This window comes from Strix aluco, chromosome 2, assembly GCF_031877795.1.
Source record: "Strix aluco isolate bStrAlu1 chromosome 2, bStrAlu1.hap1, whole genome shotgun sequence".
Lineage (NCBI taxonomy): Eukaryota > Metazoa > Chordata > Aves > Strigiformes > Strigidae > Strix > Strix aluco.
In genome coordinates this window covers 33833353-33977531 of record NC_133932.1, presented here as the reverse complement: position 1 = coordinate 33977531, position 144179 = coordinate 33833353, and the positions used below count along the sequence as shown (strand labels likewise).

General features: G+C 44.1%; 1 protein-coding gene and 1 long non-coding RNA gene across 4 annotated transcripts; both read right to left on the bottom strand.

Moving 5' to 3' along the window:
- Nucleotides 1-49588: 49588 nt before the first annotated feature.
- HUNK (hormonally up-regulated Neu-associated kinase) lies at nt 49589-114017 on the bottom strand. 3 transcript variants are annotated; one of them, XM_074814214.1, is made up of 10 exons: nt 113863-114017; nt 93357-93649; nt 84366-84421; nt 78696-78831; nt 76733-76860; nt 64672-64807; nt 60063-60231; nt 58877-58960; nt 53802-53982; nt 49589-51439 (listed from the first exon to the last, which is right to left on the bottom strand). In XM_074814214.1, the coding sequence occupies exons 2-10, from the start codon at nt 93560-93562 to the stop codon at nt 50793-50795; spliced, it is 1743 nt and encodes a 580-aa protein (XP_074670315.1). In that variant the 5' UTR covers nt 93563-93649; nt 113863-114017; the 3' UTR covers nt 49589-50792. The 3 variants fall into 3 exon arrangements, with proteins under 3 accessions (XP_074670315.1, XP_074670312.1, XP_074670313.1); XM_074814211.1 differs by lacking the exon at nt 113863-114017 and adding an exon at nt 113008-113286; XM_074814212.1 differs by lacking the exon at nt 113863-114017 and adding an exon at nt 113008-113286 and having other exon boundaries at nt 53802-53865.
- A 3508-nt stretch (nt 114018-117525) lies between these two features.
- On the bottom strand, nt 117526-120992 carry LOC141919175 (uncharacterized). Its single transcript, XR_012621886.1, has 2 exons — nt 120849-120992; nt 117526-118181 (listed from the first exon to the last, which is right to left on the bottom strand). It is a non-coding gene; the product is annotated as an uncharacterized LOC141919175 (long non-coding RNA).
- Between the last annotated feature and the right edge of the window lie 23187 nt (nt 120993-144179).

The following is a 144179-nucleotide window of genomic DNA, read 5'->3' as shown; positions in this document are numbered from 1 at the left end:
TACAAGCAGAAGAAAATAAATCTTTCCCCTGACTAATTCCATCGTGTACCTATGCCTGTCACTGAAACACTCCCTGTGCTGCCTTGGCCTGAATATTGTAGGTGGCAAATTTCTTGCAGCACCTTAAAACCTGTTTAAAGTTCTTCAGTGGTATAGAAATATTCCTTATTGATTTATACAAAGTAAACATTCTAGCTTGTGTCAGAATAATTCACAGGATTATTCTAATTTTAAAAATATTTTTTTTTGAAGTTGAAAAGTTTAATTGTAGCCCCAAGCACAAGAGTTGTGGAAAAGCCTGAGGCTGAAACTGTACTGCCTTTGGATCTTGGATAGCCTATTTTATACGCATGATGTTTTCCTTTCTCCAAGTTGGAGAGTTAAAGCTATGCAAGTCTATTTTGGAATTAAATAAAACATTTTGCTTTTACAGCCTGACAGTTTATGGGCATTTAGATAAATGCATAGGCAGCATTTCAGATTAATACATTTACTATCAGCCTGGATATTTTACCTTTAAAAAGGAATCTGGCTGAAAGAGCTGGAAGAGTCTATTTCAGTGAGATCTCTCTGGTTGCTGACTAGACAATATTTAAAGAAGTTGTGGTGCATATTTCAGCAAGGACAGGATAACCTCACCCCTCTGACCTGTATTTATTCCCTCCATAAAACAGACCCTAATGTTCAGGTCCCTGAACAACTGCTAAGCACATAATGGCTGCTCTGTTTTCCTACAGAGTCGCTGCCCTCTGCACTTCCAATTTACACTTTATAAAGTGCCGCAGCACAGCGACTCATAAAACTCAGTTTTAGTGAAATTTGGGGTGGGAGAGGGTTAAGCCTCAAGCACCATCGAGCTATTGCACTTGGCCCATGCCCTGGGGTTTGTTGCAGGGAAGGTGCTCCCCTGAGGAGGACAGGACACCCAATGGACCCTGGGTGCTGGGGCCAGCAGAATGCCAGGCTGTGGTGGGAAGCCTGGTTGTCTGCACAGCCGCTTCCCCCACCTGCTGCTTTGAGGGGGATGAGACATCATCTGTAGTCAGTGGTTTCTCCACTGGCATGCCTTTGTGGAGAGGGCATCGAATTTGGTCTTTTGTGCTGCCACTTCTGCGGTGGCTGCTGCTGCTGCAGCCCTCCCCTGTCATAGCAGCTGGGATGGCCTGAAGAGGCCTCCAATGCTGTGCTGTGGTGCCTGGACCCAGCTCCCTCCCCACCAGCCTCCCACCACTGCTAGCTCCATCAGAGCCGAACGTGCTGCCTTGAAACCAAGATGACCTGTTTTGTCCTCGTCTGCAGGAAAACCCAGTTTCACCCCTGGGGTGGGTGAGCTTCCCCAGGGGCTGTCCGCCCCATGCAGGCTGAGAGCCAAGCCAGCTCGTCAGCCCCATGTGGGTGCCCATGGTCCCACTGCCACCCCAGCTGGCTCCGAGCCCACGGTGGGCAAGCAGTGCCCGCTGTGTGGGGAGGAGCAGGGAAAATCCCCCTGGGCACTCCCTCCTGCGGGGCGAAGGATGTGGGGCCAGCAAAGCCACCATGCCCAGTCTGCCATTGCCGGTCACAGCAGAGGTTACCTGCCAGCTACGTTCAGGGAAGGGGACAAGGTTCACAGGCCTGGCTCTTTCTTCCCCCACGGCCAGGCACTCAGCCCCACAGTCTTGGTGGCAGGCGCAGGGAGAGGCAGCACAGGGGCAAGGCCGACTAAAGAAGGCGCCTTGCTGGGTGGGTTGGCTGTGTGCTGCCTGCATGCAGATTTTCTACCTCCCTGAGCTGGAGTGAAAGTACTGCCAGCCAGAGTGGCTGGAGAGGCAGCTCCATAGCACCGGGGCTGTGCAGCTGCCTGGCCCCCACAGAGTGGTGACGAGCTCATTTCTAGCCAGCCAGGGGCACACAGCTCACACAGTCACTTCAAAGGTGTGTGCCAGTGAACTGGGGGCATTGTTACACACTGCATTGTGTCCCTGAAAGACCTAATAACAGAAACGGGCAATTACGTAGGCTTCAAATGGCCCCCAGGCTTCCTTGGAGCCATTTGAAATGAAAATGTTGGCTTAAGCTAGCTGGATTCATAATTGATTTATTTTTTTTGTTTAATGAAGCATTTGCATCTGCCCTGCCAGGGGTCTGGAGCCTGGTCCAGAACAATCCCCTGTGTTGGGCTCCCGGTCCCCGGGGAAGCCCCTTCCTGGCTGCCCGCAGGGACACAGCAGCAGGCAGGCTGCCACAGCACAGTGCCATGCATGGCTGGCCTCGCTGGGCAGGCAGAAAAGGGTTGGGGGGTCAAGCAGAATGTGACAATTCTCGGAATTGTCTCTACTGAGACTATTGCTGTTTTCCAGGCACTGATCTCATGGACGAAAGGCCAGGAGCAGATCACTGCTGTGCCTGTGCCACAGTCAAAGGTGGCCTGTATCTGACCTGCCTCGAAAACAGATCCTGAGCCAGTTTTACACTAACCTGCTGGTCAACTGGCCTTTCCATTTCACAGGAAACCCTGAAATTTAAAAATGTGTTTTCATTTCAGATCAATACTCAACTTCGAGTTTCACAACTGCCAGTGAATTTAGGTTGCTTAAAGATCTTTTTCAGGGTTAATTCTGAGTCCATCTACGTAGCACAGCCAACATGATTTCCATCTTTTATTACCAGGAAGAGTATCAGATGTATTAATTTAATGCTTGTTTAAAAAGTCACAGTTTGACTTTTTTAGACTTTTTCGATCACATTTCCTTTTCATGCAAAATTCATGGCATAATATTTTAAAACTCTGCATTATACCCGGATGTGTGATTCTCTGCAAATGAGAACTCATGCATTTCAATGTATAGGTAGTATTTTTGTGTATGGAAAATCGCTTGAATTCCCTACAGAAAGTTTTCAGATTTAACATCTATACTTACTGTCTGTGGAGATAATACTTCAGGAACAGAATATTCTGTAATGTGTTACAGGGATGTGGTCTTAAGTCCTTACTCAGACAGAACTGCTGCTGATTGCAGAGTCTGGTTGTAGACAAGCAACGGGTATAATACACAGAAACCACATTCTCAAAAATGTGCAAGCAGTTCAACAGGAATTATTAGGATTTACTGCATGCATTTGCTCAAGCTGATAAAGGGCTGCATTTTCAAACCCGACTTTAAGTGCCAAAATCTTTTGTGTCTACTAATTCACTTTGTATGTACACACCAACATTTTATAGTGTTGTAATTTCTCCTGCCTGCTATAAATCTCTTTAGAAGGGATCAAGTTATACACACTGAGAATACACAAAGCATATTGAAATCTTGGCCCCGCTAAAATGAATGGGAGTCTTGCCTCTGGCTTCTGTAAGTCCAAGATTTTACCCACGAAGTTTAAAGAACAAGAGGGTTTCTCTAGGCTTAAAAGTGTTTTTCTTCCCCTTACTGGCATTCAGAGTTATACTGCACTTTTTGATTTTTTTTAAAAACATGATATTGCATTGCTTCAATAGAAGGAAAAAGCAGTGCTCTAAAGTGAAAGAGAACAGTGCCTAGTCTACTAATGAACTGTAATTATCCTTTTATTCAATAGAAATTGCACTTAACCCTGAGCAATGGGTTGCTGATTCTGAGAAGAAGCAGGTTCTGGGCAAATTTTGTACATTAGTACATGCAGAGCAATGCCTATATGTACACGCAGACCCACAAAAAATGGCTTTCCAGTACCTATCAACTAATTCATCTGACTTTTAGAGCAGCAGAATAAAACTACAATAAAAGTTATGATAATTTAGCTTTCCCACAAATTCCTTTCAGTCTGCTCATTGTGTATTTTTGTCCATTTTTCCCTGTTTTCCACATAGATGACTAGACTTGAAAATTCTTTATGTCAGTCCTCACCTTGGGAAGATGTTGAGATAAGTCCTCAGTCACTAGATTATACATCTTTGTCATCTGTGTACAACTAAAAAACATCCATGAAGATCATTCAGGATAACTAATTTCTATGTTATGCTCATCCTGAATTCTTGTTACATGTCTAAATAATTGTATTTACTCTAGAAATACATGTTCAACAGAAATTCAATTGAATTATTACGTAATTACGCTGTCTGTCTGGGTACAAAAGTCTCTGACTCAAGTGAGTCAGACTTGCAGATTGAATTAGTTGTCTTATCTTGGATGAGAGGCTAAAAGAAGGTCAGATCTAAATTCTGTCGAGCTCAGGAATCCACTGGCTTTGCTGTGGTGGTAGAGGCCAGACCACAAAGTGCCATTTGGTCTCTGATTCACTTTTACAGGCCCAGTTTCCCTGATGGGCCCGAGTGAAATGCAACTTCTTCCCCAGTTGCTAGAGAGCTAGTGTAGAGCCACCCAGCTCAATGTGGGACCTTGCGGCTGTGCTCCTGGGGGTCTGGTAAGACTCAGCAGAGACCCGTGTGCTCATATTGCATTGGAGATACATAACCGCACACCAGAGGAAGGCATGGCTTCATTTTGGGGAGTACATAAAACAAATGGAGTCTTGGCTGGCTAAGACCTGTGCTACTTACATCAGAGCAGAATTTGGCCTTTCCTGTTTCAGATGTCCACATTCCACTAAATCCCTTGTTCTGTCACTAAAAATCCCTTGCTGCCAATCCAGAGAGGTGCATTGCAGTCACAGACGTATTCATTTTGTTGCTAGTCCACTTGTACCTATTGCACCAAAAGTAGTATTTCTAAGACTGTAAGCGGCCTCGGGAGTAATTTTTCTTGGAGACAGTGGCATTATTGGCTCCTTTCAAAGAGATTTCTATAGTCCCTGTTCCTCATAAAAGTCTCTGAAAACATTACCAGGCAGGGATGATCTGGATGGATTTTGGAAAAGGTTTTTATCTACTTCAGACCCTTTGTCAGAGTTTCAGCAGAGAGGCCTTGCTGTGCCAGTGAAGATCAGTCCTCTTTCCTCCCTGTGGAAGAATGCTTTCTGTTACAGATAAGACACACATCACACATCGACTAAGTGGTGTGCTTCCTGTTTTATTCCCTTTCTCCTCGAATTAACTCTCACAGAGAGGCTGCAACTACTTTAAAGGCTAGCCACTGCAGGACTGTGACTTCCCAAGGCTGCATGCTCTGAAATTGAAGGAACTATTCATTTGCTTATGATTAGCCCAGCCTAAATGGGAACTTGATTACTTACTGAGTTCTTAAAATAACCCTCTTTACTTGCATTCTCTTTGCCTGCAGAGATCATTTGGGCCCATATGCAGCACTGATTGGTTTTAAGTTTCCATTTTGTTTTTAAGAATAGGAGGTTTCACATGCCTAAAACTACCCCTTTCCTCTCCCTGCTTTCATTAAACCAACTGACAATTGACATGTTTAACTTTGTCAATTTTTAAAAAAATATCATAAAGTTCACAGCAGGTTTATGTGTGGAAAGACTCTCCTTTCCTCAGACATCCAGCTGGACCAAAGCCATGTCAAAAATTTCCTGTAAGGAAGACATAACTAAAAAGGAGAGAGGAATTTTTCAATGACCCCTTCTGCATTAAAAGCAGCTTCATAGCACTGCCGGCTCTGCCAGCTTGCTGAGCTAGAGTCTGCAAGGTCACAGCTGTAACGGGCTTGAAACAACTTCCACGGGGGCATTTCTATAAGCGTATAGAGCTGGATGCAGCTGTTGTGTGGATGGAGAGCAGGGGTCACTCAGGAGTTACATGGCTGCTACCACATCACACAGTTGAGAGCACACGTGTGGTAGCAGACGTGGCTAATGGGACACAGTCGGGCCCTCCTATTCAGTAAATCTTCCCCTGCTTGACTTCATACACACCCTTTCTGTCCTGTGAGCACGTGTAGCAATGGTCTGCTGAACTGAGGATATGAGCCTGGATTTCATCCCTGCTCCGAATGTTGCCTGATGTGCAGCTGCATCCTACCATGAGTCATTTATGCTGTGTGCAGGTTCGCTCCAGAGACCATCAGAGTCAATGGGAGACTTTCCAGCAATGTCTATGAGCTTTTAATCAGCCCCAGGGTGAAAAGCAGAACTCGTGACCTGAGGGTGCTGCAGTGCCGTTGTCTCTGCTGGCAATGGCCACGTCAGCACAGAAAAACATAGCTCGTTGCCTTACTCCAGTGGGCAACTTACTGTGGAACTGTGAAAGAGGAGGCCACAGCTTTGTGTAGGACATTTAAACAGTGCATTTTGTGCGTTGGCTCAGTCTTAAAGCACAGTCGTGTCTGAAGATTAACACCGGTTTCCAGCCAGCTAAGCAAAGAACAAATCTTTCCTCTGAAAGACCTCCTCAGACTGGTATTTGAATCACACTGGGAAAAAAATTGCCAGTTAAAATTTGCAGGGGAAAATGAAAATAAAAGTGTAATGTAATGTATGTGCTGACTGGACTTATTCCTCCTTGAGTTTTCATCGTGGGAGTTGGCAGCTCAGTGCAACTCACAGCCTAGCAGTGCCTGGAGAGTCTGTATTCTGCACGTGCTATAGGAGCTAGCTTGGCAAAAGCAGTAGCACATGGAGACTGAGATTTTCTTGGCTGCCTCTCCACCGTATGCAGCTCAACACTTGATTATGGTTGTTCTACCTTTAGTGTGTTATTGTTTCACAATGCTCCCTGTAACAGCCTATTTTGGACCTCGATGTGTAGGCTCTCTTTGTAGCATCTGTGCTCCTCGGGCAGAAAGCACATGCTTAGTCTCCTCTGACTCACTTTCCAAGCCTCATTGCTTGTGAGCAGAAAACGAGGTGGAATCCCAGATCTCTTGGCCGGTTTAAATGGGCGGTGTCCTGCTAGGCAGCAGAATCCTAGCAACTTTGGGATGAAGCAACACGAAGCAGGATACGCAGTGTGCTCTTAGCTGTGGCATGTGGGAACAGCTGATATCACCTTCCCCAGGATGGGATTTAGTCACCCACACTGGGTACAAAAGCATTAAGAGAAATCCACTGTAAACAATCACCGAGGCTCAGAGATAGCGAGAGCATGGAGCTTTAGCACTTGAATGAGGGTATGTTCTTGTCTCTCCCATGGTAAAAAAGAGCAGGTCAGGGAGTCAGCCAGCCAGCTTCCCTCCAAGGTGCAGGACTGTGTCAACCGGGGAGATGCAGAGGTGTTGAAGGCTCTGGTGGCAGCTACACAGCCCTTGTTGCCAGATGAAAAGGGGAGAGAGTCCTGTGGTGACCAGGAACAGCATGGTGCTGAAAGCTCTGGTTTTAGGAAGGCCAGGGTCACCACAGGACTTAAAGGTCCCAGCTGCTTCAGATTGCGTCAGGCTGGAATTTAGCAAGCAAATATGACAGAACAAAACATTCACATTTGCAAAGTATTAAGTGGTATCTTCAGTGCAAGACTTGGCTTTGCTTTTACTTGCCATCACAGCTTTGTTTTATAGGGCTCTGAAGCATGGGTGTGGGTTGCTTTGGAGGGTCCAGCTTCCCTGGTGTTTGAAATGTTAGAAATCTTCCAGTCATCAAGCAGCAGTCCCATTCCTCCAGTGCATGATGCATTCCTTTTTACTTCTTCATCCTTGTGTAGCTATACCTCTGGCTGAGCAGAGAGTAAATATCCACACCAAGAGTACACAAAAGCCTATGGAGATGATACGCCCATGGAGATGACGAAAGTGCATCATTGCTATCCCAACAGTGTCAGTGCAAATGCACAGGGACAGTACTGTGGACAGGGGGACTGCTTAAAGGACACAGAAAGATATTTTCAGGGGCATAGAAGGTTGAGATCTTTGAACTCTTTGAGATTCAGGCACTGTAGCATAAAAAAAGAGCATGGGAAGAGCTAGAGACTGAGGCGAAAAATCCAGTTACTATTATTTCTGGTCATAGAGGATTGAGAGGAGCTGGTTTGCCTTGCTCCTACTGAAGCGTGCTTAGATCTAGAGCAGAGGAAGGGACTTTGAGGCCCCCAAGCAAGAAGCAGTGTGGGAGGTACAGCAAAGGAGATTTCCCTTGCAGGGCTCTGGCCAGGGCCTGCTGAAGCTAATACGTGGTTGTTTGCCCTGGACTTTGGTGGGAGTTTCAGTCGCTGAACTGTAGAAACCAGTAAAGTCTGGTTCAGCCTCAAGTAGTTGGCTTTCAACTCACTGACGTTTTGTGGTGATACCATTTCTTCTCCAGATCAGCTTCCAGGATTGCATTACTGTTGCTGCTGAAAATATTATTTTCCCCAAAACTAACAGCAGGGGTCAGAACGGATTTCTTAACATCCCAACCAAGATCGTCAGTTAACTCAAGAAAACCCCCTCATTTAAAAAACGTAGTTAATCCCATCTTTTCATATGCCAAAAGATTTCAAACAAAACTGTGGGTGTGAACCTGTTCCTTCATATTAGCTGGAGACAACATTGAGGCAATCTATTATCTTTAATAGGTAGAAACTAAGTCAAAACTACTCAAAAGCTGTTCTCCCTCCATCTGGGAGAACCTCAGTGAGAAATCTGTTTAGGTGTCTGAATGGTGCATCCCCAGCAATTTCTTTTTTCCAATGGGAGAACAATTCCAGTTCAGATTGGAAATTCCTTATATGAAGAGGAAAGCACTTTACAGACTTCTTGTGAAACCCACAGCTTCTCTGTATTTCCCACTTCAGCTTGTAACCAATTTACAACTGGAAGGGCTGAGAGCTAAAACCTGGGTAATTCAACAAGCAATTAAAACCGACTCAACTCCAGTGCTAAACGACTTGAAAAAGCAGGTTACTGTAGCTCCACTGAGTAGCGTGTGTAGATTTTTATGCCCAGGGGAACATCACTGAGGTAATTGCCTTTCCATTTAGAATAATACGTTTTACTCTTTGCTGCCTAACTTGGTATTTTTAAAAGAACCATCTCCATTAACGCGAGAAAAGAGACACTGCTCTTTAGGCTAAAAAGCCTGAAAACTTGTTAAACAGGAATAGAGCATCTGCCATTAACTGTTTTGCAGCTGACTTTTTGGGACTTTTTTCCAGTCTAAGCAGAGTTCACCTGCATAAATTCAAGACTCCATGCACACCCCAGCATCAGCCAGTATTAGACTAAATATCTTATTTTTCATTCACCTAGCTCTGCTAAAGTCTTCTTCACAATTTTCCACCTAAATCATCATTCACAATCATGACTAACACTAAATCATTTTTGTTGCCTGCATATGTTGCCATTTTACAGTTTGTGGGGAGTTTTTAGTCATTCATAATCTTGGTTTGATTTGAATTAAATCGTACTGAATATGCATGTTTAAGTAACCTCCCTCGCTTCCTGTTATTGAAAGAACAGATTGAAAGAAATACCTGTATGTTACCAGGCATCCCCTCCCGAAATGAAAACATACATACAAAGGGATGATGGGATGCAGGGAGGAAAAAAAGGAAAGTATCTTTAAAAGGGGAATAGCAGAAAGATGGAAAGAATTCAAAGAGAAGGCAGTAAAAAAACACCAGATGCAGTTTGACTTAGCACTGGGGATACACTAGCTAGAAATTCCTCTGTGGATATTTTTGATCTGAGAGTTGGCTGAAAGGAGCCTGAAAACTGTAAACAAAGAAGTTGGCTTCTGCTGTAGGATTTCTACTGGGTTCAGTGCAATGGGGTTTTGTCCATCTTTTGTAAACAAACAGGTTTCTGTCACAGATCCCCAATTTCACTATCAGTTTCTCCTCCTAATAGAAACAGCCAAAAGGGCCCTGAGTGCAGCTCATGGCTTGGATCAGAAGAGCTAATGCTATACTGAGCAATTTCTTGTCTTGCTGTGGGAAATTTCATGGGCTTGCTGAGGACAGGGCTGGAAGACACCTCAGGAGGTCAATCTCACAGCTTAAATGCAAGATCAGTTGTACTTAACCCCTCCTGACAGATATTACTTCAGCTTGTTCTCAAAAACTTTCCCTGCTGGATCTTCCCGTTTCCCAAGGCAAGATGGTCCAGCGCTTTGTCCAAAGCTCATTAGAAAGCTTTCCTCACAACTAACCTAAATCTTCCCTTGAGGCCATTAATTCTTCCTCTATGCCCTGAGCACATGAAAGAGCAGTTTATTCTTTCCTCTGTGCAACTACCTTTTATGTAGTTGAAGATTGCTGGCATCTTTCCCTTCGTTTTTCTTTTCTTTAGCCTAAACATTTTCATTTCCTTCGACCTTTCCTCACAGGTCTCGTTTCTTAGACCTGATTCTCATTGCTCTCCTCTGAAATATTCTCCACCTCACACCCTTCCTGGAGAACTGTCCCTAAAACTAGACAGAGCAAACCAACCAACACCTTCACAACTAGACCCAACAGAGTGAAAGGATTATTTTTGGTTTTTTTATGCGTGGCATTTCTGTCTGTACCTCTCACCATTGGGCGCTTTCTTCTCAGCAGTTTGTCATTATTGATCCGAGTTCATCCTGTAATTGCTAAACCATCCAACCTTTTTCTGCAAAACTGCCCCGCAGATGGTTGTTCTGTCCTGTATTTGTGCGGATGGTTCCTATGGACACACAGAGCAGTGTGCTTGTCCCTACTGGATCGCAACTAATGTTTTTCCAGACTGGGTCCTCAACTGGACAAGATTAATCTAAATTCTGTGCCAGTCCTTGAGTTGGTTTACAGCCCTACACAGCTTCATAGTATCTGCGTAGTTGTTAGGTGTCTTATCTACCTCATCAGCCATTAATGAAAGTAGTGAGTAGCACTGGCTCCAGGACAGATCTCAGGGGAACTCAGCTCAGTACAGTCTCCCAGGTTGAAAGTGAATGGCTGAGAAATATTATCTCACTCTCTTCCCCTTCATTCCTCTTTTTTAGAGCTGCGGGCAGGTGGCAAGGCCACTGGCTGAGCCCTGGCCTGAAGTTAAGCTAACTGAGCAGGACGTGGGAAATTGCTGGACGGGACATGAGAAACTGCCGGACTTGGGAGATAACAATGTGAGAAGCTGACATATGTTACAGATAGCCCGTAAGGTGTGGCTGGATTTTGCAGGTGGTTAAGGAGGTGTTAAGTGAACAGTGGCCAGAAGTCACAGATAACTGGAGGGAAGCACTGGGGAGTCTTTCGGGGAATAGGACATTGCAAGGACAACAGCGTACAGTTTATCATATCCAGGAACACCATATAAAGACAATATTGCCTGGGTACCAGTATCAGAAATACCAAATTTGGTACAGATGTAGCAAAATTGGGCCAAATGAAGAAAAAGTAATTAGGGGTTGGATGTTTATTTGGAAGAAGCCTGGGGTGGAGAAAGGGAGAAACAGCACAGCAAGAAGGAGGATTAATAAATGGGAAAATGGAGAATAAGATACATGAATCATGCAATCAGGATTCCATGACAGACAGTCCTGAGCCTGATTACAGCTCATGCAAGGCAATGTACCAAACCTGTTGCCCTGATCATACTATACAAGCCCAGCTTGTCTCTTTGGTCAGGAGGATGGGGAGAAGGAGAGCTACTTTCCCTGGCAAAACCAGGGAACATCCAATGACAGATCTTGGTGTCACCATGCCTGTGCCAACTCTGATGGCACCACCATCTTTCCAAGAACTTCCTAACACTCCTGCAGAGCTTTTATTTTTCAACTTGATCAGTTATTTGAGCCTGTTTACAGCATGGCTTCACAAATAGTTGTGGCAATGCAGTAAGGGCATAGTGTGCTGCTGCTCAGGAGTGGAAATAAGAGGCCAGGAAAGGCACCTATTTAAGGCTGTATTGACACTAAAGCCTCCATTCCATTAAACCTTGGCCTGAGAATAAAAGAAAACTATTTTACACTATAGCCTTCTCCTAGCCAAGATTCAGACCTTTCTGAGTGAATAGTTATGTGTTCCTGCCTCTCATTTCCTCTCCTTTTATTCAGACATTTATTTATCATCCAAAACCAGAAACCTGGGGATTAATTTATTCCTTACAGTGTGGGTTTTTTTTTTTCCTGATCTCCATACAACTAAGAGAGAATTTTTGTCAGCTGTTAATTTGTCCCGATTCTATTTATATTTGCATTCTTTCTCTCTGTGATAGTTATTTCACTTCACCCTCTGACATTTTGTTAGTCCAAAATGGGAAAGTCTGGCCCCACTGACGTCAAGAAGAATTTAGCTATTGATTTCACTGAAAATGCAATTTCAAACAGTGACCCGAGAGCCTGCAAAAAGCTATGCCCAGGCTCTCTGCATGCAGGAGGCTGTCACCTTCATCATGCATCACTTTCATTTTCCACTTATCTATCTCTAGGTCCAGCTCAGAAATACTCAGAATCAGTAACAGACTGGAAAGATGTGAGCCTTGATATTAACTATCTGCTTATATAGTTTCTCTGATGTTGGCTTCAGTTACCCATAACTGGGGGTCATGCTTTGCTGCCAAGTCACTGAGCAACTTCCTCTGTTTAAATAGAATATGTAAGCCTTACTCTTTTCCAGAGTTCATGACTCTTTTGTAAAGTGTTTTATGATACAGTTGTTATAGAATCCACCATCACAGTAACAGCTACAGACAAGGCTTCACTGTGGGCCTGGCTTCAAGCCCATTTAATTGAATGGAAGTTTTTCCATTGCTATCAGTGGATACATACATCAAACTGCACCACACATCCCACTGTAATAACAATGCCACAGTGTTTTGAGGGACACGTCTAGTCACTGTTTTTCTAGGGAAAAATCAGAGATCATGAAACTAACCCCATGTGGAGGATCCACAAAAGGCTTGTGGACGTCTGAGGCCCTTGAAATACACTTTGAATGTATTTTCAGAGAGTCTTTGCACTGGTACTCAGCACGGGAGCCATGTTTAATCATTATGCATGAATTCACACAAAAGGGCCAAACTTTTTTCCCTTTCATCCATCATTTTCAGAGACTCTGTTCATATGAGATTTAATATTGACTGTTCAGTATTGAATGGTGGAGCAACACATGGAGTGTGATACATCCTTTTACCACGGTGTTAGGTCAGGTCAGCATATTAAGTCGTGGCCCTGCAGTAGTCAAGAAGTAAAGCTGGGCAATGGACTCCAAAGGGCTCAGGACTGCAAGCACTTTTGCACTTTGGGGTAAGCACAGGGACACATCCCCAGCATGTCTGTATCCTAAGTGTGACCATGTCACAGCTTTAGCAACTGCCTTTCTGCAGAGAAAACATGTCACTGTACTTCACGACAAAAGAAATACCATATTCTTGCATGGCATTGGTTTTCATATGTGCACCATTTCCTTTGAGATATGTTGGGCGGCATTTGACTCAGCAAGTGAAGCACCTACTGTGTAAGAGCATTTGGGAGATGGTCATTGGAGGCAATTAAGGAAAAGCCTGGATCAGCACATTGTATCACATTAAAATCACAGTACCTTGTGAAGGATGTTGGAATTCAGAGAAGCTTTTTGATGTCATATTTTTAAGTCTCACAGAATACATTTATTATTAGAGGAAAGCATAATCTTGGTCTTGGATACTTTAGATGACTTAGCTGTTGTGCAACTGGATGAATCAAAGTACATTCACAGTGTTCTTGTCCATGCAGTTTAAGCTGAATACCTAGAGGCACTCAGATGAAACTTCTACTGCACTAGAGCAAACACAATAGAGAGCGTGTTTTGCAGAAACAATATTAATACGTCCTCATACAAGGAGAGCTTCTTTTCACATTCCTTTAGGTTCAGATTCATCCTTTGTAGCCTGACTCCAAGTGACCAATGCGAGATGCTGCAGAACAAGGACCGGACAATTTTTGAGCATGCTAGACAAGAGGAAAGCTTTTCTCCCACTATTAGTTTGAAGCACCAGTTTGCCTAACTTCTGAACCATGTGGGGGAAGAAAAGGGGAGAGGCTGCACTTTCATAAATTCCCCTTAACATAGATCTGAAAGTGATTTTTGTTTCCCTTATAAATGCAAAGCTATTTTCTCTTTATTAAAATTTTCTCTTTATTAAAAATGATCATGAAAAAAATCATTGTGAACCGAAGATTTTAGGTCATTAGAAGGACAGAAAAATATCTCTGCTAGGGGAAACTGGACTGCAGCTAATCCTGAGCGATCAGTGCCCAGTTACCCTGGTCATCTGTTTTTCTAAAGCTTCCCTGAATGCTCCTCATAGGGGAGGATCTGGTTTTTCAGTGGTAACTGTTATTGCCTGTGCCTGAGGGAGTTTAGCAAATTAATTCAATTGCTCTATTTTATTTGCTATGTTTCTGGTTTTAAAGCAAAACAGCCTGTATTTCAAAATTCCTTTGTAATGGATAAAGAAGTAAAGAGAGTCCCTCGAAGTCTGTATTAACATGCCAATTCAATTACAGTGTAATTATCCAGAACTGTTACTTGTTGAAATCCTGTCAACAGAAATAACTCGCCCTTCCCCTTCAGATTACTCCAGCAGCTCCATCTTCTTGACAAGGATTTTGAAAGAGAGACCACCTTCCCCCCCGCCCCTTTCAGACTGAAGGCAGGGAATGAAACACAGATGTGTTAATCATTATAAACCAAGGAATGGTGGAAAATGTTGGGGAAAAGGAGGACAAAGCTGTCCTGACCAACCCACAGTTGCTCCTCCAGGGCAGGATGGGACCCTTGGGCAGGCTGGACCTTGCTTTCCCTGGTGTAACACTGCAGGCTGCTGCTGCCTTCCCTGATTTACACCAGCCCGGACAGAAGGAGGCCCACTCCTGGCAAGCTTTATCTGCAATTCATTTAGAAAAGAGGCAGGTCCTCTCCTCTGACCTAATTGAAAACAGGCGGCCTCCTCCTAATTGTGCGCTCTGACTGATTCATGTGCATTAACGGAGGAAATTGGAAAGGAACAGGGTTCTGAGTTGTCATTAATTTCCCGCACTCATAGGTCCATACATTGGGAATGCTGGCTGTTTATCTATATATATCATTCACATTGGTCTGTTCCTCTATGTAGAAACTTGACCTCAGGTAAAATACAAGCATTGGGAAATTTTTTCTGCTCTAATTCTAGGCAAGTATGTAGAAGGATACTGTTCTTCCAAGAGGCACCTCATAACCTGATGTGGTTTTTTTTTAAAAATATAAAAAACCTCGTAACTGCAAGAGATGACTGTAGAGTTAATACTGTTCATAATTTTGCTTCTTTTCCTCAAAAGACCCTTTCCATGTTCGGTTCTGGTCACCTGCAAGAAAGTGGTCTGCTTTGGTTAAAATATTACAAAGCTGAAGTGGAAAGCTTGGGGGCACCACTTTCCTTCAGCAGGGTGGCCAAGGACACCTGGAGACCCAGCAAAGCAGCGTGGGAAAACCCTGCTGACACGGCCAGTCTCTGCCTCAGCGGGGTCTTGTGGTCTTGAGGAGGAGCAGAGTGTCTCGCAGAGCCTGGAGAGCATCTGGCAAGTTTTGAAAATCAAAATGCTGGGAGCAGGAGAGGGCCTCACCCCACCAGCTGCCACCCCTCGTCTGGGGAAGGTGTCAGGCACCGGTGCCCACCCCCAAACGGGGGGTGAGCGGGGGACTCTCGGTATCTTGCCATGTCCCAGCAAGCAAATGTTTCAGTGGTGCTTCTGCCTTTGTATCTGTTGGTGGGACCACCCCGCCCACGTCTTCTGCCCACCGCCAAGGGCCTCCTCAGGCAGGGGCTGCGCTGGCCCCATGGCAACTGTCTCAGAAGAAGACACCTGTGTTTCTGCTGGTGGTCCACTTGAAAACACCTTTAAGGAGATGAAAGCTTTATTGTCCTTGCACTGTGAAAACACCATCACAACTTCTCTGCTTTTTTCTTGTTCTCTTTGTAAAATATTTTGCTATACTGTTACTCCTCTCCTTCTTCGTTCAAACTTGGAACATTTGTACCCACTTGAATACATATGTAAAATGCTGCTCTTCTTAATTTGTCCTATTTGTCCCTTTAAAATCAACCCTTTCTCAATTTAAACCTGCAAGAGACCTTAAATGTTGCTTTGTTTGAACTTGAGCTCTACAGCATTGGATAACTGGCTCCATTCAACCCAAAGCCTTCAGAAATTTCAGGACCGAGATGGTCCTGGTACAGCCAGTCTGGATACACTCAGGGCATCCGAGCCCCAGCAGCTCCTGCGTACAGCCCCGCGTCACAGAGTCTGGTGTATGGAGTCCATACGGGGTCTGTATGTGTCCCTTCCAGCAGCCTGCGGGCCTCCCTGCCACATTTCCTGGTTTTCCACCGTGGAAGGCACCCGAGCTGGGTGCAGCATATGGAGCTAAGCTGTGTTTGTTTATATACCTACGCAATAAAAACTGGAACCCAGCTGTGTCTTTATGATTTCCTCATGCTACTAATGAGAAAGGCTTCATTAACTGTGCTATTAATTGTTATCAAGGCTGAACAAAAAATAAATTGCCAGCTCATAGATAGGTGTTACATGCACCTGATTTTTAAAGAGATATCAATGTGTCCTGTCCTTCAGACTTAAACTCACAGCTGGACAAAAATACACAGCTTTACCAAATTCCTCCTAGTCACTGCTAGTATGGAAAAGAAAGAAGGTTGAAGAAGGAGACATTGGACTGACAGGGAAAGTTTTAGGCAGTAACTCTACCCTGAACTTGATATGCTTATTTCTATAAGCGAATATCCAGTACAAAAGTTGATTTTTTTTCCCCAAGCTATTTTTATATATTTTTGGTCCAGTTCTCTTCTGTCTACAACTTAAAACCTTCAACAAATAGCCAACAGAATGAGGATGAGAAATCCTCCCTTCAGTCAGCAGCTTTAGGAGGTTTACATCCTACAAAGTCTTATGTGCTCTGAATACAGAGTTACATTATAAGTAGTACAAAAACAGCAATAAAACTTCTAGACAGTATTTTAAGTCTGTGTTTGTATTTTCAGTGTTCCCCTATCTATACAGGTCTCAGGCCTGGGAACTCTCACACAGTCAAATAACTTAGAGTTATTTGAAAGTCACCACAGGATTTGGAATCTTGATTGTATATATCTGGTCATGTATTGAATGTGCTTAAGCAGAAATAGAAATTACTTTTAATTGCAATCAGGCAACTGTACATACCAAAGTCACCGCAATATGCTAAGGAGTATGCTAATGTCCCCCAGCATATGCTGACGCGGTGACACCAAGAGAAAGACAGAGAGACATTTTTTGAGTGGGAAGTAAAACACAAAAGATGAGATCGTGAACTTTAATGAAGGCAGCAGAAATTTGAAATCCAGCCTCTTGCCCAGTCTCACCCTGCCGCACCATGTAGCAGCAGCAGCCGGACCCTGGTAACTGTGTCCCCTCTGAAGCTTCCTCCTGGCTCTCTGCTCTAGGTGGTGTGTGCGGGGGCTTCTGGATACACAAAAGCTCTGCTACAGCAATGGAGGACATCTCACAGCTCCTCTCACAGCCTTTGCTGTAGTGTCCCTTCTAGGATTTTATTCACCAAACAGCGTGGTTTTGCAAGGCATAACGAGTCTTTTGGAAAATTGCTGCTTATTGAGTGCCATTTCTGGAAACCAGTGAAACTGAGGGCCTCCTTTCAAGGTTGGCATGGACCACCAAAACGGATGACGCTTGAATTATTACCTGTGCTCTTTCCAGGTCCACTAATGCATGTGAAAAAGGGAACCTGCCTTCACTGTTATGGTTAACTGCAGAGTTATTGATGGGAATTTTAAAGCTATTTGTCAGGCGGAGGTTAGGGGAGCCAAAAAGGGCAAGAGATTTAAAACAAGTCTGCTGGGTGCTGGCCAATCATGTAGACCAAGAATTGAATGTGGGTGGTCTTGGAAAAGAGCCAGTCGAAATAGGGCCTGGAGATGGTGTCATCTTTGACTCCAACACATTCATATTTTGGCTTTCTAGCAAAGGTTATTTCTTCTCTTTATTCTGCAGTTCAGCACAAACATCTCTCTCATTTTCTAAAATCTGTGGGATGACGTGTTCCACCTGCCAGGTGCAACACAGTTGACCAGAAAATCACAGCAAATTCCTAGAAAGAAAAGACCAAGACCAGGCCCAAGAGAAAGCGTCACACCTGCTAAGTCATCCAGCTAGGAGAAAACTTGGCATTAGGCTCTCAGAAAGGTGTGTAAAAAAATCTTGAAAATTACAAAATAAAGCAGGTTGACGTCAGTGGGACCTGCCCACACACTGAGCTTTGAAACCTACCTTAAAATGTTTGTGGAACTGGTGTAAGATGGGTGTGAGGCTTTGATATCATCCCCTTAGCTGCCACCAAAGTTTTAAGCACGTCAGCTTGACATTTTCCTAGCAGAAGAAGGGATTTTTAAAATTTTTATTTATTATTCTTGTTTTCAGTAGGGGTTGGAAGTGTATATAGGTTTTGTAGCACTTTTGAACTATTGCCAAAATCTGATTCCCACTGAGTCAAGCTGTGCCCTGCATCACCGTGTTGGTATGGCAGGGGCCTTCCCAGGCCACAGAGTCCCAGATGTGCCTCCCACTACCCAATTTTGCCCCAGGTTACAAACACATTTTAAAGATTTTAAATTATGGAGCCAAGCTAGACAACATTGTGGTTCTCATAAGCATGGTCACTTGCTCTGCCTTGCCTGACTTCACTTGCAAATCAGAGTTTCTCATCTCGGGGACTATGATTAACCAACCAAAGGGGCAACCATTTGGCTCTAACCTTGGATTTATTCCATAAATGGTTTCATTCTTAACATATGTCACCTTGAAAGCCTCAGTGATTCATTTATGTTCAAGCATGGTGGAAATTTTTGTTTGTTCCCATAATTGATGCTACTTCAGTTTGTTGTTACTTTGCTACTGTCATGTGATAAAGATTTCAGGGTAGACGCATAGGTGAATTGTAGTGGTGGTTTGGATTCTGTATTAACCTTTGCAGGAAAACATTGCACAGTATGTTAAATGGTATCTTTAGGGGTTATCAAAGGGGTGCAGCTACAGCTGTACCAGCTACAAATAGGCAGAGCTGTCAAAGGCAGAGGATTTGCAATTAACGAAAGAGAAAAATGTTCTTTTCCTTTTTTAGTTCTTCAAATTCACCATTAAATGGCAGGACTAGATACAGAGCATTTCAGAAGAGCTTACTGGATGCTGCTTAGGGCTAAGAAAATAAAAGTGATTTTTCAGTACATCAGCCAAACAAAGCAAATCAGCTCAAAATCCGTCTGGAGTGAACTAAGTTACAAAAGATTTTAAATTCATTTCTTCTGGGAGGAAAAAAAAATCAAAACTAAAAGGCAGCATTAATTTCTGCACAAAATAACCCCTTCAACCTGAACAAAATGCTGATTTCTGGACTTGTGGAAGAAAAGCAAACAGAAAGGGAAGTTAGGGCATTAAAAACTGCAAGAAGAAATGTCCCCCTTTTCTAACCATTTCAGGGCTGAAAGGACTCCCTGGGATGTGGGTAAATTTATTTCTTTTCCTTCCCCTACTTGAGGAGAGTTGACTCCCACCTCCCAACCTCCAGTTTTATGAATCTCTTCCCCAAACAAATGTGTTTCCAGCCCAGAGAGTTCTAAATCTCCCGATGATTCCAGGAAGACCAAGGCCACATTTTTCAACGAATTTACTATTTGCCAATATACATACATGACTCTGCCCCAGTGTAGCACAGAGTATTATAAATATCACTTATCCAATACATTAAATGTCTATTTTTAAGTTGCTTGCCTGTGCTTTAAACAGTGAAAGCAAGTAAGTCCAACTGAACTGGTGTCTGTGAAGTTGGGTTAAAATGTTGTTCTTGAAACACTGAAGGCTTTCAGTGGGGCTGGAGCAGCCAGGTGCAGGTAGAGATCTGGCCACCTCATGAGCTCCTCTGAAAGGGACCAAAGAGGGTCAAATGTCCTGAGGCCACAAAGCATGCAGGCTTCCTCACTGCAGCGTGCTGGGAAAGGGAAAAATCTTTCCGATTTTCCTTTTTTCTTGAGGTTTCATTGCACTTGTATAGGATGGAGAGCAAGAGGGAAAGTATTTTGTAATCACTCTGCTTTGAACACCAAAATGTCTCCCCGTGGCACTGATTCTTTGACAAAAACATCTGAAATCACTGTTGATGGGGTGGAGCAGTCGCTGTCCAAGCCTGAGCCCAGCAAGCTGGTGCATCCAGATACGTGGGGCTGGGGATGGGCAGCACCACAGGCACTGGGACAAAACCAAACACACCCTGCAACAACAGCAGGGGATAACCTACCCAGATAGGATTGGTCCTCTTGACTGCACTGGCTAGCAGTTGACCAAGGCAGTGAATCCTAAATGTTTTGCAATCTTTTTAAAAATCTTTTCCAGCATAACAGTGGCTGTTTTCCACACCTGTCCACTTTTATACTCATAATGAAACTTTCACTTGTCATACTTGTGGCATTGTGTATGTTAATGGGAAACTATTTCCTTTTGCTAGCTTTAAAGCTGTGGGATCTTTGTCCAATGGTCTCTTGTCCTTCTGTGACTGAGAGCAACACTGTCAGGTAGGTGTGTCTTCCTCCGATGTGCTCTGCCCTCGTTTCATGTACGGCACCTCATGTCGGAAGCAATGAGGGACTGAAGCCAGGCTCTGCCCTCAGTGAGGAGAAGAGAGCCAAGCACATGTGGAGGAACATAGATTGGATGGGGGAAATCTTTAGTCTCCACGTTCATCTACCTTGGAGGACCTTTGTCTGTCACACTGGAAGAGCAAGACAGAGACATCGTTGCATCTGCAAAGCAAGATATTCAGCCCCTGGTGGCACTCAGCAAACACCAACCAAAGAAAGGACCCAACATTTATGGGCTACTAGCTGCAAAACACAGACATAAACAGAATCTCCTTTAGCGGAGGAGAAAGCAAAGGCCTGTCTGTGTGAAAAGATGGTTTTAGCTATCAGCAGCTAAATTGGTCTTTAGATGTTCCTGAGGTATTTATAGAGCTTCTGGAAAGGGATTTGAAAATATGCTATAATTAAGCATTTGAACTGGAATAATGTTATGATAAATGATCCTATGGAGGTCCCAAACACCTTAAATAGCCACTCTGTGCTCCTAAAGCAGAATGTTATTGGCTCTGATCTTGATTTAATGTCCTCAAAAGGGACTTTAAAAACAAACACAGGACAGAGAAGTCAAGCATCAGGTTTTTATTTCAGAATTCAAAAGCCTAATGAGGTAAGGAAGCTACCAAGAGAACTATAAAAAGAAAGGCAAAAGGTTGAACAGTCAACGAACTTGAATAGGAGGTGGCTGCAGATGCTCATGATATACAACACAGGGCAACTGCTAAACTTTTTATTTAGATGTTAATCAAATCCTTTCAAAATAGAAGCAAGAAAGAAGGGATAATTCCTTTTCCTGTACTTCATCAGTTTGCAGTGGGAGCACCCATCAGCTGTCAAAGAGGCTGATGGCTGCGGGGTGCTTGCCTTCCATTCTGGTAATAAGGTTTTGATGAGGAGTGCACTTTTTGACAAAATAATTGTATTACTATCTGTACTACTATATGTACTACTAACACAGATGTAGCTGAACTGGCATAAAGGTATCTTTTACCACCAATACATTGGTCCTTAATGATGATTATTCAGTAGCCATAAAATACATTTTCATCAATATAACTTCAGTCATGTTAAGGAGACCATGCAGTGCCCGGCCATCTCAGGCCTTAGTTAAACTGAGAGGGCTTTACTACCACAGAGAAACCTTGCAAAAAGCAGCAAAGATCACTCTGAAAACAGAAGATGAGAACAATTTTATGGAAGTCTCTCCCAACTGCATTTGGGTCAGATGGCAAAATAACAGAAATTTCTGGCACATGTCATGTCCTTGAAAATGTCAAAATGCAGAAAGCAAAAGCAGCCACATTTTTTTTGGTCACAGATGACGTGCCAGTGGTAATCTGGTGCATCTTAAAACAGCCTCAACTTTACACAGATTCTTACGTGAATGGTAGAAACGATTTCTGCATTACATGGCTGTACAAACCAGCAATGTTAGCAAAAATACGTCAGTCAGAAGTATGGTAGAGCTACCACTTGAGCCTTGGCCTTTTAGGAAATCCTTTCTACCTTAGACATGTGTTAACTTTCAGAATGACTGGGTGAATTTTGGAAGAGCAAAGAATCCAAAATGCAGCTGGCAATGGACAGTTAAATCTTTAACATTTTGTCACATCCTCACTTGGTGTGGCTGCTCATCAATGCTGAAAGAACTGTAACAATTAACATCTCCTAAGAGACTTCATAGGTATTCCTTCCTTACTGTGCAACTACAAATAATACAACATTTTGATTTAAACTGTTTTCAGAGGTGGGATAGCTGGCAGGCCTTTAGGAGACAAATGCAATAGTAACAATGAATGCTATGGTGAAAATACCAGTGAATTTTCTATGGACAGCCTTTTCTATCATCTTGTCTGCTGGCTTTTCTGACAAACTCGGGACACTATTTTTTGAAGTGTCTGTCTAGTTATGGTTTTTCTCTCTCCATAATGAAGGCTGGAGCTCAGGCAGGTTTCCCTGTCCTCCAAAGAGCCACTCAGAGCAAAGTGGGTAATCCAAACAATTCCAACACTACACATGCCAAACAAATACCCTGACATCATCCTCATTTGCCACGTAAAATCTATAGCAAGCGCAAACATGCTTTTACTTTCTTTCAATTCAGCTTTAAGTATGCACAAACTTACCTTAACCCACTGTAGGAGAGATGGTCTTGCATATATTTTCCTCTTCCTGTTTTTCTATAAATAAGCTGAGTTTTGCAACATTGTCTATTAAACTAACACTGTTTTCCTTAACCTCTGTGACAGACAAACTGGATGGGATGTAGCATGTGATCATGGGGTGAGTCTGTGGTACTGTTATCTACAGTAAGTCCCAACTCTACAAACAAATTTTTGTTGACTTCAGTGAGCTGAATCCTGCCATGAAGTCTTTGGGCTGAGCAAATGAGGATATCAAAGTGTGGATCCTAAGGAGACCTATACCTTAAGAATATTAACAATGCTGTAAGAATATTAAATCTGAATTCTCCTGACTTCTGTGTATAGAGTCAATCTTTGGTTTAACATTACATTAATGGCATTTTTATGTTGTCATTCAGATGCATGAACCAAACATGCCAACACGCACATACAGATGTTAAGAGTACTTTAAGTTCCTCTAAGATTTTGTAAGCATAGGGGATAAAACTAAATGGAACAATTATTCTAGCATAGTATTATATACAGTAACGTCCTGAATAATTCCAGATGTGTGGTGTCTCAAAGAAGTGAAATCAATCAGTCAAAAGCAATTGGTCCAGTGAAATTACAAACGTGTGTGTGGAAATAATAAGAAATGAGGGCCTTTGACCACTTCTGTGATTTTTTAAGAGCCGCTAGAGGTTCTTTGTTTGGGGTGGGTTGTTCATTTAGCATCTTGGCTTTGCTTAAACAGCCAGGAGACTTTCATATCTGAATTAATGTGTCTTTTTTGCAAGAAGCTGACATGGCATATTTTCATTTCCCCTTAATATGTCTGTGTGCATACATGTATGTGTGCATATATATATCTCTGTATCAAATAAATACGTATCTGTCAAAATGAATTTCACTGTGAAATACCTTCTTGTAGAGAGTCGTGACTAGGTTTCAGAGCCTGGCAGGGTCTTAATCCAATCTTCAGCACAGCAATGACAGGATATGCCCTGAGCTGTGGCTTGAAGCAGCTCCGCAGTTCTTCCCCCGGTACAGAGAGACAAAATGAATGATCTGTATTTCCTAATGGAATCAGTTAAAAGAGAGTTATGTCCAGCTGAGGCCACCACCTCACCTCAGCTCTCTGATGGATGGAAAAGCTGTGAGCTCTGATATGGTTTTGATGTAGCTGCTGCTTTGCTGTTTCCTTTCTTTTTCTCCTTAAGTCAAAGCAGGGTCCAGATCCATTGGAGGGCTACTCTTCCCTCCACCCCTGAAAGCTGCTACACAAGCAGTAACTCACCCCAGCCCACTTGACTGTGTATCGACTCTGTGCGGTACCGATCCTCAGGGCACACAGATGCCTTCCTCCCTCCCCTGCCCTCGCATTCCTCTTATGGACTGGGCCTTTATCCCACTCCCTGAGCTCTGCAAGGAACACCAGCCCACTCGATGATGCAGCCAAACACCAGTGATAGCTCAGCACTGCTCTTCTGCCCTCACTCTTCTGCCTTGGCACTTCATCCAACACCTCCCCCCAGGAAGAAGCTTACAGCCCCCTGACACTTGCTTTTTGGAGTTTGAAGTCTCTTTTTCATCGAGCTGGGCTCACGTCCTCAGCCTGAAAAGGAGAGTGTCTGAGGAGAGCTGGAGTACACGTTCAAGATGTATGTCCAGCTCTTGTTTATGTACAGCTAAGGCGAGAACACGATTGCATCTGTGTATACAAATGCATTCAGACTCCAGGGAAATTCAGGGTTCAGACTTGCTGCTGGCCCCTCTTTCCTACTGTGAACAGAAGGGAAACCCACACACCCCATGGAGCAGCTCTGGGTCTGGGTCTGGATCTCGCAGCTGGCTGTATTTATAATACGCTTAGGAGTAACCAAATCCCATTCTGTGACAAAGATGATCGTGATGATAACAGGAACACGCTCTGCTTTTCCTGAGCAGTCAAGTTCATGGCTCTGTGTGTTGTGCAGCAGTTGCATGAGAGAAAATACAATTTATGGGCTGTATGTTTGTTGTCTATGAGTGTAAGACTTCATAAATAATTCTAATAATTTAAATCAACAGAATCATGACTTTTCCTTTTTAGGGTGAGCAGCTACTTCTTCAGATGGCAGTAAACAATCTCTGCACAGTAGATCTCAGTAATTAGACAAAAGAGACCCTCAGAGTGTGTCACCAGTGTTGGGAAACTCCTCTTGGATTTAACCACCTAGTTCTCAGTTTTATGGATAACCCTAATGTCAGCCATTAAAAATTAGCTGGTGAACGAAAGCTTTAAGCAAGACAGGCTATGAGCATAATAAAGAAAATAATATTAATCAGGACCATGTTCAGCTTCCTACTGCTCTTGGTGGCTTCCCACTGGGCCTGTTTAATGTCTTTGCTTGCAGTGGGCACGGAGCAACTGGAGGGCAGTGAGCTGGCCACGGAAGTCAGCAGGAGCTTTCCTCTGGCCTTTGGTAGAGCAAGGCACTTGGTAATTCACCTGGACTTCTCAACAGAAAATCACAGAGCTACAGACAGGACCTTGGTATAAAGTATTAAAGTGTTTTTGGTAAACAAGGGAGCACAAAGCCACATTGCAAATTCATCAGGTTTGCTCTATGTATTTCTAGGGCTCTCTGAGGATGACAACAACATGATCTCTTTGAAGTTGTGCAATAGCCATGGGCAAATCCGAGCTACCAGTTTGCTGTAGGAACACCAGGGGAGCACCTCACCAGCGCTCACCCTTGCTCCCCTGCTTCGCACACGAGAGCTGCCCGGCAAAACTGGCCAGCCCTGCGCAACGTGTGGTGCAGCTCCAGGCCCGTAGACTACAGCTGCACCTTGGCTGTATCTTGTGCTGCCAAAAGGCACTGGAAGGGGTCCAGCCACCTCGCAAACTCTCTTCCCTGCAAATTACCACAGCTCAAGGTTTGCGACGACTCAGCCAGGTGGACAGTATGTTGCTTCTCATTTTTGGAAGCCAAGCAAAGGACTTGACTGACTTCCAGCTAGAGCTGCAGCACATAACTTATGTTAGTGTGTGGAGTATTTGGCAGGAGGAATCCCCCATAGCAAGAGTACAAATGCACTGGCCCGAAGCCCCAGTATTTATCAGAACCAGAGGAGCCTTTCAGCGCACGCAGGAGTGACTACAAGGCCATCCTTTCTGGAGGAATTTCAACCTCCAGCCCCAGTGGAGAGGCAACCCTAATGGGGCTGGGGCTGGGGGGACACAAACCCTGCCTGATAGTTTCTAGACAGACTTGTGCCATTTCAGTAGCCTTTAGTCATGGGGGATTATGGTGCACAGGAACAACATGGGAATGCAGCTTCAGCTGTTTAATAAGGAAGGAGATTTTGCTGTGCTTATAAAACTAATCAGAGTGTGTTTGTCTCTAGTTTCTGTAACATTTAGGGGGGAGGAAACAAGGACTTTGTGGAATTGCACTTGTATCTCCAGTGCATGGGATGGTTTTGGAGCAAGAATCATGTCCTGTCAGAAGTGGGTAAGACAACGGGGAAAAGGTCGATGGCAAATTTGGCAGTTTCTGTACCATTCAGTGGAGAGATGAGTTGATTTTAGATGCACTGAAAGCTTCCTCTGCATTACCCATCCTGTGACACAGTGTCCTGTGCCAGTGGGAGTCAGATGATAATAAACAGCTTTGCTTATTCACTGGGTTAGAAACCCTCATCTGGGGATAACTTTTCCATCCTCTTTAATGACAAAGTTAGAAAAGTGGAAGCATGTTTGCAAGTGAGTGAACAGAAAGGAAGGAAAACTGAAAAGCTAAAAGCCAGCTCTCCCAACAAGATTTTCAGTATCATACAAACCATGATAAAATGTGAAATCATTCTCTTCTTGTCCATCCAAGGAGCTCAGTGAGTGAGCCAGGAGTGAGGGAGCAGGTCTGGGCACAGACGACCTGCAAGGCAGCATGAGATAGGCCTTGGGGGCTGCAATGGGGCTCCCTTGGGCAGGGGTGTGCACAGGGTCCAGAGCGCGGCTGCTCAGGGCCATCTGGGACTGTACACCCAGGGCCCCAGTTATGGCTGAGTTGTTTTTTGTAGCAAGGTGAATCAAAGGTAGGAGACCAGGGAAGACAGGTTGCAAACATGCAACCTGGGCCTCCAAAGGGGCATCTGCATCCCCAGGCAGGCTGAGACACTTTGACTGGACCTGTGGGTGAAGATGGACAGTACATCTTGTAGCTCAAGCATGTGCTACAGGATTGGACTCCTGTAGGCAGAGATTTTTCTGTCCTGTGCTTAGTCTCTGGTGGTGTTGGGCATGCCTCCATGAAGGCTTCAGCAGCTGCCTTTTCACCAGCAGCCTGGGAAGTGGTAGGGGCAGCTCATGGGGTCGATGGGGCAGCTGTGGTGGCCAGGGAAAGGCAGTCCACCTTTCCTTACAGCAAGTTCTGCTCTCATTGAGGTGCAGAGACTGACCTCTGTGTGGGCATACTCTGCAGATGAGTATTTTAATGTGACTGTCACCATCGCCCTGTCTTCGTGACCAAAATAATTTGGTTTTAAGGCATTTTCAAGCAGTAACCACAGGATATTTTTAACTGACTTGTGCTTGCAGGAAAAATATAGTGACTTTTATTTAAATACAACCTGAAATTACCAAGCCCACGTTTATAGGGCATGTCAAGTGGGATGTGTAATACCAACATGTTCTACAATCGTCATGACATAGCTATATATGGTGGAACACCCATTTTATATAAAAATCCCTGTGCTGAGCACGAAGTGAATGGCTTTTCCACACCTGATGCTTAGAGGGGGAACGCCATAAAATCAGCTGCTAAAGAGGCTTCTGTCTGTTTTGCTGCCATACTGTGCTGTCCAAAATAATACTCTCCCTCGGCATGCAGCAGCTTAACATCTGCTTGTCATGAAGGTGATGCCTTGCACAACACAGAGGCCCTTATGCATGGAGGCTTTGGGAAAGAAACCTTCACCAGCGTTAACTATTGATAAACAGAGCTGCCTCCAGCCAGACCCAGGTCATCTGCACTGGGGCCATCTAAAAGTTTATCGCTCTTGGTCTGGCTGTTGCTGGAAGTTGTCGCTCCTGTTGCAGGGGTAACTAGGAGGTGGTGTGCCATTGGGTCTGATGGCAACTCGCATCATTGGTGGCCAAGAGGTGGCACATGAACCAGTCCATTGCCCTTGCTCTGAGGGGTTTGGCAGACAAACAGGGCTGCAGGCTGGGGCAGTAAATCAACTGAGTCTGGCTCATGGAAGCTCAGCCAGACATGTCTGGACCCCCTCACAGCAATAAATTCCTTATGCTTGTACAGAGAAACCAGTTCTCATGGGCCAAATGGGAAGAACAGAGCCCCCGTAGGCTCAACACAGACATTGCAGACTGAGGGTCATCCTAGGACCACCTGGCACTTGAGCCATCTTCTTACTCAATGCCAACCACACTGACTCTGCTGAGGTGGTTTATATCAGCCTTGGGTCTGGCCCTCAGGCTTTACACAGGCCTCCCAGTGATTTTAACCAGCATGTGGCATGTAGCACATTGTAGGTTTCTCCATTGACATTTCACATTATCCACTGTTGCCTAACCAGGAAGGCTCCATCCAGTTTAATTAATCATTTGCACTGAGCTCCACAGACAAAACTGCAAATTATTAGGAATTTGGTGTCTAAAAGTAGGATGGTGCAGTATCAGAACCCCCATCTTCATTTATGATTTAAAAAAAACCCCGATTAATTATAACAAGCCATTGGAATCACCATCCTTCTTCTTCCAAGGAAAAAGTTACCATCATAAATAACAAAAAAATAACCAACACAGAGAAATATTGCATGCTCCTGTCAAGTGCAGAATTAACTGAAGATATCATTATGCCTGTATTATACCTATCAAACTCAGAAAAACATGAGGATCTGAAACAGAAATAATAGATAGGAGAAATCAGCCAGAGGCACATACAGACATGATATACCGTGGAGGGATTTTTCAGGCTTTGGTGACAGAAGACATTTGGATTCAGAAACATTTGCCAGGGGCCATCACTTGCTGGGAAAGCTGAGACCATAATGCCTTTCAGTTCTTTTTCAAGGCAGCCTGACATGCACATCGCCATGCAAGGCTAACACAAGTTAATGAAACAAGTGGCAGTATTTTACAATCCGTGCAATCACTGAAATGATTTTTCTAGCATATCCTTTGTTGCTGTATTATTGCTGTGGACTCTTTTATACTAGGGTGGATCTGGACCTACTGCATCACCATTTATGAAGCCAGTATGTTCATCTGATCACAGGAATTTTTGGTGTATGTGTTCTGGTTTAATAAATGAATGTTGATTGATAAAGAAAAAACCCAAGGAGAAGGGAAGGAAGAATGGCTCAGTCTTTCATCTTCTGAGAAGGTTATTGTGGGACAACGCAGGAGCCACGGGTGCCGAGCCGTGTGACGTGACAGCCTGCAGAGCCTCTGACAAATGGCCTTTGACAAGAGCAATTGACAAAAGCAAGAGCCAGTGCCTGAATTTTAAGGACTTTCTGCTTTATTTTTTTCCTTGCTTTCAGGAAGGCTGTTGTCAGACAGCTGTTTGATGCAAAGCAGACTGATATATTATACAGTCCCTGTGCGGATCTGAGGGACATGAACGTACGATCTAGCCCACCCTCTTGCTGCCCATCTTCACTACATCACACGCAAGGTGCCCGGCGGCCCTCACCCAGACTCCTGCCTTGCTTCAGTTCTGGTGGGTCATCTCCCACCTCTGAGGGGTCCGTGAGGAGAGCTACATGCATTGCATTAACAAACAAGCCCTGCCTGATTTCCCCATGGTACTTGAGGGGAAATTCCCTCTAAACATCTGTAAAACTCATTTAGACTTTTCCTCCTAACCCCCACATAAATGCTCCTTTTTGCAGGGCCTGGAAAAAATAGACACAACTTCTGAATGTGGAGAAGACGGTTTATCACACTAACCAAAATTAACTCATTTTTACCCTGTCCTACATTTGTTTGCTAGGGGCTGCAGTATCCTTGGGAGAGAAACCATCTTCATTGTGGGTATCTGCACAGCACTTAGCATAAATTCCTCGCTGGTCCTTGACAAGTCTTCCAGGCATTCCAGCTACCCACATAATATATTAAAGCAACAAGTAGCTCTCTCACAGGGCTTTAGCTGGGACAGGCTTGCGTTGTTCATTCCTCTAAAATCCCGTTCTCTTTGTTTCCTTCCAAATATTTAAACAAATAGTATTTTCATTTCAGGCTTTTTAACTCTTTACCACACCTTGTGGGATCTTCCCAAAGAAAAGTGCTGGGATTCGCAAATCCTGATGCTCCTGGTTAGCGGATATGTGCATGTGGAGGACACACACCCAGAGCTTCATCTGTGCCTCAAGAACTCTATATAATCCTACCTCTGACTCTGTTTTCCCAGCAGGTATTTATCCCCTGTCTCTGTTTTCATAGCAGACATAAGCAACAAGCTTGGAAGGCAATCAACACTTGTGGACTATGCCAGCTTCAGAGTTGCTTTACACACGTAGAGTTGCATAGAGGAAAAACTAGTCCTATCCTTTCAGTTCAGTGGTTTCACCTTAAAATAGAACCTATAGCTTTGCCTTGAAAAATCAGCAGCATAAGACTTCGTAGCCAGCTGGTGACTGATACCATTTCAGTCAAAATACTGGAAATGCAGGATGGGAAGGGATGGGCTGGGCTAGACCCTCAGTGGTATGGACAGCCAAACCCTACCTGAGAGTTCAGAAAGGCAAGCAGAGAGTTCAACCTCCATGTAAGACTGTGCTCAGCATCTATGAAAAAAATGAATATCAGGAGTAAAAGTTTCCAAAGCCATCACTGCAGTGTGCCACAAGGAGAAAACAAGAGGGGTCAGGGAGAAAATTAAGTTTAGTAAAGCTGGAGAAACAAAGAAAGTCTGGAGGTACAGTTGGTGAGAAAGGAAGTGAATTGTGGTCTGCAAAGAGAGCTTGGCTGTGTGGCATCTAGACTGTGTCTGGAGGGCCTTGGACAAAGCTTGTCCATCAATTAGGGTTAGAGTTAGGGTAAGGTTTTGGGATTAGAGAGGCTGACAGAAAAAGACTGTAGGTGCAATTAGCACACAGACAGAAAGGGAAATTTGGGTTGACAGGAAAGGCTGACTGTGAGATATTTTTCAGCTTGAGCAAAGCCCTTGTCTAGAGTTTGATCATGAATTAGGACTACGTTTGAGAGAGGAAGAAATCAAAGACTTGTGGCTGGAATTAGGATTGAAAGAGGCTGGCCATCGACGTTATGGGTTGTTCATAGAGCTTGACTGTGAGATATTTCTCCTTAGGGCAATACCTAGATGAGCTTGTCTGAGGGTAAATGTTCATTTTACCATTAGGTTGGTCATTAACATTGTGGTTGAAAGAGGGAGAGGGCCTTGATGTTCAGTTTTCATGTGGATGTAAAAGAGCTGCCCCACGTAACTGATAGCTGCAAAGAGAGCTTGGTTGCAAGATATTTTGTCTGGGCTATGTCTGGGTGACCTGTCCAAATGTCATCCTTCATGGATGGTTACAGTTAGGGTTAAGGTTGAGGGGTGGAGGTAGCATGGAAGTACAGTTGTTGTGTGCAACAGGAAAGTTGTCTGCAAGAGAACTTGGCTGTGAGATATAGTTTTTGCATGGGATATCTGGAGGGCCATGTTCAAAGGTTGTCCCTCAAGTAAAGGTAGGGGTAGGGCTAGGGTTGAGAAAGGAAGGTAGCCTGGAGTTGCAGTTGACTTGGGGATGGAAAGGGGCTGCCTAGAGGAAGTGTGGTGCCAACAGAACTCGGCTGTGAGTTATTTTTCAATTTGGGCAATGTCTAGTGCACTTTGTCCAAATGTTGATCATCAGTTAGTGTTAGATTTGGAGTTTGGGTTAAGAAAGGGAAATGGCTGGAGTTGCTATTGCCTTGGGGTGGAGAAGGCATCTGTGAAAAGGAAGTGTGGCTGCCAAGAGAGCTTGGATGCAGGGTATTTTTTATTTGGGCAATGCCTGGGGCTCCTTGCCCATAAATCAATTGTCAGTTAGTGTTAGGTTTAGGGCTGAGAGAGGGAGAAATCATGGAGCTGCATTTGACATCAGGATGGAAAGGGAAGTGTGGGTTGCTGAGAGAGCTTGGCAGTGAGATATATTTTGTCTGGTTACCCTTTCCAAAGGTCAGCCATCCATTACTGTTTAGGTTAGGTTAGGATTAGGTTTAGGGTTCAGAGTGAGCCCAGGGTTGCTGTTGGAGAGGGGCTTGAAGGGGACTGCCAAAGGGAAGGGTGGCCTGTGAAGAGAGTTTGGCTGTGAAACAGATTTATCTGGGATATATCTGCGAGACCTTGTCTAGCAGTCTGCCTTCCACCACGGCTGTAGCTGAGAGAGAAAGCCTAGTGCTGCTTTTGGAAAGGGGCCACCTGCGGAAAATCTTGGCTGCAAGTCAAAGACAAATAGTTCAGGTCGTCCCATTCAGGTGCTCCCTACTTGTCTGCAGCATAGTCCAGACCCCACACTGAGCAACTGGTGCAAATCTTGAGCATTTCTGAACCAGTTTGGGTCTACCATTTTTTGTCCATATGCAGAGAATAACAGAAAATGGTAGTGTAAGCTTGAGGTTATTTTTTCTGTTTAACCTCCTCCTAATGTCTCAAATATAAATTTGTTCCTGTGTGTTGCATGGAGCCCTTACCTGGATTGCCGTGATGGTTTGAAAATAAACATTGTTTCTCTCAGTCATGATTTGGGAGTGAAGCTGTGGGAGTTTTATTAATACAGATTGGCTCAACTGCCAGGTTTTAAACAATTCTGTCTAAGACCAGTTCATTCCACCTCCCTTCTGCTACACCCCATTCCTGCATCTAGCCCCTTTTCAGGGCTATTTGGTCCTGTCCCCTCTGACAGCTCACAGGAGAACTCAGGGGCTGGGCCTGGCTCATGGGACATGGTCACAGGGTCCTAGCGTAGCACTGCTGCTGAGGACAAGCTTTTCTGGAGAAAGTGCTTGGGCAACCTTGCAAGAAGGTATTTTCCCAGCTGCAGATTGAGAGATGGCCTCTTCCCCATCACACTCCCTGGGCCGTGAGGAGTGTGGGGTGCACTGGTGTGCAACAAAACTGGAAGCTCAAGAGTCAGGACGACTGCTGGGAGAAGTGACTCCTGTATCTCACCAAATTCATTGATTAAAATACTACCTACTTGAGCCTCGCTGCCAGCATCCTCTTCATGGGGACAAGTCCCTGACATTTAGGGGAGAAAGAGAGGGCGCGGCTCACCAAAGACACCACATCTGCTTGCAGCTGCTCTCTGCAGAATTTAGCTATCACCTGTAGAGGATTAAGTGGCACAGGGGATGTTTTGGAGTGCTACCTTTACCCATTCATCTAGTATCTTTTGGAAGGAGTTAATCATGTGCAGAGCTTCCAGGCTCCTGTTCAAGCCAGGTTCAAGCATAACATGAAGTCTAAGAGCAGCGCTTACACTGTAAGTGCTGTGAGGATGCCATCAGGGTTTTCCTTAGCTGGCTTTACCCTGCTCCACAGTGCCTAATATCACTGCTTGCCCAGGGTGTGCATACCTAAAAAAGTGCCAGTTCACATTTTGGGGTTTTTGCTTTGTTTTGTTTTTTCCCATGGAAAGGGAAAACAGTCCCAACCCAGTAAAGCACATGCTAACCTTAAATTCATGTCTATAACACATGTTTTTCTGGACTGGGGCTAACACAGACTTTTTCTTAGCTAGTCAGTGGCAGCCTTACACCAATTCAGAGGATGCAGCAGTCCAGTAGGATCTATTTTACAGACATGCCCCGGGGTTTTAAACTGTCTTGGTCTTTTACATAATTTGACCAAAACCCAAAAAGCTGCTGTATGGCTCCTGTACTTGATATTTTGGGGCTGTGTCCTCTTGCACTGAAATAGGTGAGACTGAGGAAACTTGCCAAGACTCTCAGAAGTAAGAAAAACAGGAGAGACTAGTCATTAAAACACTTAGCACCTACTTCAAATGCAATTTGCATCTCTGTTGTATTGTAGAAAGACTAGCTAAATTTTCTCAGTGACAGTCAGATATAAATGAGATGTATCCCCATTTTACACATAAAGAAAAGGAAATAAAGATTGTAAAAGCCCAGTTTTCATGCCTGCAAGGGGCCCAGTATTCCTCTTAGAGATAGTGAGTTTGTGCCTTTGGAAACACTGTAGGAAACACCTGGTGGGATATACATCCAGCCCATACCCCCGAGGGAACAATGACTCAGAGTAAAACCTCCCATGTAGGCATCCCTGCTGTGTTCCCACCCTGCTGTCCTTGCTAGACTACATCAGCTCATCAAGAAATTGCAGGCTGCTCCTCATCATCATGGAAACTCTGTTCTTCAAGAGGAAATCAGAAATGCTATTTTCTTACAAGTCCTAGAATATAGGTTCGCTTGTGTTTCCCTCACGATCTCTACTGGGAAACAATGACAGAAAAAATTATGCCTGACTCATGCCTTTACTGGTTCATACCTGAGGAGCCCCAGTACTGGGAAGAGCTGTGCAGATAGTCAGGGAGAGCTGTTATTCGGTGGGTTGAGGAACATTTACATGTCTCTTCACACAGTGTCTTGGCATTTCACGGGCTGTGGTGCAGCCAAGCTTCTCACAGGAAGTCATGGGGGGCAACCTAGAAGCCCTTCACCCTGAAGTCACACAGCTGCTGTCAGTGGAGAGCCCCTTGGATTTTTCCTGGTCAGAGTATCCAGGAGAAATGGGTGCTTAGCACAATTTGTTGTCATAAGTTAGTAAGCAAGGCCCAGCAAGCTAGTACCATCTTATGCAAAGCTTTCAGGCCTTTCACATTTCTGCTTCCAAGCGCAAGAGGACAGGAAAGTACCAGGTGCGTAGGACTCCTTGCCCTATGTCCCAAGCAAAAGCAACCCCGTTCTTGGGGCAGCTCAAAAGCTTGGCAGATACCAGACCTGCCACCAGCAGATACCAACCTATGTATTGCAAGGAGAGATGGCACCAGACTAGGGGCTCAGGGAGCCTGCATCCCAGGCTGCTGCTGAAGGAGCTGCAGCCCAAGGATCACAGCCCACCCAGGGCCACCATGAGGCTCATAATGCAGTCCCATCCTATACTGCACACCTGCTATGTCCAGCTAGACCCTGTACTTTCTTGTTCATGCAGCCCCAAAACAGCACAGCTTGGTCTATGCATTTGTTCTGCCCTTCACAATCCCTGGTAAACTATGCTCCCGTGCCAGAAGATCTTGTAATCTAAACAGGATGAAAAATACAAACAAGACAGGAGGATGTCCCCTCAGGAGAGAGGGACATGGGGGATTGACGAGGGGAGGAGGGAGGGATTGATTGCAAAGAAAGGTTGTATGGCAATCATTGGCCTAATAGAACTAAAATAGGACAATTTCTTATTCTGAAATCCGTCAGTGCTGCTTTGGGTGACCTTTGGCAAATCAATTCATCTCTGTCAGTGCTTCTAGTAAATGGGAATAATACAGCCTTGCTGTCTGGAGAACCCTTGGTAATTCTCAGATGAAAGATGTTTTTACTGGTACCAGTATCATCCTTCATTGTCATTAGCATGATAGCAGATCCATCACCTAGCAACAGAGCAGCAACTCTTCCTGCTCTTATTGTCCAATATTTTTCTTGAATTTTGGCTCTATAGCACTCTGCTTTTCATTTGGAGAGACTTTACAGCTTGTGACTGTTCTTCTTCCCTTAATGTTGCCTGCTATGGACAAGCACAGCTGCCATCTCCCAAGTGCCCCCCTGCACCCTTTCACTCCCTGCTTTTATCTCTTCCCAGACCTTGCTGTACATGCGAGTGGTGAGAGAGTATCCCCATCAGCTGACACAACAAACTACATCTGCTTCTCTTAGCTAAGGCACCCCAGCAGAAATCTTGAACTTTAAAATGTAAGTATAAACTTTAGGTAACCTTTAAAATATAGTTAGTTATCAGATTTGCACAAATTACAGGGGAAAAAATGGTAATCAGGAAACTTTCTAAAATTTTGCAGAAGCAACCATTTTCACAGACATTCCAGGCATCAGTTTCAAGGACAAAGACGCATGTACATAAATAACACCAACCACTGAAGGTCAGGAGTCCTGCCAAGTCCTGTGATGCTTTTAGACGTGTGATAGGAGCAGTCCTTCTGCCCTCAAGTGGTACATAGACCAACCTAAACCACTAAAACCATTAGCATCAGCAACAAATTGGAGAGAGGATCAAAGGGAAAGACAAGGATAGGAAAAGCACTGTCCTTCCTTATCCAAGAAGGTCATTCCTAATACTTATTATTTGTGCAAGCTAGTTTTTATATCATTACTTAAGGGAAGCAGTTTTAAAAGAAACAACCAAAATCTCCAGTGCTTGAGTCTGGGTCAGAACCTGAATCCAAGATCAGATCTGTCGGTTCATTACTGTGACGAGCCATAAGTTACCTTACCTCCACTGAGTTCAGTGAAGCATCACCAACTCCCTTCAGTTGGGGATTTGGGCTAAAAATACTTTTAGTTATTTTTTTAAAGTGCCTGTCTCTTTGATTTGAGGGAGGACAATCCTGTAGCCTAAAACATGAAGATGCACCAGTTCTGCTTGTACTGCAAGATACAAGGACTGGTACCCCACTGCCCTTTGGGGGTGAGAGATCTGGTAGATTTGGCTTCTTTCCTTGGAATGACTGCTATAAAACAGCACTGTCCCTGGGTCATCAGTCTGACACTTCACAGGAGGATGATGTGCCAGCAGGATGTTTATTGCCTAGTAAACCGCATGCTGTTCCCTTTGGTTGTTGCTGTAAGGCAGAGTGATTGCTGGCATTCAATGCATATACAGCTCCTTTCTAGGGGAAGGGACAGAAGGGAGTCTGCATTTCAGATGTTTCTGGGCGCCAGTGCTGTGGGAGAAACCCTCCCTTTCTCCCTCAGATGATGCCTATCAGGAGGAGCACAGATGTTTGCTCATGGAGCTGATGCATCCATCATCATTAGGTTTCCTTTTAGAGAAAACTCTGTAAGGACCATTGCTTTTTCCATAGTGTTTGTGCTTTTGAGTGAGTTTTTGTGTGTGTGTTTCTTTCTTAAAGGTACTCTGGTCTCATGTGTGAAAAGAAATTATGTTTTTGGTGTCTCAGTTGGCTGTCAGGATCCATTTCTCTGACCTCAGCTTCCCTGAGTCTCGGCAGGTTGCTGCTTACAGCAGCTCTTCCAAGTCCTGGCAACCTTCTCCCCTTTCTCTGTTCCCAAAGAAGTGAGAAAAAAACCACACTGGAAGACAAGTAAGTATGGAATAAACAAAAACTTCTTCCCTCCACCCCTTCCCTTTGCTCTTTGTTCAAGCACAGCAGCCTTGGAAAGGCTCCTCACTGGAAGGCAGGCTATTTTTGTACTGCTTATGCAGCGGCACATTGAGGAGTAACAGAGGAACAAAGCCGCAGAGGACCAGGCCCGTTGAATGGGCACCTGAGTGCACTTGATTCAACATTGCTGAAGAAGCAGATTTTACTAGAAACTGCAACTTCTCTGAAGATCTATACAGAGGTACTCAGCCACCTCCCTCAGCCAGCAGAGACAGGTTGGCTCCTTCCCAGGGCAAACGTGGATTGTTCAGTCAAGCTCCTCCACCAGCTGACTCAGAGCAGGAGCCTGCCTCTCCCGTTGACTGTGAAGGAAGCTTCACTGCCTAATTTAATGAGCTCAGTGCAGGGCAGGAATGTCTCAGTGCAGGAGTTGGGAATGTCTCCCGAAGCCTGTGCTAGTCAACATCAGCACATGCATCTGAGTTACCGGCCTGATGAGCAACAGAGAAGGCATTAGTTAGATTTTTATCTTATCTCCCTTTCCATGGCTGTCAGAAGCCTGCCTCTCCCTCACTGGAAAACACACCTCCTTGGGATGCATTTTATACCCTCACAGGCTACTTGTTCCCAGAGGAATAGCTTATACAATGAACGTAGACTAGGGAGAAATATGGAGAAGTTGTGCACAAGGATGTTTAGAACCTGAATTAAAAACAAAACAAAAAAAAAGCTTTTTTTGGTGCTTGCTGGGGATTTGAGAAGGATTGAGATGACAAACTTAATACAGATGCTGGTTGTATTTTAAAGGGGAAAGGAGTGGGGCATCACTGCATGACAAAAAGAGTAGTTTCATGATCAGAGGGAGTAATTAAGTCAAGCCTCCCACGGATCAGTCCCATGGCAGGAGTCTGTGGAGCCCATGGAGGACACTGGCTTTGACTGAAGCTTTGCCACAGTTGCAGTGGTCACAGCAGCTACACCCTGAGAGGGTACTCTGGCTTTTGTGTGAGCTGAGTGCAACCTGCAGCCTGTCCTCTGCAGGGAGACAAGCAATGGCTCCCTCCTCTACCTCCCGGTGTATTTTCGTGAAACTTCTAGGAACAATGTGATTTCTGCAACTACTGCATCCCTGTGAACTGGAGCTGAGCTTGGCCAACAGTGCAGAAATGACAAGACATACACACTGAGGGACAGAAAACAACTAATAATGTTGCAAGCCTGCTTCCTCCCAGTCACCTTGTGTGTGAATCAGGTAACAGACACTCACCTGTGAGTTAAAATTCATGTAGAATGATATTCATGTATAGTAAAAATGCATGAATACATGACTGTAACCCTCAGTTTATATTACTAATTTTTGAAAACTACTGTATAGTCAGTAGCTCTTCAAAACTCTGAAGGCACAACAGCTGCTCCAATGCATCAATTACTTTTTCTTTCAAAGATGAAAAATCTGCACACAGCTATATCATGTTTCCAGGTCAGTACCTGGGCCTAAGCAGTGCCGTCACCATGGTGCTGCCTGGGACTTGAGACAGAGAATGACAATGGTAATTGCGAGCAGTTTGCCTTTCTTGTCCCTTATCACCTGAGCACAAAATACAAACCACAATGGTTTTAAGAAAACGACTTTCAAGATTTCATTTAACATGCCTAAAAGGATTTGAGGTAAGGACGCTCAGTGTAAAATGCTTGTAAAAATTGTTTCCAAGGTGTCAGCATCTCTTTAAATAGGCTGAGTCTGATCTTCTATAACTGCCACATAATCCTATCCTTCTAACATGGGATGCGCAGGTAACTAATCGGTTTTCTAATCTGGCTGTGAGCTAGGGATTTGGTGTCTTCGTTCAAAGAGGATTGCAGGTAGCTGAATAAAGATGAGACAGGACTCCCTGAAGATGACACCGTCCATGCAAGCTGCTCTCTTGGCAACCACAGTTTGAGAAGCAGAAAATATCCAGAGAAAAGGATGGGCTGGAAAGAGGAGCAGTTGTCTGAGTACACAGATGCTAGGCTCTGCCAGAATGCATCTACAAAGACAGGAAAAGTGGAGGATATTTGTTTTATGACAGCCTTTCTTCCCTGTAATGTTTGACCACCCTTAAATCATTCTTGTAAGAAGTTTGCCCAAGTATCCCCCAGAACAGGCGGTGAGTGGGCTCAGGTGGATGCCACATCCCCATTTCCTAGAAGGATCGTTTAGCAGACGTGCCAACAAACACCGCGAGGATTTTCATCCTCTGGTGGTGTCAGCCTGTGCCTTCTCATCACTTATGGATTTAGATCAGGTGTGGTAGGCAGGGAAGTGTCATCTTCCATGAAATCACTTCTTTGGGTTACAGGGCAATTCTCCATCTCCACCTCAGCCCCGTGCTGCCGCCCAAGCACCTTTCACAGACCTGGAGAGGCTGAGGAGCAGCAGCGGTAACACAGAGCAAGTCCGCTGAATCCAATGTGTCTCTCCCCAGTTTATTACAAGCAAGGAGGCCTTCTGCTTCTGCATCCACTTTCCCTTGCCAAGTCACGATGCCCTGTCTGCGAAGGTACAATTAATCACTATGGAGACTGTTGCAAACTCACCGATTTGGGCTTAGTGTTTCAGCTGAGCACTAAGCAACAGGTGCTGGGCAGCTTTTTGGAAGGAGCTTTTTCTTCACGCTGGTGTGCAGTGCCTGAAGTCAAAGAGAGGTTTTTTCCCTCCCAGCTAGCAGTAAGTACTCAGGCCAGGTGCTTAGGTGGGATTTCCCGAAGCAGAAGAGTCCTATGACATGGATCAAGCCCCTGTCACTGGTGGAGATGGTGGGAGTGGGGGCTCATTCATCAGAGGAACAGTTGGATTCAGATTTGTTTGGAGGGTCTCCCATTTTTCATGCTATGGAGGGTTTTAACCCCACAGAAAACTCGGCTCTGTATATAAAGCCTTGCAGTGCCTTGTTCAGGGAGTCATCTCAAAAGACAGAGAGATCAGTGGGAGCTGCAGGTATGCAGGGTCCCAAGGTAGGTCTAGGGGGGTGGGTGCAGGCAGACCTCACGTTTCCATGTCAAGGCTCCCAGTCCTGTCTGGGCGGGCAGCCAGATAGCAGTAATAGCCTAGGAACACAAAACCTGCTGAACGAAACTGGTCTCTCAGCAGCTACTGCACATCAGAATGTGCAGCCCCCAGGGAGCAGCATGTCCTCCCGGGTCCCAGCATGGAATCTGAAATGCAGGAACACGACCCAGGAAAAACCTGGGCTTGGGGCAGGGGAAGGAGTATTTAGCTGTCACTTACAGGCAGGTAGATTGTTACATGCTCTAATCACAGCCCCAGGCCATCTGCCAGCCCAGCTCCTCACTCAGAGGCTGGAGCACCAGCATCTCTCATTTCTCTACCTATTGCTGTGGGTGTGACTGGTGTGGCGGTCAGACACTGCTCTGCCAAGCCCTGCACAAACACGTCTTGGAGCTGAGACTAGCTGAGACTACCTTAGACAAGTGAGTCCTTTCCTGGTGCCCCAGCACAGGCAAACAGGAGGACTGCACTCAGCTATAGGTAGTTTAAAGCACCCTTCTGGAGAGCAGACCTAAATATGTCATATTTTCCATTTGGAAAAGAGAGCACAGCTCTGAAAAAAAAAAAAAAAAAAAAAAAAAAAGAAAATTCAGAGCATCCGTGGGATTTGCCAGATTAGAGACAAACTGCACTAAAGCACTGTCAGCTCCTTGCTGAATTCGTACAGACGGCTCTGTCCCATTCCTGCCCCCTCAGCAAGTCAGCATGACTTTGGACCCAGAGGAGAGGGGGAACGACAACTGTGGCTAACTGCACGGATTTATGCATCAAATGCTCTGTGCATTTCAGCAGCCTTGGAGGAGCTGAATCTACAACCTGACAGGCACTCTGTGAAACAGCAGTGATGAATAACTGTATTCAGAGGCACCCCAGGATAGCAAGGCAAGCATTTTTTAACCAGGTGCTGCTGAGGCAAACCTATCAACGCAGCTCCACATGAAACTCCCAGTGCTGTTGAAGGTTCACATCTTCTCCGAGTCACCGGGAAACAACAGAGGGGTCACATCCAGATGCATCCATGGATCAAATATTTAAATAAAATGCTGTGAAAGGGGCCCTTGGGGCGTGGTAATATATTGTCCTTGTAATGCACAAGACAATCTGCCCTATTCCAGGGCTCTGCTTCACCCCAGTTCTGTTACTGTAGACGTACAGTAAAGACAGCCAATGTAGACCCTGAATAATTGCCCCCCTTCCCTTTCCCAGTGGTTTCTTGATAGGACGGGCACACTGAAATACCTGTCCACAGTGCCACAGTGCTGTTTTGGCTATGAGGTGTATTGAATACCTCCTAAAGGAGATGCTGTAGAGCCCACCCTCTCCTGCTTTCATCCAGGGGCACCTAAGCCCTTAGGGACACATGTGTCTTCATGTGATTTAAAGCAGCTCTGCAGCTGCTCTGCCTGGGCTAGCCCTGAGCCAGTCTCCAGGCAGCCCTGCCTAGCAAGGACCCTCCATTTCATCTCCCTGTCTACCCTTCAGATGTTGCACCAGTCCCCAAAACTGCAATGGAGATACTCCAGACAAACTGAGCAAGTACTGAAAGGATTGCTGGTTCAGCAGAGAAACCCAAAACACAGCTGCTGGAAAGGATAAGGCATGCTTTTAAAAGCATCAGTTCCAGCTATTTTCCAAGCTCAGGAAGGTCAGAACTAGTTTCAGTTTTGGGAAAAGCACTACATGCATTCTTATTTTATCTAAGTCCGTGTTCTCTGACTTGGGCCACATGTCACCACTGTTGTGGTAGTCCTAGAAGACCACGGAGCTTTGCCTTGTTACATGTCCCTTGAAAATAAAGAAGTCATGCACTCATCAAAACTGGTCTAACAGAGGTCTGGGACAGCAAGAGCCACTGGTGAGGCAGGAATTGTCTTTCTTTAATGCTGCAATCAACAAAACCCCTGTGCTTTCCTCTATTTCTGTGCAGTTTCTACTCATTTAAAAAATGTTTATTTTCTGAGGTTGCACTGCTCTATTATGAGGAAAAAATAATTAAACTATAATTATTTAGCTCTATTTCTGCACATGAAATTCTCTTAGCTACAGAGCATCATCCGGGACACATTGTTTTGGCAGCTTTATATTCCTAAACACTTTCACTGCCCAAGTATGTCTTTTCACCCAGGGCTTTGCATCCAGCTGTCTAGCCTAGCTGCAGTGTAGCCTCCGGCAGCATCTTGAGGCTGCAGAAATTTTAACAACAGATTAAAAGCATTCAGATTCGCTTATGAAAGATTTGGGCCAGAAGTGTTGGTGACCTGTCACAGTTATCACCACATGCTGACAGAGTGTGGTCCCATTCCTGGCAACTGCAGTGACACTTTGCCACGTCCTTCTTCTACCACGCAGGAGAAACAGAGATTTCCTCTGGGGCCATGGATGTAAAAAGTTGAGTAGGCTTTGCTACAAAGGCTAAGGCAGATCCATTGCTGAAGCCAGAACGTGCAGACCAGTGCTCTTTCACATCTGAAATCTGCCTTCATGTTTAAACAAAGAAACAGGGCTTTGCTTTCTGTTTATGAGCTGTCAGGGAAGGTCTTGCCTGGGAGTAGAGGACCTGAGGGTGCAGTTCTGCTGGACTGGTCACAGGGGCTGCCCTGGCCAGTCAGGTGACAGGCACACCCACCCCACCCGTGTGCTCCTGTCTGCTCTCCCATGCAAGAAAGTATGTGGGCTCAGGGGAGCTGAAAACCAGCCCAGCAAATAAGTTAATTATTTTTCAGCTGGGTCATCTCCTGAAGTTGCTCCTTGTGAAGTGTTGGAAAACCAGCCCCAGGGTGGGAGAGGTCAGAAACAGGTCAGCAGAGCTGGAGGAGGGCGGTGGGCATGAGAAGAAAGGGATATATGGTCCAGCCGCAGCCCTGGCTTTGTGAGGTTCCAGCTGTGGGAGAGCTGCCCCTCATTTACTCCTTGTCTTTCCTCTGCCTGCTCTCTGGTTTCATTTGTCTGAGTTAATAATTAGTGCAGTAACTCTTGGAGAAAGCAAAACACGACTGTCTTTGCTGAGATGGTTTCAGTCATGCTGTTGCTGCACATAACCACAAGCAGAGGCATGGGACTTACCCATGAACACCAGTACGTAGCAGAATACAGGCTAAAGTTAGATTTCCCTACCTAACGTACAAAATAAACCCAAAGGAAGGAGCTCTACCCTGCTCTGTGCTAATAAAGCAAGCATCCAGCAGTACTTTCAGAGCCACAGATTTTATCCCGAGGTCATTTGTGGTCAGCTGTAAATGAAATCTTTCCTTCTTCCCCTTCACAACACCCATCTCTGAGGGAAGTGTCACTTTGTAACTTTTCCTTTGGCATTTCCCAGGCTCTGTTTGCCTCTGGTTCCCCCAAGTCAGCACCAATCGGCTCCACATCCCGGTTAAGCCCTGTTGAGCTGCTCGCATGCCCTGTGCATGCCCCGGCCAGCCACCACGCACCACCCACTGCTCTCGACATCACCTGGCAGTGTCAGCACCTTCCCACCCAGGAGAAACCCGCCTTTGCACATCCCAAGCCACCCTGACCTAAGTTGCCGCTGTGTTTTGTTCCCATTAAGCCTGCAAATCACACTCACTTTCTGAAGTGTATCGCACGTGTCACCTCACTTGTGGGCTCAGGCCAGTAATCAGGTTTACTCCTGCATGGAGGGAAGAGGAAGCCCCATGCAGCTCTCATTAACTGCTCCATGGGAACAATGCGGTTTGGTGTCCTCTCCCAAGGCCAAGCTGCAAGCCCAGAGCTGCGGGGGAAATGGTAAACACTGCCCCATGGAAGCTGCCAAAGAGCATGCAGGAAACCTGCTTGGTCCAAGGAGTATTTTAGCTGTGGCAAAGAGCAGGAGACTCCCATCAGAAAGCTCCCCCCCAGGCTCCTGCTGTCAGGCTCGGGCAGGTTTCCTCCACCTTCCCCCTTGCCCTCAGCCGGTTCCCAGAGCCGGCACCTGAAGTACACAGCCCAAAGGCCACCTCCTCCTGCAGTGACCGCCTGCTGAGCGGCAGAACAGAGACTTGTTCTCTCTCCCTTCTCTCCTCTTCCACGGTGCTTGACAAAACAGCTGTATGCGGTAAAACGTTGGCTGCAACACCCACTTCGCTGTTGTTTTCATAAATAAAGGCTAGTTTTGTAACTTGCAATTTTGCTGTGTGATTAAGCAACTAAATCAGAAGGTTTGCATTGTGCGTGGTTGTTAAGAAGGGAAGCCTTAAACCCACCAGTAAAAAGCCTGAAGTTTTTATCAATAGCCCTGCGGTTCAAAGTAAAATCTAATTAATCCAGAAACTGTCATAAATTGGTGGCCTCTGCAGGGACTGGAGAGTTAAGCACTGATTTAAGACATTTTCTGTTGGGATAGCTAACTCCTCCATTCAGAAGGCATGCTGTAAAAATGGACTTTTTCACTCCTCTAAAGTTGCTTTGCACTAATGTTTTACTTAATTGCTCCTTGGAAAGTGATAATCAATAAATGTGAGAGAGGAACTTTTGCTGGGGGAGTTACGGCCAGTGCCTCGATTGAAATGTTTGGGCAGAAGATCCTCCCAGTTTTACAGACATCATCTCTTGGGGGGGCTTCTGCTCCGTGTTACCTTTGAGGGTGGCTTCCCATTTCCCTGCTCCTGAACTGTGATGGTGGCCTTTTGCAGGATGGGCTCCAAGGCCTGCGGGCACTGCTTGGAGGACTTCCCACAGATGCCGCTGAGTGCTGATCACATGCAGCAAGATCACGTCAGAAACTTGTCTCATCCTTCAAAACCTTCAGCAGCTCCATAATCCCATCCCCAGCTTTCACTTAGCTGTTGTGGGGGGATGGCTCTGCCACCTGCCCCCCAAAATCCCTTGCTCCTGCAGTGCCAGCTTCTTCAGGGCAAGGTCTTTGGGGAATCAAGCTGCTAAAACAACCCAGCCTCCTCTCAAAAATCTGCCCACTGCTGTTTTTCAAAGACTTATGGTCTGGTCCGATGTGGGTGGCTCTCACGGGGATGGACAGACCACTTCCTGGCACAAGGGCCACCCGCAGGCGCTTTGAAGGCTTTCTGGGGAAGGGTTTGCACTCAGACAGCTGCTCAGAGACAGAAGCTGCAAGAACTTGGGAACCTGGCAATTGCAAATCTGTATTTCCCCCTCAAGCCCTGTCCTCAGAAGTGACAGAAACATTTTAGCTGCATTAAACCAGTGTTTTAAAAGCGGAGCCTGGCAACAGGAACCAAAAACCCCTGTAATTTCCAATGGCTAATGCGCTGATGTGGTAGACTGAGCAATCTCAGTGTCAGGCCTGTCCAGTAGCCTGGCACGTGGACGGGAGCTTTGCTGCACGAGAACCAAGTAATTTCTGGGTTAAATGCCTCACGCATTGGATACCAGTATGTGTTGGATACTGCTCCCCCTATAATAACACTCAGGTTGACATGGAGTAGAAAAGATACTTCTGTCATGGATCCCAGATCAGTCTGTCCATCCATCTGTCAGTCTCCTGAATAATGTCTGAGCCCTCCTGGCTGCTTTCAGCCAAAGGAAGTCTCTGAAATCTGAAGTTTTCACAGATTTTATAAGCATTGGTGACCAGGTAGAAGAAACTCAGATGAACTCAGTGAGGTCCACAGGAAACATGGGTCCAAATCCACACATGGGCAAGTCAGAAACAAATTGTCTGGGGGCAGGTAGAGATGGCAGGAAAAAACTCCATTTTACCTAACAGCCATCCCTATGCTATAAGCACAGGACAATACTGCTTCCTTCTGTGAAACAGAAAGAGGGAAGCTATTTTGAAATAAAGCCTCTGGTGGCCTTTCTTTTCTGTGTTTTAGATTGAGTCTGTCTTTTCTGGTTGTAGGAGATACAAGGAATTGGGGGATTTTTACATTTATAGGTAGAAGGGTGCTATTCATACATAAGTTAATAAATATATTTCTTTATGATCTATATCTCAACAATGCAGTAGTTCTGTTTTTAGATAGTATCCAAAATTTTAAAACAAGCTTAGCACCTCACCCTTGATCAATAAACTTCTTATTTCTTCTCTCTTGGGCTTTTCAGTGACCCAGCATCAGCAGGCAGACAGCAGAGATGCTCAGGTGAACTCCAAATCCTACTCTAGGCTCTATCCTGATGCCCTTTGTTTCTAACAACAGCTAGTTGCCTGTACCTCAGTAACAGAAAGTATCAATATTACAGGCTTCTTTTGATATTAAACATTGAAAAGACTCAAAATTACTTCACCTGTCTCCCCCTACATATATCTGCAAGCCATCTTTGTGAAAGACAATTACAGGCAATGCAAACTTGTCCCGGGAAACACGTGCCAATACATGTGGCTTAGGAACCAATGCTCAATCAGCTCCCTTGACAGAAAACCTGCTGCAAATAAGACACTTGCTCACTTCTGAGTGAGCAAGTTTTTCTCAATGACAAGCAATGACATGAAGTTGAACCCCCTCCCGGTATTCCCCCACGCTATTCCTGCTTGAGACCGCCACTGACGCAAACAAGTCACATAGCCAGGATGCAGGGAGCTTGCTGAAAGACTGCAGGAGTCACACCTATTCATGAATTTGACACACAGCTGTATTTCTGCACGTGAGTGATTTGTAGCTCTCAGTCCACAGAGCTATGATAACATTTTAATAGGAAAACCAGGACCTGGTGCTGTACCCAACAGTTTTGTTATGCTCCAGGGAAGCTACGTGGAGAGGAAAACAAAAGAGAAAATTGACCATTTGTGACCACCGAGTATTAAAAAAGCAGAGAAGAGGCAGGCAAAATCCAAACTACTGCACACGGCAATAGTGTCCCTGAAATTTCTGCTCCCATCTTGATAAGCATGGTCCTTATGAATTCGGGGTGTTTCAAACAGTAAAGTTTAAAGCTTAATTACAAGTGAGCAAATAAAGGGGCAGCTTCCTCTTGGGCTGGAGGTTTTCCTCACACCAACTGTGGAGGGGGTGTATCTGTGCCACCCTGAAACTCCCTTACCACAAACAGCAACATGCTGAGAGTTTACCCGCCAGCCTCACGCTCTGCCATTGACACACAATCTGCCCGGCAGAAGTACAGCAAAGCTACACTGACCACTGAGTCTTTCTCCGTGCCCCCCTCCCTTCTTCCATACATTAACCACAGCCATGTTGCTGGCCTGGGCAGATTTGTGCTGGGCTGCCTCTGGGGAGTTGCTGACAAACCATTTTACTAGTGTACTTAAAAGTCTCTTGCAAACCTGACCCAACCTTTTTGCAGCTACGCATTAAGGGATTTTGTTGCAAAGATCAAGTGATGTCAAGTGCAAAAGTATGAAAGTAACTGTTTAGGATTTGTAAATCTTGATACTTGGGAATTTTAGTATTTACCAGGCCATTTACAGGAGAAGTACAAAGACCAACACCTTTAGCAACAGATGCTGATTCATGTTCTTTGCCTTGCTGAATAAATTCAACACCCATTTTTCCAGGCAGAAAAGTCTGAACAAAATCACTTGTATCACTATGGATCCTGGACTGCTGTCCAGTGATCAGTTAGTTTGCAAAACCCTCTTTAAGTGCTTCCCAGCTCCTCCATTGACTCCATTGGGTTCTGCAGGTAAACAGCACCTCAGAAGAGCCCCATAAAGCCATGGTGCTTCCATCTTGCATCCAAAGCTCAGCAGTGCTCTTTTCCCCCAGGCACAACCTGAAGTGTGAGGCCTATTTTCAGATCTATCAAACAGGTTCATTATGGGCTCAGTGCCAAGCATATTGCAAACACCAGAAAAAGACCTCAGCAGAATTTGGAGGTCTTTGGATCAGTTTTGGGAAACAGATTTGTACAAAGGTAGGAGGAGGAAGAAACAGTACTTACAAAAATTGTGGGATCAACAACAGAAATGCTCCAACTGAAGCTGCAAGGCTGATCGCCAATTTGCATGGCTGTCCTAAGCTTAGCAAAGGTAGGACTAGTCTCTACAAGTTGAAGACAGTAACTTCAGAGGGGCAGAAATGCTTTTGTTTATATTTGGGCGACTTCCTATGGCTGTCTAAAAGCTGAGTTCTCATCTGAACCGTCCGACCCTATTCCCTCCCTCATATCTGGATACAGATATACGTTGCTGAGGAGCAATTCCTTCCCATCATTTTGGACCTCTTTTTTAAGGTGGGAAGAACTGGAGATACCTATCAGCCTTCACTGGTGACAGAGTCTCGATAATGACCAGAGGCTAGATGCACAACTTGCAGAGGGCTAATATTAAGAAGGGAAATCCAACCTCGTGTCTTTTAGCTCATTCAGGGTTTATAGGCAAGTCAGCAGCCAGATTCAAGGGAATAGTCTTTGATGGGTGAAGGTAAAGGTGCTGGCAATCTTCTTGTCACCTCACCATTTTTCTGGTTGTTTTTGTATTTAGATTATCCTTGCTACGTAGCAACCTGGCAAACAAAGTCAGCAGTCCATGGCAATCTTGTTCAAAAAGTACATATATTTAATAATGATAACAAATACATTTTTTCCCCCTGGAATTTCCACTACTGTATTTCAGTAAGTCCCTTCTATGGCCACTGCAGTTTGACTGTACATAGCTACTGTCTAAGCTGGATACATGATTATGTTTTAGCAGTGTAGTACTCATATATTCTCTATAAATATAATAAAAGATTTAACATTTCTGTTTTCATTCTGATTCTTACACATATTTACTGGGTTTTCACAAAAAATACATGTCTCTTTCCTGCCTCCCCCAACCTTTTATTGGGTTCCAAATAAACCTGAGTTTGTAATTCAAGTCAGTATCTGCTATCTGTTCGCAAGTCCGACACACGCAAAAGACAGGATTTTAGTGGTCTCCACTTGCTAGCTTTGCAGCACAAACATGTTCTTAGCATGAAGAAAAAGAAAATGCTTTAATGTTTTTAAATGAAAACACTAGCTAAAATGGACCCCTGGGAGCCACGGGTGCTCTGTACAAACAGAAGATGACATTTCTCAATCTGAAAATGAGTAAAATTATTTCAGGGCTGTCTTTCTTATCATCTTGGGATTTTTATGTATATTATTTTACAGGTAGCTTAACTACCCCAGAGGCGGGTGTCTTCACTAGACTGAAGCGTACAAGATGCATATGGACTCCCCCGTACCGAACTGATGGGTGACATCAGTGCCAAGGTGAGGGTCCCATGTGCAGGGATTAGAAGGGTGCTCTGGGCATTCACACTTTGCTGCGTTTGCCAGCAAGCATTCAAAATACTCACAGTCCCGTTACTGTTCTGTCAGTATTTGGATTAACATCGAATTTCTTTCTTGCAGATTTTGGTTTAAGGCCTGTGCTATGCTGAGAATCAGGAACACGTGCTCAGCTATGTGCTCTGCTGGGGACCTTTTCCCCTGCTCTGCTGGCCCTCCTCCCCCAGTCCCTGTGGATCTTTCGCATGAAACTGGAAGGAAAGCTTCTCAAACAGGGGCAACTCTCAGCATTTACACAGACACCAAACCAGGGGGCCACAAAACTGTTTGCAAAATACTGATGAAAATAGGGCTTGGATTCCTACTGATGGTCTCAAGGCAAAATCCCCAACTTCCAACAACAACCCCAAGAAGAAGACAATACCTCTGCTGCTTGGATTTTGAAGTGACATTAATTGGGTGGGCAGCAGTGGGGCACATGTGGGTCAGGGCTGCCCACCTGGGAACCAGACTGGAACAAACTTTGTTGAGACATCCCATACACACAAACACATATGCAAGCACGGTACAGACAAAAGAAAAGAGTAGTCTTTGGCTAAACCTTCTAATTTATAGGAAATTGTTTGAAGACAAAAACAGAACCAAAAAAATGTTGTCAACCTCTCAGATGTATCATTTACTTAGAAAAACAAGACTGGTATGCAGAACATGGTGCCTTTTTAAGAAAGTTAATCTTCACCACTCATAACAATACCAAATTTTTGGTAACCACTGCACTACCAATCTTGCAGTATAAAATGGCATTGGTACAGGTTCATGTGTCCTTTATTAGTCTTTTTAATTCACTGCAGTCTCTCAGAAAAGCCTTCAGCTGTGTCCAATGCTGCCTTGCTATAACGGGCTAATGCAGCCCTGCATGTAGGCATGCCATGGAACTAGTACAGCTGCAGAAAATGGAGATGACTGGATTGTTTAAACAGCGTGATGCAATTTGGATTACTGTTTGAAATATCCACTTGCAGACCCATCATATGAAAGGAACAAGCCTCTAGTGTGGTGAATTTCCACGTGATGAAACTTGTTTTTAAATGACCATGTTTCTTCTGAGTGATGTCATTAAATCATCATTTTCTTTAGGAAGAAAACGATTCCATTATTAGCTACTTTATGTAATTAACTGTAAAATCTGCTTTGAATTTCAATACTCCCACTTTTTCTGAATGTTTAGATCACTCTTGTCTTTATTCAAGCTTCTACCAACTTCATCTTCTTGGCAGTGCTTGTTAGCAAGTTAACTTTGGACACAGAATCTTGAGTTTTCCCACTTGTCTAGCCATGTGAACAATGCCTGCAGCAGTACCACGTACTGTGTGGCACAGGCAGATGGAGCACGGACAGTCTTACCACAGATCCTGGATGGGACCAGCATTCATGACACCACGCAGATTACCTTGATGAATCAAACCGTTAATGCTCGCTGTTCTTCCAATCAACCTTACTGCAATACTAGATGAGAGCAGTGAAAATAAATATTCACATAGCTCTTTCAAGACATGTTTTACTGTACAGTCAGATGCCAAATGCTAGTATTTCTTAACAGCACAAGCAGAGCCCTTTTCTTTCAACTGTAATAAGTAGGACAATGCCTTCCTTAAAGCAGGCCTCTGATTTTCTACGTTGGACCACTGTGGTGTATTACGTAGTGACAGTATCATGCCTGTGGCTTTCCCTTCTTGTTTGAAGTAAAAAAGGTTAGGTCCCAGAGAATAGCAAAGCAAATCCCAGGATGTCAGACTAACACTGGCCACTGACAGCATCTGCTGCATTGAAGGAAATCTGTGTGGGACTCATTTGCTGCAGCTGAGGCATCCTTGCTTCCAACGGCTTGTCGCTTGCCGACTGCATCGTCTGGTTCCTCTTCCGCAGCATCTGTCCAATTCCCATCATGGGGAATCTGCCTCTGCTTTTAACACAGTTGGGGCTGCCCAAGGGGTTGTTGGAAACGAGCTGAGTAGGGGACACGGCTTCTTCCTTTGCCGGATATGCTTTTTCTTCATATGTGAAAGAGACTTGGGTGGGGTGGACGGGGGATGTACTCCCTGGCTGAAAAAGCGGGGACAGTGTCCTTTCACTTGAGCTTTTGTAAGGGAAATTCATTGGTGAGCCTAAAATCCTGTACTGATGAGAGGGGGAAACCTGGTCTATTTGGTCCTCCCTGTCAACTGACTCGAAGGAGTGCACAATATTCAGGATGAGAGGAGAGTCCTTTGCCCGGCTCCCAATGCGGGCTGGCTCCTGCTGCGGAGACTCTTGCCTCTTGAGGAGCCGAGGGGTTCTGGGGGGCGGCTGCTGGACTTCGAGGTACTCCAGGGAGCTGGAAGTGACACAGCCCGTCTTGGTTGCCAGGGGTTCATGGAAAGGGCTTACCCCGCCACTGGAGTCTGCAAGGCAATCAGAAAAGGAGCCAGAAGAGCAGATTGCATTTAATAGCACTGCCTTCTCTGCCTCACGGCAGGCAGAGTCTGACATCACCTTTAACAAATTTTAGAAGAGCGTGACAAATGCACTAGCTAAAACAAATGGTCGTAGGGATATACCCAGAACCTAATTCCTTGACTCTCATTTGATACTTACGTTGCTGTTTCACGGGCAATTTATCTGCCACTTTCCTCAAAGGCAGGAAGAGTGCTTAAACTGAGTAAGACATGGACATGAAATGGAAAACCACAGATGTCTTCAGCTGTTTGTATTAATTATATCCTCTAAGGCTATGTCTGAGAAATCTCACATTTCCCCTTTCTTAGCATAACTCTGCATGGTTTTTACTGGGTCTGCATACTGTATTCCCTGACATACCTAGAGACAGAGGGGACAACAGTGAGTTAATCCCTAATGTCTTTCTTTGCATTTTGGAACAAAATCTGTTCTTGGTTTCACACATGTAAATATGGAGTAGCTGCACTGGCCAGATTCAGGCTGCTACAGTTGGAACAGATTTGCTACATCGACTTCAGCAAGAACCTTCCTTCAGCAAGGACCAAATATAAACGGAACAATCTTTGCAGGATTTGGACCAGTAAAACAAAACAGCTCGTGGAGAAGATCTGCTTGGCTTCTACAGGATGCTGAAACTTGCTTATTTCGAGCTAGTTGAACGAAAACACATTTTGCTGCCTTTATGGGAAGCTGTCCAAGGACCCTGCTTTGCTAGGTTCCCCCTAACTGAAAGAATAGCAGACTGGCAGTTAACCACTGTCCATGAGTTCCCTTGGTCTCAAACCATCTAAAAGAGATATAAAATAATTTAGGTCTGCCAGCCTTCAGGTCACGGCCCCAAATCGCACATGTATTTCTTTTGAAAGGGATGGTCTTGGCAGGGGTTAAGACCTGAATGGATGTATGGGATGAAATCACTTGCATTGAGAGTTGTCTGGGAAAAGCAGTGCAGGTTTAATCTGACTAGTTTCTTTCCTAAACTGGTCAAAATTATCTGACCACTTCATTTGAGAAGTGTCAAAACATGGTTTCCATAAGCAGAGAAATGCTTTAGCTGAGATCTGAACGATTTTCAGGTTTCAGTTCAAAAAAGCAGGAAGAAACCTAAAGAGGAAAAAAATTAACTAGGTTTACTTCCCCCTGTGGCTCCCTCCCAGAAGGAATGAAAAATTCTGAACAAAATGAGCATTTTTAAATGTTTGTTACATTTTTCACAAAAAGTATGTTCCATTTCTGACCAGCTCCGTGGACTACTGCTACCTTGCAGCAGAGGTGCCTGTGTTGCCAAACAAACACCATTCTAACATTTTATTAGGTAGAACACATCAAATGATAAATTATCAAGTAATGAGAAAAAGCATAAAACCACCATAAGTCACCACTCTAAATAACCCTGACATCACAGTAAACATTTGATAACGCCGTATTTCCCCCCCTCTGCTCTGTAGTGACCTCCCCTCATTTAGTTCCCTTATTTAACAGCCAGCTACATCACCTTCCTGCTCCTCAACGTCTCCCATCCACGTGTGCGCTACCGACACCCCGTTTTCCCCGCTGACTCCCCTTTTCCTCCACTCCTTTCTTCTGCCTCCTTTTGTGAGCAGCTCTCACCCATCCCTCCCAGGCTGCCTCCTACCCTGCATGATTCATGCTCTGCTCTCCTCTGTCTCGTCTTTTCCTCTCCCTGCTAATGCTTTTCCCCCTCCTTTTGCTGCCTGAAATTTGCCGGGGTTGGTGGTCCCACCTGCATTTCGTCTTGACTGCTTATTTCCCCTTCCTCCACCATCAGCTGCTGCCCACTGCTTCTCCCAGGGATGCCACTGTTACCAGCACTCTCCTCAGGGTCAGAGTTTTCTTCCCGTGCTGCCCCTTAGTCCCTCTTAGCAAAACACATTCACCGGTAGGAAGAAGCTTGTCTACCGGCTTTGGTTTGTCAGTGATCTGGGGTGGGTGTTGATACTTTCAAAGCACCAGTGTGAAGTGCAGATGATTTTGTATAAGTACGTATAAATAGGGAAAGAAAGCTTTTTTTAAAACACTGTGGGAATTCTGTCAAATAAAAACAGAAGTAAAAGTGAGGATTCATGACTGCTGAACATCGTCACGGTTTCCTCAGGATGTTTCGTTCAATGTTTGACTACATTATCCAGCCCTCTTTCAGATACCACCTCCAGAGCAGACAGCAAATGCAAGCCCACAACTATTTACTAACAAACACACAACACACAAGACGCTCTCATTAATACTGCACGTGCCCACGCATGCACACACACACAGGGATACACCACTGGTATTTCTCCCACTGACCTTTCTCTGGACCTCCAGCCTTGGTGACTTTCCGGTCCTTCAGCAGAGCCTTGGTGTTCTGTATCTGTGAGATAAGACAGGAAGAAGGCTGTCTATATGAAACTGGACTTTTCTCAGTTTTCTTTGGGAGCTGACGGTGAAGAATCTCCCCTTTCTTTTCTTGCTCTTTGAGTTTTTTGTCCTTTAAGTTGTAAAACAAACAAGAACAATTTGGTTTACTTAAGGGAAGTTTAAATGACCCCCAGACTTATAAGCACGCCACTTACCGAAGCTGAATTAAATACTATATATTTACAAGGAACTTATCCTGGCTACTCAAAATAACTAAATCTTCCATGTCTCATTTTCCTCTGATCTGTTTGACATGATTTCATGGCTCCCATCTGCTCTGATATTCATGCAGTGAGAAAGTTGGGTTTGGAAAATTAAGGGAAAAAGGCAGCTTTCTCTTCAGAGGCCATTTCTCCTAGGAGACCTCGTTGGAGCAAGCAGATACAGGTTTATGCTCTTCCATACCTGAAATTTGCCTCCCTATTTAAGCACCTAAAAAAGGTCTTTGATTTCTCTTTATTGTACTTCCTCTGACGTTTGAAAAGGTGAGCTGCAAAGCTTTAAAGAAGTTTAAACTCACTGAGTCATCTATCTTCTGTCCAAACAAGATCTGGAGGAATATGGCCCTTGCTTTTACAGCATCTCTGCAACTGCACAAGACATGGAGGGGGAGAAAATTACTGACCCAAGACTTCCCTTAGCCCTAACTCCTTTTCATGACAGGGAAGAATGCAAGCGCATACATCCTAAAAGATAGGTTTGATCTCCAGTGATGACAGAGGAAAAACAGAATCTGGGAGTGGGACTCAGAAAAGGAATCCAATTTTCAAAGCACTGTTTTACAGGGAAAATTCATTATATCTTCTTTCAACATGAATCACTAGATTCTGCAAGCTCCATAATGTTATCTACCTGTCAGTGATTTCAGGGGGAGCCAAAAGTTTATTTCATGTCAAAAAATCAGGCATCAAGACACCTAAGAGGAAAATAACCTGACTGCACTCATTACAATCACTCTCAGCTCAGACAGAGTCCAGCTCCATGCACAGGTGGTGTCTGGGCACCACTGGGCTCACTAACCTTTGAATTTTCAGAAGTTATGGAGTCAGAAGGAAGAGCTTCAGTGAATCACAAACTAGAGCTTTTAATTTTATACAGAAAGTGCTTAGGTGACTTGGGAGAGAGAGAACCAGAGACCCTCTGTGAACTCCTCACTGTTTTCACCTCAGTCTCCCTTCATGCATGCTTTTTTTGGCCCAGCCTTCTCTCCATCCATCCCTTATCTCCTCCAATTTCTTTCCCTCTAGCTAGCTAAAGCTGGCTAACCCTTCCACAGAAACAAACCAATGCATTATGGAGCAGTCATCACTTCGCTTGAGTGATACCTCTTCATCCACCTGATGTCTTTTCTCTTGTTTTTAGAGGCTGTAAACACCTCCAACATCAAGCATTTATTCCTCCCTGCCCACGGAACAACATGTTGCTTGGAACAACACAACATCTGATTGGTCCTAGGCACTATCTTGGCGAGCACAGTCACTACTGATGACAATGAAGTGATAACAATAGCAGTAACAACAACAACAACAATAATAATAGTAATGATGCTGTGTGAACAACAACAACAATAGTAATAATAATGATAACAATAATAATGATGCTGTGTGAATAACCTCCTGAGACAATAGAGTCAGTGGGAGCTGTACAGTTAGTTTTGAGCCCACCACACTATTTTTCCTCTGAAGGCTCTGAAGCTCTGCTGCCAAGTTCAGCAGAGACTGGGCTCTACTGAGTATCTTTTTTTAAAGGTACTTGTGAGGATGAGACCAAGTGGTGACTATATTAAGCCTAAAGGAGCCAATCAGGATTGTTAGAAGCTTTCTGCTATTTTGGATAGGTGAGGGAATGATTTGCATGTCAGTTGCTGCAGCATCTGTCAGAATGCAGGACATTTCAATGCTGCAATACCTTTAGCCTAATGGTGCAAGAGCCAAGCCGCAGCTCCTCACCTGCCAAGTGCTTCTGACTTTGCCTTCAAACTGCTGTTACGTTTTCTAAGTTGCAGTAACACAGTCATGACACACAATTAAAGCACCCACAAAAAAGAAAATTCACATATCCAGTGTTAGTAATTAATTAGTTTATGCTGGATGAATGTTGCAAATAGTCTTATAAGTATTTTTAAAACTTACTAACATGTTTCTCTTAGACAATTGTGAGAGGGGAAACGACCAAAATCCTAAACTCCCAATGTGCCATGTATTATTATATTTTAAAAGGAAAGATAGATTTCCTTTAGGGGAGTTATAAAAATTCACTCTTCACTGTACTGTGCACAGCCATGTAATGGCATGCTGTCACACAATGCAGGAGTTGTACCGGTATGTTATACTTGAATAGGTTTGGCATTACATCATCCTCTGCTATTTCCTGTCCTGACCTCGACCCGAAAACTTACTCTTAGTCCCAGCAATGGACTGAAAGGAAGATAAAGGGTATTTGCCTTGGCCATATCTGAAATGGTGATAAGAACATTAAAAAATTTCAAATTCCTTGAGTCTGAGCCCATTAGCTACCCTGCAGGAGGCAGGTATCCCCAGTGCTGGTCCCCTGGATTCGCTGGAGGGACGGCCACTCATCACCTGAGGCCTCTCCAACAAAAAGAGAGAGATGGAGAGAGACAGACTGCTGCCTCCCTCCTCCCTGTGCTGCCCATCTGCCCCGAGCACTACGACGAAATCAGCCTGCAAAACAGCCTGGTTACTTCGCACCAACAGCAGTTCCTGGCACCCTCAGCTCTGGTGCACTGATCCCACCACCCCAGGTTAGGAAACCTAATGGAAAAGAGGGTCTGGGCACAACCACTGCCCCTGTGCCTGGCTGCCTGCCCCAGCAGCAGGCAGTGCTGCTGGCAGGCAGCCCCCCACCTGAGGCAAAGTCTGTATTTCACGTCGCTGGAGTGAGGTGAAAGAAATTCAGCTGGCTGCTGAAGCTGACCAGCTCTCCTCTCCCTGCTATTCCCATGGCAACGCACAGCTCCACAATCTGTGCAGTGGCTGCCGAGGGACCAGTGAGTGCCTCCCAGTTCCCCTCTGGAAATGGGGGGTAAAAAGGGACTCTAACTGCAGCTCATGAACCTGCCTGAGCTTACAAAATTCCTATTCCTGAGTCCCAGTGGCACCCACTGATCCCAGTGGCATAAACTAGATACTGCCAGGGCTGTGTTCCCATCCACATGAAGGCATTTTAGGAGATGTCTACCATAGTTACAAATAGCAGTAGCATCCCAGGGTCTGTATTCACCCATATATGCTGCTTCAACTGTCCTGGTACAGGTAAAGGTAACACAATCGCCTTGCATAAATACACCTAAAGCAATATAAAACACGCTTTATACTCAGCTAGGCCCAGGCAGAAAGAGAATATACTGTATTATTATTGCAGTGTCTGCACCGTGATTGCATCAAGGTAACTATTTCAAGAAAGAAATGACACCCCCTCATCCTCTAAATAACTACACTGGGACTAACTCCGAGTGCAGGAGAGGCTTTGGAGGGAGCCTTTATCCCTAAGCATGCCTACAAACCAAACTGGGGTCATACAGTGGTGTTTACTAATATGTTTAACTAACATACTGTTAGTTTTCAATTATCCTTAGGGAAGACAAACATTGGTTCCGCTCTAGGGGTGTGGAGATTTCAGGACCACCACCAAACCAGACCATGCATTTCTTTCTTGGCTACATGCAGGTAGTAGCAGGCTGGCCTTGCTGCAGACTCCCCTGCGTGGGGTGGGTGTGCAGAAGCTGCAAGCTAATGCCTGGATGGCAGGCAGAGCTGCCCGTGGCTCTCCGTCACCGCGCAGAGAAGTGACACCAGCAGCTGGAGGAAACTGGCCCAGAGAGTGTCAGGATGCACCATGCAACATCTGCAGCATTCACCTCCAGGGACCTGCCTGTGTTCCCAGGGGAAGGTTGCCCTGCAACAGCTTGAAGTAAGCTGTCAAAGAGCATTTTGAAATATTATATTCATTGAGTTGACCCATTGCTGACACATTTAAGTAAAGTGGGTTTTGATTTATGTAAGAAAAGAATGATAAATACTTTGCCCTGATATTTCCATCTGGCTTGCAGTTCAACTTGTCTTGCAGTCTTTAATATAAACAAAACCAGCCATGATACAAATTTGCCCCTGAAATTAGATCATCAATCCAGTGCTGAAGAGTAGCTTTTGAAATAGGTAGACTCTTCAAGAATACTGCTCTTTGTGTTGGTAGGTAAGAATTGCACAACTCATATTACTCTTGTAATTTTAGTGCTTGGCAAAGAATCAGCCAGGGAAGAAAAATCCAGCCATAAGAAGACTCCTATTATCTGAAATGTGTTCTCTTAATATAAACTACCTTCTCTATTGCAGGCAAAAAGACTGGAGACCGACAGAGCAAAAGGTAACCTGGTTAAATCTTTTCTCTGGCCAAGGGAATTCCCTCACAATGCAGTGGGCTAGTTCTGCGTCACTTCTAAGAAGTAAAACCCACTAATCTGGGTACAGTTTTGTGCTAATACAGTTTCATAATTTCTGGTAGTCAAGCCAGGGTTGGCCCAGCACACCAGGAAAGCCAGATGACCAGGGAGGGTCACCCTGGGTGTCACTCAGCTCTCTGCCCTACACCACCAAGGTCTTGAGACTCAAGGCAGTTATGGTCTTCTTACACCACCAGCAACTTGCTCCCCAGAATGAAACTCCAGAGCCCCCTGAAAAAGTTTGCATTATTTTGCTAAACAGAGCATTTTAAACTTTATTTTCTTCATAAAAGCTGAAAGTCACCTTTACACTTCCACCTTAGGGGGTTGCTATTTGTTCCTTCAAAGAGAAATTGAGGGGATTATTTGTCCTACACAGGCAAAACCACAGGTGTTTTTTTTCTCTGCAGGTCCAGAAACCCATTGCCTTAATCACAATTGCCAAGGATCCTCAAATTCAGTCTGCTTTCAAAGTACCTTAATGAGCTTCAATGAGCTTTACCTCATAGGAGTCTTTATTTGCCTTGTATTTTTCTATCTGGTACAGTTGGTTCTTGTGGCAAATATTGTCCTGGCCTTCAGACTTCTGTGGAGAGAGAAACACAGAAAAGTAAAGTATGTAAAATAATTAGAGAAACCTAATATTCAGTTACTGCTTAATGGACCGTATCTGCTCTTGGAATTCAGTGGAGGTTGCATCTTACTGAGATGGTGAATTTGGTCCATTACATTTTAAATATCATTGTTGGCATCATCATTAAAACAAGCTTGCTAAAAGAACTGAGAAAAGAAAAAAACTAATAAGCTGTTGTCAGATTGGAAGGCCGTTGGGGATAATTTCTGTAAGAAGCAAACGCATTAAGAAAACTCCATACAACCCACCGTCCTGCCTGTGCAGTCACATAGGAGCCTACAGGCCCTCAACTAGTTACGACTCCTTGCCAGACCGCAGGCAGCTGTGTGGAGAGGCCAAGGGCAGAGAGCGCGCAGCTTGTCTTTCTGCGCTGTGCCCATCCTAGCACGCCAGCAAGTACCATGCAAAACGTGGCCTGAGAGCTCAGCTCCCCAGGATGTACAAGGAAGGATGACATGTGGCAGCAGATTCCTGCCCTAGAGAAAGCTGCTGTGCAAACCCATCAGCAGTGTTTCTGACCCCCAAGCCGTACTCAGGGGCCAGAAAGGTCGGCGGAACACTAGGAGACTTTATATTCATGCTCTTTTGCATGTAAAACTTTCAGCTAAGTTTTCACTTAAAAACTAAATACAATCTTGATAGCTCTTAAGCTTCCTCTTGATTTTCTGAATCAAATTACATTGTGTTATTGATATTTCAAGCAGTAGAATTATCTCAACATATAGACACAGTACGCCACAAGTAAGGCTCCACGTGGCAAGTTTGCTTTCTGTAGGGTAACTGCCTAGCTGGAGGGGATCTCCTATGGAAAGAGGGACTTGTGAGACATAAAACCTATCGGCAGTTATCTGTGCAACCTGGAGAACTCTTATCTGAAATAACATTATCAGTTTGCAAGGAATACTTCCCCTTCATGGTTACTGCTACAAAATTAAAAAAACAAAAACCTTGGGTAAAGCCTTGAGATGAAATGCTGCAAGCAGGGAAACTTTTAGCACTCTTTTTACCCTCCTCACCCACTTGTCCAAAGAATCAGCATCAAGCAGTACCTTACCCTAAGGCTTGCCAAGTAGCGCTCCAGCTTCTTATTAAGTAGAAAGTAGATGGCAAGCGTGTGACTCGCTCTGTTTGAGAGCACAGTGTTGATGACGTCGCTGTTCTTGTAGCCAAGCTTCTCAGTCATATGGAGCAGCACGCTTTGGCTGAGGTCCTCAAGGTGAATCCTGCACAGAGAGAGAGGCAGAGCACACCGTTCGTACCACCCTCTCAGCAGCAGAACCTTGCCAACCATGGGGAATGTGGCAGAGTGTAAAGAAGAGGCTTGAAAGGCTCAGTAACATGCCAGTGATGAGCTCCCTCCTCCTGTGAGCAGGCACGAGAAGGGCAGACTGTTTGGGAACCACGGGCACTGCAGGAAGCTGTGATAGCTGAATGAACAGCACTCTTCCCACCATGTCCTACCCTGATGCAAAATGGCACCGTGATGCTCAGGACGCCAACATATGTTACCCTACATCTGACCAGTGAAGACCATCAAGATCATCTGGCTGGTTTTGAAGGAAAAGAGGTAAAATCCAACTCAGGCAGCTACATTTGGCTTGCTGAAATTACTCTTTCCTTGTAATCAAACACCACTGCATTCAGCTTCACCTCTTACCTGTTACACAATATTCATTCACTAAGCAGCTAGGGAATTTCATGCCGGAGAAGGGGCACGTACAGCGAGGGTTATGACAGCAGCTCTCAAAATGGTAAAACTGCTGCTATACTCATGTCAGTTAAAAGCACAAGTACAAGACATGTTTATGTATGTGCTCTTCTATAAAGTCTATACCAGACTCAGCCAACGCAAGACATGGAGTACAGCAGCCTTGTGGAAATGGCAAAGTATCTTCTCAGTCTAAGTTAAAACCAGATTTTCCAAAGAAGTCTGCTCCTATTTAGACCTCTAAATGAACTGGCCAGCTTCCCAGATGTACCCGTCAACTCCCATCCATTTCCAAAGAAATGCTAGGTTTCATTTGGTTTCTAAAGGATATTCCTTGCTCCTAATATCAAGCCTAATATCCAGCTAAGGAAACTTAGGGAAGCTTAGGTTGTGGGCTTTTTTATAACCTGCTTTCTGCCTTCGAAAGGACAATTCTCCACCTTTCCCACTCCTGCCCTGTTGTCCCCCTGTCCTGTGCACCTGTGATGCAAGGAATGCCTGGACAGCAGTCTGGGTCCAACACAGAGGACTTAGACAAGATGTAAAACATCTCAAATAACTCTTTTCCTTTATTTGGCATGCTTATTAATATTCATTCTGCAGCTAAGGATTAGGCTTTTTTTAAGTTCAAAAGCAAAACTTACCTTGGCCATCGCACATTAAAGCATCTCGACAGCAAAAGAAATTCAAGCAATTTCTACTTACAGCACTCAACAAAATGGGAAATTTTTGCTTGCCTTCAGGGAATTTTTTTAATAAAAGCAAACTTATAAAAAGCCTGGGAGTATATTCTCCTGAAAATGCAGTTTCTTCCATTCTTCCACCTTATCTTCATGCTCTCCCCTTTCCTACCATGTTCCTGTCTTGAGAACAACGGCCGTTATCCCCAAAATGGTGGAAGAGCACTGCAAGAACTTAACACAGCTTCTTGCTTAGCGGATTAAGAGAGGGAGTGGTTCTCTGCAAATTCAGCAGTGGATTTTTCAGAACTATTTTGACACATCTTACCCATATCTGCACCTAACGAAAACTTGGAGAAATGTCGAAGCTGACTTTAGTGGTACTTTCTGAGGCAAGCTCAAAAGGAGTCAGGACATGTCTTTGAAGTGAAAGAAAGAATCTGTATGGCCTTTATCCTTTACAGTGTCACATAAAATCTGGGTTCAGATTTCTTTTGTTTTCAGACCAAATGATGAGAAAAGCAGTACAATGAGAAAGAAAGAAAGAAAGAAAGAAAGAAAGAAAGAAAGAAAGAAAGAAAGAGAGAGAAACGGGTTTTTTTTCAATAGCAAAGCATAGCATTCCACACTGATGTTTCCTTTAAAAGTGCTTATAATAGGAAAGGAATATTATCGTCACCATATACACATACATGCATGAGCAAACATATGCCCTATCTATAGTTTGGTACTGCATTTTCTTCTGTTCTTCCATTTGATTCGTTTCCTTTAGAAGGGAATGATTAATGGGCACTCCATAAATAAAAAGCATTGCACAGTTCTATCTAATAGCATCCAGCCTCTTCTGTAAGTCACCTACCTAACTGCACCACACAACCTGCGTAAAGCCTGACAACTGCAAGCTAGGAATTAAAAAATAGAGGCATGAAAATGTACCTACAAATGCAAAAGAATTATGAAATCACATTCAAGCCCTATTTCTGTCTTTTTTCCTCTTTTCTGCAGATAAGACACACACAGCAAGAGCATTAAATTACCCATACAGCTCTCAGTTATACTTACATTCACTTAACAGATGCCACATTTAGTAGATTGATTAGACTCATTATGACAGTGATTTCATTAGCTTAATGACTCATTTAGTTTACACTTGTTTTCCCTTTCTTTACCATTCAATGTTCATATGTACCATACTTCAGTACAGTCCAATGCACCATAGAAACTCAGATTTCCTTTTATTGGACAGCATACTACACAAATTAACTCAACTGCCCTTAAATTTGGGCCAGTAATGTCGAGATAATGGGTCTGCCTGTTCTCATTCTTATTCCTGGTGAAACAATTGTTCACAGGGGCCATCTTTATATTCTGTCCACGTAGGTCTGGGGATTGCAGGCAGCTGGCCTCACATTTGCCCTCCCTGTTTCTAGTGATGCCTCCAGGCATCCAAGCTGCTCACTGTCTATCCAACCATATTCTGAGAGTGGGAGACCTATTATTCTCCTCAGGTCAAAGAACTGCATAGTCAGAGTGATTCTCCATGATGCAGTACTTGAAAGTTAAGACACTACCTTTGGAAGGGAAATGCTTGCTGCTAAATTAGGGCACCTCTGTTGCCTGTCAATACAGAGGGAAAAGGGAGGTGACTCAGGTAGGAGTCTGGACTGTGTGGGCTATGACCCATAAGCTGGCCAACAGCAACGTCAAAGGGAAAGGTCTCCAAAAATTCCTAAAGGCTGTCCCTAGATTCAGGGCTCAAACTGATTTCCTATGCCCAGGTCTCAGCATGATCAAGCAGTGGCAGCGCTCGTCACCTGTTTCAGCAGTAAGAGAGGGGTGCTGCAGTTGCCTCTCAGCCCCATAGGGTTTGGACCCACAGCTCTGAAACACACCCTGTTCCCCTGGCTAGTGGTGGAGCAGAGGGGAAAACAGGTGGGAGACACTTTGACCAGCAAAGCTGTGACCTGAATGCTGAAGGCTGGCTGTATGCAAGGCTTGAGCATGCCTATGGGACCAAGTCCTTCTGGGCACCAACACAAAGAGATGGCCTGGTTGGTGAACACCAAATCATTTTTGGGTGAAGGACAGTGGTTCAGATGGTCAGACAGAAGTAAATTGCCACGCCCCTAGGCACACACTACATCTGACATCTGGTAACTGAGTAAACTGTAGGGGGGAAGTTAGGATCTTCACTTAGGGACTCTCCTCTTAGCAAGTTAGGACAGAAATTTTGGGGCACTATCAAATTTTAAGCAAAAAATTAGGCTTTATGTTGCTGTCTTTGCCTCAGTCTTACTTAGGATCTTGGCCTGCAAGCTAGTAACTCCTACAGTGAATCCTCTGCAGGCTCTAGATTGTGTATGAGACACAGCTGGAGGGCTTTGATACAGGAAGGAGGTTTTATCTGATCAAACATAGACATATATTTCTAAGTGAGTTGCCCAAGGCTCAATTTACAGTCACTGGAGAGGAACGTGGATCTCCTGGGCACAAAGTCATCCTATTGCAGAATCAAAAAGAAGTCAGATGAATCATTTTGTAAAAAGGGCCCTTATTTCTCTCCATTGACTGTAATGAGAGCCCAGGCTGGCTGGCTCATGTGTCAACTCTACACTGCACATGTTTAGAGTCAAGCAAGATTATTTCTAACCAAAGTGGACCACAAGTATCTTTCTTCTTTTTTCCTAGATGGATGTTTGACTGGACATGAGATTTGTTCTCTGTTTGCATTTAGTCATGCATTCAGCACTGCACAGGTATTCAAGATCAACAACCAACAAAGCAAGATCATTTGACTCTGACCTTTCTCACCACAGTTTGCATATTTACTTAATCTACTGAACCTCATGAATGTATCACAAATAGGCATAGCCTCTATTGGAAAGGTAGATTGGCTGTGACTGACAAACTAGGAGATCAGAACTACCTGTCACATATACGCATTCCAAGGTCTGGAGCCAATTAATCATATGATCTGTACCCCAGATCACCCTGCAAATAATGCATCGTACGCCACCTTCTAATTTACAGTGTTTTTGACTATTTCAAGCAACACATATTCAATGGCCAATCCTAATCACTTTTAGAATGGAGTCACAAAAGCAATCCCAGAAAATGCACTGGGATGCTGTCACGCGAATGGAACTGAAACATCAGAGCTGTTTTAACATATATATTGTTTTATATACATTATATAGGTATACACATTATATATGTTAAAACATATATAATGTATATGCACCCTGGCAGGCTTTCTCCACTCTTCTGCACAGTACCTGTTTGGATATGTGACATTAGGTGGTGGTCTTCCAGGGTAGTTCTCATTAAGCCATCGATTTGCAAGTGCCTGCTGGATGTTTGGTCTTTTTGCAGGATCTGGCTCTAGTAGTAATCGTAGAAAGTTTATGGCCGCTGTGAAGAAATTAAGAAAAAAAAACATAGCTACATCGTCTGCTTTATGACTTAACACAGTAGTTGAGTTACTACAGGTGTGTAGCCTGACCAAGAGTATACTAAAAACAAACATTTTCCTTATGGTATGCTCTAATGTCCTTGAGAAAAAGGAAAAACTGATAACGGATTAGTAAGTAAAATAAACAATGATTTATAGTCACAATGATTTATAGAGTCATAAAGGAGAGGAGAAAAAGCACCTTTTGTTTCAGAGCTTGTTTGAAGTTTCTGAGCAGGTTGCCCAAAACTTAATTTTTGTATGAGGACAAGAGGCTGGAGTCAGGTCGGAAGCAAATCAATCAATCTGTGTTTAAAGTAGAAGGAGATGGACTGGGGATGAGTGGAGGAGAGGGATGCAGAGCTGGGAGGGAAGACACGGAGAACTGGGCTGCCTTTGACATTCTAAGGACAAATTCTCGCCTGGTTTCCATCCAACCTGCAATCAGTTGTAGGAGGTTTTAGCCAAATTAAAAGAGTACAGTAAAATTAATGGGCTTTATTCTGTTTTCAAATACTGAACCTTCAACTTTCAGTGACATTCAGTCAACCCTCGATATTTTCTTGCAACAACCCTCAAAAGTAATTTTATAGTATTTTTAAGTCAAGTGCTTCTTATATGGTTAGGAGCAATGAAATCAAATGATTTGCTTAAAGACTCACAAGAACTCTATAGCTGAGCTGAAAATAGTCTCTGTTTTAACTAGATCTGGTCTTTATCCTCAAATTACCAAGGGTCCATTCAGTTTATCGGCTACAATATTAAAGAGTTAACTATGTCCTCTACAATTCCCTGCATGAAAAATAAAGAAACCTAATTCTGGGAAAACCAAGATCAGAATGATTTTGTAGATGAGATACAGTCAAGTGAGATGATGTCAAATGAGTCCTGAATGAAGTCAATGGCAAGCATGAGGCAGAAGTCATGGCTGCGGCACAATTTTCTCCGGGTCAGATGGACAGGACCTCGGTGCTTTTTTCCACCTTCTTCCACAGCAGAGCTGCAGTTCCCATCCTACGCTCTCCTGAACATGTCGTGCCTACTTACAAGCTTACAAGCGCAGGCACTGCGGGCAGTGGCAGCACGGGACCACTGTGGTATGGGATGGTGTCCTCTGGGATGTGTCTTCTGGGTAAGCTGCAGTACAGCCTTGCCAACATAGCTACTTCAGCTCAGTGCAGGCAAACCTCTTAAAGGCTTGTGTTACAAAGCAGATCAAACTGGATGTGCTAACGCCTCAATGCTAGAAAGCTGCGAAATTATGGACCAGTCTTCCCATTCAGCTTTACAGCCATTTGACATCACCACCACAGCATGCTGACTCGTCACCACGCCATCCCATACTCTGAAGCAGAGCAGCCGCGACGTGTCTTCTCCACCAGCAATACAGTGAAACCCTCGTGAATCCCTGTTGCCACATGCAATTTATGGAGAATAATATGTCTGCTGGTGAGGCCATGATGTCCTCATCTGAAAAGGCCATAAAAGTTAACCTAGGCACAGCGTCACTGCCCTTCACAGGTTCTCCTCTATGAGACTGCTGCCCTCCCCCTTGTTTGCCTGGCTGTCCTCCCAGGCATTTTTATCTCCAAAAGCACACCTGCATCACCCCCCACCTGAAGCATGGAACAGGACAGCTGGGCTGACATGTCAGGGCAGGGCAGCGGATAGGGAAGGAAGGATTTCTCCTCAAACAAATCAGGGTTAGACCCGACAGGAGCCAACCCCTAACAGCTTGGGTAACCCCGGTGCTCAACATCCTGCAAAAAGCAAGTATCAGATGGAGAGGGCCCTGAGAGGCTACCCATTTTGAAGCAGGCCTACCGTCAAGAAGCTTATATGTGGAAGAGAGAGTTATGATTCTGTATTTACTAGTTCAGCTAAGTCTCGGATGGGTTTTTTCTAAGCTCTCTTCACAAATTGCTGATTTTTATGAGATACTTTACTTAAAATTTCCCAATATTTTTGTTATTTTCCTACAACAGCAGTATTGCGGAAGCAGCAGGAAAAGTCTACATCCAAGTTCATAAACCTGAGTGCCCCCCTGTCATGCCTCTCAGGCACAGAACCCCCCATTATGGCAAACAACAAACTCCTCGTTCTTCCATTTCATCTCCTACGTCTCCAGTACTTCCCCCATCTCTGTGTTAAAAACCGCATGCATCCCATGGGTTCAGAGCAAACTAAATAACCCTCCCCAAACCAACACACTCCCCCTCCATCACCACTACCCTCGGTCCCCAAATCACCTAATGTCTCCTTGAAAATCTTACTTTTTTTCCCCCCTTGGCAAAAGGCAGACTAAATAAATGAAGCTTGTGAAGCACCACAGAGATCAACAGATCCAGACCCGGATAAACTAATTCTGGAGAGAAGATCCTCTCTGGGAGGCTCCCTGGCCAGCTGGACCTGGGTGACATGGAGGAGATGAGTAACAGCACCTTGGCTGATTTGAGCTGTCAGACAGTACAAGGAGGAGAGAAGCCTTTTCCAGTTAGCAACATGGCTGTGGGTGTATCGGGTCTGGCTGAGCCAGAATTGGTTTTCCCCTGTAGCAGCCCTCATGGTGCTGTGTTTTATGCTGGGAGCTGGCAGGGTGTTGATAGCACACTGGTGTTGTGGCTACTGCTGAGTAGTGCTTACACAGCACCAAGGCTCTTTCTGACATTTCCCCCCCCCACAGTGGGACGGGGTGGGCAAGATCTTGGGAGGGGACACAACCAGGACAGCTGACCCGAACTGACCAAAGGGATATTCCATACCATATGACGTCTGCTCAGTATAAAGCTGGGAGAAAGGAGGAAGGGGGTGGGGTCACCCTTGGTCCTCCGAGGCAACCGCTACGCATATCAGAGCCCTGCTTCCTGAGAAGGCCCGACATCGCCTGTTAATGGGAAGTAGAGAATAAATCTGTTTTCTTTTTCTTGCTTCCGCGCGCGGACCTTTGCTTCGCTTTGCTTATATTAAAACTGCTGTTGTTTTACCCACAAGGGTTGTTTTGTTTTCCTATCTTATTTTCTTTCCCTTCTTTGCCCTATTGAGAAAAAAGGGGAAGGGGGGGGAAGTGATAGAGCGACTTGGTGGGTACCTGGCATTTAGCCAAGGTCAAACCACCACAGTCTATTTTGGCGCCCAACGTGGGGCGGGACAACGGCAGTTTTATATTAATTGTGCTATAGCTATAGCAGTTAGTAAGCGACAAGCTCTTGTGCTGGTCACGGGTTTGTTTATTGCTCTGCTTATCTTTATTTTGCTAAGCTCGGGAACATGCTGGAAGAAATTGGGAACATCATGAGTGGTTTTATTCTGCAAGCTCCCGAAGTACTTATTAATCCTTATGTTAGCTCTTTGATACTGTTCATTAATGCTATTCGCCTATTGTGGGCTGTGTGGAGCTCGTTAGGTTTTTGGTGTAAGAGAAAGCAAATTTTGGGTGAGAGAATACCAAAATGTGCCCTGAGGCGGCCTGTCCCTGGGTGGCAGGGGGAGTGGAAGGATTTGGGCAGATTCCTAGGACGGTTATCACCTCCTGTAGCCTGGGATCTTACCCCTGAACAGGCAAGCAACCCCGCAAAACTGACACAACACCTGATAGAAGGGTGCCTTGTCTATCCCGATGAAAATCAGCAACTCCTAGCGCTGTACTGGGGCCTGGCCTATGCTTATCGAGCTGCAGTTCAGTGCTCTCAAAGGACTGTGGTGGAAACGGGAACTCAAACAAAAACAATAACAGCAGAGATTGCCCCGGTAGTAAAAAAGAAACAGTGGACAAGGAGAACAACAGGTCCATACCCTCGATTAATAAGGGACGAAAAAGAGGAGGAAGAAGCGGGTCCTTCAGCAAAGGGGTCAGAAGAGGGAATAACAGAACTCAAACAGGAGGCAGAAACTACCCGGTCCCTGACATCATCAGAACTGCGAGATCTGCGGAAAGACTATAGCCGCCAGCCGGGTGAGCGGATTGCTGCCTGGCTGCTTCGATGCTGGGATAATGGGGCTGATGCTCAGCAGCTGGAAGGTAAGGAAGCCCAACAGCTGGGTTCCCTTGCTAGAGATCGAGGAATTGAAAGGGGAATTGGAAAAGAAACAGGAATTTGCAGTCTGTGGAGACGGCTCCTTTCAAGCGTTAAAGCAAGATATCCTTTCAAGGAAGATCTTACGGATAACTCCCCAGGGAAGTGGGCTACTGCGGATGAAGGTGTCCAGTACCTGAGAGAACTAGCAGTGCTGGAAGTCATCTATAGTGATCCAAATAATGATGAAGCCCCTAAAAATCCAGAGGATGTCCTGTGCACACGGGCCATGTGGAGGAAGGTGATTAAAGGTGCACCATCCTCGTATTCTGCGGGCTTGGCTGCGATGTACTATCCAGAAATGGATATGGGAGAAGGACTAAGATGTACGCCAACTGTGGAGGCAGTCTCTTCCTGGCTTCAGAACTTTGAAGAGAGTCTTGGAACCTCCTCATCTCTACGGGCAAGTGCCTTAGATGTCAGGAGCACCCCAAGAAATCGGTTCTCTTCCACCCCAGCCAGAGGGAAAGGGAAACCTAGGCGCATGACACGTGGCGAACTTTGGTTCTTCCTGCGTGACCAGGGGGAGGACATGAGGAAGTGGGATGGTCAACCCACCTTCAAATTGGAAGCTCGTGTACATGAATTGCGAGGAAAGACCCCTGCCAAGAAGACAACATCCAAGAAGGTTGTTAATGTAGCTGGCGTGAAACCGCAAGAAAGTAATCAGCGATCTCCCAGATACAGGAAGAATGAGATCACCTCCCTTGGCCCTGATGAAGGAGTTTCCGGCCTGGCACAGCAAGGGTCAGACAGTGAATACTCCGACCAAGAACAGGAATAGAGGGCCCCTGCCTCCAGCCAGGAGGAGGAAAGGGATGATCGGGTGTATTGGACAGTGTGGATTCGATGGCCTGGCACATCAAATCCACAGAAGTACCAGGCTTTAATCGATACCGGGGCACAGTGTACATTAATGCCATCAAGTTATAGAGGGGCAGAACCTATCTGGATCTCAGGAGTGACAGGCGGATGTCAAGAACTGTCAGTACTGGAGGCCGAGGTTAGCTTGACCGGGGATAAGTGGGAAAAACATCCCATTGTAACTGGCCCAGAAGCCCCTTGTATCTTGGGCATTGACTACCTCAAGAGGGGGTATTTCAAAGACCCAAAAGGATACCGATGGGCTTTTGGTGTGGCCAGTGTGAACACAGAGAAGGTCAAACAGTTGTCTAATCTGCCTGGCCTCTCAGGAGATCCTTTTGTTGTAGGACTGTTGCGAGTTAAAGAACAACAGGTGCCAATTGCCATGAGGACCGTGCACCGACGGCAGTATCGCACGAACCGAGACTCTCTGGCTCCCATCCAAGAACTGATCCGTCAACTGGAGACCCAAGGTGTCATCAGTAAGACACATTCGCCTTTTAATAGCCCAATATGGCCAGTGCGAAAGTCTGACGGAGGGTGGAGGTTGACAGTAGACTATCGTGGCCTGAACGAAGTGACGCCACCACTGAGTGCTGCTGTACCAGATATGTTAGAGCTCCAGTATGAGCTAGAGTCAAAGGCAGCCAAGTGGTACGCCACAATCGACATCGCCAATGCATTCTTTTCAATTCCTTTGGCAGAAGAGTGCAGGCCACAGTTTGCTTTCACGTGGAGGGGTGTCCAATATACCTGGAATCGACTACCCCAGGGGTGGAAGCACAGCCCCACTATTTGTCATGGACTAATTCAAACTGCACTGGAAAAGGGTGATGCCCCTGAACATCTACAGTACATCGATGACATCATTGTGTGGGGCAACAAGGCAGAAGAAGTGTTCAAGAAAGGACAAAAAGTAATTGAGATTCTTCTGAGAGCTGGGTTTGCCATAAAGAAAAGCAAGGTCAAGGGACCAGCACAGGAGATTCAGTTCTTGGGAATAAAATGGCAAGATGGACGCCGCCATGTGCCTATGGAGGTTGTCAACAAGATAGCAGCTATGTCTCCACCGACCAACAAGAAGGAAACACAAGCTTTCTTAGGACTTGTGGGATTTTGGAGGATGCACATTCCAGGTTACAGTCAGCTGGTGAGCCCTCTCTATCAAGTAACCCGAAAGAAGAACAATTTTGAGTGGGGTCTTGAGCAACAACAAGCCTTTGAGCACATCAAACAGGAGATAGCTCGGGCGGTAGCTCTTGGGCCTGTTCGGACAGGACCAGATGTGCAAAATGTACTTTACACATCAACTGGGGAGCATGGCCTCACATGGAGCCTCTGGCAGAAGGTAGCAGGTGAAACTCGGGGTCGACCATTAGGATTTTGGAGCCGGGGATATCGAGGATCAGAAGCCCACTACACTCCAACTGAAAAGGAGATTCTGGCAGCATATGAGGGGATTCGAGCCGCTTCCGAAGTTGTTGGTACAGAAGCACAGCTCCTCTTGGCACCGCGATTGCCTGTACTACATTGGATGTTCAAAGGAAACATCCCTTCTACACACCATGCAACCAGTGCTACCTGGAGTAAATGGGTAGCGTTAATCACGCAACGAGCTCGACTGGGAAAACCCAACCGTCCAGGAATCCTGGAAGAGATCATGGACTGGCCAGAAGGTAGAGATTTTGGAGCACTGCCTGAGGAGGTGGCTCGTGCCCAAGAAGCACCACCATATAACGAATTACCAGAAGATGAAAGGCGGTATGCTTTGTTTACTGATGGATCCTGTCGTGTGGTAGGAAACCATCGAAAGTGGAAAGCTGCTGTGTGGAGCCCCACAAGACAAGTCGTTGAGGCCACTGAAGGAGAGGGCGAGTCAAGTCAGTTTGCAGAAGTAAAAGCGATCCAACTAGCCCTAAAGATTGCTGAACGAGAAAAGTGGCCAGTACTGTATCTCTACACTGACTCCTGGATGGTGGCTAATGCCCTGTGGGGGTGGCTACAGGAGTGGAAGAAGACCAATTGGCAGCGCAGAGGTAAACCCATCTGGGCTGCTGCACTGTGGCAGGACATCGCTGCCCGAGTGGAAAACGTGGCTCTAAAGGTACGTCATGTAGATGCCCACGTGCCCAAAAGCCGTGCCACCGAAGAACATCAAAACAATGAGCAAGTAGACAAGGCTGCTAAAATTGAAGTAGCTCAGCTGGACCTGGACTGGGAGCGCAAGGGTGAGCTATTTGTAGCTCGATGGGCCCATGAAACATCCGGGCATCTCGGGAGAGATGCAACGTACAGATGGGCTCGTGATCGAGGGGTGGACCTGACCATGGAGGCCATCTCACAGGTCACGCATGAATGCGAAACATGTGCTGCAATCAAGCGAGCCACACGAGTAAAGTCTCCCTGGAACAGAGGGCGATGGCTGAGTTTTCGATATGGTGAGGCCTGGCAAATTGACTATATTGGACCATTGCCACGAACACGCCAAGGCAAGCGCTACATACTCACTATGGTGGAAGCAACTACTGGTTGGCTTGAGACGTACCCTGTAAATCATGCCACTGCCCGAAATACCATCTTAGGTCTTGAAAGGCAAATTTTATGGCGACATGGTACTCCTGAAAGAATCGAATCAGACAATGGAACCCATTTTCGAAATAATCTCATAAACTCCTGGGCAAAGAAACATGGCATTGAGTGGGTGTATCACATCCCTTATTACCCACAAGCGTCTGGAAAGATTGAAAGATACAATGGACTGTTGAAGACTATGTTGAGAGCATTGGACAATGGGGGATGGAAACACTGGGATATAAATTTAGCAGAAGCCACTTGGCTAATTAATACCAGAGGATCTGTTAACCGTCCTGGTCCTGCCCAAACAAAACCCCTTCATACTGTGGGAGGAGATAAGGTCCCTGTAGTACACACAGGGAAATGGCTGGGGAAGGCAGTATGGATTGCTCCTCCCTTGGGAAAAGGCAAGCCCACTCGTGGGATTGTTTTTGCTCAGGGACCTGGATGTACTTGGTGGGTAATGCGGGAGAATGGGGCTACTCAGTGTGTGCCTCAAGGAGATTTAACCTTGGGGGGGAAATAATCTGTGAGCTGAGTTGTATGTTACAGGAAGTGATGGAGGAAGTAGGAACGACGAAGAGTGAACCAGATACATGCGATGATGACCCAAACCTAGCCGGTGCTGGAGTCCAACAGTCAAACATACTGCTCCTGTCCTGAACATCCACCTTGACAGATGGCAGCCAAGTCACTGAACATCTAGAGGAGTGAAGAAAGCTTACGGAATGAATAAATGAGTGTTATGTGGGACCTGGGCATGACGTAAATGGTATGGAATAAGGGGTGGAGACTGTATCGGGTCTGGCTGAGCCAGAATTGGTTTTCCCCTGTAGCAGCCCTCATGGTGCTGTGTTTTATGCTGGGAGCTGGCAGGGTGTTGATAGCACACTGGTGTTGTGGCTACTGCTGAGTAGTGCTTACACAGCACCAAGGCTCTTTCTGACATTTCCCCCCCCCCACAGTGGGACGGGGTGGGCAAGATCTTGGGAGGGGACACAACCAGGACAGCTGACCCGAACTGACCAAAGGGATATTCCATACCATATGACGTCTGCTCAGTATAAAGCTGGGAGAAAGGAGGAAGGGGGTGGGGTCACCCTTGGTCCTCCGAGGCAACCGCTACGCATATCAGAGCCCTGCTTCCTGAGAAGGCCCGACATCGCCTGTTAATGGGAAGTAGAGAATAAATCTGTTTTCTTTTTCTTGCTTCCGCGCGCGGACCTTTGCTTCGCTTTGCTTATATTAAAACTGCTGTTGTTTTACCCACAAGGGTTGTTTTGTTTTCCTATCTTATTTTCTTTCCCTTCTTTGCCCTATTGAGAAAAAAGGGGAAGGGGGGGGAAGTGATAGAGCGACTTGGTGGGTACCTGGCATTTAGCCAAGGTCAAACCACCACAGTGGGACAGCAAAATCAGTCCCCCAGGAAGCAAACACAAAGCTGCCCAATCGATTTTTGGACCCACTGTGTCTGAAGCCATTTTCCCTGCTGCACCAAGTAGGCTGGCAAACAAAGGGTGCTGTGAACCACCCCACCAGGACCTCGTTACCTGAGGCCTCCTTTACAAGGAGATGAGCTGGAGGACAGCACTCATCTGACTAGCTGGTGACCTGCACTTGGTGGCATTTTGTTCCCATGGTGTAATTTTTGGGGCAAACTTTGTTCTTTTGATAAATGAGAGACCAGCATCATGAAAAATAACATTTTTCTCTTAATTTCCTTGAGCGTACTGAGCTCAGTGATGCCCAGAAATAGAACACACTTCAGCTGGGGATTACAAGACCTCTGCTGTCTTCATGTTCCTTGTCATGAATGAAACCAACTCAGTGTCTTGTTCACACTGTGAGAGTGTGCCTGGTTATAATCAGGTATATGGGTATCGCTTACAAAACCAGCCAGAGAAAATGCAATGAGGTCATTTCACAAGCCACGAGCGAGCTCCACCTAATAAAATTCTTCCTCCAAACTACAGGCATGGATAGAGGACGTCTTTTCTTCTCGTCTCCACTTCACTTCTCTGTTTCAGAAGGAAGACCATAAGCATATGGAAGTGGTAAATTGAGGAAAAAAAAAAGGAATATGTGCAAGGTGAATAGCAACTTCCTGAGCAACTGAACTCTGCTCACCTAAAATCAATAATCAGATAGCTGTGTTGTCTAAGAAGCTTAATGAAAAACAGTTTCCTAAATGGGAAAATCAAACACTAACTCCAAATTTTCCCTGTTGCTACACAGTTGCTTTGGGCACTCACGGTCACCCAACATTTAACTAACACAGGTAAAATATAATCTTACTTAATGATAAGACTGGCTGCTTTTACGATGGCACTGTGTGTTCAGTAACTGTGAAATTAAATACTGAAAGACAACATACTGAACAAGCAAAACATACTCCTGCAAAAAATCTCTACTCTATATGTGAATTTACAGAAAAAGAAAACCTGATTAAAGAAAAACATCCATAAACCTAAGAAGTTAATGAACACAATTCGCAGAGCAGAGGAGCAGAGTTTCTACCTGCTGACCCAAAGCCTAACTGTGGCAAGAACAAACGTCATCTTAAATCACAGACTGCCATGTCAGTGAACATGCAAGGCCTCTTGACTTAGATCAAGAACCAATGTGTTCCTTTGTTCAGTGAGTAAACGTTAACATATTTAAATCTATTCCATTTATTTGCCATCATGTCTGAAAGTTCAAGCTGCTGTAGTTCTCACAGGGTAAACAAAACTCCTTTCTCACCAGAGACCATAGTGTCAGTGAACTACAAATGCTACAGAGACACATTTGTGAGAAAATTTGATCTCCGTTATAAAATGATAGGATGAATGAAACAGTAAAATGAAACCTGTCAAGAGTAATGTTATCTTTTTTGCTACTGAAGGTCTGGTCTTCTACAGGCCTTTTATGGGTGATTTAGCCTTTAACACATGAGTTGTCCCAGTGAAGTCAGTGAAATCTCCCACTTAAAGACAACTGAAAGAAAACAATGATTGGGGAAACAGTCCATTGGTTCAAAGACACTGCATAGCCATCATATAACTGCTCTTTATCAGTAAAAACCTCACTCTGGGAGTTAAGTTTTGTAAATTTTTTGCCAAACTTGGAAAATGTTTACTATGATATGCAAGTTCCTGAATTCAAGAGTAACTTTGCAATTGATGCAGCATTTGGCATCTAGATCAGTACAGCACAAAGCAGTCAGTATAAGCTTTCTTTTAAATTACTCAGTGGGGCTTTAGAGTGTGTGTTAGAACATTAAAATAGCCATTTTGTGCAACTGAATCCTAACGGGAAGTCTCCAAAATGGAAATACCAAACACTCTAATTGCGTCAAATAGATGGCAAGACTTGCAGCATCCCAGCTCACTTGTAAACCTACCACTTTACAACATGCCAGCAATATGAACTGCTGGCAGGAAAAGTGTACTTCATAAAGATGCTGAGTGAACGAGGAACAACATACTCCACTTGATCCATGGATAACCTGTGTGAGAAAACCCTTAACTACCTACTTCTTCCGTGTGCAGGTAAATCTGTACTTGGAGAATTCACCTGGTGACAAAACTTCCAAGGGCTTTTTCTTATACCCCGTAACAATGGTTGCCATCCTCAGTGTACTGAGTGAAAATGTATGCTCTGTAACCCTTTTTCTATTTGCAATCTTTTAATTTTATTGAATGTCCCTTGTAAACAGGCTGCCAGATAAGGAGAACAGAAGCTGTCCATGAACAACAAATTTAGCATACAAAAATAAAACCCAACTACAAAACAGAGTTTGTTCCAAATGCTGAGAACAGTCTTGCTATAAGCTGAAAAATGATTCTGTTGCCTAGTGACATGGCTTTGAAGCAGGAATTAATATTTCTAATACTAATACCTCAACAACTTTGCATTTTGTGAGCACACAAAGGTTATCACAGGTCACTGTACCAAAATAACTTTCTGTGTGCATGTCATTATTCCATAATAAATGCAAGGTCATTCGAGGTAGCTTATCGTTAAACCCTAGTCAGGATAATGCCCAAGAATCTGTTATTCCAAAATAATGTGTTCATGCATCCATACCCTAAACTAAAATCATCTGAATGTGCAAAACTGACCAACTACTCTACAAAAGCAATTTCACAGAATTTCACGGGTTTGTTCTCTCATATTCAGCACAACTTGTCACTTCTTCAGCTTACATACAGAAGATAAAGCAAAAGGAGTCATATTACAACAACTCCCGAAGATCTTTTGGAGGCTAAAATGAAAAAAAGGGTATTTTTCACAATTAGCATGCCATCTTGGTAGCATCTCACAATCCAGAATTCAATGCAATGGTTCTGATTGACTGGATATGAACAGGTCCCAGCACACCTCCTTGATTACCTGTAGAGAGCTGGGTGGGAAAAGGGTTCATTTCTTTGTCCACCATTTTCTGGTACAAAGCTCTCAAGCTGAATGGCTCCACGGTAAAAGGTAATGTTCCAGTCAACATTGCATACATGTTCACCCCACTAAAAAAACAGAGAAAAAGAAACCAAAATGATCAGGAACAAGAAAAAACAGGCTTAGGTTTTAGTGAATGCACTTCATCTTTAACGTCTGACAGGTACTAAAATAGACAAGGAAAAGCTCTCTCTTCTGTTGTACACAACGACTTGGGTAAGAATTCCCAGAGGTTTGCTCATGGAGGGTCACACAATGTGTAGGACATAAGCTGGGCACCACAGAACCAAGCCCAGCTCTTAGGCAACTTCTCGGCTAAACGCCACACCACAATTAAGTCTCTCCTCAGGCTGCATAAACATGCTGCTTTTGAAGGCCTTGTCCTGGTGCTGCCCTGGGTGTGGAATGACTGTCTGCACCAACGGGGACATATCAGGTTCTGGTTCAGCACCCAAAGGTGACCTCCATGGCCTCTGGTGCAGCCCAAAGATCAGATGTGAACAATTACATTTTTCAGAGCAGAAAACTTACTGCTTGTTTATGCCCAGTGAAGTCAGCAATGAAAAGTGGGTTGGGCACTCTTGTTCTTTTTCCTCTTAAAAGGGCTTTAAATTCAATTTGACTGGAATTCTTCCCTTTTGGGAATTTTCTTTCCCAGTCTGCTGAATACATGTATGTAAACAGAAAGAAACTAAACCAGTGCGCTATCATGAACTGCGATCACAGACACCATTTGTTCAGCTATAAGGAAGGGTAGGAGTTAATGATTTATTTTTTTTTAATTGAAAAAAAGAGCAGGACATTATTACTGGAGAAGTTTAAATGGTTTACAAGAATGACTGTGCTCTGTTTGACTGCATTTCTCAGGGCTCGTACTCTCAGCCTTGATGTGGATGGATGGCCCAATGCTGGAGTGAGAAATTCAGCACCCATACAATGCTTTAGCTGCGGGTGTCCTCAGAGGACAGACTGCAAACTCAGCTTCAGCAGGGGAAGTTACAAAGAACCTTAAGGAGCAACAAGGTAGCCACCGGATCAAACTGAGAGATGAATTTGACCCAGGTCCTAGTCTCATATATAAACAAAAGTCAATCTAGTAGTACCTATATCATACTTTACATTTTCCAAGAATTCCAAATACTTCAACTCTGGAATTGTCGTAATTCTGTTATTTCATTGAAATTTATTCAAATGTTATTACCCCCACTTAGTGAGGACAAATTTATCAATACTAAAGCAAAAGCTAAAACTCAACTGACTTCAGCTAATTCCTCTCCAGGATTGGCAAGGATAATTGACACCATGCCCATGGCCAACAGGAGGGTAGCGGAAGCTGCACAGTCTAGAACAGTACTGCAGATAAATTCATTGACTGCAAAACATCTTTCTGGCTTAATCTACCTCTGGCACTTGGGACTTCTGTCTGTTCTTTTGCCTGAACACTAGTAAGCTCACAAAGGCTCACAAGTTTTCTGGCCATTTTTATTTTCCCTTTAACGACTGTGCTTTCAAAATGATGACCTGACTCGATTTCACATTTCTTGTCAGACTTGACTGTGGATAGTGCATGGAGCTCATGTGAATGCCTGAGGATCCTTTGGGAAAACCTAAAAAAGCTGTTGGTCCTCTTGTGCCACAGCCATGTCTTCTACTATGTCTGAACATCACTGATCAACAGTTGTGCTTTACTGCAATCTCTCCATGCTGTATGTTCTAGCAATCTATATGCAGGTACATAAAGATCTATTTCAAAACAAGATATCTGCGCAACATAGCTCACAGACTCATACTAATTAAACAGATTTGCTTGCTCAGAGTAGCCAAATACACGAAAAATGTTTCTCATTTGAGCAATGGGTAACGATGACAGTAATAACAATTATAAACTAGAGAAGTAACTCACATGGACCAAACGTCTATTTTGGGCCCGTATTTTTTCCTTGCCAGAAGTTCAGGGGCTGCATATGCTGGGCTCCCACACTGGGTGCTGAATGGATCAGAATAACCCAAGATGCCTGCACAGTTGCTCAATCCAAAGTCTGTGAAAGGCACAGAGACAGAGTTATGAAAGAGACAGATACAGTAAAACCACGCTAGAACACAAGGGAAAAAAAGCACATTTTTTTCCAAAAGCAGAGCAATGAACTGCCTAAGAAAAAAAATCATCCACATGCAAAAATTTTATATAATTTGTTTCTCTGAGGTACTAAATAACCAGAGATTTCCACAAACAATAAAAAAGTCTTAGAACATGCACAATCATCAATTTCATACACAAAGCAACTACATTTCACTGGGAACTGTACGGCAACAACCGGAGTTGAGCTTGACCCAGGCACTACGTGATGTGCACGGGGCAGAAAACCACCTCAGGCTGTTGTGGATTCCATACTGCTGCAGTATGTTATGTAAGGCCAAGTTTAAGTGGGACTTCTTCAACATTTTCCTCTAAATCGTGTAAATGAGCCATCAAATGTAAGGCAGAGTGGGGGTTGCTTTCTGGGACTACTGTGGCGATGCATGAACGCACAGAGCTGCAGAGTCAGCATTTCAGCTCGGAAATAACACAGGGAGATCTTGGAGCAAGAAGGGGTATGTGTTGATTTGGCTCCTCCCTCCCCAACTTCTGCCTTGAATTATTGTATTTCTAGCCCCTGGGTGTATCTGATGCTCTTCTGCTGGCAATAATAACAAGGGACTGGCAAAGGCTGGCACCATGAGCTGATCGGAGACAAGAGGCAGCCTCTCCACACCGAAGGAGGCTGCAGTTTCCCAAGTGCTCTCAGCCAACCCAAGCCCAGGCTGGCGCCAAGAAGGGTGTTCCCACAGTCTCCCTCGTCTGCTCCAGTGCTGGTATGGCTGCAGGCTGAGCTAGGTTTAAGAAAGGGTCTTAACAATTAAGCCGCTAAGCAAGGAAACAAAGGCAGAGTTGCACCAGCGGCAAAAGCAGCTGGGGGCAACAGGCAAGCCCACCCTGTCTAGTCGTAGCCCATGCTTGGCATGAAAGAAAGCAATTACGAAGCCACAGCCTGAAAGACAACATGGGAAGGTAAGGAGGGGTTGCAGATGGTCTTGAAAGTGAAGTCAAACAACTTGATGTGATCAAGGGAAGAAGTAAGATGAGCTTGCAAGGAGGAAGATGACATGGGCAAAGCTGACAGGCTGGGAGAACGGCCTTTGCTGCAGGGCAACATATCAAGCAGCAGAAGATCTAGAGAGGTCACAATCAAAGATGTTTGCAATTATTAATAACTTTTTACTGATGACAGCTGCAACAACAAAAATACTGCTATTAAGAACACTGACATCTGTTTTGTTCCTTTCTTTTTTTGATCCAGTCTTCTTAAAAATTCCCAGAATGCATGTGTGTTTGAAATGACAACTGTCTTAGACATAAACGAGGCAGGCAGGAGAAGCAGACCGCTGAATCCCCTTCCTATAGGCTTGTGTCTTGCATCCATGTGTCTTGTAGAACAGCAGCTTTCTGGTGTGCTACCCACCTGCCTGGTTGGGCTAAAAGCATCACATCTTGCAGGCTGAATGTAGCAGGCAACTCTTGACCCCATGCAATACCCTCTCTCCACAGAGTCATTAATTTGGGTCTCTCTCCCTTGTCTGCCTATTTATTTGTGTAAGACTTGAAGTAATGGCCTGTCCATTAGCTTCTACCCCACGTTAAATTTGGCTGAAATCAGACAGGAGTTCTGCAAGGTATTAGAAGTGCCCTGATAGGGCGGTCACATAAGCCTTGTTCTCTTACAAAACCAGGTGAAAAATAATAATGGTTACAAAAAAATGCAATTATAAAGATGACTGTGTGAGCCAGAGTGCCCAAATGACTGCACAGTGCTTTCCGCTTGACTGGCTGCATCTCTGAGAGTGAGACAAGCACAAGAAAGACAAGAATCACCATATTTAACATCTAAAGAGGCTGAAAGGGGTTTTGCTGGAGAACACTGTCAAAACTGAGGAGAGGATCAAGACAATTTCCTTGCTTCTGATGGAAAAAAATTAACTCTGGACACTGCTTAATCATCTCTGCTAGATATGTATTATCCCCAGGGTTTATCCAAATACTTCCAAGGATCCATTACTTAATTAATGTATTTATTAGCTATGGCCCGAGATGAGTTATGTCAACTGTAAAATACTTTTTAAAACTCCTAGTAGTATCTCCACAGAGTATTATTCATTGTCTTTACTGTGTCATACCACCTCAAAACTACTTGACTGTTATATAATGTTTTACAATCAAAGTATATAAGGGCTATATTCTGAGATGGTGTAAATCAGCATCCCTTTATTATTATCAATGGAGGTATTCTCTAGTGGAGGCTTTCATTATCTTATTTGCTTAAACTATAAACATGTTATTCACTTTTTTCAGCTCATTCCTTTAATCTAGGCTGGTATGCTCTTTTTTTCTAATGCCTGTTGAAATGCAGAAAGCATGCAAACACATGCATACCGGGGACAGGGATTTTATCGCAAAAGAAATGGGAATATTGTTATTAACACTGTGGCAGCACATCGTGATCACAGTGTGATTTTTATTAAGGATGCACTGCTGATCTTGATAAGAACAGTATTACCACCAGCATTGATAATTTCACTGCCATTCCTGCCTCAGTCTTGGGCTTCCTTTCAATAAGCCGAGCTAATTACAGAATTCAGATCAAAGGCCACACTTGGTTTTCCAAAGTAAATATTATGACATGGAAACTCCACCACCCCCACTGTTCGTACTATCGAAGTATCGCATTACAGTACTACTCTTTAACGCCTCCAGGAAATCAACATTAAGTTTATGGATATATGGCTATCTCTGAAGCTGTGACAGTTGGAATAGGGAAAGAGTTATGAAACAGCAGAAGCCTTAGCACCAAGCACGTGGACAAGTTTGACCAGCAGAATTCCACAGAGCTCAGCAGAGCGGCATATGGGCAGGGTCCTTCTGGTGCCATAGCAGAACGCCAAGGACTTCACATGGCCTGTGAGTGGCTTTTCACAGCATCTTTATCAGACGACTACCACCATGTACTGGTAGATGAAGAGAAGTGAATTATTTCCAGTGTTTCCGATCCTGATGTTCTTAGATTTGAGACTTTCAGACAGCTAAGTCCACTTAACACAGCAAAGGGAATTTTTACTAATACTACTATCTAAGAACATATTATAAATCAACTTGTCACACAGCTAAAAAGAGTAACAAAAGCAAGGTGCCATTAAGCAGCTGGGTGAAGAAAGGGACTCAATGGATTCAGTTTTCACTGACATGCACGTACAAGCAAGGACTTTCCGTGTCACTTCCTGGTACATTTTTAATCTTCATTTCACCTTTTATTTTTCCTTTATGATGGATTTTCTTCATTTCACAGGTATTACAAGAGCAACATTTTTATTAGGTACTAGTGTGTTTGCTGCTGTACATGACACAGAGACCAAGCTCTCACCCCAAAGCAGTTAATGTGAGCTGGTTTTGTAGCTTAAAGTCTCTTCTCCCAACAATGAAAAGCAGCATATAATTCCTCAAAACATGTTCTTCACTCCTGAAGAACCTTCCTGGGCAGGACTATGTGATGACACAACTGATCCATCACATTTCTAGAAAGATAGACTACATAAAATATTGTACTAAGCACTGAATGAGCTGAGTGAGGGAATAGGCAGGGAAGAGGAAGAGGAGTAAATTATCTGGTCTATAAATTATCTGGTCTGTTCCACCAGCCACAGATGGGTGCTGGAAAATTCTCCTTGTCCTGGGAAACCCTGGCGGCAATGGAAAGCTGTGCTGCAGCTCAAGCACTACTTCTGCTACCACCTGGAAAAGAGGTGTTGGTGAGGAGAGGTTGCCCAGGGACCTGATGCTGGTTTCTGCAGCCCCTGCTCCAGCCTTCCCTGCAAGTGCAGCAGACAGAACATGAAGAACAGAGGCACTGCTTCTTCACGGTGAGCAACCAGAGATCAACAGCACCGCTAGAAAGATATGGCATGAGCTGACTGTGGTATTAAATCTGTTTTTACTTACAGCAAAATTATTACTAATAAAGCAACCTTTATTTTTCCATAACATACCCAGTTGGATGGTGGGATTTAATTGCTTTGTTTTAAAATACATACTGTGTACAATCTGCTTTGCTTAAAACATCAGGCTGCGGACCTGAGAACAATTTATTTCAATGCTAGCAAGGCTACGGAAGATCAAACTGTCTCTTTTCTCTATTCTTCCCACACCACCCACTGCGAGGAGACCTTTCTATGCAACTGAAGCAAATGAAACTGCAGGAACAGTTCTGAAGTCATTTTTTGGCACGTGAGTTTTAATTGTACACATGTCATCTGATTAGGTCTGGGTTTGGATGTCAAGTTCACATACTGTTTTGTAATCAAACACCCAATAACAGGAAAGTTATAGAAATTCTTTAAATCTATCAGATGTTCATATAGCGCTGTTGCAAACCATCTGGTCTCACTTATCTGCTAAATCAAGATAATGGGTGGTATCCATCATTACTGATGAATGATTCATGGTAACATATCAGTATCCTCTTGACCCGTAGCTGAGGTAATGCAGAGTTCTCTTTTGCTGTTATTTTCCCAGAGTCAATTGATTTGCTACAGAGTAATGACTTAAAGTTGGGGTAATATTCCCAAAGACTGAATTCCCTAAGTAAATTCAGAATATTTCAGATTTCATTGACCATTCTCCTCTTGTTTGTTTGGAAATGCATGTGCTTTATATGTTACAGTGAGAGTCCATTTGACCTGAATGTTAAGTGTTTTTCATCACTTTTCACATCATGAAACCTTTCAAAGAAAGAAAGTCAGTCGAGTTTAAGTCTGCAACCACAGACACTGCTGTTGGCAAAAGTGTAGGCAGGGAGATAAATATAAACAGATGTTTGGGGTTTATTTTATGAAGGGAATATTTTCTTTTCAATGCCCACATTAACATTAATGGTAGTTAGGCAAAGGCAGTGAGACACTATACCCACCAATGATTTATCTAAAATGTCTGCACAACTTGAATGAATTGAGCGCTGCATACAACTGATACCTGAATACAATCAAGACTCTATCATTGATCTTTTTTATTTTTTAACAGCCCTCTAAACCAATCTTGTATTGGGTGCTGGAAGCAAATTTAACGAATATAAATATAGGACCAAATTTTGCCAGCTGCTAAAAATGTGTGCAACTCCCACTGACTTCAGTGGAAGCATATGCATATGGGGGCAGAATTGAACCCTTAGTAAATATGAAATTATCAAGATAATAAAATAAATTACTTCTGTGGTGTCAATTCTTTAATTCTTTACAAAGTTCCCGATTTGAATATGGAAGCTGTTGGTTAAAAGATGTAGGATTATTCCCATACCCAGTTAAAGCTGAATTATTTGGAACATTTTTTTCACAAGATGCTGTCAGGAACAGCTTGATTGCTATCTATACTCTCTCAGCTCCTCTCTGCAGCAACATTAGCAGTTGTCACATGAAGGATTATGAAGTCTCAAAAACTCTCTTTATAAAACTACCAATTTTAATTACTGGAATTGCCAAACTGGTTTCATACCAATAAGCTTGATATTGTTGTCTTCATCTAGCAACAGATTTTCTATCTTCAAGTCTCTGAAAGAAATAAAATATTTTGAGTGAGCCTCCAAAATAATGAAGCAGCTTCCCATCACTTCCATCAGTGTATTTACAAGATTCATATATAATAAAGCATATAATGAAAGCAACACACACACTTCCACATTCAAAGCAGAAAGCTCCATGCATTGTCTCCTCTCCAAAATTACCAGTGCTTTCACACCCAGTTTCACACCTATTCTTCAGGCACAAAATGACTTTATAAACACTTGTCAGTATATCCTGTAATTAATCAGGTTCTTCAAATTTCTCACATACTTAGAAGTTTGTAGAAATCTTATACACTGGAAACATTTCAAATATATGGTTTTGGAATTGGAGGTCACTTTCTCATTACTCTTCACAACCAAAGGCTCTTCACTGGCCACAGCTGAAGAATAAATCTTCTTCTGCAGAGATTTGAGGAGTCAAACATCTGTCCTCTGCTACTGTCTACAAGGGAGACCAGAATCAACCTTCCTTGGGGATGAAGCATCCAAACTCCTTATAGAGGTGTTCAGCTAGAGGTTAAAGCTGAGGCTGAGGGATTGAAATGACTTGCCCAATGCCGTCCGGAAGGCCAGTAACAAAGCCAAGAGAAGAAGCCACATAGGTTTTCTGAATGCCACGTTAGTGCTCTCTCCACCATGCCATCCTGCCCAACCCCATAAAGCCACTGCACAGATCAGGGCCTGGACCAGTTTCAGAAGAGAGAATAAAATGAAAATGGTCTCCTCCTACAAGTCAACTGACCCTTCTTCTGATACGTACATCAGCGCATTGTTCACTTCACATGTTCGCTTTTCATTGTTCACTTTACATGTGCCTTTACATGGTTGAGCTTTCCTAAGCCATGTTCTACCTAAGAAAAATATTCCAGAGATCACCACCCCCTCCCAAACCACCCCAAAACGTGCAGACTAAGCATTAAGTATAATATGCAAAAATCATTTAGGTTGCTATACAACTTGCCCATGACTTCTAGCAGCTGGCTGTGTCTTTATCACAAGAATTCTTCCCCCATCCAGACATAAAATATTTCTAACAATCAGCATGCCAGGATATCAATAACTCAGACAGGCAGTGATGCTTCTCCCAGCACGCTTCAGAAAACTCTGGATAATAGTCATCAGCTGTAATTATGGGAAGTCAGTGACATCCATGGTATTTTGCCTTAGTAAGGCAAAGGGAGTAATGAAGGATGCCTCTATTACAGATGAAGATATAAGGCTTAATAAAATAAGACAAGTAAACCAACCAAACCGAACAAAGTACTTCCACAAGAAAGCATCTAGGAAAGAAAGAAAAATAGCTGTGGCCAACTCCAAGACTTTTTTAAAACGTTCCTCTCCATTTCATTTTATGCCCATGCTGTGTTTCAAATAAACCTGAGGCAGAAGACTACTCGCAGGTAAGATGCCACTCACTCCATCAATACAACTACAAGGATCTTCTCCAAACAGATGGTTCTACACCCCAGTGAGCATTTATTGCAGATTTTCCTTGCTTCACATGTGAAAAGAAATAGGGGAAATACTACTACATAAATCTACCGAAGGAGAGTATTTTGCAAATTTCAGGTATTCAGGGGTGATATCCAGACTTTCCTAGAGTGTCCAGCTTAAACACTTCCTGAGGAGAGGACTGCCTTCTGCACCAGTCCTCTTCTTGGAGAAGCAACGTAACTCAGTCAATAAAGAACCAGTCTGAGAGACAGGAGGAGGGTATTATGTTCCCTCCTCTGGCAGTAACCCAGTATGTTAACTTGAGGAAACCCTCCATGTTAAAAGTGACAGCTAACTTCAAATACCACAGCAGAGATGTAACCACATTTGCCCATGTGTTGACCAAGACCCAGCCTACAAAGAGCCCACTCTCCAGACCCACTCCCGCTCTGAGGTCAAGCATCAGCTCCAGGTCATACACCCCATGAGCCCAGCTGGCATCCACAGCATCCCTCTCCTCATCCATGGGAGACTCCACGTGTCATGACAGTGTTGCAGACCCACTGCTCTGTGTCCTCCAAAAGGAACTTCCCTCATACGGCAACCGCTGCCACTGAGAAAAGGCTTGATACAAGGAGGACGTGCCCTGCCAGATGGATCCAGATCAACACACTTCTGCATCCCTCTACTGCCAAAAAAGGGCTTATTTCTTCATGGCTCACATCTTTACTGCTTGCAGGTGGAGTTTCTCACAGACAGTGCAATTAGCCTCTAGAAAGATATCGGGGCCACGAATTTAACAGGAGAGACTGCCAAAAAAACAGTATGGGAAGGAGGAAAAAAAAGCCCAAAACAAAAAATAAACTAAAATCAACAGAAGCACATGAAGCTTCAGGTCATACACTGCGATGCTCACTACAACGTCTCAAAGCGAGGAGAAAGACCATTTGGAAGCTCTGAGCATATTAAACATTAGCTAAGAAGAGGTAAGACTAAAAATAAAGGGAATGGGAAGATGAAAGCTGTAAGTTGAGGAGAAAAGACATGCAGGCAATCAGAATAATAAATGAGTGACAGGAAGGTTAAACATAAACACAAGAAAAGATATTTAAAAGGATTCAAGGTTAAAAAAATAAAAATAAAGGTAAATATTATGGGGCATTTTAAAGCTATCAGAGGAAAAAAATTTAGATATAGCCTCAGTATAGAGTGCAATCAGACCTGGTTAATTAAATATGTTTACCCATACGCCTATTCTCAGCAAATTTGCTGGTAAGTGATAACTGATCTTATAGCCCATATGCACCACATTTTTGTCAGCCCATATCAATATGAAAGCACTTTTTTTTGGTGTGACACCAGGAGCTAGGACAACAGGTTTTTACTCCTTGATACAATCTAACAAGAAGATTCCACATGAACCAGCCTTAAAAATGCGAAGCAAAAGTTGTATGAAACCATACCAAAAATCCCCAGACTAAGCCACAGTTGGAGAACCGCTGCTACGCAGATGTGGACCCATGGGCAGGCACCAGGCAGCACCCCCGGGCAAGCTCATCCCCTGCAGCAGGCTGGCAGCGGGGCACAGAGGTGGTAGGTACCCACAGCCAGGACAGCAGAAGTGCAAATAGAGCTTGTGTGATCCGTGGCTGTCAGGATAGGAGGGTTAGTCAGTGAATACTTTAGGTGACTTCAACAATGCACCAGATTACCCACTATTTCTTTTTGACAAAAAGTGCAGTGGTACAACCCAATTACATATCTGCCTTAGGCTCATCCTGCAGACAGGAAGGATTTCCCCAAACTTTCTAAATGCTTTATTATGTCAGCTCTGTCTGATTCAAACTTTAACTATTTTTTACAAAGAGAGGCTTATCTGAGTTGCTTCTTCTTTTGAATGTTTACATTAATTCACTGCAATGGGAAAAGGAGCACCATTGCACCCAAAAGTGTTAGGGAACCCTGAATTTCATGCACTATATTATAAATGGTTTAACAAATAAAAGAAAGCATACCACCTTATTTACTTTAGTCAGTGGAGTTTTTTGCATGTTTTTAATAGCTGCATACCGCAAGGGAGAATGCGAGTTACTGGCTACAACACACAGAGCAACTGAAGTCCTTGCTGAAGTCAGTGGGAAGACCCAGAACATTGAACATCACGTACACATGCTGGTCCCTGTAGACTCAAAGGTCCTCAGAGTTTCGCACATGGCTTTCTTGGTGGGTTCCGAGAGCGGGACACAGCTGCTTTGCGACTGGAAGGGCTGGGCAAGCACTCCCTTATTGCCAGCAGCATGTGCCACGCTGCATGAGGTTGAGGTGGGGAGAAGAAACGCAGTTGCTGGAGACCTTCAGTTTCGCTTCTTGAAGTAAATCTGATCTTGTTCCTTACTGTCAGAGCTCCTCAAAAAGTAGGACTAAAGGATTATTTTGTTTCTTCCCCTTAAGCAAAGTTTCAGCATTCATTGCTGAAAAACTTCAAAACACTCTCAGTGATTAAATACTAAAGGAACAACAAATCCTACCTTTTCCTGAGGGGTTAGTTCCATGATGCTGAGAGTGTCTAACTATGGTACAAGTTAGTCAAATCTATGAATAATGAAGACACTCAAGAAAGATCAAGCTGCATTACCACAATGTGGAGAATCAGCATATATTTATGCCTTGTCAGCTTGTGAAGCTAGCAGCATACAGTCAGCGTTCCCTGTATCTGAAAATACGCCTTCTTCATGGGATGGTTTGTTTGGGATTTTGTTCTGCTACTGATGGGGCTGATTTGTCTCTGGCTTTGCTTAGGGCTTCACAGACCACTTGGGAAACCCCAACTCCAGTCAGTGCCTCCACCGAGCAACACAAGCTGCTCCACTGAGCGAGCTACGCCAGGCTTCAGCTGTCAGCTCAGCATGCTTTTGAAAGAAGCTTATTCAGTGCCATTGCAAGCATCAAACAGAAAAATTTAAGTTTTTGCATTTCACGCTTTATTTCTTGTCTGGGGGAGGAGGGATGAGAAGGAAGGTTTTACCAGCAAGCAGCTGCAAAGCAGCAGTTGTTGGCTGCTGTCTCCTGCATCTTATATTTAATCAGAACAGAATCACAAAAAAAAATCACTCCTTAACTACCACCCGCAAGCCCACTTTCTAGCCTCATGCAAAAGCCAGAGGTGGGTTGGAAAGGTTGCAGAGATCATCATACAACAATATACATTTCAAAGGCTTTGTTATCAAACTATTATTTATTGAGCCTGATTCTTCTATCAGACACAACGTCACTGAATTCAATGTGGTTGTCTCTGTAAAAAAGGAATCCAGTCTATTGTCTTCACTAAAACAATGTTTAGTTTGTTTACAGCAGAGTACTCCAAGAGAATGCCCAAAGGTAATCTTGAAATCTGACATAAAATAGAAAGACAAACCAGCTTTGCACTTCAAAAGGAGACTTTGTTCTGTAGTGCAGGATCTGTCATAAATATTGCATCAGCAGCCAGCCTACTGGCACTTAAAATTAATAGGATGGAAGTTATCAAAGCCAACGTGTCAAAGTAGCGGGTACCAAGGCAGGAATCCTGTAGCACCCCGAGCAACTGGATCATATGGCGCCACCTTACTCTGCTAGGGAAAGAGATCATGGAAAAAGATATAAACTCCACTCAAAACCTCGGGGTTTTTGGTGTCTTTCAAACTCCTGATCCACTTTTAATTACAAAATGGCAGTGGAAGGTATGAATATGCTGCCATGAAGACAGAAAAAGGGGGAATACAGAAAGCTATCTTGCTACCAATATATTATTAAATTCTTTTCTTTGACATCCTGACAGTAATTGCACTGAATGGGATTGAATTTTGTTAAAATTACTTTAAAAGGGTTGTTGAGAATTTCCTGTGGGATGCAGTGGCAAGCACCAAGGCTTTCACTTCATTTTCTCTGTTGTCCTTACACTCGCAAGGGGCTTATTGTTCATCCTGCTTTTTGACAGCATGAAGGTCTATGTAAACACCCTCTGAAAAGAGAAAGCTTCACCAGATACTGCCATTTGGGTTTGTTTTCCTCTGTCAGAGGAAAAGATAAATATTCCTACCTGATTCACAGCTGAGCTCGTTGCAAGTATATTTTTAGCAACCAACCAGCTCTTCTGATAGAAGGAATGAAACAGAAATGATTACATGCAATTATATATAGAATAGCGGCATTTGTTTTTTCAGTGAGTGGCCAAGGAGTCCTGAAAACTAGACACCCCTCACCGAAGATGTAGCTCCTGCACTCACAATCTTGCAGTCTTCATCCATCATAGGAGATGAAATATTTATAATTTAAAATGTGTTTATACAGTCAAACATAAGTTTTGTGGTTTTGAACCCCTCTAAATAAAATTAAGTTTCTTTAAGTTTTTTAATTTTAGGCTGTTTGCACATCAGTGATTCTTAACAGAAGCATTTCCATTGAGTTCTGGGTTCCAGCTCTTGTCCAAAGATCCGAGTGCTTTTCTGCCATTCCAAGTCTTGATTGTAAGTTGTAAAGCTTACCAAGTAATATTCATTCAATAATGTAGCCAAATTTCATGCAACTTATCTGACTTTTTTTCATCCTGAGTTACAGAGCAGGCTAAGTAATCTATATTATTCCCTGAATGATGCAGGCAAACCCAATGATTTTTTGTAATAAAACAGTCAGCGAACACTTTTCAATGTCCTGCCCCATTCAGTGTGAACAATGAAAGCATTTGCAGAGAGATGAACAGTAGACCGCTTTCTGGCCTAGGATGCTGTGTTTTGTTTCACACGCAGCGAATGCGAACACCCACAGATCACCACATAGATGAAAGTGCTTGTTATTTTTACCTGCTTTAAAAATAACAACAATAACAACAACAGAACATTGCCATTTCATCTGGGGTGAGAATGAATCAGACTTCTGCACTATTTTTTCCCCCTCTTCAGTTGCCAGTTGAGTAGCTTGTTTTTAGAATTGCCACAGTCAAAAGCCCGAGACACTGAAGGACAACTCCTGGGGTAACTATTATTCTTTCTCCCTCTCTTGCTCGCAGAGAGCCAGGAGAATAAATCTGGATCATGCCACCAGTGTTTTTCTTGCATCTCTACACTGCTCTACGTACTTGCAAAATAAGTCAAGACATTGAATGGTTAAGCTAGAGAAAATACTTGGCAGATATACTGCCTGTGACTGTGTCAAATTTTATCAGTTTAAGCAGAATTGGACCTGCTCATTACCCAGACAGAAGACTCCCAAGAACAAGCTCTGTGCCGCATCGTGATTTGAGAAGTAGAGTGGATGGAGTATGCTGCCTTTGGGGTAAGGATTAATCCAATGCTACGGGGCTAGACAGACAGAGTTCAGCTGCCAGATGCAGTAGAGCATGTCAGTATTTCCAGGGCTGCTTCCTCCCTCTGCTCACAAAGGCCCCTCACACTTCAGTCTGTGACACAGAGACAGCAGAGGGAAAGAAGGGGTGAAGGCCAAAACTGCTGTGAGCATGCAGCATCTGTATGGGAGCTCAGGCTCCTTGGGTTCACAGTCTCTCTGGACCCCAAAGCCTTGACTTCATCCCACCACAGTACCCTGCTGATTGCAGATTGTACCTAGTGAACAAACTACTTTTGAACAAAATGTGGGTTTGAATCCTCCCTGAAAAAGAAGGGAATCAAAGCCAAACCTACCAACCCCTCAATAAGTGCTTCAGCCACTATGCAGAGGGTAACTTTTTCAGAGAGAGGAACTTCGGCTGAACTCAATACTGCTGTTAAACACTAAATGTGGTCATCTTGTTCCTGTCGGGTTTTCCTCTGCCAATCTCAGAAACTTTGAACTTTTTCCTTCCTCTCTCTTTCTGTATGTACTGGATATCAATAGATCCTTTAAAACAGTAAGTAGACTTCTTCCTTTTCCATGCCCCAAACTTTGGGGTTAATCATTTAAAGAAGTCAGCAGTTTAGCTGTTGATAGAGAACCTGCAAAATAGACCTGGTGGCTGCTCAAATATTTATATTACAGTGGTACCAGAAATTTAACTCCAGATAAGATCTTAATACCTTAAAACCTGAGTTTGCATGTGCACATAGCACCTACCCCTAATGAATCACGGAGAACATGCAGAGAGATTCAAGACAAAAAAAAGCAGTTTTCAGAGCACACAGCATTCCAGAAAGCCAGATGCACCCAACAGTGCTGCGCAGTGGTAGGCAGCTCAGCACACAGCTGGGCACAGCTGGAGGAGATGGCTGTGGGCTGTCTTCAGGCAGTTTGCCAGCTGCCTGCACAGCAGCCCTGCGTACGGGTGTGTACAACAGCTCTCCATCTTCTACAGTCAGTGCAGCCAAGGAAATTATACCCAGATCCTCAAAAGTATTCAGGTGTGTAGCTCCTACGATGTGCCTACATAACCTAAGAGGATGCGGCCTACCTAACTTGCTCAGCATCATATGGGGAGTACGTGGGAGTCCAGACTTAACACCAGTTGGCCCAAATTTAGAAAGTGGAGCCTCCTTCTTAGACAATACACTATAAATACACCTAAGAACAAAAGAGGAGACATACTGGCTCAGACTAAAGGTCCACCCAGCCCACCACCATCCTGTCTCCGTAGCAGCCAAGAGCACATATGCAGAGAAAGGTACAGGCACAGGCAAACACACGTGATATCTCCACCTGCACTCTCCCAGCCTCTATGACTTGCTGCTCAGGGGCTTCAGGCAGAGGTAGCTACTCCTTAGTCAGCAACCCTCCAAAGACTTCTCTCTGATGAACTTGTCCTGTTTCCCCTGGAGCCCAGGTAAACTTTGAACTCCATAGTTAACTCCATGAAAGGGGATACATATCCTTCTTATACAGCAATTGAACAAAGGTCCTAAAGAAAGCAAGCAACGTAACAGTTTTGGATGTCTCCTGAGAAGACACTGTGAGATGAACTGAACAGTTGCATACTCTGCATTGTACTTCACAGTCTTCAGATCTGTGAGGCAACATAACAAATGGAAAGAGCAGGGAAGCAGAAGTGAGGGACTTCTGTGGTCCCATTCAGGCTTCGTCCCAGCCGCATCACTGCGAGGCTTTAGGCAAATCAGTTCATCTCCCTATACTGCTGTATTTCTACCAGTAAAACAACAGACACAACCACCTCCTCAAAGAAATAGTGAAATGATTCATTAGGTAATGTTGGTACAGAGCTTTAAAGAGGCAAAACAGTGCTACTTGCTCTACTTTAGCAGCCTTTAAGGACATGGATTCAGCATGGCTCCCACGTGCTCACCTGAAGCTACACACTTACTTAAGTGCTTTCTGCAGATACTTTCTAATATCTAAAATATCTAATATCTAAAATATAAGCATCTAAACAATATCATGAAGATTAGATAAAAAAACTGTCAGGAATATGTCTTTCTAAGGAAGTCTCCCTTACTATACAAATAAAGGCCAAAATACCAGTTAGAGGCTCTGACATAAATTTTACCAGAGAGGGTTTTTAAGATTACCTGTGAACTACTCCTGCCCGGTGAAGATGTTCAACTGCCAGGATAAGCTGCCGGATATATTTGCGTGCTTCATGCTCCTCAAGTCTTTTTTTCTCGTAGATCTTGTGCATCAGATTGCCACCAGGGCACAGCTCCATGACAAGGTAGTAGCTGTTTTCAGTTTCCAGTATATCCAGCAGCTGAGCAATATTCGGGTGGCGGATCATTTGCTGGATCTGTCCTTCCCGTCGCAGATTCTTGGTGACATAGGTGTCCTTTTTGGCTCGTTTCTTGTCAATTACTTTCACTGCCACCTAATGAAAAAACAGAAAAAAGAGGGTTGTTAGCAGTCACACCAATGATTTATTGCTTTAACCTTGTATAAACAATCTGAAAAAAAAAATAATCAAAAGGATGTCAAGTCTCAGTTGATACACCATGGTTTCAGGCACAACTGCCCAGTTCAGAGAAATAGCTGTTTTTCTAACCTGACTGACAATTTCTTTCTTTATTGCCTTGTAAAATGACAGACAAAACTTATTGCAAGGAAATAGGTAACAAAGGAGAGAAGACAATCTCATTAACAATACTTAATGCTGGGCATTCATTTTATCTATTTGCCCAGAAAGTCTTCAGGCTAGTGTTTACAAGTTAAGTGTAACTTTTGGCTTTTCCTACCTTTGGATATACAACTTGAGATGATATGCTTCCATGACAAGTTTCTTAAACTACAGCCAAATGTTAGTTTTGCACGATTAAACAGAATAAAAACATACTATAAAAACCAAAATAATTTTGGTACCACTCTCTTGGCACATTTCTTTTTCCTCCTTTAAAATGTACATGAAAGATGATCCCCTTGTGACTTCTAGAACTGAGCAACTCTGCAAAATCCAAGAAGGCAAAACCTTTTTTTTTAATGCAAGTTCTCAGTGGCAAACCTGCTCATAGCTGTCAAGTCAACTGAAGCCCATCATGAAAGTACATGATAAAACTAAGGAGACTCTGTACCACAATCTATGACACAGCACGTGCTAGCGCTTATCCAAGTGCTTTCCCTCTCATTGCTGGTGCAGAACACCACATGAGAGCAAAACACTGGGACACGCTAGGCTATTGCTCTGTACTACACCTGAAGAACCTGGTTCCTTTTATTGTTTTAATGGATTCACTAAATAGCCGCAATAAAAGTATCTGCCTTTTTCTGCCTCAAATTTATAGCCACTTATTTATTTATTGAGATTTCTTGTTAAGATTGGGTGCTGCAGACTTCCAGGTCATCTGCACCAGACAAAGATTTAACAGCTTGTGCCAGACTGAGCAACAAAAGACATCACGAAATCCTCCTCCTGGGCTCCTCATTTCCTCAGAGCTCTGCAACAAAGGAAGTCCTTCACCACATGCACCCGGACCCCGCAGCTCGCCCATCATTACCCACGTGACAGCTGCTTGTTTGTCAGGATGAGAAGGGGGGAAACATGGTGCTTGGTATTGCTGCGTGACACTGAATTTAACATGATGTGAAAGAGTCTTGTTTGCATGGGTACAGGTCCAACAAAATGCACAGAAAATGCCACATCTGCCCCCCCAGATGGAGACACAAAGATGCTGCATCCACATCTTTGCCGTCTGCCTTGATCTGGCCTTGGAGGATCTCCTGCATTACTTTTTACTCCTACAATGAGAAGGAATAACAAATGTGGGGAAAACGTCAGACTTTTATCTACCCTAGCCTTAACACCCAGACAACAGCACAAGCCCAAGAGGCTTCCCTCCATCTCCAGCTCATACAACATCCCTCCTCATGGCCGATGAACTAACTACTCACAGCAAACTCACTTTCAACTATGGCCAACTACATCATAACAATCTGCAGTAGTGCAGGCTGGTGGGCTTCGGCAACAGGGAGACAAACATATTCAAAACATATCTGGCTGCCTTCCTAGCTTGAGAAAGTGCCAAGCACACATCAAGCACATGACAGCTCCCAGTCTGACTAGCCTTACCTTTATTTTTTCTACAAGCAAAGGAAAGGTTAAATTAGTGAACATTTTGGTTTTCCTTTAGAGAACAAAAGCCACAAAAAAATATGGTCTGGAAATATGACAACAAAAATAGATCTATACCCTTTGACATGAATGCCTTGAATCAAAGTCAAATTTTATCAGCAGAGGAATTGAAGAATAAAACTACAGGAGTTGGGGCTTCACAGTCTGTCCTAAGAGCCAGAAGTCAGTATCACTGAGAACATTATTAGCTGGATACATTTCTGCTGCTAAAGGATCATTCTAATGAAATACCCTTGATAAAGAGATAAGGCTGAACACCACACATGAGACAGCTGTCTGGGTGAAGCCCACAGCAGCATCAAGACCACAAATGCCTGGAAGCTACATTCCTGACTAGTCACATTAAAGAAAGATCATTTAGCTGTAAGATAAAACAACAGGTAAGTCAGAGCTTAACCTCACCATTTTTGAAAGCCTCAGGTGATTCACCAAGGAAACAGTCTTAAATTAGTACGTTCTTCCATCTAATGAGATAGAACTGAGAACACAGAGGCTTGCATGGATTATACAGACAGCAAACCACAGAAGTTATTCTGGTGAGGACAAACAAATTCATGGGTTACAGAAACATGAGATGCCAGATTGTTTGCTGGCAGCACAACACACACACACACACACACGAAAAAAAAGCTGGTATTTTCCGCAGCTGCAGGATACAAAACACGGAGTATTAAGAGTATGGAGCAGTAAATCTGTTATCCATATCGGTAAGTCATCCCCCATTCACTGAGCAAAAAAAGCACATTACTACACATGTGCACATCTGCTGCCCAGGCTGAGCACTGCTGTAGAGACAGGGGCAACCATCTGAACCCAGGAGGCAGAGCCAACTATGTGACTACTTGATGACTTTTTCACTGTCACAATTAGCTTTCTGTGCCTTAAGGACAAATTTCCTTATTGATTTTGACAGATACTTGGTCAGTCACCCTACCTATCCCAGCAGACAAGCAAAGCTGCTTTCAGACCCACGCCTGACTCCCAGCTACCTTTCCCCCTTCAAGGCCCCTTGCATTGGGTCCGAGAGATCCACCAGCACACCTGACAGAGCTGACAAAAAAGGTGGAAACAAGAGTTTTGTTTTGGCAACAGCTTTGTATAGGGGAAAGAGAAGAGTAAAACACCAGGTAAAGCTATGGCAGACTTGCATCTCCCACACCAGGCAGGAAACTAGCTTCAGGGTGATATTACTTGCTCCTGGGACAGATGTGCGTGGGACTTTGCATCCTCTCCTAAGTCCGTGCTGCAGCACAGGGGACCCCAGAAATATCTCAGACAGGTGTTCCCCTCCCATCTCAAGGACCATTCAAAAGTCAGGGTCTTTAAAGAAACCTCTGTATAGCTAAAGAAAAAAATATTATAGTTGACCTAAACACACAAGCAGCCTATCAACTTTGATATGGATGTTCTCCATAATAGCTTCTAGCATCTGTTCCTCTGTTCCTCCTGCGCCTTCTTCCTTACTACTGCTTTCACTTATTCTCTGTCCTCCTAAGCCACTGCCCTTTCCCTTGCACTGCGGTTCTTTTTGCCTTTGCTTTCTTGTAGGATCACTTTGCTTTCCAAAATGAAATGCATCCCATGCTACAAGGGTTGTGCAAAGTGTCAGCACTCTCAGGCAGCACTCCTGTGGGGTTTTTTTGCTTGTTTGGGTTTCTTGGATTTTCCTCTGATTTACAATTTACTTTGAAGCATACACAGGAAATCTAGGGATCAAACTCTGCATTCAATTACTCCAGGGTTGACTTAGCTAAATATCCCGGATTTTGAGTTCATCCAGAGTTAGACCAAGGTAAGTGAAGACCGAATGTGCCCCAACACATTTAATGTACACAGCCTCCTGTATGCTGTAGATGTCTGTGCACACATCTGAAAATTGCATTCATGCAGAAGGAAAAAGCACTCAGTAGAGAAAATAATGTAGATGTTAGATAACCATAAAATAAACACATTCAAGCTTTCATAGCCTACTCAAGACGTGCCAATTATTCAGTTTTGCTCTCCCAAGTTTCAAGTAGGGGCTCTTTGTCTCTGCATCACGCCTATCTCCTGACTTAAATTCTTGGCCAATATTGGCACAGAAATAAAAAAAATAAATGATAAAGCAAGTAATTACTCTGACTATGTAGCAACAGTGGCTCTTGACATTCAACACTTTGCTTTTGGCTAAACCTTTGCTGTGTAAATAAATAAAGGGTTTAGGTTATTCTGTGTATGAGATACAAAGATGAGTAATAGGCCATATTTTTGGTTCCTGAGTCCTAGAATTATACTGTTGGAATGAATTACTTTTCTGAAGTTTATGGTGTGACACATCATATGAGCAATTGCTGCTTCTCTCGATGGTTGCACTAAAATAGTTCAGGTTGGGCTAAAGCGGAGGTGAGGGGGAAGCGCAAGCACCACTCTTCTCCACAGATCCTTGGAGATCGCGACATTGCTTACAGAACCAAGCAGCTAAAACACCATGAGCAAATACAGGCACTTGTCATCACCCAAACAAAGGCACACGTTTGACACACACGAGTGGAGAATTTTTGCCAGCTAGTGTTTTAAGAGGGTTTGTGAATCTGCAAGAGAGAGGTGGAGGGGGGTGGAGCTGACTGGCACCAAACTGCACAAAAACAGTCACAGCAAGGCCCTGAGAAAAAGCAAGAAGAGACAGTTCAAAGGACCAAACGTTGCCTGGAGAAACCTGGGAGCCAGGGCTTCGGTTGCTAGATCACTGCTGCATCCAGAGAAAACACATTTCACATCCTCTTTGCAAACAGTCATGCCTTAACATACAAAATTGCAGCAAAGCATGGAAGGTGGCTGACAGGCATCCTAAGCATGCCCCAGCGTAGCGTCCATGTGTCCATGCAAAAAGCACATTTTGTGTTGGGCAGCTCCCCAGGTCTGAGCCCCAGGAGCACGCCGAGCCCATGGAACCAGTGATGAGCCTGTGGCACCAGGCAGGAGGAACCTCCAGGTGTTCAGTGGGCAGAGGTCAAAGCCAACTTCTCCCCCTCCCCTTCTGTCAGCTATTTATCACCCCGCCAGTGACAGTTGGAAAAATTGCAGGTCAAGAAGTAGTGCATTAGTGAGGGAAAGATCATTGTCTGACTGCTCTGCAGCACTGTCATTTTGTCAAGACTGTGGCTCAGTCTGACTGTGAGATTTTTTCTTCTTTGGACGAACCCTCCATAAATACTCCTCAGTGCTGGAAGTCTGCTTTGAAAACTCATATTTTTCAACTTCTGTTGTGCTTCAATAAGAAATTCAAGGCAGGGTATGACTGCAGTGTACTGCTGATGGGAAACCAAATGCTGGATACCAGGATGAAGCTGAACACAAAAACTTAATAATATTGGGGTGGAGGGGGGAATCCAAGCCTACTGTAGAATCTATTTTCAACTACATACAAAACTGATGGAAAGCAATTGGGTTTCTGTTTTTTGGTTAGTTGTTCCACCCCTCCCCAAGCTGCACAGAGCTTTATTCAAGCCATGGTATTACAGTAAAAACATCTGTTGCTCTACCTAGCTTTCCCTGGTGAACTTCAAGCTTCAAACAGTTAAGACACATCGTGATTCCACCTGAATAAAAACCAAGTAACAACTAGATGGCCAGCAGTGACTTCAGTCACACGATACATTAGCACTCGGGAAACACAGATCTGAGTTCAGCCTCGGCTTTCTTGCTTGCCAGATCGGATGTCTTTGCACAGGCTGTCTCTTGGCAGAAGGATGCACCTCAATGGCAGCAAGCCTTCCTGTTTGCCAGAAAAAGTGTTTTCTCAATGGCCTGTTTGCCGAGTCTAAGTCAAGAGGTCTTGAACAACACTCATGTCAGACGCTTGCAATAACATCTAGAACAGTTTCACTGTAATGGCCCCAGCCTGGCAAATAATGTTATAACATGTTTAGCTTTACAGAGAACAGAAGATTGCACGTGACCTTGCGAAATCAAGGTATGACATTTTGAGGACTTTAAGAGTGTTCCCCACTTATCCAACCACTTAGAATTGTTTCCTTCTGCAAATTCTCTCCTAACTTTAAATAAGAGGAAGGCAGTTCCTGCAGACCTCTGCCAAAGGGAGCTCCAGCTGAATGGAGAGGAAACTGGTTTGAATAAGAATCCAGCAAGCACTGTGGGATTTGGCCAGGAGACCAACATAGCACAAGAGAAACAACTTCAACTATCGGAGGGACTATTCAACTACTGGAGGGACAGCCCCCCCCCGCCTCTTTTTTTTTCCTTCTTTTGTTTTTGGTTTGTTATTTTTTTTCCCCTCCTCCTCTTTTTTTGCCAGCATCTGCTTCTGGCAGACCTGCTGGAGATGATGCCAAGCCAGGCAGCAGCACTGACTCTCAGCACCGTCCTGGGGCACGAGAGGCCTGGTGCACCCTCAGATCACTCAGATGAAGTTCAGAGCCACAGGCTACAGGGTGCAGCTGGGGGGGACAGTCAATGGGAAGGCCTGAGAGTTGGACTACTGGACCTAAACCCACAAACCTTCACCGTCTGGTTTAAGCTTAGCCAGGAGAATGACACAACGAGCCAGACCATGTAGATATTCTACCGCCATTGTTAGTGCAAGCCCATCTCCAGCTCTTTTTTGAAGTGCCCAAGAAAGCTCATACAATGAATTAATTTTCTTTTCTTCCTTCCTTTCAGTGATAGCTGCCTGGCATCACTTGTAGCTTTCTTTGTATTTACCACTGTTCTCCCACAAAAATCTGAGCTTAGTTTTCAGAACCGGCTGGTGATTTTGGGTGGCCAATTCAAATCATATTAAACAGACCTAACTTTGAAGCCTGCACAGTTGTCAGCACAGTCCTGAAAGCAATCCCTTCAAGGGTATCTCAGTTTGGGCAACCAACCAGCTTTTCACAACTGAATCCAAGGATTAGAAAATGCCAGCTTCATTCACTGGGTAGCACTTTTTCTTTCCTTTAGTTGTTACAGCTTAGCAAATTCTACAGTACAGCAAAGAAATATTTTTTTTTATATAGCATTTATATAGCATAGAAATAAAGCATTAAAGAAAACTCTTATCCAAGCAAATGCATACCAGAAATCAATAAACTGTACACCTTCAGAAAGGACCACACAGTTACCGCTCAGGACAGCTCTTCTGTTAGGACGGTCGGACATGGGTGAGTCTGGACAACACCACAGAAACGCAAACTTAACTTTCACCATGGGACTGAACACAATGAAACTGTGAGAAAGGTAACGTGCTCGATGTTAGCCATTTGCCAAATTACCTTGCGGCCTACCACTCAATTCTGAGAACCTGTCTGAAGAGGCTCCCAGGGTGGCATTTTTGGTGGGACTCCCTTCAGCTATCCTGCTTGGCTTCCCCATTCCCTAACAAATGTTAGCATCCTACTCACCTTTCAAAAACTGCTTTCAAGGAAAACCACAGAGCATTTCTGAAAGTATGACAAGAAGGTAACCACATGCTAACCATTCTGCTTACAGCTTAGCCATTCACTCCAAGGAAGCCAGCAATCTCCCAAAACTACAGCAACATGTAAAGGCAGACTCTTCCACAAGAATAAGGCCTGTCGTATTTATTGAGGATAGAAACGGACAACCGTTCAGTGATGGCCATCTGATACCTTTTATACTTGCCTTGTATGCTTGCTACAAATGGAATAGGGAGGACAGGGGTTGAGTTCAACATGTGCATGCATGTGTACATGTATGTATTGTGAAAAGGCTGCTCAGTAGCTCTACAATTAGAGATGCATTGAGGTTTTACATTAAACAAGCAGTATCATCTCTTTGCTTCACGTGAGTCATGATGTTCGGTCTTTGATAGCTTTTGTCATCTGCTCTTTGTAGGACACCTGAATATATAGTTTTTCTTTCGTGTTTGCTCTGACATTAGTAAAATCAGCAATCAGAACAGGTGAAGAGGAGTCACTTCTGCTAAAGTATTCTCTTTCCTTCTGAGTCTCTCACAGTGTAAGCCAAGAGTTTTGAGCTTAGCAATACATAAAACCAGCTGCTGTAGAGAGGAGTATGGGATGTCTCAGTAGGCAGGAAGCCACTCTGTTGGCAGACTAGACACAGTCAGAAAAGGTTGAAATCAGCCCCTGAAGAAATATAAATTCTTCTAAATAAGAAAGTAGTTCTGAGTATGCTCACTAACATAATTCAGATTCCGGGTAGCTTGAACAAAAAGAATCCAATTGCCAGGGAATAAAAAGGTAAATCTTGCCATTACCTACAACCCAAAGATGACAGTATCCAGCAATGCAGAAAAGGATTCAGGAGTACTTTAGATAAGCAAATGAACATAAACCCTCTTGATGCCACAGCCAATTTAAACATAATCCCTAAAAGCATAAGCAGGATGTATTTGTTAAAGTAAGAAAAGGTATTAATTACACCTGTCCAAGGCACTAGGAACTATTATTAGATTACTGTATCCAGTTCTGGTGCTAATAATTAAAAAATGATGTTAAAAAATTGGAAAGAGTTCTGAAAAGAGCTTCAGGAACAGTTGAGGTCCAAGAACTGTTTGTCGTAGTAACTGACTGACGCGTAAAATATTTAATTAGGAGAATGTTTAAGCACTGACTTGATGATTTTCTGCAAGTACCTACATGAGGAGAAGATTTCTGGTAACAGAATGCTCTTTAATCTACTAAAATAAAAATTAACTTCCCAAAAGGTAAATTTTTAGGGCAAACTCGGGCTATAAACACAATCCATGTTTTTTTAGGTGCGGTGAAGTAATGGCAGAAACATCTTATCTTACAGAGATGAACGTAGATCTTGAATTTTTCCCCTCTCTCTTAAAAGTATGCAATAGCTCAACAAAACTTTGATACAGATATCCCTGAAGACAATACCAGGGCTTGTCCTCTATAGAAAGTCAGGGTGTATGATTGCTGTGCTCCCTTTGGGCTTTGGTGCCTGTACATATGCGAAGACTCTCTGGTCCCTGCAGAGAGGGAGGGAGGGGGGTGGGGGGGGAAGGCACGACACAGAAGGATAGGACTTGGCCTAGGCAAGACGCTCTGGGAGCCGTCAGCAGTCACATCAAGGGATGTAAATTTTGCAAGCTCTCTCCGACATCCTTGCTGGAGCTCCCCGGTGCAGAAGACATGAAGTGTCACAAGGAGTCATGCAAATATTGATGCTGCTGCAGACAGCCCACAGCTCTGCTGCTAACTGTATTGGCACAGTCAAATTAATGTTTCCACAGGGAGACAGAGTTTTGATGTGTCGAGGCACTGGTGTTTGTAAGGACATACTATGGGGTTGCTCCCGCTATGCTAAGAGCAAGGGCAGACCACATGAAGGTTTTAAGACTGTCAGAGCTGCAAGGCTGTGTGCACGAACTCCTCACACTCCATCTTAGTGCTCTTCCATATGGTACAGCATCTCCTGTATTTCTGCAGCTCTTCCTCCCTTCTCCTCTTGCTTCAGTCAGGAAGGAAGAAAACAGAGCGGAGGCAATTGCAGATTTAACACACAACTAATGCCTTGTCTGATGTGGTCTGTTTCCACCGAGCCGTTCAGCTTCACTGGAGGAGAGCCATTCTTGGCCATATTTCTCTTCAACATGCTTTTTACTTCACGTTATATTTACGGGTAACTTCATGCCATACTTCATGGGCAACTATTGTTATCCTCTCCTGGACATGCTTCTACACCTCTGTTACCGTAACGTCAGCTGCCCCCTTCCCTCTTATCTTCTGCTTCACTCCCTTTTCAAACAACTGGAAGAAAGACATATTCTTATCTTCTAGCATCTCTGCCACCTGAAATGGCCAGACCTTTAGAGCACAGGGACCAGCAGATGGTTTTGAGGCAAGGAGGATGCCATAATTCTGCCCCTATCCAGCCGCTCTGAACAGCAACCTCCATGAATTACATTTTTTCCTTGGTGCTATATGTCCAAAGCCACAGAATTTGTACAATGCATGGATATCACTGGGTCAGAGCACAGCCTGGGAGCCTGGGAAGCCGTAACCTGGGCAGCTACAGCACAGGCCCATCCACAGGAAGGAGTGCATGGCTTGTCTTGAGTGGGTCATGGAGGGTATCTATCTCACCTCTGGCAGAAGGAAACCAATTCTAGCGACTCTTCACCAATCTCCTGGTAAACTAATTAACTGGGTAGCCATAACTGCATCCCCCAAGGGAGAGGAGCACATTTTTACCTCCCTGGCCTCTAAAGATACCTACACAAGTCAAGAGAGATTATGCAGAGACTGATGGAAGCAACGGCGGCAGAAAGCCAGACACAGAGATACTTGAGGATGCTCTAGAGAGGTTCCAAAAGAAATCCTTATGAACTTGTCAAAATCAGCCTCTGGGCCAGTGCCATCCCCTGCAAGGAGAAAGCGTGTCTCTGAATGCCTGGGACAGCATGGTTTGCCTTGCCATTGACATGTAAAATATTCATCAAGTATCACTTCCCAAATATTAGCCGTTTTTCAGAAAACGGCTTTTGGATCCCCATTCATAAGGTAAGACTGACATCCTGAAACACCACCCAGTACTTAATGTGCAAACTCTTCGAGCTCAGGGTATGACCAGCAAGGTTGAAAGACATTTTTCATAGCCTGCCACAAAAGTGCACAGGGAGCCTGATGTGTAGTCACTGTGGTGGATGGAAAACCTGTTCAAACCAGCAAGGTTCTTATTTCGTATCGATGAAGTTGATGGCTATTCACAACCCCTCATGGAGGAGGCCAGCATGACAACTGCTGGAAAACAGAGGTCATCTCCACCCAGACGTGGCCCTAAGAGGCTGTCAGGACAAGAAGCAGCCGCCTGAGCTGAGGCACGGCAAGGCACAGTTGATGCCTTGGTTGCAAGTGAACCATATCCCATACAGCTGTTTCTGATAAACCGTAACTGGCCTTCCTAATGCTGAAAACTTCTTCTGTCACAGTGAGATGGATGAAGATCTCAGGTTACGTGTGGGGAAGCAAAAGCAGAGGAACGATACCAAATGACATTCCTCCAATACCGATCCCTACAGCAGAAACCTGGCGGCTCACGCCACTTCCCATTTTCCTGATCACGGACTCATAATGTGTTTCATATTAACTAGTCCCCCTTTTCACATTTTAGTGATCAAATGCATAACCGGACTTACGGAAGATGAAGTGTCCCTGATTTTAAGCACTTTAATACCAATATAGCTTTATGGCTTTAAGGAAGAAAAAAAACCCAAACAAAAACCCAAGAGCCACTGCTTTTGAGGCCCAGGTAATACCCTCCTTTGTAGTGATTTAAAACACAGCAGATAAAACATTTACAACTGTTAGGAGACAAGAAAAAGGTGTCTCCAATAAAGTTTTTATATATAAATAATATGTTCTCTCCCTTAGCTCTGTGGACATTATTCACAGAAAATAAATTTATTCTCTGAAAAAAATGTTTCCATGACAATCTTCCACAACAGGCAGAGAGCAAAGGAACTTTATTATATATAACTTATCTTTTTTTAGTTCTCTTTGTTGCAATGATTTTTCTCATAGCACTAGTAGCTCTGATCTTGCACTGCAAATGAGAGGAGCCCTGTTGGGCCTAGCGTTAAAGGTGTTGGACCTAGAGTTCAGCAGTGCAACAGCAGAGCAAAGCACTGACAGAAAAGGAAACTTTGGTCAGGGCAACACCAGCTTTTTGTTCATTTTTTGCAGGTGGTCTCCCTGAGGGACTATGGTAACTCCTCCCCGACTCTTTCCATGAGGATGAGGTTTGATCCTGCTCCCTGCAAGCCCCAATCCTAAACGCAGATCAACACAGAGGTTTCGCAGGCATTCACCTTATCAGCTTAGAAACATGTACCTCTGCCCTAGTGCGGGCCCTAGAGCTGTGCTTGTGATGGTAGCTTCTCTCTTACGCCAGTAAACCTTACTGAAAAACCCTACCCAGTTCTCTACATCACCGTGACCTCCACCAGCCCCACTGAAGACACCACCACCACTAGATTTGTACCCTCCAGGAGATCAGCCATCAGAAAACCCACTGGGGAAGCACCGCAGAAGTTTCGCAGAGCCACAGAATTGGGAGGTTTGGGTTTTCGGTTTTTCAGCTTATCTGAAAATAACAGCTAAGCTGATCTGGGGCTGAAGCAACGCAAAGTATGGCTACATGGCAAAAAGAAGAGTACTCGAGATGGTCTGAATCAAGCCAGTACTGGTTTGCTTTGGTTCGGTTGTATCCTATGCCGCTAGGTGAGCACCAACACAGCAATCCACCTAATTCTTCTTCCGGCTGTATCTACCCAATCATTGGCTTTGAACAGTTTTAGATGCTTTCCACAACCTTGAAGAGTAGCACAGTCAGCACATAAACTCTCAGCTCATTTTATATTATTGTTCAGCTCATTTTATATTATTGTTCATACAACACAACAGCTTGGGTTTTAGACAGACAATTCAGTCGCCAGAAGATTTGTCACACCACTTCACCACTGCTTTCCTTCTTGGGTTATATCCTTGTGAAAAGTAAGTGCTGCTCATTAATAACCTCCATTTTCCCAACTGCAGGCAAACAAATAACCCATGAGGGCAGAAGGGCAAAGATGTCTAATGTGTTACATCCGCTGAAATGCATGAAGCTACGGTAGCATTCTCCAGCCCGTTGGTATAAAGGAGATATGGCAAACTGCAAGATGTAGAAAGCAAGATGTGTTTTAATTACCAAGACATTTATAGGTAACACATGCCTACCAAAACAGGCACACAGCTTTACGCATGATTAAATATGTTAAAAACACAAAACTTGCAAGAACAAATCAATGATCCAGATGTGAGCGTTGCATAAGAACTACACCTGGTGTCAATTCACTTGGCTTCCCTCAATCCTGCATATGCCACTAAAATTATAACAGTCTATATGAAAAGCAGCACATTGCTGACATGCACTGTTAGTGACGTCCTTAAAACTGCTGAATGTAAACTTGAAAGCAGATTATCTCAAGAGGATAAGCAACTGCCACATGTGCATGAATTCAGCTCATTGCAGAACAAGTTGCAAGCTACAGCTGAAAAATATGAAAGCAATCTTCCTGGAAGACAGACTGCATTAATGAACAGGCTCTCTTGCCTATTAAAGCCTATTCCCACTCACGCCAAGTATGCAACATAGAAAAGTGTTAGAGGGAAGAGTGTGGCTTTATAACAAGTGCCTGATGCAACTGGTTATTCTCCAGATGAACAAAGTGTTAGCAGGTGATCATATAGCAAACTGAGCAGGTAGGTGCACATCAGCAGTTTGGTGTTTATTCTGCCTCACACTCAAAATCTTGCATGCTCTGTAACACGTATTGGGGAACAGCATGCTGACACAGCAATCTATCTTCTGGTCCTGCTTGCAGCCAAGTCCTCACTGATGCTGTTGCAACCATGACATTGTCCTTCAAATAATTTTCTGAAGTACCGTATGTTAACAAAACCATATGTTTAGTAGCTTCAATACAAATTATGCATCTGCGCGCGCACACACGAACCTCTGTGAAAAGAGTAGTGTCAAAGCTGTGAAAGCAAACACTTAGAAGCAAGGAAATGTCAAAATTCAGGCTGCAGAAACACCCTCATTTCACTCCCTTGGTACATATAATTAAGAGCAGAATATCATCCAGGTGCAACAGTTGGCAGCTGTTAATAAAAGTGAACAGCATCCTGGGAGAAAGCCACCGAGCAGATTTGCAGTAAGCACTTTTCACAACAAGTTTTTTTTTTTTTTGGATAGAGATAAAATTTAAAAATATGTGGAGAAACAGGTAAGAAGAGAACTACTAATTAAACACAGTGAGAGAACAAACACATCTAAGAAACTGATATACAAGTATCACTGGAGGAAGAACATAAAATAACAGGTCAAATTTCAAATTAAGATCCTGTAGCTTTACCCTCTGAACCACTGAAATCAATGAAGACATTCCAAGTTTCACAGTTTTTACCTACAATCTCACGATATTTGGGGGAGAAAAAAGGAAAGGGTTGAACTGAAAGACTAGTGACCACCTTAGAAACTCAACTTTTGTTTGCAATGAAGTAACTTCCTGGCCTGTTTGGTTGTTGGCAAGATGGTTTGAAAGTGAAAGTGACCCCACACACACACACTCATGGCCCCCAAAACTCAGCAATCAGACAAAGGTAAAGATCTTAGAACTATATATGAGTATATACCCTATTTCTGAGGTTTTAAGCCCATACTAGTACTTGGGCATCCCTGGATCTTAAGATACAGACAGGGTTGACGATGGCAAGTCCTGGCACAGAAGCTCTCAACTGGAAGCCCCACTGGCGTTGGTTTCCCTGATGAAGAGCAACGATGTTGCAGGGGGAGGCACATTTACCAAGGGCATTAACCGGACAAGATCTCAGCTGCCAACACACCCAAAGGCCTTTCTTTGGCCACCAAATCTCCATTCCCTAAAGTCTGTGGTGGAAGAGACGGGAAAACAGTGAATTTACTCAAGGCAAAATTAACACTGTGACATATGGAAGTGTATATGGCATCGTAGCATCTACTGTTGTCTACTGAAACCACTTTTGTCCATATTCCTCTGCATTCACCTGCCTATATTCTCTGAAAAGCTTGCTAGAAGACAGAAATTGTGCGAAATGAGTTGCTCCGGTCTTTGCTTCAGGTAAGAGGTCCAGATGGGCTCAGATGAGAACTGCCTCCCCTGTCCTACCTGAGAAGAGGATGGAGCGGTCTGCAGTGGGAGGGGGCTTGCAACGGGAAAAGTGGGGTGCAGGGCCAGGGACCGATACCACCGCATACGGATTTCTCTATACTCTCACTCTCCTGCGCCCAGTCACGGGAAGCATTTTGTGAGACGGCTGCCTTGGTTGACGCAGAGCAGTCACATAACCTGCGTGACCTTCATCTCACATGGAGTCCCTGGCAGGCAGCCTCAGCCCCAAGTCACTCTACGCCTACTGAAAAGGCTGGGAGCCACACCACTCCCCCTGCGCTCACCAAAAATCACTTCAGAAGGTGAAGGCAGGGCACGAAGTTTGCACAGAAACGTGTATAACTTTGTGTAACGCACACAGCACAACGTGCCGCTAGCAGGCGGCAGCCATGCAGACGCCCTTCAGAAACACCTCCCTCCTTTCAGCAGGGACCACTGGGGCAAGAGAGTAATTTCCAGCTCTCTAGGGAGGCTGCTCTGCCCACCTACTCACTCCAGCACCTCCAGGGTGCTCAAATACACTTTTTTTATTTTTACCTCTTTAATACAGAAATGCATTCTGTACACGAACCCTTCTGTGAAAAGGCCACTTTTAATATTAATTGCTTTGCCTTCATACAAGGAGCTGGTAAACTATATTTTTAGCAGCTGCTTCCCACTAAATAGTGTTGTTACAGAAAGCCACTTGACTAATTGTAACTAAAAATGTACCTTTTTTGAGCTTAACAATAGCACTAAAGGAAATGATAAGCAAATTTTTTGGTGGATGAGAAATCAAATTATTTGATTAGCCTCAATGACTCTTTTCCACGGTGCTAAAGATTACTCTTTAGCACCGTGGAAAAGGTACTAATACTTTTAGTACCTAAAAGTAATCTCGGTTCAAGTCTCTTTATAAGAACTTTGGCTCAATACACTGTCACTCCACAATGCTATATGGAGTTATTCGGACATTTCACTGCGGTCCGCAGCAGATAACGCAATCTATCCGGTCTACTAACAGAGCCTCACACCACCCCCACCACAGTGATGGCAACAACCTCAGCTGTCTAAAAATGCAAAAAATCATTATCTTGCAATATCTGCCTTTGCCCGATTCCCGTCACCCAGAGATTGACCCTTCTGAGCCCCAAGCAGAAGGCTTGAAACAATCTGAGAGTATATTGTGCACAGGCTCCCAAAGTTAGCTGAATACAGCTAACTCAGCGGGGTTTCAGAGCCACAATTTAAAGTTAAATTGGCTTGCTCTTCATAGAGGAACTATGTTTCCTTAAGATTAGCAATAAAGACTGCCTGAGCTGATCTGACAAATCAGCCTTTTACCCAAAAATGTCAGATTATAGGCTGCGATATTTTTATTCAAAAGCAACGGAAAGAATAATCTGTTCAACATTCTCCTGCGCTCAGCTAAAATACACTTAATTGCATCAGGCACTACCAAACATTTTTCAAGCCCAGAAAATAATAACATGCCTGACGTTATGGCAACATAAACCACAAGAAGTACCATAAAAGATTTGATTTAAAGTTCAATGCTAAAGACGTTCATAGGGAAGGTTTAAAAATCTCACCTTAGCTCACCCTCTTGTGCTTATGTGCTCGCAGGAGTTGCCGATTCTCGTCCCACACAGGTCACTCAACATGCATTGTCCATCAGACTGCCCTCGAAGCAGCTGGTGAACTAACTAGCATTTGGCCTACAGTATATAACATCTCATGCTCTCTTGAAGACCTCTTTAGCTTCTAGCAATTTCAGGGTGAGGTAATGGCAGATTTTTGGCATCTGCTCCGCTTTGCCTTGATTCTGTACAATGCATTGTGTCAGTGCAATGGATCTGAGCCTAGCTGGGGACTCATTAATCCACAGATTTCATTTCTAAACACACAATTTTCTGAAACAATAATGCGCATTAACTCCTCCAGAGTTGCTAAAGTCTGCTGCAAATCAAAACCTGTTTGGGCCCCCCTGACTGAAGTTAGATATTTCAGTGACCGTAATGACCCAGGCTCTGCCAAAACAGCTACCAGACATTAGTATTAAGACCCCTTTACACTATTATGGCAATTTTATTGAAATTTAGGCCATGCCCTTGCTCAACAACGGCTTTACAAGACGAAAATCAGATGTCAATTTTTTTTTTTTTGCTTTCAAAATACATGCAGGCACTAATCCTGGAATAATAGGCTCATAAAACATCAGCTTAGAAAAATGCAGCAATTACACTGATCCAGCGAGCTGTCCACGGGAGATGGCTTTGTTTCTACATTTTGCTTTGCTGAACTCCACTTGCAAGCATATTAAGTATACACTCCTGAAGATTAACTTTTCCTCTGCAAGTGAATGGACTGGAAGACTATACAGGGCCCATTTCTGGCTCACCCCAAGGATGGAGAGACAGCATCAGGACCTTATGGAGCGATCTTCTCTTCCAGCCTCTGGAGGAGCATGGTGTCACTCTTGGGGGATTTTCCCCCAAGACAAGACAAGTTTAGGGATGGAGGTGGGTAGGGAGAGATGACAGAAGGAAACCAACTGCCGCATCCAGCTACTGATGCCATATCTCAGACAGCTCCGTTAACTCCAGCCTAACTTTGGCCACTTGATGTCTGGAGGAGGAAGTCTGTGCTGAGCATCGGTGTCACCTGGGCTCAGGAGCTGGCACTGCCATACACAACTCTTCAGCACCTGGCTGCTGCTCACTGAGATTTCTCAGAAGGCGCAAATATAGCTTAATCAATGGATTCGGCCCTTCATATATCAGGCTGCTCTTGCGGAAGTACTTCGCTATGGAGAGAAACCATTTCTTATGTAAAATATCTTCTTCCCACAGAACCTCCTGCCATGACCTACTGTCGCCGGTGCTCACTCTCACACCGCCTCGTGCTTTTGCTCCTCATCCCATTCCCACCCTTGCCAGCCTCAGACTCCTCTCCAACACAGCCTTGCACTCCCAAAGAAAGGAGCCTGGGTAAGCAGATGTTTTTCTTCTCTCCCTCATATCACAGGCAGAGCTCCATCGCCCGTGGTGGGCTCCATGTAGGCAGAGCTGCCGGCAGCTGTGAGGCAGAGCCAGTTTGGGCACGTTTCAGCTGCCTTTGGCTGGAGGCCACGCGAAAGCTCGGCAGAGGAATATGCCCAGAAGAGCTGAGTGTCCATCAGCTCTCTACTCGGGGTGAAATTCTCACGTGGGGTCACGCGTGGGACGGAAAGCATTCACCCCTCCGGTTAGAGAGAGGATCCTCGCTGAGGTAGGACCTCACCTGAAGCAAATCATTAATTACTCTTATCTCCTATCCATTAACTCAAATTGCTTATCCATAAATACCTGGAATTAAATAGGTGGATTTTCGGGGAAGATGGACCTTTGATTAGTCAATTTGAAACTATGCGACTGATCTTTCACCCACTGAAGTTGACAGCAAGAGCTTCCTTTGATCCCATGGTACAAGATCAGGTCAGATGGAGCTCAGAGATCATCATGCCTGTCCACAAAGACGGACACAGCGACTCAGCAGGAAGGAAGCGTGATTCTCCTAGAGTTTCGGCTTGTCACTTTGTCACAGTGTGTGTTATTCAAGACATTGAGGGGAAAAAAAAAAAAAAAAGAAGCAGGCCTAGGTGCTGAGACAGAGAGGCGTGTGGTGAATCTTTTTATTTTTTCCCCCCTCTTAACAGACTGAGATAAATGTAGCAATCCAAAAACGTGGAGGTGGGAAGGACGTGTGTGTGCATGTGCCTTTTATCAACTGGAGGATCATTGGATGTATCTGTTACCAAGGAGAAGCACATGCTTGGTAACAGAAGAGAGCAAAATATTTTTTTTTTTGCATTCCTATATGATAATAATCACTAATCTTATCATTTTTCTCATGACAAAATTCAAAGCCCTATATTAAATTTCACTCCGTGACAAATTTACTGGAATGAAAAAAGAAAAAAAGAAAATATCCAAGAATGCAGGAATGCAAGCTACCAAGAGACAGTCTTAACAGCAGTACACTCACGGTGCTGCCGGAGCTGGAGGAAATTACACTGTACTTAGCCCCACTGGTCCAAGGAGCTTCCAGTAACAATAAGGCGTCCTGCTTCGGCCTCTGTTAAGGCTCTGATAAAAGAGGCAGAAGTCAGATAGCTCCGACAACTCTTCATTGGGGGGGCCCCAGCAGGCTTGTCCTTGCTCTGTTTACCGCCCAGCCAAGCCCCTACGACTCTTTATAACATTGTGACATATCCTGATTGATGGCTAAAAGCCTCCACTGAAGGGTTCTGGATAATAAACAGAAAGCAGAGCCCCTCCGTGGGCTTTTCTTACCAGCACCCTGGTAAGAAAAAAACCATCTCGGGTGCACCTCGCGTCTTTTGCCGTGCAGCGACATCAACAACTTGTGATCGCCGACCTGTGCCCCTCCTGCAGACACACGCAGCCTCTCCCCGCGCTGCGATGAGCGCGGAGTACCGGTACGCACCCACATCCTTCAATGTCGCGACTAGACTGCACACAGTGACCGGCCCTCGGCAATACGAGTCTCACCATTAAAAACACATTTCTGACCAAAAAAAATAAGCAAAGAAACAGGAGGGGGGGGAAAAAAAAAAAAAAAAAAAAAAGAAAAAGGAGAGGTCAAGGCAACTGAAGTGTTTCAGGAGGAAAGCAGAATCACAGCCACGGAAATCTCAGCGTGAGGAGGGAAGCGCCGTTTTCCCGCCCGCAGCATGCGGCGGGGCCGGGGGGTCGGGCGGGCGCTGAGGGGAGCCCCCCGGGAGGGGAGGGGGGACGGGTGTCTCATCCTCCCGGCCGGCAGAGACCCAGCGCGCTCATCTCACAGCCCGCCGGCACCCCCCTCCCCAGAACACACCGACAGACAGGGCCACTCTGCGGGGTGCCGGCAGCCCCCCGAGGGGTGGCGGGCGGCCCCGGCCGGGACGCGGTACCTTCTCTCCGGTGAGGACGTGCAGCCCCTCCCGGACCTTGGCGAAGGAGCCCTCTCCCAGCTTCCTGCCGATCAGGTAGTTGCCGACCCTCTTGGTGTGCTGGAAGTCGCGGAGCCGCTCCCGCGGCGCCGCCGCCGCCGCGCTCAGCCAGGCGGCCAGGAAGCTGCCCTCCGCGCCCGCCGCCGCCGCCCGCCGCGCCTCGCCCCCCGACCCGCCGCCGCCGCCGCCCGCCACCGCCGGCGGCTCGCTCAGGAGCCCGTCGCCCGCCGCCGCCGGCATGCCCGGCCCTGCCGCTGCCCCCGGCCCGCGGGGCGATCACCGGGCGGGCAGGAAAGTTGCTGGGGGGAGAGCGCGGCCGGCCGGGCTGGGGCGGAGGGGCCGGGGGGCGGAGCGGGACTGGCGGGGGGCCGGGGCTGGGGCGAGCCGGCGGCGCCGTGCCCCGAGCTGCCGCCCCTCATTGGATCCGGCGCCTCCTCCTCCTCCTCCTCCCGCCGCTGCTCTGCCCCGCTCCGGCAGCGGCTGCAGCGTGAGGCTGCCGCGCCGAGCCGGGAGGAGGGGACCGCGGAGGGAGGGACAGGCGGAGGGAGGGAGGAAAGGAGGGGGAAAGGGCTCATTCAGTTTGAATTTGCGGTAATTTAATCCGCTCGCACGCGGCGGGAGCAGATGCGGTCCAAACCCGGCACAGCCTGGGTGTTTGCAAGTCCGGCTGGTCCCTCCTTCCCCGCTCCCCCCCCGGCACCCCAAACCTGGGGTGGCAGCGCATCCCTTTGTGGAATTAAACCGGGGCTCCCGGGCAGTGCCGTGGCTCTGCCTGTGTCGCTGCCCGGGAATATCTTTTGTGTTGCTTTTCCCTACCTTCCCTCCCGAGCCCTCCTCATCCCCATGTCGGGGAAACGCGCTGCCGCGACGCGATCGTGACGCTCCGGCGGGCTCCCGTCCCGCTCCCCGCCTCGTTCACCACCCGCTTCTCCATCTTATTCCTGCCGGCCCTCCGCTCTCCTCTGCCGGCGGCCTCCTCCTCCTGCTGTTTTGCAGCGCGGGGTTCCTGGCCGTGCCCCCCCCCCCCCCCCCAACCTGCATCCCCCAAATGCCCTCCGGAGCTCCGGGAGAAGGGAGGCGAGCTGGGCGCCCCCCCGCCGCAGGCTGCGCCCAGGGGACTGTCATCTCCCCACCTCGTGGAGAGGGAGAAGAAACGGGTTTATTGCCATTTTCCCTGCCCAGCCCCCCCTCCGCCGAGCTAGAGGCTGCACTAGCGACCAGGAGGCGCACGGAGAGGGAGAGCGGGGATGGGAGACGAGAAAGAGCTGGCAGAGGTGCCCTGCCTTCAGCGGCCGGGGATGCAACCTCCAGCGCATGCTGCGGACCATCTAATAAAACAGTTCATTCACTGAAATGCCTCGTGACACGGAGGATTTTTAACTTAGAACCTATCTTTAGCATCCTATCAGCAAAAAATTAATCAAGGACCCCTATTTATCCTTAAGCTTAATCTACGTTTTCAAGTTTTGCCCGCGTTAGTTAATACTTTGGGGGAAAAAAAAAAAAAAAAGAAATCACGCGCACCCGAACAGATGCGAGCTATGTCAGCAAAACCTCCCGTAAAGATGCAGTTGTGCCTGATAAAAACCGGCTTAGAGCTTTGCTGCAATCACACTCCCGCCCCATGTGAAGCTCCCACTAGAGGGCTGGCCAGCACAGCTCTCCCTGCACACACTCTGCCACCTCTTTTCACGATCTTTTACTCCTTCAAAATGTCAAGCCAATTTTACACCATGCTGTTGTCCATTAGCCTTTGCTTCTGCCTCGACTCCACCTCTATCAGTTCCCTGGGAGAACCCCTCTGGTCCCTTCCGCTGGAATAGTCTGGCTGCATCACTAATCGGATTTTGGTGGGCATGGGCGTTGATTAGACATGTGCTCATTCCACACCACCTTTCCTTGACATCACTGCTTTGGTAAAACTTCCTAATTTAAGCCACAGCTAGCAACATCATGGTTTTACAGGGCTGATCGTACTGGGTAACAATTTGTAGTCTCCCCTGTGTCAGTCCGGGCTTCCCAAGCCATAGTTAATCAAATTAAAACATACCCAGGTCTGGCTTTAGGCAAAAGGTGGGCAGCTGCCCAGGGAGGCTGGTGGTGAGACGCTCCGGGCTGGCTGTGGGGGAGGAGGCATTGCTGCTGGAGGCGCTGAGCCTGGCCACCTCCTGATGACCCCACAGCTGGGGCTGGTCGGGGTGCAAGTGGGGTACGAGCCCCCTCCACCCGTCGTGCAGCAGCAAGCCAAACACTCTTTGTCAGCCCTCTTGGCCCGGCCATGTCAGGAGCCCTGCCGGTCTCCTCCCACACTTTAGGAGCAGGTCTTATCCAGACACCTTCTCTTTCCTTGCGGGGGTAAGAAAGCGTCTAGTCCGCTGGGAAGAGGAGAAGAGGAGGTGGAGGGAGCGGGTGCTCACTCTGGGTGGAGGTTGTGGCTGAGAGCTGGGTGGGATGAAGGCCCTTACTGCAAGGCAGAGTACGGGGAAGGAGAACTGGGGAAGCAGACTCGCATCACAGATTTCTGGAGCTCAGCTGGCCGCCTTCCACCATCCAAATTCAACTCCCTGAAACTTTTACTGACCCCTCCAAAATGTATTCCTGGTGGCTAAATGCAGGGCGGTTCCATTGCTGAGAACCCTGGAACTGGCTCCACACCACCACACTCAATTAAATATATGTTTTCGGATGAAATTTCAAACAAAACAGAAATCCAGCACTGTCCCAGTAGGCAGAAACTGGAGAAGGGAAAGCTCCAAAGCCAATAAATAATATTCTGGTTTTAAAATAGACATTCATCCCATGCTCTGGATACATTTACAAATATTACAGTACACAGCCACCAAAACAAAAGGCTGCACGTTCTCTGACCTACTGCTATGCCAGGGACAGTGTAGGGACACGGGACCGTGACCCGGTGCCTGAACTGATGGCTGCTGTGCAGGAGTTGTGCTCCTCATAGCTGGGGTGCACTTTGACGTGACACGTCCCTAACAGCAAAACCAGTTTCTGTCCCCGCTCTTCCCCACAGTGCAATGCTGTGACAGCATGTTTGTGCTGCTGTGCACAAATATATATATGTTGGTGAGGTGATCCAGGCTTTTTAAAAGTGTCAAGAAGTTTAAGACAACTCCTCTATTGACCTGGCCATCAGAGAAATAGAAGTGGAAATGCACAATGAGACAGCACAGGTACCTCTGCACCACACTGGGCCGTGCTGATGAAACGCTCAGACAAATTTTCCCTGTTATCAGACCTTCCTGACCCTCCTGAATCAACTGGCATTGATAAATATGGACCCCACCAAATCTGAATGATCCGGGAGAGAACTTCATTGGTGTTTCCTAAATCAAAGCTGGAAGCGGAAAGGTGCCAGGAGCATCCCTGTGTGTTTGAAGAAAAAGCGACACAATCCTTGCACTGGTCAGGACAGTGACAAGGGTGAGATCATTCACTGGTGAGCCTGGGTCCATGTCACAGACTCTCTGGTCAGCAGGACATATGTGAGGTTTTTAACAATATTGTTGTACGGAGAAAAAAAAAGAAAGAAAAAAAAGAAAAAGCAAAGAAAAAGCAAAGAAAAAGCAAAGAAAAAGCAAAGAAAAAGCTGTACTGCAGACAGTTACATTGGAAGAATAGAAAGTATATATTGCTCTCCAGTTGCAGAGAGGTTATATTCTACATTATTTAAACATATGACTATGCTAAGAGGGTTTGCAACTATATTGGCTATATAGCTGTTCCTGTAATGGAGCAAATACATGTTTCAGACAGACAATGCAAGAATTCCCAAGTGTCCCCTACTCAGGGAACTGGAACAAGGAAATAGGAAACATGGTTGCTCAAGAAAATGCTGGAAGACACGCCTGGATGCAGCTTCTGGCTAATCCTTATACGCAGGGATGGAGCGCAGAGGAAAGGCGTAGCCCTGTTTAAACAGCGACAGTGTGCCCTTGGGCAGGAAGAGCTCTAAGGTAAAGGACGGGTTTGTTAGCAGCAGGAGGCCAGCTCATAGTTTAAATGGCAGTATGTGCCACGCAGCAAGAGATGCTTAGCATGCACAGGCCCGCATCCTCCACTCCCTGGCTATAGAGCTCGTCTCAGCCACCCCACGCCAGCCTCAGCATCTGCAATGCCTCAAAAGGGATGCACATCGGGGTCGGTAAATCCTTACTGGCCTAGGAGAGGTGAGCTGAGACCATGTGCCTTCATCGCCCGCTTCCCTGCTGGTGCCATCTGGGGAAGGGGGGAACCTCACACACTGCACAACAACCGGGACCCTTCCCTTGCCCAAAGGAATATGCTTTCAGACAGACAGAGGTATGTGCCTTTGTTTAGGCTCACGGCTCACAGCTAACAGAAACATGCTTTTGGCCACTGTGATGATTAAACAGATGTTAATGGTATGTTTTTCAGTCAAACACCTGAAAATCAGCCTCTTTTAAAAATAAAACTGGCAAGAAATGGCCATTGCAGCCAACATTAGGAGAGCTCTGAAAGAACCCAGTGAATATATTTTTTTAATTGACTCAACTAGAAGGACTTAATGAGTTTACAGTATCCTTTTAAACAGGCGAGACTGCTGCCTTCTCACGATTTCTATCCTGTCCAGCTGTGCCCATCAGGGTGCAGTCTGGATGGAAGGGGGATCAAAGGCTGCATTCATTTCTGTCTATGCTTTAATTTAAATTTAACTCCAGTGTGCTTTATTTTGAGCTGCAGTCTTTCTAGGTAATGACATTTTCTGATTAACTGTTGAAATTACTAATGAATTAAAGGCAGTAGTCTGTCTTCAGATTGAAAAAGCTGTAATAACAAGCTACTAAAAATAATTTAGAGCTTGATTTAAACCCATGAAAGCAAAGAAATTCAGAGTTACCCTGACAGTATTGTCCTTTGCCATCTTCAGCATTTTAAAATACTGTACTGAGACATATTACTGTCTTGCAGACTGGGAGTTTTGTAGCCACGAGGAAGACTGAGGCCCCTGGGCCCAATCCTCAATGTCAAGGTCTACCTGGGCTGAATCCTTCAAGGGGTCGAACACTACAGCCAAGTTCCCAGGCTACAGTACCAGGTCCAAGGAGGATGTGTCGGGACAGAACAGGAAAATGCTGGTCCAGCAGCAGAACATGGCACTGCAAAGGAAATGTGTGTGAGCCTGAGAGTGCGTCAGCAAAATGCTTTGCCCTACTGTGCTGTTGCCTCTTCTGGTGCAGCTGGCAGTGGCAGCTTTCCAAATACATCTCGTGGAAGCATGGGGCTGTTGCCTGGGATGCTCGAATTCTCCTCACGCTTCACCTGCATATGTGATTCACATTAATTGTTCTCACTCATCCTTCTGAAGAGATCTGAGGTCCTTGAGTGAAGGAATGATGAAATCTCAGCTCTTTTCAATTTACAATGGTAAATTAAGAAGCAAGTAAACTCATAAGTATGCTGCATGAGAGCAACAAGTAAATTCTGTTCTAGTCAAGTTAAAAGTGGGTAAGCTCCATGCATCTCCCACATTACCATGCCTTTTGAAGCTCATGGTTAACTGCTGACTTCAGTCAGGTTGTAGGAGAAACCCTGACTCAGTACTGATATGATAAAAAAAGAAAAGTCATCCTGTTATTGCTTATGCCGTCTTTGGTATTTCATTCTGCTTTAAAATAACTGGGGTTTTTGTGGTTTGATTTTTTTTTGACACCTTTGTAATATTTGGGTTTCAGATATTACAGGGATATTCATTTAAACCAGTTGGGTTTATTATATTTTTTGAAGTGAGAATGTATTTGTGTTTGTTCTTAAAGAATTTATAGGACTTGTTTTTTTACAGTGTCGGAGTTTGGACTGACAAGAAGCTAAGTTTACTTTTACTTCCACAATAACAGATGACGTACTTGGTTCAGCAAGGGTGTCCTTTCTGCCCTATACTGCAACAAGGACAGCAGTGAAGAAGACAACCCTTGCAGTATGACAGTGATGTCCAGTATCAACTGATAATGTTATGACTTATGTGCTTACATACGGGTACTGCAGGTACCATTCAGCTACAGTGACAGTGGTATTTCTAAATTCATGTAGTCTTGTAATCATAGGGAATGAATATACTTCACCTTTCAATGGTTGCAGGAAGAGGACTTCTACAGTTAAGTTTTCATAAGCTTAAAACTTGTATTTGAAAAATATTGAACAAATTTTGTCCTCAAAAATATTCTGAATATATATGTGCAAAAGTACCTAAGTAAGCATTGAAACTATATGATTACTTTTACTGAAATATGTTGGCAATGGGGTTATCTGTCAGTCTCTCTGAGCACCAAAAGCTCTACTTTGCCTGTGCTCCCACCAAAATCTCCACCTTGCTCTCCACCCTGCAGCTTCTGTAATATAGTTCTCTGCAACCAATATAAAAATCGAGAGCGTGCAATGACTTAGAGTTATCATAAACCAAATTGAATTTAATATCAAAGTAAACAGCAGGGGGTTGCTGTGTTGATGTTGTTATTCTTTTTCACATTTCATTAATTAAGAAGCTCCATTTTTGCATTTAAATTAAACTGCTGTGAAGCCTCCTTGTAGTGTATGGTGTCATAAAATTTAGGACCTTGAATTTAAGTTTCATTTACATACGAGAAAACACGAGATATTGTATAATTATGCCTATGTGAAATACTTTGTATTTTCAAAAGCCTTTAGATATCAGTGACAGATGACACGTAAAGAAAAAGGAAATCAGACTTTTGTGAATCTCTGAAATTAGTGTATCATGCAGGAAAAGGTGTGAGGTATTATGAACGCTGACAAAGCCCCTTCAGTGGCCTTCTTGGGTCACTCCATGGTGTCACACTGGCACACTGTTGTTGTGCTCTAAGAGTGATTTAAATGTATAATGAGAATGAAGATGAGCATGTATTTGAAATAAAGCTTTACATTCGAGCAGGGACTGATGCTAGTCCAAACAATCCTGCCAATGTCATGCCAGACAACATTCAAGCAAGTAACCTGACACAATGGAAATTCAGAATCAAGATGCCCTCAAGCCCTAAGATTGTACCTCCTTACTCTTCTCCTTTTTCTTGGCAATAAGTCAGAAAATATCCCAGTACCACATAGTATAATAGAAGACTGGTGATTTTCCCATTGTTGCTGCAGGCTGAGCACCATCAACCTGTGTCTGCAGTGTGCTTGCACCTAGAGTAATCCCTGTTTTTTCAATTGAAGAAAGTCAGCTATTTAAATGCTTTCTTGCAAGAAATGTTCCAAACACCTTATTTACGTCTGTGCTAAAATGTGAACAAACCAGTGATTCACTCCTAAACTAAGACTTCTATGTTTTGTTTAAGCCTGAAATAATTTTTGATGACTGAATGAATTGTTGGAAAGCTGAGTTTTACAGTGGTAAAGTACACGTTACACTATGACAAAACTGTCACAGATATGTACTCTATACATACAGGCTATAGGAGGGTGACTACTTAGGGACAGGATATGAAGTGCTTGGGTCAAACCGCTCACTGTCTTTGCTAGCCCTGCTTTAGCCCTGCTGCAGGCTTTTTCTCCACAGACAGAGGTGTGGATATCCTCAAATACGGCCACAGAGCAGCGAGGTGTCTATCCTCACCAGCCAGATGCACGTGGGGACTAAGTCAGTCGTGTTCCTTCCAGCTCCTACCCCACCACCTGAGTTCCTTCCTTTAAGGTACATAAAGACTGCTGCACAGAGGCACAGCAGGAGCGGACACATGGGGCGCAGTCGAACACCCGCTTGCGGTTCAGCTCGGGCTGGCTTTAGCTTGAGTTACCTGTATGTTACATACAGCAGCTCTGCACATTTCAGCTCTGGCCCAGGCTTCCTCGGTGCTTAACTGATGCAGAATAACAACTGCTCTCCACACTGTCAATAAACAGGTTCCCATACACTCATAATATACCAGATATGTAGCCTGTTAACTTGAGGAACACTTCACCTATGAAAAATATAGAAGGAGTGATGCATCTTCCCAACTGCATAGTGTGGCAAGGAAAAACAATAGAACTAAGTTCAGCCAGCCATCATTCTGGCTGTTGCACACAAATCCCCTCATAAAACTGCTATAAATACAAATCTTGTTAGTATAGTTAGTGTTAATTAGCATTTGGGAACCCTTATACATTTAATCAGATTAAAACTCTTGAAATGAATGCATCCTGTACTAAGCTATGAAAATTCATCTTGGCGCTTTGCAACTGAAAACATTCATTTTTCAAGTGTCTTCCTTTATATACAGATAGACTTGCTGCATGATTATTGCAAATCTCATTTGCAAATTGTGGTTAACTTGCTGCAGTCATGTCTCTGTATGCAACTTCCCGAACTATTGGAACCACATCAAAAATTCAGAGCTGGGAAACCCAATTATGAAGTGCACAATTTTTTACAGGTGAATACTTTGGCATACATTCAGGACCTGGCACAGCCCTGAAACATTTCCAAAGTGATACTAGCTTAATAATAAATGAATTAAATCTTAAATTATGAATCCTGTTTGTGTGCTTTTACCTAAATGGGACTTGGTATCTGAAATCTCTAACAAATCACAATTAGCATAAAAATCTGTACAGGACTATTCTTATCTCACAAAAAGAAAGAGGTGCACAGCATTCTGCAAACATGAAAATAAGTGTGGGACCAATGCCCAGTTTATTTATGAGATTCATGTTTTAATAGGACAGCTCATGCAAGTAAAAAGGCAAAGATCTGGCTTTTGACCCTCACTTCTAGAGCTCTGCAAACACTGAAAGGCTGAAGCAGGTGTAGAGGATGAGCGGTGGAAGCAGAAACAACGTAAGGAAGGATGTGATGCTGCTGCACAGGAAGCAAGCAGCCATGCTGAGCATAGGTGAACGGAGGGGGGACTTGGAGGAACACATCCAATTTCAAGTGAAAACAGATGATTATGCCGAGGCAGAGCTTTTCAGTTGAAACATAGTATAATCCCTTTGTGATCTAGGGTGCTTTCTAGCAGGTTTTTGACATCTGATTCCCACCAGGCTTTACATCTATGGCAAAATCCTCCATGAGTTAATTAGTACCTGTTTACTACCCTCCATTTAGTCCATAGATATTTCAATCAACAGGTATCTCTCAGCTTGATGTCTGGCTTGCAGTCTTTTCCTTTCTATGCCTAAAAGAAGAACTAACTGGACTGAACTAAAAAAAAAAAAAAAAAAGATAAAAGAAATGTGTGTGTTTGTCACCTTGAAATTCTTTAAGTGTTAATAAGGACTTTCTGTCACATAGGCTTCTTCTATTTAATGATTCAGTGTTGGTTTAATCCTGAGCATATAATATATGCCAGTCTGTTGTCATGGAGGTAGTTGTGATACACTTTCTTTGCAGGATCAAGAATGGATGGCCTGGGAGAGATCACTTTCTTGCCCAAGCATGAAGAACCCTCATAGCACAGTTACCAAAAACTGAGGGGTTTATTTATTTCAATAAATTTATTTATTGTAAAATGCCTGTAAGGTAAAATGATTTTGTTTAATTTCCCTGTAAAAGTCTGGACACATATACATTGTTTAAAAAACCAGATACACACCAGGCTGGCCACTGTTCATCTTGCACACACTCCCACAGGACAAGTTAACCATGAGCTTCCCTGCCAGACCCTCAGGCAAAAATTTGAGAAAACAGATGGGCCTTACATTGTGCCCTGAAGGTCAATGGACGTCGGCTCTGCTAGGCCACTGGGAGAAGTAAATTCCTGAGCTGAGGATGTTTCACAAAGAAAGCAGAGCTTACACTCTCCAGATGTTCAAATTCAGGGTGTGTCAGCAAAAACTCTCTGGCTGTTTTCAGCTGTCAAGATAGCGCTTAGTGGAGGAGAAGAGGAAATTCCTCCGGCAGCCTCAGTCCAAGCTGTGCCATTTCACTGGTCCAGACTGGTGGTCTTGGATTCACAGCATCAGAATCAATGCAGGAACCGATACCTGGAAACAAACGCAGTATGCAGGGACTGTGTATTTCATAAGGAACCTCTCTCTTGATAGTGTAGCTCATACGTGATATTCTTGTGTAATTATTTAATAAATTACCTGAAAGTTTCCTGCAGTATGAATTTTTTTTTTTTGGTCAACCATATTGTTTTGGTTTTCCTTCCAAAAACTTGGGGATGCACTGTGCAAAGCCTTCCTTCCAAAGCTCATTTGCATCCCACCTGTGTTTCAGTGCACAACCAAATCTCTCAACATTGCATAGTTCCCTTGCCACACAGCCACACGTCGCCCTCAAATCCCGGTTTCTGGCTTGGGCGTCTGAGTGTGCCATGCCGTGGCAGCAAGCAGCAGCTTCTCCAGAAGCTGCCCCCAACTCCCTCACAGGGAATGTGGCCAAAAGCAGACTATCTGAACAATGCCTGCTGCATACTCAAAGGGATGTTTTCTCCCATTTATTTTCTGTTTCTCCCCAGGTTATTTTTTCTTTCTTGCTTATTTTTCAGTCTCAGAAGAATTAGCAACAAGCCCAAGTCTGCTATCATGTTGGTTCAAAGCACGCAAACCAGTAGGAGCTCTGGGACAACTGATGGTTTAGGCCATTTGCCCATGTCTCTGATTTTCCCCTCAACAGGAAAAAAAGAAAAAAAAGAGATGTTGGTGAATGGATCTTTCCGTGAGATTTTCTTGCCCTTTCTCTCACTGGTGCCCTCAGTACAGAGATGGGTTTCTTGCCCCAGCTCCCAGTTTGGCTGCTGCTGTGGCCACTCAGGTTCTGGTCCCGCTGAAGCCAAGGGAGGATTTGCTTCAGACACTTAAGGGGAAACAGGGTCAGAGTTGGCGAGTGTTCGCAGAAGGAAAGTTGCACGGACTGTTAAAGTGGCTGGCAAACTACCAAGCTTGGCAAAAACCAGCAGTTTCTTCAACAGTGCCCTGCCTGGCAGCTGTAACCACAGCTGGTTCAGCAGGACATGGTGGTCAGCAGCTGGCTCTGTACAATAGTCCCTTGCAGCAACTACCGGGTCTAGATAAAGTGTCCAAAACACCCTAGATCTGGCACCACCACCAGATGCGTCTTTTCAAACCCCTCAAGAACAGGCAGCTGGCTCCACCACGAGACAGGAGGTGCCCAAAACCTTTTAATAGTCCTGAGCACCTCTGCTGCAATCCTGAACTCCTGAACTTCAAGCGTACTGAGAGAAAGCTCCCCAACCTCAAAGGTACCGAGATAACGGGTTTGGAGAGGGTTTTGTTTGGTTCCCACCTTGCCTCCACATGAAGATCCTGAAGCTCCAGACTAAAACCAGCCTCCCAGCACCTCCAGGAGGGCTGGCTTTTGCACTGCCATCCAATCCCTCAGCCAGCTCACCTGCAGAGCTGGCGCTAAGGAGGCCCTCATTCAGTAATGCTAATCCGAGCATCCAAAAATCATTACTCACGCCTCCAAAACTCATGAAGTTGGCTTGAAAATAAGTCTTAGCTCTTTTTGTCTTTTCCTTCTGGTTTATGTTTTTTTTAGGTTAGTGTTGTATAGGTCATTTAGTCTAGCTCTGAGCATATGTGATCTCTCAAATATTTCTTTACATAGTTAATTCATGCCCAAATGAACACTCCTGTTTAACAAAATCAGACCAGTCCTAGTGAGGAAATTTTACAAATTAAGCCCTAAATATGCATGGAATGACCAAATCCATTTTGGGCGTAGAAAGTGCTACTTACAAATTTTCTGCAGAGAGGTTCCAGTCAACACATCCTTGTAAATCCTTCAATGAAAAACTGAAAGCTGGTTCCTGCTGGGTCCAAATAAAGCTTTTACACTTTTTACTCATAGACTTTCTAGAGAAACAGAGGGAAGAAAAACACAGCAGAAAAAAATAGTTCTGGGTTTGTATATTTACATGATTACAGAATCCCTCAAAGATGTGTTTGAATATGTCAGGATATCAGGTTGATTATTACGAAACCCAGTAGGTTATTCACTTCCGCACTTGTTTCTACAGCAAACACATACTTGCTCCCTCGAAGCAACACTGATTTATCCACCTGGCTGATGAACGCTAAGTATCGTGAAATATTTGGCAGGGAAGAGGAACTACTCATGAAAACTTTGGCTTTGATATCACTTTCAGACCCTGCTACTCCCTGTCCGCTTTTAATTTAAATGGCCAAAAGAGATAATGTGACTTGGGCTCTGGGTGCATATTTCTGCCTATCAAAAATAACATCTTAGTCCATTTAAAACATGGCCCATAAATACATACACAAAGGAAAACCAAGAAGGAGTAACGAAAAAAGCTGCCAAATGATCAGAGTATTCTGCACTCCTGTAACCCCATCTGGAAAACTGCATCTGGTTCTGCTCTCCACAATTCAACAAGTAAGTTGGTAAACTGAAGAAAATTCAGAAAAGGGCTATGAGACTGAAGAAATACTGAAATAATACACTTTACAGTGGAAGAACTTGGTCCTTTTAAGCCTAGCAAAGGGAGGGGGTGATTGCTCATAGTCTATATGTCTAAGTATGAACACAGGCTCACAGACAAAGCTATAATGAGATCCAGTGGTTGGGAGTCGAATCTAGACAAATTTGAGCTATAAAATAAGACACATATATTTAACAGTGAGGGTAATTAACCACCACAGCAACCCAGTAAGACATTATGGCAAAGTCTCCTTCTTTGGAATTCTTTAAATCAAAATCAGATGTTTTTCTAAAAGACATTGTATTTCAAACAGGAAGAAGCCTGATGCTGTGTGTCAAACAGGAAGGCGGGCTGGAGCATCGCAGTAGCCCATCTGGCATTACAAACCATAAATTAGAATCATTCTTTTGTAATGAACTAGATTCTCTGGGGAGAATCAAGAGAAAATGTTGCCATCGGAATTGGAAGTTAAGTTGTTGGAACAGGGACAGTGGAAAAGTGAAGTAAAGCATCATTTATACGGAGAGACACTATTTTTCATTCAATCAACTGATACAGTTTGATCAGCTTTCACTAGCTTGTCTGGAGTTTTTTCCAGCTATATCCGTTCACCTAATAAAATATTTTATCTCCTGACAAACCCAGTTTCACTTATTGTGGAAGATGACTGAAGGACTAGTCACAAGCTTGTCATTAGGAAATGCAAAGGGAGAGAGAAGCAGACTTACAATGAAGATGAGAAGAAGTTGCAAAACCCGGAAGGGTGAAGGACAAATGAGACAAAGTTGTGTTTATGTGATGAATCCAGGGATACACGTAAATACCTAGTGATTAGGTATGCAGTCACAATGCAGAAATTCTTGGTTTACTCATTACAAAGGTGCTGAGCTCCTGAGTGTGTGTGGAATTTGACACAAAATAATAGAAAAGTGACAACTCAATTGCTTTATCTACCTTTCAATTAGGGATCTCTATCTCATTTACAGAAAATAAGAGATCTAACTTCTGATGACCTTGTGCCCTTCTTCTCTTTACTTACATATACTTTGTATGGCATCGGGAGGGGCCTGGCATATGGGCTGCTCACCCTTTCAGTCAAGTAACTGGAATTTCACAGATCTTCAGAAGCAGTGACTTCTGTAAAACAAACTATCAGAGCATGGAAAAGTGTTAGCTGAGTGGGCAGCAGAGAGATAAATGATTTACAAAGAGAAAACTGCGGATGGCTCTGTACAACATAAGGCACATCCTATTATTCTGAGGCAGAACTTTCCTGTACCCACATTATATTGTGTGGAATTCCTAACCCTTCCGAACACAGACTATCATGGCTTAAAATTGCTGCTCTGGTACAAGCCATCAGTAACAAGCTTGATTTGCAGGAATGTTCAATTGCAGGACCCAGGGCACTTCCAGCTGCTTGCTGGCCCCTGAAGGACCAGTGATGGAGCAGGAAAAGCGAGTGTGATGAGTGTCCAGTCATACTTCTCATCGTCAGCTGGCTTCTGATGCCAATAAGCCTGCCCCTCACAGCAGCAAGCCTCTCACAGAAATAGCAAAGTGTTCTACTGTGCCAGACAGTCAAAGTGGGTATGAAAAACCAATCCACTGACTGACAGACAGAGAAGATTATGTAGCAAGATTATAATGAAATATCTAGTTATTAAGTGCACTGCAGCATTCTGAATCACTTACAGTTATGATACAAGTACTCCTTTAGTCTCTCTCCTAAAATACAATAATGTAGGATGAGAAATAAGACAGATGAAAAAAAATAGATCTTTATCTTGAAACAAATAGAATACATAGTTTTAAGTGGATCAAAGCCATACATAAATATATTTAAAGCATAGCAATAAAAATTAGTCCATTCTTACAAAAGTATATTTTTAGAAGTAACCCTATTGTTGTAATGGGATGATTTTTATATATAAGGATTACTACTTGAGGGGGTTAAAGGTTTTGACTCTCGATAGCCAAGGTTTTACTCAATTGGTTAAGCAGTAGCAATGAACAAATAAATATGTCATCCTGCGACAGATTAAAGCCATGTTTCTGAAAAACCCAGAAATGTGTACAAAAAGCATAATTACATGAGCTTAACTTTCGTAGAATTCTAAATAAAATGCTAACAAACTTCACGGTCATTCAAAGCATAATGCTCACGCCTTCACCGTACATGCCAAATGTATCTTGTTTCCAGTTGGTTAATTTCCAAATAGTGTAATATCAAAAATACAGAACAGTTCTAAGAATCTTTCCAAAATGTCAGAAATAATTACTTCTGAAGTATATCTCAATCAGTACATTCGAGTAAAATATCTAAATAAAAATCTTATTTAGAACTACATGTATTCAACGTTAATATGTTTCCAACTATACCTGTATGCTTACGACAAAATATTTTTCCTAGAATCCACTATAAACTTGCTTTTATATATTTTTACTATACTATCTTTTCAACATATCTCCTATTTGTGGATATAGATTAGTTACAGGAAAACAGAATAAATTAATATATTGGAAAATATCTTCACAATGTATGTTTCTCATCACACAGAAATCCCCAGGCACGTAAACATCAGTAAAATTAAACACATGCATACACATGGGCAGAACAAGGATCATGCTAACGAAGACACTGTGGCCACAGCTAACTTATCAGTAGAGACCTTGCACATATATCAAAATTAAAAGACAGAGTTATCGATTTAACTTTAGGATAATGTGTTTTATCTATTATGCTTCTATTTATACACCCACTTACATGGTACATCAACAGAAAACAATGTACTGATCTCAAATAAATAATTCATTTCAGCTAATACATTAAGAATGCTCCTTAGAGAAACCCCTTAGTGGTACTCCAGAGTACAAATGGCACCTCTAGAACTACAAAGGGTATTGCGATTGCCTGAAAAAAGATGCCACAAGCCAGAATCCACCTGGAAATGCCAGCCATTTGAGCTGTAACATTTTGCAAAAAACATTTTGCTCAAGGAGATGTGTGGCAGTGCTGGAGAGGGGCAGTAGCTGGGCCACAGGGCACTCAGCAGTGCCTGGCAATACAAGGCCAACCAGTGCTTTCCAAGAACACTGTTCTGGTTTGGAAAAAAAAACCAACAGGAAAACAAACAAAAAATCCCTCTGCTATGAAAAAGACTTTTCAAAGGCAGGTACAAGCCATCAGGTACTAAATTGCCATTGACAGTCAATAGGAATCAACTACCTAAGTGCTACTTCTGTCTCTGAAAATCCACCCTGAGGATTGTGCTACCACCATAAGGATGGCCAGAGAGTTTAACCTTTCTCCAGAAAGGTTTCCTTATATGCGACAAAAACATACTTAGATTTCACAAGTGTTTGAATTGCCCATCTAGCGTCCCAGATATCTTTTTTTATGCGGCCTTCTAACTTTCAGTTGCATATAAGGGCTCATCACACAAACCTTTGGCCATGTTCTTACTTTCTGTCCTTGAGAGTTTTCATGTTTCCAGTAAGCGAGGATGACCTCACAGCATTTATGTTTCTGTCCATATTCAATTCTTACGCGCTAACCAATACCAAACAACGTACAGTCATTCGCTTCAAGCAATACCAGAGGCAAGAGGTAGGCAAGAAGAAGGCTGGTTGCAAATGGTCACATCACCAACTACAGCTGGCACCAATTCCTGCATATTAATATCATCTGAAGAAAGGGTCATGCAAATTGCTGTTGGTGGTTGGTCGCATAGCAACAGCAGAGTGAGTGCAGAAACCCAAATATTATCAGACTATAGAGCTATGGCAAGCTCTCAGAAGGCAAGATAGTACAAATATATAATGAGTCTGCAGAGGAACAGGACAAAATAGAGGAAAACTACTCTTTTTAGCAGGAAATTAAAAATTAAAATATTGAAAAGCCCAAATGACTTTTCTGGTTCCATGAGATGCAGGAAGGTTTGGGGCTAAACACTGTGTGCAGCCACAACCATGGGACGAGTCAGGCTACACCTGGCCAGGAGGGTGATGGAGGGACTCTGCAGCTGCTCTCCCGCTTCCACGCTGCACTTGGAGCTGCTGGTGGTATTAGCAGGTGGGTGGCACTGGGACATCCGACAAGGGTCCCCTCCCCTGGATGCCCGTCTTGCCTCCCCATACACAAACCTGGGCACAGACACGGGGCATCACTTGGCCATCTAGTTCCTGTGGACATCTGTGGGACACAGACTTCTGAGTGCTTTCATGCTTTGGGAAACACTTTTGCATTTCTAAGTCTCTGTTGCTTTTTGACGAGGGCTTTGAGATTGCTCTCAAAAGTAAAGTTTGCCATCCCTGTGAACGACAAGCACAGCTGAAGGACATCCTCCAGAGTTTCTAGCACCCTGCAGGCATTATCATGCTCAAGAGTTTAATGTGCTACCACTCCAGCCTGGGATGGCTGTCTCCACAAAGTACCTCCACAAAGTAACCAAGGATCACTCTACGTTCACAGCAGGATTTCAAGAGTTCTCTTCAACTATTTCAGGAGCTTCAGCAACCAGAAAACCCACCTCCCTAACTAGAACCTTCTGATTGTCCCAGCAAAGTACATAGGCTGAATTTCCCCCTCAGCCATTGTGACAGGACACCTAGCTGTGCTATGTGACACACTGGAAGGAATTTACACTGACACCAAGCAATCTACTGCTTTTCTGCAGAGAAATACCAGGCTTCCATCTGCAGACCTGAGCCACAAGCACCCAGCATGAGTGAGCGCTAACTTCACATTCACACAACAGGATTTTTTTGTGTGTGTAAGTTAAAACAACCTACATATGCTTTGTAGGAGGATATGCAATTATCTGAAAATTTCACCTCAACAGTACATTGTTATTTTGATAGATTTAATTTCAGTTAATGGGTTCAGAAGCTGTTTTTCCCTACCCAATGAAATGTAAATACATCTCATGACATATTAAGCAGAATCAAATACAAACTGATATGTACGGATGTTTTGCAGTGGGCTGCGTGAAGTCCTTTACTTGCTTCATAAACGCTAATCCACCTGGGACCTCAAAGTCTCCTGAGAGACACCATCACGAACATCTGACAGAAGGGGTGCCATGGCCAAGGATGCTGTAGGACAGCTACAAAAAGAAGCCAGGTCTCCTGACTCCCACAGTACCTACCTTACATCCAGATCTCAGTTCTATGCAGCCCAGGCTCTAACAACACCTCTCTCTTCATAGTACCAGAGTTTTTTGGAGTAGCACATGAAACAACATAACCATCATATAACTTGCTTTCTGTTTTTAAGTAGGGCAAGATTCACACATGCAGAGTAACGTTTCTCTTGGCAGGGTCTGTTTTACTAATTATTTATATTTGAAATGACTGTATTTCTACTTTGCCAAAAAACCCCAGTGAGTTTTGCAAATGAAGCGTGTAACAGTTCAGCTAACAGTTCACGGTCAAAGGCGGCATGGTGTTACACGTGCATTTAGTAGCAGGTACACTCACACTGCCAAGAGCTGCTTGAAGCCTATGACCCGTGCAGGCGGACAGTGCAAAACAGCAGCAGAAGGCTTATATCTCACTGCCAACCACCTGCAGCCATCCAGTCATAGAACTACTGAGACCTGGTTTTCACACAAAAAAAATAAATGAAAGCATGTGGTCTGGATAACAACTGTGTCTCAATTCCAGCGAAGACCCTGTTCTGGACCATCGGCAAGCCAAGACTCCAGCACTTACGCCGCAGCCTCCCCACGGCCGGTTCAGATGCAGCCAGCCAGCCCACCCCTAGTGCTCCTTGCAGTCCTTCCTCCTTTCATAGCTCACAGTCTTTTATCTCCTGCCAGCGGTCAAGTATTTGACATTGGCATACAATCGACACCAGAGGTATTTTTCCAACTGCTTTCCCTTCTCAGACCATTGATTGCATTCTTCAGACTTCGCAAGGCCCAGGAGCCCTTTGGATTGCTTAGGGGCTTACCACTTGAATGTGGATCTTCAAAGATGGACTGGGGTTTGATATGGCTCAATTTGGTCTTGAATCACAAAATCTACCAACAGAGACAGTGGATGAACTATCCTCTGCAAGAATCCTTCTGCATGCAATGTAGAAAACAATCTGGTTGTTAGTGGCCATGGTGCAGTACCCACGTGTGTGGGTATACATATACTATGATTTTCTCACCAAGAGACATCTGATGAAAACACACATGAAATAGGTTTTCCAGTTGTTCTCACACTTAGTTTTCTGACTGAAACAGGGCTCACAGGCTGGGGAAGTTTGGATGCAAGCTGGCATTCTCCATGACAATGCTTACTGCTTCTGTAGGGAGCAAAACAAAAGGTCTGGAAGTAAATCCTGAAAATAAATCAGTGATAAAAAATGGCAGTGGAAAGAAGGCTGTGGGCAATGGCAGGTGAAAGGGACAGAAGGTCACGAGGAGTCAGTGTGGCTCTTGGTGTAATGAACTGACAACATCATCAAACCCCTGGCATACCCTGATAAAAGGTTTATTCAAAGAGCAGGTCTATAGGGAAGCTGGATCCAGACCCCTTGAGAGTGCCACAGGCATGAGTCCAGGGATTTCAGGCAGCACTACTCCATGCACAGCAGGCCAGACAAACCACTCTAGTTTCTGCTTTGATTTAGATGGGCCCCATGATCTGTACAAAGATATGCTGACAGCCTTGGGAAACTGCCCAGATGAGTTGCAGCCACTTTGTATTCTCCCCTCTGCAATCTCTTAGGTGCAAATTCAGAGCTGCATCCCTTTGAACTTGGCTACAGAAGAGCTGTATTTTTTTAACAAGACTAGTTTAGAGCAATGTCCCTGATGTTTGTCAAAGTTGTACTAGGATAAAAAAAGTTCCTGTTGGGATGGCTTATCACAAATGGGTATGGGAAGTTAGTTTTGCTGGAGAACAGTACAACTCAGTCTCCGTAAAGGATATAAATACCATAATTGGGGAGGAAGGGCAAGTACAAAAACCATAGGTGATAAAGCTATTTCAGTGGAAGATCATCTTTAGACCAGGCCTTAACATGTAGCACAAAATCTCAGCTGGAATAGAAAAAAGTGCTAGAAACTGCTTTTAGATTCTTCTTCCTAAAAAACAAACCAACCAACCCACAAGAAAACCCAACATGCAGGATTTTTGTTTGATGGTTGCCTTCTGAATTCAGGGGCATATCAGATCTTTATTACTGAATAAGGACATAAAGTTTCTATGTGGAGTAACAAGTTCCTGGACTTTGTTCTTGAATCTGTGCCCCTCATGTGCTACAAGATCAAAGTGATCTTTTATCCTGTGAGTTATCATTTGCCCAAGATATTTACTGCTATTCCACAAACACAATTTCAGCAAAGATAAATTATATTAGCCTCATTTACCCCTTCTTAGTGCGTACATAAGTGCCATCTTCTGGCCACAACAGGGACTGTAAGAGAAGTGGTAAAATTAAAAAAAAAAAAAAAAAACAAACCCAACAAAGTTTTAAATCTAAGGAGTAAAGCCGGTGAAGAATTATTTGCTCTAGAGATAGTAGTGGACAAAGAGCAAGTGCCTATAGATTTAATGTGAAGAAATTTAATCTGGAAGGTGAAAGCTTCTTCCTAAAGTTCAGAGCCATCACATTCGCAAACATCCTTCTAATGTTTGTAGAGTGGGGAAGGACAGACACAAAGCTTGGCTTTTAGATGTATTTTAATCAGATAACGTCATTCACTTCAGTTGGAAGCAGCTGCAGCCAGTGGCCCAGAAAGTCCTTCTTATCCTGTGTTCCCAAGATCAACATGCTGAAACCTGAAAAGCTAAATAGATGTCACAAATGAGGATTGTGCCACCAGTACTTCTCAGTAGTACCAAGGAAAAGTTTTCAAATCCCTCTTAGGACACTTTAGAGTAGAGTTTCAAAGAACCTGGCATTTGTCAACCCTGTACTGTGGCGTTGAGCTGCAGCAGCAATACAAAGCCCTAGTGAAAATATGCACTTGAATCAAATGAATCTCAGCAATCTGTCCACACACCTCCCATGAAGACTGAGATGCCTACCTATTGCCACATCTTAAAATCTTAGGCCTAAGAATTGTCTCTTGCATATGATTTCTTTCTCCTCCCACAAGTATAATCTGACTAGAAATTTTTACCAGCAAAACCAAAAATTGCTTAAGAGTCCATTACATACTCCTTAAATACTTCATGGTTACATCCCACAGTAAATCAAGTATCACTGATAGTACCCAGAATTTTATTACACCCCATGACACCTAGCTGCCTTAAAATCCCATCTTCTGAAGTAGTGACTACATGATGACTACATGAACACCTTGATGTTAAAAAAAAAAATCTCTCTCATGAGTGTGAGGAAGAAACACCAAAAAAGCCAACTTCCAAAAGCTAGAAAGCAAATAATTACAAAACACGTCAACGGTTCTTGGCAATTTTTAAGTCTCACTCATTACAGCAGAGGAAAAAAGGACTGAACATATTTTTCGAATGCCTGACAGACAATATAAAATAAGGCACTTGAACACAGGTTTACAGAATGGGTTACTGTAAATACAGATTAAACAATATACTGCAAACAGATTACACACAAATAGAAATCTCTTTAAAACCCAGAACTCCTTTTGCCCTGGATAATATGGGGAGGGAAGGAGAGGCTACAAGGAACAATAGAGAGCTATTTATTGTTTCAGTGCAAGATGTTTGGCACAAATTCTTTTGAGACCTAAAGTGAGCTTGATGGGTTTTGTGATAATCATGAAGGACAAAGCTCCCAGTGCTTCTGACCTACTGATGCCAGCAGGAGGTTAAGTACAGAGCAAAGGAACTGAGGCCTGCAATAATGTATCACCAAAACCTGTGGAAGCTTTATCTCAGTGAAATTCAGAAGCACAGAACTTAAATGAGGAAATCAGGATTTGATCCTATTTAAAATTGATTTTGCAAAATAGGTATCAGTGCTGGAAGAGGTGAATGTTCCCAGGCTTTACTCACAAGAAACATAGTAGGCTGAAAGCTCATTTCATAAAGACAGCATTTTCTGCTTCTGTTGGCTGTGTAATCTATTTCTTCTCCTAAATAAACAAGCAAACACAGAAATCAAGAAACAGAATTCTTATCTATTTGGACACGAACAGTTTTTTGCTCCTTCTCGCCCGACTTACGGAGGGGGTGGGAAAAACCCTTTAAGTCAAATTTCATTGAATCCAAAATTATATACTTTGTTTTAAAATACCTAACAAGAAAGGGGATAAAGAACTAGGACCACAAAGTTACCAGAAAGAGACAGAGGTTGTACAAGCAGTGAACAGTTTCACATTTCTAAAATTTTTATTGCTATTGGCTTACACATATGCCTAGAAATTGATTCAAACACAGAATGGCAGTTGCCTTAGAATTGCAGACATTTTTTCAAATAAACCATTCACTAAAAATGTCATTTGTGATTCCCAATTAAAAAAACCACTTGCTTCCGGTTGTGCAGGTTTTCTAAAGCACCGAATAATTAATTTTAATGTGATGATGTGAATACATTTGTTACTGTTGTTCTTATAATGTGCTAGACAGACTATTGACCATCACATATAAGATGTATTTCTGTATGTTTCCTTGCTCTGTGTCCTAAATTCCACATGTTCGCATCATCTCTTAAACCACAGTTAAACACTGAATTTTTCAAAATACTTAATTAGTCTTTATTTAACAGCTGTTAGCTCTCAGCAGTCTCTATGCCTCTGATGGGCAGCAGGAACAGCAGTACCACAGTATTACAAGAGAGGAAGTAATTTCTGACATACTTTGATCTTCAGTCTTGCACCTACAGTAAAACCTTGTCTAGTCTCATAATCTTGCCAGCCTCCACATCAGACCAGAAGAGGTTGGTGAGATAACTATGGAGAAGCAAAGTGGGAAGGCTGTTCTCATGTGTCTACCAGCAAAAGCAATTCTAGATGCACAGAAAACCTAAATGGTGGTTTGTCTTCTACCAAGTTAATATTCTATCCCATATAAGCTTTCAAGTGCAAAACCTCCGTTCACTTAATAAGGAGTTGCACAGAGATCTTACAAAGTGAGCTCCTTGTTATTACCTTGCTGTATGATATGGAATCTCTGTAAATACTGGGGTGATATTCAAGATCCACTGGAGGCAGGGGATTAGTGGGCAGTCCCATTTCCATGCAGTTATCCAAGATATTTTGTTAAAGGCAGAGGCTTCCTCCTGTCTGCAAAATATTAAAATAAATTGTTAGAGTAAGCATCAGATATAGACAAGCCACACCCTCAGTGGTTAGATATCCATCAACAGCAGTTTTAGATATTGTCTCATCAGCAGTAGAAAAAAGCCAAGTATTTTTTTAACACTAAAGCCAAGCCTACAGTAGTAACATTATGGCAGAGCATAAAAATCTAAATGCTTACACAGACAAAAACCATAAATCCCCCCTGCTCCAACTTGCTTCAATAAGTAGTTCAAAAGTAAACCCCTGGCAGAAAGAAGTATTTTACACCACACTCAAATCTTGGTATTCATTGAGAATACAAGAAAAAGCCCCACAGCTAGAATATCTTAAAGTGCAAGCATCAGATCGAGCTGTCTGCACCAGGTTGCCCACTGAATCACCTTGCTTTACTTTGGTCACTTATATCCCTCCAACAGTGCAAAGGAAGAGAGACAATCTCTAAGTGACCAGCTGTTAAACTTCACAGGTTTTTCTAGGTGAGAACCTTAACTATACCTGCATACTTACGGTGGAAGTTGAAAGGTAGCTCTGTCCAAAGCTTCTGCACACTGATTTGCCCCACAAAGCAGGCAGGCAAAATACTCCCTCTCCTATGAAGTTTCCACTATGGGCTGCTTGTCAGTAAAACTTGAGTTTACAAACTGTAAAAGAACAGATCAGCATCCATAAGCATCAGTTTAACTCTCAAGGACAGAATCACAGTGCTGGGCCTACAATTTTAATCCTGCCAGAGTACAGAGTGAAGGAAAGAAACTCTTTCCTCAAAGACCTATTGATTTCAGGGATCTGATTTTAGCATGGCCTGTATTTGATGCCAACATTTAGAGAACAGTAAGTAAATCCCTCCCCGTGATGTGAGGCAGAGCTACCCAGAGCACCAATCACATTGTAAATACTTATATCATGATAAACATATACAGTATTATTTTAATAAATAATATAAAGGCATAGCAATATATTGAACATCACAGGAAAACTAGTTTTGCTTTCTATAGAACACAGGATTTCATGAAATTCTAGTAAAAAAAAAAGTTGCCCCATAAGTTAAATTACACTAGTAAATAAGAGTAATCATGCGCAAGTGATAACTAATCCTTATTGAATGAGTCAGAAATACTGATAGGCAGACACAGATAATCAAAGAACAGGGAATATGGCATTTTTATGGATGATTGGTGTCAATCATTTTCTTTGTCAATAATGATGGACAATGCTAGTAATTTAGGAGACTGAGCAAAATTTAGGATTCTTAACATCTTCAAAGATCAAGATTTAATGTTACTGCCAGAAAAAAATGACAGACATATCATTATGTAAAACTCTTTAAATGCTTAAGCTAACTGAAATTCAGTTAAACTTGAATTTTTATTATGTATAAAATGACAAGGACTATACTGAATTCAAAAACATTTCAGATTTCAACAAGCTTGAATAAGACTTGCACATGTATTTCATCAGCTGGTACAAAGACAAAAAGAATCATTACATCAAGTAACCATAATTTGTTCTCGACAGCAATTTCCATACATTGCTGTGCCCATTTATTGCCCATCTGTCAGAAACAAAAGTAAGCAAGCTTAACAAACTAAACTCATGCACCAACACAAGTCAAAACTGTTAAATGTAAGACATATGGAATAATATGGAACAGTATTTTAAAATATATATTACATGAACAACAAGAGTGATATTAAATGCTCTGAGCCACACTGGATTGCATGGTCTTTGAGGCAAGGACCATCCTTTATATTGTACAAATATATAACACAACGTTGGGCACTGTACACCACGTATTTAGACAATGCCTGATGTTGTCATAAAAGCAAATTTAAATAACAAACCTGCTGCAAGCTCCAGTACCTACAAATGTGAAATTGACAAAAGTATAATGAAAAGAACATGCTTTTCATTAAGAAGTTATACGATTGCCTCCTCTCTCTACAGGTAGTCATAATATAATACAAGCAATGGGAAATTTTCCTTAAAAATTACCGAACATACTAACTGATCTAGCAGATCAGCTTTGAATAGCAAAGCCATAGACTTGTAAAACCCAGACAAGTCTAAAGTTGCAGTAATTAACCTACTTTACCCTTTCCCACCCCCAAATCCTAACATTCAGCCCCTGAGGAATCAGAATTTAATTCTCAATGAACAAACACAAGTTGCCAGGGATAATTCTACAGATCCTAAGGATTTATCTGTACTGCAGGTGGAATCAGGACCATATTACAGCACAGACATAACCACATCAGACTTTAGCTTGGTAGGCGAGTGGGCAGAGAGCTTAGCACAGCAAGGTAGGCACTAACACAGCTAGCCCATTGAGCACCGAGGAACTGCAGCGACCAGCGCTTGTATTAGACAATTCTGAAACACACTGGGGTACAGCTACATTAGTTTTTCCCCCTGCAGGTTACATAAAATCCAATTATGCATAAAGTCTGATTACAAACATGCTACAAAAGCAGATTTTTTTAAAAAATAAGATTTATAATGTCACAGTAGAGACGGACACGACAAACATCAGATTGTGTAAAATGACCAAAATGGCTACAAAAGCGCCTTTATTGTTCTAACAAGCCTTTTTATAACCTTCTTCAAAGTAGGTGTTCATACAGGATTGGTTTACTTTAGTAACTAACAGTTCATGATTGGGTGATAGTTTCTCGCCTGAATCGTCAGGACAGTTCCTCTTATCTTAGTTCTCTAATCTTGTTTCCATGGCACTTCTCGGGACTTTCCGGCCTCTCATGGATACACTGGAATCTCGTCAAGGTTAAATTCTTCTTCAGTTAGACTAGAGGCAGACCCGCTGCCTCCCCCGACAATTCCCCCTTTTTGTATTTGTGCTAGAAATATTGCAGAAGCAGTCTTCTGCAGGGCCCTTTGCAGAAGACTGACAAGACATGGCAACATCAAAAGCACAGTCACAATTACCAAGATCATGACCCCCCACAGTTTTGACCAGAGATATCAACCATCCAGAAAGTCCCCAACCTTTAAACATCCTTGTTAACCAATCTAATCCATCTTCTTCTGTTAAATGTTTGACACCATCCTTTAGCTGCTGTATGCTTTTGAAAATAGATTCTGAGTGGTCAGACAAATTCATGCAACACATTCCTTCAAAATCTTCACATCCATGTCCCTGCGTTAAAAGCAAAAAGTCAATAGCAGCTCCATTCTGTAAAGTAGCATGTCTAACACTATCAACATCAGTTAAAAGGCCACTTAAAGCTAAAGAGGAGCATTAGTTTGTTTGCTAAGCAAACACCCTAACTTTGTTAGTTTTTTCAATGCAGAGTTACCCAGACATTCTGTTCGGGTTGTGGAACTACCCATCCTTCACCCTGATGCAGGTTCCAGCACAGGCAGAACACACCGAGCAGGAACCCAGCAAGGGCCGGCACCCGTAGAGACACAAGCATAACCCCTGCCCCAGGTTAATAGCTCACATGGTCCACTCCACTGGCCAGTAATTAGATCTCTAACATGCACTTTGATGTCTTTTTGCAAATCCTGTTTTGAAAAAAGAGAAGAGAAATGCTGAAAAAGAGGAGGTAGAGAAGAATTATCCCCATAATGGAGAAAGTTAAGAACATAAACTGCTTTATCTAAACATGCCTGTGGTGGTTCCCCAATCATTCCCCCTTTTTGTTTTTGAAGCTGCCGCTTCAACGTACTATGTGCACGCTCAACAACTGCTTGTCCTGTTGGGAAATGGGGAATTCCTGTAACATGAGTAACACCCCACAAATTGAAAAATGTTTGAACCTTCTGTGAAACGTATGCTGGGCCATTGTCCGTTTTTATTTGGCGTGGTACCCCAAGCATAGAGAAAGCCTTTTGGAAGTGTCGAACTACATCTTTTCCTGTCTCCCCGTTATGTGCTGTTGCTATTAAGGCATGAGAATAAGTATCAATGGAAACATGAACATACTTCTGTCGGCCAAATTCATTTATGTGAGTAACATCAGTTTGCCAAATCTGTAAAGCCTGCATACCTCTGGGGTTAGTACCAAAATACACTGGTGTGTGAGTTCCTTGGCAGTCAGGGCAGGCGGCTACAATAGACCGAGCTTCCGCATGAGACAAGCCAAACTGCCGTCGTAAAGCTCAATATCCTTGGTGAAAAAATTGATGTGATAATACAGCTTGTTGCTTTATGTTAGGAACAGTATTCAGAGCCATAGCGGAAACAAGAGCATCCGCTCTGGCATTACCTTCTGTATAAAATCCTGGTAAAGTAGTATGACTATGGATGTGCATGATAAAATAAGGTTCTGTCCGTAGTTGAATACTTTTCCAGAGTTCTAAAAGTACATCAAATAACAATTGATTGTCTGACATGGTCAAAACCACTTTGTCTAGTCGGGAAACTAAGTTAGCTACATATGCTGAGTCAGTTACAATATTTACAGGAGTAGGAAAAACAGAAAAAACAACAGCCATTGCACGTAGCTCCACTACTTGTGGAGAACCTTTTTGATGTACTACTCTGTTGTTCCAACTGTCGTTTTCATACCATACTACTGCTGCTTTACCTGTTTTTCCTGAGCCATCTGTAAAAACAGTAGGGCCGTTCACTGGTTCTGGGCGGCTTAAATTTTTTTTGACCAAATCGTATTTCTCGAGCAAATTTCAGTAGCGGGTGTGACGGCAGGTGATATGACACCTGTCCCTGAAAACCCGCCATGGCTGCCTGTAGTTCATAATTATTTGCCAAGCACCATTCAAAATACCAGTTTTGAACAGGTAAAACAATCGTAGTTGGGTCACGCCCTGTTAGTTCTGTACATCGTTTTCTGGCTTTTATGATTACATCAGCAATAAGCTCAAACAGTCCAGGAGCAGTTTTTCGTGGTCGGAATGACAGAAACATCCATTCTAGAATGTGCAATGGGTCATCCCACTCAGAATTCCACTGCACCAAAGCACCAAATGGTACAGTTTTGTCAATTAGTACAAAGAGTTGCACCAATTGAGACAGATCTATTCGAGAAACAAATTTCTCATGTATAGATCGTTCCACCATGTGAATTACCTTTATTGCTTCCTCAGTTAATACTCTGGGTTCTGTTGGATCATTGGAATTTTTTAATAATTCCAATAAAGGTTGCAGTTGTGAATTGGTCAGTCCGAGATAGGGTCTAATCCAATTCAGAGATCCCATTAACTTCTGTACATCATTAAGGGTTTTAACTTCAAGGTTAAGTTTCACAGGTTGAGGCATTACCTGCCTAGCTGTGACTGTTAGTCCTAAATACTTCCAGGGTTCTACTTTCTGCACCTTTTCGGGGGTAATAACTAATCCATAGTGTTGTAATGAATTTCTAGTCACATTCTCCATGTCATTCAACTGCTCCTTGTTGTTTGATGCTAACAGGATGTCATCCATGTAATGGTAACAATAACTGGTAGGGAATCTTTCCCTTACAGGTGACAAAGCTTGTGCCACAAACCATTGACAAATCGTCGGCGAATTTTTCATGCCCTGCGGCAGAACTCTCCATTGATATCTTTTTGTGGGTTCTGCATGATTGACAGAAGGCACAGAGAATGCAAATTTTTCTCTGTCTTGAAAGGCTAATGGTATTGTAAAAAAACAATCCTTGAGATCCATGACAATGATTTCCCAATCTTTAGGGATCATGGCCGGTGAAGGCATGCCTGGTTGTAGAGCCCCCATCGTGGCCATGACAGCATTGATCTGCCGCAGGTCATGCAAAAATCGCCATTTTCCTGATTTCTTTTTTATCACAAACACTGGAGTATTCCAGGGGCTCTGAGAGGGTTCAATGTGTCCAGCAGCTAGCTGTTCTGCCACCAATTCCTGCAGGGCCTTTAATTTCTCCGTTGGTAGGGGCCACTGATCCACCCACACAGGGCTATTCGTTAACCAGGTTAACACAAGCGTGGGTTGTCTAACACCCTGCAGCACAGTGGCCCCCGTTAAAAATCCGTAGTAATCTTCACCCCCCACTGTGACAAGCAATCTCTCCCCCATAGATTGAGGGGAGCTGCTGTCACATATGGCTTAACGACTGCTTGTTGGCCCTCAGGATTGGTGATCAGAACTGCCGTAGCTGCTGTTCTTGCTCGTGCGGAGCCTCCCAGCCCCACTACCCCTGTGTCCACATCCTCTGTTGGCCAGGTGGATGGCCACAGATAATTAGAAATAATAGTCACATCGGCGCCCGTGTCTAGGAGCCCCGCAAGCCTTACTGTAGTCGGCGAATGTCCGTGATTCAACAGTGTACACGTCATATGTGGTCGGGATGATGAAACAGTCTGAGACCAGCAAACTTGAGGGGGTCCCGTAGAGCCGAAGCCTCCATCGCATCGCAGTCGCTGTTCTGCTTTTGAAACACAACTCGGAAAAAGAATAAGTTGAGCAACGCGAGTACCTTTTGGGAGTGTTACTGGTGGGTAGGGGGTTGAAACCAGCGCGCAAATTTGACCAGTAAAATCAGCATCAATAACTCCTACATGCACAATTAGTCCATTTAACGTGCTACTTGATCTTCCTAGTAGCAATGCACTCAGTCCTCGACCTATAGGACCCCTCGCATCAAGAGGGACCTTAACAATGTCTTTGGTGACTATAGTTACTGTGTCGGCGGTGGATACATCCAACCCTGCTGAGCCAGTTGTGGCGGCTGATAGCTGTTCACAGAGGGGATTTGACCTGCTGCCTGGAGGGGATTTGTTGTCTTCGCGCGCCCTCTCGCGCTCTTCTTGGGTTTCCCTGTATCAGTTGCCCATTAGCATGAAACTTGGAACGACATTGTTTCGCGAAATGTCCCAATTTCCCACATTTATTGCAATTAGTTCCTGGTGGGACAGTCATGGGCTGCTTGCCTGCCGACCTTCTGTTCGGGCAATTTACTTTCATATGACCGTCTTTACCACATCCAAAGCATTTTCCTGTATTTCGCATGTTCATGGCAGTAGCTAAAGCCGCCATTTTATGTTCCACTGTACCAACCTTTGAACATGCGGCCACCATGTCAGGAATAGAAGGATCTCCTGGTAAAGACTGTATTATCTTTTGGCAGTCCTCATTAGCATTATCCTTTGCTAGCTGTTTGCACAACATTTGCCTTAATGTCTCATCTTCTACCTGTTTTTCCAGTGTGGCAGATATTTTTTTTATAAACTGCAAAAAGGGCTCTCTGGGGCCTTGGCGGATAGCAATGTATTTTTGTTTTGGAGCTGACATTTCCATGGTTTGCTTTAATGCCGTAATTCCTATATGTTGTGCCTGTTCAAGAACAATCGGAGGCCACGTAGCTTGCAGCTGAGGGTTACTAAATGGTCCCTCGCCAAGCAAGGCGTCTTCTCCGAGTCCTAACCTCGGATCGCCTTGTGGCAGTCGAGCGTTATTTTGTGCAGCTGCTCGTGCCATCTGCCTCCAAGTAGATTGAAACACTTGTAATTGTACCGGCTGAAACAGCACTTGTGCGAGATGTGTAACATCATATGGACACAACAAATCTGTGCTAATTATTCGAATAAGTTGCATGACCTCAGGAGAATTGATTCCGAATTTCTGTGCTTTATTCTGCAAATCCTGCACCACCTTCCAACTGATTGGATTGTGCTCATCATGCTCATTTGTGCCTGCAACAGCTTTATAAACAGGGAATGCACCATGAGCCTCCTTTGCTGCATCCACAGACTGTGGACAGGCTGGGGTTGGAGAGTACGGGCTGAGGCGTTCGACCAGATCCCAGTTGCCAGCCTCAGCAGCATACTTTCTAACTCCCTCCCAAAATCGATCAGGGGACCTTGGAATTACAGTTACTGTGGATGGAGGGATTGTCCATGGCTGGGCTTTCTTCACCATGGGTTTATCTGTGATATGTAGAGTTTGTAAAGCCGTGGTTAAAGCTTCTTCTCCCTCACTTTCATTTTCGCTCTCGCTCTCTGGCTCTGTGTTACCCGCCGTATTTTCCTCCTCGGGGGGGGCTGATGGAATCAGCCCTTCTGCTGCTGCGCCGCTAGGGGCTGCCGCTGCACCGCCCTCATCGCCCCGCAAAATATTTAATGGAGGAGGAGGAGGTGGGCCAGGGCGCGATCTGCTTTTGCCCGTGAGGGGTTTCCTGCCTGCTATTCCTGAGGCTGAGGTATCCCCTGCATTTGTCCCTTTGCCACAGTCCTCCCCGTCATTGTCTTCAGGTCGAATGTCTGTTAGTTTCCCATCAGAGGCCTCACACTCTATCTTCCATTCCTTCAAGGTTTCACTCAATAAGCGCCAGGTGGTGGCTAGCTCGCATGCCTCTTTTTGTCCTTTAGAAACCTCATCCCATAGTTTCAATCCTACTGCTTGCCATGCGCTCACACTGAATGCAGTAACTGTTGTGGCTTCAAAGCCTTGCATCTTGCTCCATAGCAAGATCTTTTTCAGGCTTTGTTCTGAGGTCTTAACCCCCTTTCTTTTTAATAGGGCTTTCCAGGTAGACAAAATTGTCTCCTCTTCCTTTGTTAATGACTGCCCCATAATTACAGTCCCGTTCCCGGT

Bases quoted from the DNA above. Each gene is read 5' to 3' on its own strand.
- HUNK (XM_074814211.1), bottom strand. From the start codon at position 113,286: ATGCCGGCGGCGGCGGGCGACGGGCTCCTGAGCGAGCCGCCGGCGGTG. The intron at 78,832-84,365 runs GTATGAAACCAG...TGCCTTTCACAG, and splicing joins CAACAATATCAAGCTTATTG to ACTTTGGATTGAGCAACTGT. The intron at 53,983-58,876 runs GTAAAGCTCATT...TACAACTTAAAG, and splicing joins CAAATAAAGACTCCTATGAG to GACAAAAAACTCAAAGAGCA.